The sequence below is a fragment of the Rattus rattus genome, chromosome 16, assembly GCF_011064425.1.
Source record: "Rattus rattus isolate New Zealand chromosome 16, Rrattus_CSIRO_v1, whole genome shotgun sequence".
NCBI classification, from domain to species: domain Eukaryota; kingdom Metazoa; phylum Chordata; class Mammalia; order Rodentia; family Muridae; genus Rattus; species Rattus rattus.
Window position 1 is genome coordinate 19590178 of NC_046169.1, and position 134063 is coordinate 19724240.

Below are 134063 nucleotides of genomic sequence, written 5' to 3' on the forward strand. Positions count from 1 at the left end.
ATATGAGTACATTTACCCATGCTATGATACCCTAACTTGGAGGTCAGAGGTGAAACAACTTGTGGGAAGCGCCTTTATCTGCTAAGTTATCTCGCTGTGCCCTTTGGTAATTGGAATTGTAGGCTAGGGTCTTTGGGCAGAAAGACGAGCTGATAAGGTAAAACTAGGAGCCACTGGGGTTACTTACACAAAGGCGTTTTGGTGAGACTGACACAGCATTGCATGTTTGGGGTTGGAAAGGGAGAAAGGCCTCAAGCAAATGTTGACTGTGTTGGAGCCTTGGATTCTCAGTTGGAGAAAGAGACTTCGACCATATTCCAGGCGGTTCCTCTCCTTCCCTACACCCTTGTGTGTGTGTGTGTGTGTGTGTGTGTGTGTGTGTGTGTGTGTGTGTGTGTGTGTGTGTTATATGCATGTATTCATGAGCATGTTTGCATGTGTGCATGCAGACATGTATGTCGGGCTAGAAGTCAATATTAGGCGCCTTCCTCTATTTTCTACTGAGTTAGCACATGCATGTCCAGCACATGTGTGTTCCTATGCACATTCACGGGAGAGAATGGTGACACTCCGGGCACAGGTGACAAGCCTTACCTCCCACCTGTTTACCTGTTTGACAGACCCTACATGCATAGACCACTTCTGGGGGTGGGGCAGGTTCGAGACAGGGTTTCTCTGTGTAGCCCTGGCTGTCCTGGAACTTGATCTGTAGACCAGACTGGCCTCAGACTCACAAAGATCCACCTGCCGAGTGCTGGGATTAAAGATGGCTGGCATCTGGATTTTACATGGGCTCTGGGAATTTGAAATCAGGTCCTCAGGCTAATGGGGCAAGCCCTGTATTGACTTAGTCATCTTCCTCTCTCACACACTCTCCCTTCCTTCCTTCCTTCCTTTCTTTCTTTTTCTTTCACTCTTTCTTCTTGGAGACAGATGTCTAGTCAACTCCTAGGGCTGAGAGTTAGGCTGGCGGGCCAGCAGGACCCCACGTGTCTTCGTGTTTCTAGTCGTGCCAGTTGGATTTAAAGGCACAAGCAACTTCTTCTTCTTCTTCTTCTTTTTTTTTTTAAGATTTATTTATTTATTATTTATATGGATACACTGTAACTGTCTGCAGACACACCAGAAGAGGGCATCAGATTTCATTACAGATGGTTGTGAACCACCATGTGGTTGCTGGGATTTGAACTCAGGACCTCTGGAAGAGCAGTCAGTGCTCTTAACCACTGAGCCATCTCTCCAGCCCCATCTTACTCTTTAAAAAATAACAATAACGGGTTGGGGATTTAGCTCAGTGGTAGAGCGCTTGCCCAGCAAGCGCAAGGCCCTGGGTTCGGTCCCCAGCTCCGGAAAAAAAAAAAAAAAGAAAGAAAAAAATAACAATAACAATAACAACAATAATTTTAAATTTAATGTAACATTATGTATGTATGTGTGTATGTATGTATGTGTCTGTGGGTGGGTATGTACATGTACATGTAACTGTTGCATTTCCTGGAGCTGAAGTCGTGAGATGCTCAGAGTGGGTGCTGAGAACCGAACTCAGGCCCTCTACAAGCACAGTATGTGTTCTTAACTGCTGAGCCATCTCTTTAGACGCCACGTCTGGCTTTTTGCCTGGGTTGTTGGGATCAGATTCAAATCCTGTGCTTATAACGAAAGCAAGAATCTAGCAACCGAGCTATCATTTCAGACCCTTTTCTTTTTCTTTCCTTTCTTCTTTTCTTACTTTATTGATTCATTTTGTAATCCTATTGCAACACCAACGGACCCCCTCCCCCAATCCTTTACCCCCAGTCCCACCTTACAAATCCCTCCCCCTTTATCCCCTCCTTCTCCTCAGAGGAGGGGAAGGTCTCCCTTGGGTACTACCCAACCCTGGCTGTCCTGGAATTCACTCTATAGACCAGGTTGGCTTTGAACTCAAGGAGAGCCACCTGCCTCTGTCTCCCAAGTGCTGGGACTAAACTCCTGTGCCCCCAACACCAGACCCCTACCAGTTCCCACGATGTAGCCTGAGGTAGCTTCAAACTTGTGTGTGTGAATTGGTATACACACGTTCCCGGGTCATGGCCCACAAGTGGAGGGAGGTCAAGGGCAACTTGAAGGAGTTGATTCTTTGTTTTCACTATGCAGGCCTGGGAATCAAACTTACGTCGTCAGGTTTCCCACTGAACCACCTTGCCAGACAATGAATTTTCCATCCTCCTGCCTCAGCCCCTGAGTAGCTGGAATGACAGGCACGTCCTCAATACCCAAAAAACACAGAGATCTTACAGGTAACAAGACATTTAATAAGCGATGGCAGTTCTCAGCGTTATACACTCTGGGACTCAGGCAGTAGCTGGCTACGGGAAAGGAAAGTGGAAATTCAGACAGGGGAACTGCCAAGGCCCCAGGTCACTTGGGTAGAAAGTGGAAAAGCCAGGATTTGAACTCACACGCTCCCGGCTGTCAGACCGCTGTTACTTGCACTGGCTTTAGTGTCAAACCAGGGCAGGCACCATGCAAGTGGGTCAGAGGGCCTGGTTAAAAAGGCCTCATGACTTTATTAGGTCTCTCTAGGGGCCCATCACCTATGGCCTTGTTTCTGATCCCTGGTGCTTTGCCCAAACCCCTCTGTGAGCACAAGAGCTCTTCTGGTTGGCCCACTGAGAGGAGGCTTGTGAGCCTGTCCCCAGAGATGGTCATCCAAGGTCACTAAGGTCTGGGCTTAATGTCTGAGGAGGTCTGGGAGACCAGGTAGGTTTCTATTAGGTTCTTTTTTGTCTTGTCTCGTTTTGTTTTGTTTCAGGACGGGGTTTCTCCATGGACCCCTGGTTGTCCTGGAACTCACTCTGTAGACCAGGCTGGCCCTAAACTCAGAGATCCTCCTGCCTCTGCCTCCCAAGTGCTAGGACTAAAGGCACGAGCCACCATTGCCTGGCAGGATCTTGTAGATTCTTGTTTTTATGACTGCATATCATGTAGCCCAGGCTGCCCTCAAACTCACTTTCTTACTTAGGATGACTTTGAACTCCCAATCCTCCTGTCGGTTACTGTGTCATATCACCTGGTTTTATGTGGGGCTGAAGGTCAAACCCAGGGCTTCAAGCGAGCTAGACAAGCATTCTACTCACTAACTGAATTAGATCCCTAATTCACTGGCTGTGAGAACGTTTTCACTTTTTTTTTTTTTTTTGGTTTTTTTTTTTTTGTTTGTTTTTTGTTTTTTTAACAGCAAGAGGTAGCTTTTATTAACGAGATCCCGGGTCGACTCAGGGATCCCGGGTCGACTCGTATCTCACGCAGGAGACAGAGGAATCGACCACGTTTTCACTTTTTGAGGTAGGATCTTATGGCCCAGTCAGACTTCAAACTCTCAAACTCTCAGAAATCCTCTTGCTTCAAACTTCCAGGCCCTGGGATTATAGATGAGAGGCCTAGCTCCTTAAAAAAAAATTATATTGGGATTGGGGATTTAGCTAAGCGGTAGAGCGCTTGCCTAGCAAGCACAAGGCCCTGGGTTCAGTCCCCAGCTCCGGAAAAAAAAAAAAAATATATATATATATTTTAAAAGCAAGGATTCTCTAAGTTCAGAGGGGCCTAGAATGTTCTATTATGCTCAGTCTGACATGAACTCACGATCCTTCTGCCTCAGCCTCCGGAGTGCTGAAACCACAGGCACTTGCCACCATGACCTGCATCTGTTTACCTTTAATTTACAGAATTTGGGGCACAGTCTCCCTCAGTGGTGGTTTGAGGACTTGTCTGATTCCTATCTCTCTGCTGTGCCTATTCCAGCAAAGGCCTAGCTGAGGATTCAGGGGACCACCTGGTTACCAACTGCTGGGGTGACTTGGGACATATGGCTTTGGGGAGGTTAGGGGTGTCCCCTAGGGTCCCCTTCCCTCATTTAGTAGTTTACAGGAGGTCAGATGGAGGGTAAAATAAAACTCGGGTCCCAACACTCTGTGTGGCTGCGCTCCCCTGTAATCCCAGTATTTGGGGGAGTTAGGAGGGTCAAGAGTTCAAGGTCACCCTCAACTACATAGTTTGAGGCCAGTGTTGGGTATGTGAAACTGTCCTAAAACAACAACAATAAGGGTTTTGGTGTGTAGTTGTGTAAGCAGGATGGTTGCCTTACATTCAGAAAGCTCTGGGTTCGAGTCTTCCCAGGTATAGGCTATAATCCCAGCACTTGGAAGGTGGAGCTAGCAGTGTTCAAGGTTATCCTCCTTGTTTTCAGTTCTTGAGTGTTCAGGACCCTAAAACACTTTGACTGCAACCAGGGTTTTATGAGATCCTGAGATGAAAATAAATAAATAAAAAGGGCTGAGCCAGGCCATCCAAGATAGAAACCTGGGGTCCTTCCCTTCTGACCTTGGACACCCCAGGCAAAAGAGTGACCAGCAGGGCAAACCACCTATGGATCCTCCAGGCGTCCTCTGGGTGACCTTGATATATTCTGATCTCTCCCGGGAGGGGGTTCTAATCCGCGGCTGGGGGAGTCTCAAGGCCCCGAGGTTGTGGGTCCTCCCCCACGGTGGCACGGGGCGGGCCGTGCGGGCTAATCCCGTATGTAAATGACAGCCAATGGAGGGTGGTGTTGCGCGGGGCTGGGATTAGGGCCGGGGCGAATGGCTGGCAATCTTACTGGGATTACAGAACAAAGAGAGAACCTCCCAGAGCCCGGGCTCGGCTTCGCGCTCGCTCTGCGCCCCGCCCTCCGCCGCAGCCCGCGCCGGGGTGGGGGCCCCACCAGCAGCCCCGGGCCGGCCGCCCGCACCGCGTCCGCCCTCCTTCCTCCCTCCCTCCACTGATCCTGTCCCCCACTCCCGGATTATTAACTCAGCAACCAGAGGCGACTGGATCTACCGAGTCCTGGCCACCGGGCCCGGGCCGGGGCGCCCGGAGCGCTTGGGGATCCTGCAAGGTAAAAAAGGAGAAAGTTTGACTGGGGGTGGGGGTGGGGGTGGCGGTGGGGGATGGGATGGAGGCTAATGGAGAGGGGGTGCTCTAGGGCTTGCTTTGGTTTGAGCCCTTATTTTGCACCCCCCCTTCCACCTCTGTGTGTTGTGTGCATGGGAGGTCCCTTCCCCTCCCCCTCCAGGTGTCTCAATTCTAAGGCCCGCCTTTTGGGGTGTGTGTGCACGTGATCGGGATTATAATTCGAGTTTGGAGGGGGATGGGTTGGGATGGTCAGCTTCTTCCCTCCGGATACCTGCTGGAATCGGGGAAAGCAGACACCCCTCTCAACCTCGAATTCCCTGGAGGTGGAGAGAGAAGCGCCCCACTGGCCTGGAGCCCAGCAGGCCTGGATACAGTTGGGCGAATGAGGTCAGTGGTGCTGCCCTGCCGGGGGAGGTTTGTGGAGGGGGCGTCGGAAAGAAGCTTCCCCCCCTCCTCTCCTGTTATCCAACGCTCAAGCTGAGTCCGAACACTGCCCCAGAGCGGTGGTTTCTTTTGGGGGGTCATCCTGTAAAGGGGCTGGCTTGCATGGTGGAAGCCGGACCTCTTTGGTTGGTTGGGGGTGAGTCAAAGAGACTTAGGGTGGCAGTTAAAGGGGTACAGAGGGTGCCAAGGAACAAGTTTGAGGGAGCCTCGGCTGTGGGTGGTCTCTGAGTTCTTGAAGAGGAGGGGGAGGGGCCAAAGGGTGCTTAGAGTCTCCCCATCCGGAGTCTCTAGGAGTGATCGCGACCGGTGTGACACCCAGCTTTGCAGCCAGTCAGGGGCTGGGAGGGCGACCTTTTCCTGGCCTCTAAGCCCCATGGAAACTGGGAGACCGTGGCTCTCAGAGTTTGGTTGCTCTGTCAGGAGACTAGAGGAGCTCCAGCTTGGCATCTGGTTTGGCGACCCGGCCTCCCAGGAGTAGACTAGAGGTGGCAGTTCCTGGGTCCCCAGCCTGGGGAAGCGAAAGAACTCGGGAGCTGGGCTCAGCGATGGAGTGTGTATCTGGAATGTGGGGCGTGAAGGCTGGGCTTCCGCAGCTCTTTAGAGGAGTGGGGATTTACAAGGGGGCTTCTCTTTACGGCTCAGAGTGCAGAGGGGCTTCAGGATGCTCAGTGGTCAGTGCTCCCCGTTCCTCTGTTGGGGCCCTCTAAGACCTCTGGCCTTGGGAGGTGCCTTGATCCGTTCATTTATTTTAGCAGCGTCATTCCCAGAGGGAAAGGGCACGGGCATTGATTATTTATTCTATTTGGAGCAAGAGGAAGTGGAAGGAGGCTGGCGGCTGGCAGCTGGGAGGGGCTGGGCAGTGGGACATCAAAATGGGGTGTCGATACTGTCCCGCGTCTCTCCATCCTAAGTCACCTGCTTAGGGCTCCAGGAGTGTGTGAGATTGACTTTGGCCTCTTTAAAGAAATCTACCAGCAGACCTAGAAACAGGCCTAGCAGGGAGGTGGGGGTGGGGGTGTCCGAACCCCCCCCCCCCAGCCTGCTGGATTTTTGAAAGGCTTGCGTTGTATCTCATTCTATAGCCAGCTCTGAGGATGACCTAGAAATTGCCGGTTCCAACTCCAAGGGTCCCAGTGGATCCTAGCTGGGGAAACAAGGAAGGATCGGAGCTGTGGGGCTTCCCTTGTCTGGTTATTGGCCCCGAGAGTTTGGTCTTGGGGACGGTAGGTTGAGGAGCACGCCGAACTTACTTAAGCGCTTTGTCGTCTAGAGGCAGGGCAGAAGGCTCATTCATTTCCAGGAGACCGATGCCATTTTTGTTATCATTTAAAGCAGGCTCCCAAGAGCCCCAGCCGGCCTCTGACACGCGGCAGTCTGCTGCTGGGTACTTGGAAATAGTCCGAAAGGCAGGCATAATAATAGAGGTCTCAACTGCCGTGTGTGCAAAGATCGGGGTGTGTGCACGCTTGGATAATAGCTGGGTTGTTAGACATGACTTGAGCTCCCCCAGTGGGAGGGCTTTGGGGGAGTCATCACGTCTCGAGTGTGACCTCGGGACCACAGACAGCATCTCCTGGCCTGGACCCTGGCTTTTCCTCACATTGGCCCACCTGTGACACCCTGGCAGCACTCGGGTCCTTCAGTCAGCCTGGCTTAGGGACCGCTGTGTAAGCATGTGGAATTAGCCTCTTTTCTTTTGAACTTCAAGGCCTGGCTAGTTATGATTGGTCCTGAGAGCCTACCACATCTGCGTTCCCACACCATTCTGGCTTCCTCCTGACCTTATCTCTCTTGGTTCCACTGTGTCCTTTTGGTTCCACTACATGTAAATAGGAATGGGCGCTTGTACTCACTTGTTGAGCAGTTGCGTGTTGGAATGGATGGATGGATGGATGGATGGATGGATGGATGGATGGATGAATGAATGAATGAATTCGCTGCTCTGTTAATTTTCTATCCGTGTGTATGTGTGTCTGTCTGTCTGTCTGTCTGTCTGTCTGTAGACTGAGACATGCTTTGTGGTCCTAGGCTAAATACTTACTCTGTAGTTCAGACTGACCTGGAACTCAGGGCAGTCCTCCTGCCTCAGTCTCCCAAAGGCTGGGATTACACCAAAGCAATAGTAATAGTCCTACTGTTTTTCTGGGCCATCGTTCATTCCTGGTTCCCATGGGACACCCTGTCAATTACCCTACCCTAAGTATTCCCCTAAACATAAGCCTCTCACTGTTTCTCAGCCTTACTGCATCTCTCTGTCCAGGAAAGTGTGTGTGTGTGTGTGTGTGTGTGTGTGTGTGTGTGTGTGTGTGTGTGTGTGTGTGGCAAGCAGCCAGTGACACAAGCCAGGTTCTTTGGGACAAGCCAGCTGCCTGGGGCCTGCAGAAACCTTGACAGACACTTGAAAAGCAAGATTGGTGGGGGTTAATTCAGAAGCCCCACAGAACAGAGAGCGATGCTGGCTGAGAGCTCAGACCTCACACCAAGTTGTTTTTTTCTTTTCTTTCTTTTTAAACAGGCCCTTATTATGTGGCCCGGGTTGTCCTTGAACTCATGATCCTCCTGCCTCGGCCCTCCCAAGTACTAGGATTTCCGGCAAGTGCTTTGCCTGAGCTCAGCTGCAGATAGACACTCCTAGATGAAGAGGGACAGAGACATGGACCCTTTCGAGAGTGGTCCCCGCAGAGACCTGGAGGGGAGGGGGAGGGGAACCTGGAAAAGACAGATTTCTGGCCTGTAGGAGCGGAATAGCACTGAGTAGTGGAGAGCCCCTGAGCGGCAGGCATGCGGTGGTCGAACAGCTCTAATTTGAGCTGGAGACATAGGTAGAGTGCTCCACACCCAACCATGCGGCTCTAAGGTCAATCCTAGCACCCATGTGAAAGGCTAGGGATGGTACGATGTGTGTATCATTCTGGTACTGGGTGTGTAGAGACCGGTGGACCCATGGGGCTTGCTGGCCAGCCCACCTAACCCATTCGGTGAGTGTCAAGTCCCAGAGAAAAGCCTGGTCTTAAAACAAAACAAATAAACAAACAAAAAAAAAACAAAAAAAAAAAACAAGGCAAGTTGGGACTTCATAACTGTAATTTTGCTACTGTTATCAATCAAAATATAAATATCTGTGTCTTAGACGAGCCCTGTGACAGGGTCATTCGACTCCCCTTAAATGTGTCGTGACTTCCAGGCTGGGAAGCAACGTACTAAATACACGAAAGACTTCCCTGCTCTTCCCGATGGGCAGATCTTCATGGATGCCTTGCCTTCCTCCCTTCTGGTCTTCCTGCTTTGACGGTTACTTACGTCCAGTGGTTTACTGTGGGCGCACAGGGGCAGCGTGGGAAGCTGGGGACCTGGGTTTCCCCCTTGCAGTTCATCCCCTGCCTTGCCCTATGACCCAAGAGGAACCTTTGCCTCTGCGTCTGTACCTGGCTTGGGTCAGGTTCTGTAAGGACCGAGCTGACATGGCCTGTGATTGGATTCAGGTTCAGGCACAGTGTCCGAGGTGATGGTTATGGGAGGCAGGCTCAGCGCCGACGCTGTGGAGATGGTTTAGGTTTTCTTCAGAGGATGGACTTTATCCTTCTGTGGGTGTGGAGTGACTCATGGGGCACACCGCACAGAGAGTGTAGGACGCTCATTGCAAGCACCTTTCTTCCTGACCCTGAGTGGAGCCTGCTCGCCCTGGAGCTATTGGCCGGTCCACCTGTCTCTTTCCTTCAGGACCACTTGCTTCTGAAGTCCAGATTTAGCTAATAAAAATAAGGACGCCTGGTTAAATTTGGACTGAAGATAAATCAGGGATGACACAATTCTACTGAGAACTACTGCTCATTTATAGAGCACCCTGAACTGGAGATCTTGGGGTTTTGTAAATGTTGCTTTTATTTCCTCAGATGAAGGGATGAGATGAGGGACTCACCCAAGCTTTATGAAGACACAGCCAGGGCTGAGTCCAGAGCTTTTTCTTTCTCTGTTCTAACAGTCCCCAGGTCTATACCTGGAAGCCTCCGTACAGTCTGATCTTCGGAGCTGACTGACTGGTCCATTCCGGCTTCTCTTGGCTTCTGCCTGAATTGCTCTGCTTGGCCTCACACTAACTTTGGCAATATGTTCTAACCTTCTGACTCCTTCTCATCCTCTGTGTCTTTCTGTCTTCACCTGGGTCTAAGTTTGTTTTCTCTGCCACCTGCCTCTGTAAAACTGTCTTGGTAAAACTGCCACACACACACACACACACACACACACACACACACACACACACACACACCCCACCCCCCTTACATGGCCTCTCTTTCCTGGGCTGAGAGTTGGGAGCGTTCTATCTCTGACTCATTCTGTCGAATCTTTTTCTGATTCCTCACTTTGACCTCCGTTCAATTACACCTCACTTTCAAATATGGCTGTCTCCTTCTACCAACTAACCTTACCTTCACTGTTAGGGATTAAAGGTATCTATTAAGGGTGTGTCTGTATTCCAGCCAGGGCACACTGTAATTCAGGGTGTGTCTGCATTATGGCTGGATCATATCTTTGGATGTGATTCCTTGCCAGAGCAGCCATGTTCTTGGATTAAAATTACTTTATAGGTTTTACCTGATATTCCTATAGCTTCATCCTGTAGGGGACGGAGGGTATGGGGTCATGGAGGAGGGGGTCAGGGTTCACCTAAGGCTCCAGGGATAGTTAGAGCAAGCTGGCTGATATATAGTTCTCTTAACTTTGTGTGTGTGTGTGTGTGTGTGTGTGTGTGTGTGTGTGTGTGTGTGTGTGTGAGAGAGAGAGAGAGAGAGAGAGAGAGAGTATGTGTGAGAGATAGAGAGAGAGAGAGAGAGAGAGAGAGAGAGAGAGAGAGAGAGAGAGGGAGAGAGGGAGAGAGAGAGAGAGAGAGATATGAGGGAGAGGGGGGTATAGGCTAGAGGATAGTTAACGTTGGGTATTTTGTTTCTTAGGAACTATCTGTTTGCCTTGTATTGCTTTCCCACAATTTTGTGTGTGTGTACACATTCCTGTGTGGGCACATGGAAGACAGGGAGGGGTCTCCTGGAACTGGAGTTACAGGTGCTTGTGAGCCACCTGCCATAGGCTCTGGGAACTAAACTTGTATATTCAGTACATGCTCTTAGCTACTGAGCCATTTCTCCAGCCCCTCCACCTTGACTTTTGAGACAGGGCCTCTCGTCGGCCTAGAACTTGCCAAGTAAGTTTGGCCGACTAACCGGTAAGCTCTGGAGATTTGTCTCTTTCTGTTTCCTCAGTGATGGGATTACAAGCGCCTACCACACCCCCCTTTAATTATTATTGGTGTGCATCACGGGCAAGCGCACCAAGGCACTTGTGTATAGTTCAGAGGATAACTTTCAGGAATTGGTTCTCTTCTTTTTTTCGGAGCTGGGGACCGAACCCAGGGCCTTGCGGTTGCTAGGCCAGCGCTCTACCACTGAGCTAAATCCCCAACCCCCTTTTTTAAAAAAAAGATTTATTATATATGAGTACACTGTCGCTGTCCTCAGACACACCAGAAGAGGGCACCAGATCTCATTACAGATGGTTGTGAGCCACCTTGTGGTTGCTGGGATTTGAACTCAGGACCTCTGGAAGAGCAGTCAGTGCTCTTAAATCACTGAGCCATCTCTCCAGCCCTCTCTCCTTCAACAACGATGCATCCTGGGGATTAAACTCAGGTCATCAGTTTGGTGGCAAGGACAGTTACCAGCTGAGCCATCTCACCAACTCTTCATCTATTTTTTTTTTTTAAATAGGCTCTGGGAATTGAACTTAGATTCTGATGTGTGTGCTGCAAACACTTGTGTATGTGTGTGCACATGCATGCACATGTGTGTTCACACATCACGGCTTGCATGTGGAGCTCAGGGGACAGGAGTCCGTTCCCGCCTTTCACCTCGTGGGTTGGAAAACTGAACTCCTTTGAGCATCAGGTAGCAGTGACAAGTGCTTTAACCCGGAGTCATCCCACTGGTGTTCTTAACTTCTTTAGTGGAGTTTACAGTTGACTTCACTCTGGGGCCTAAGGGCCCCTATCTCCAGGGAGGTCTGGGTGACGTGAAGATTTAGGGCTCTTAGATCCCAAGTGTGAGAACCTCTTGTTTGGGGGATCTATTTTTGGGAGGCGGAGGCAGGAGGATCTCTAAGTTCAAGTCCCGGACTGGTCTGCATTCTGTGCCAGCAAGGTGTGGGCCAGCAGGGGCTATGTAGTCAGACCCTGCCCTAAAGATTTATAAAGCCCGAACTGAACACTAGGAGACAGTCTCTTTGCTGACCTCATTTCAGTGTTGAGATGGGGAGTCTCTCGTGACTCTTCCTATGATGATCACAGGCTGGGGAGAGAGGCTACTTCTGCTGGGGAGACATGAAATGACAGAGCAGATTTCTCCGCCCCTTTACCGTGGCTATATCTGAATACTGCAGGCTGGGTCACAGCTCGTGAATGAAGATTTTAGTTTGAGGTTCTTAGGGTACAAGGTTGAGGGGCCCACATCTGGCAAGAGTCTTTGTCTGGTTTTTTTTTTTTTTTTTTTTTTGAGACAGGGTATAGCTCAGGCTGGCCTGGAACTTGCTATGTAGACCAGGCTGGTCTTGAACTCACAAAGCTCTGTCTAGCCAAGTGGTAAGATTCACCCTACCCCCTGTGAGAGTTTTCTCAATGGTGGGGCGCTCTGATATGGGTGTGAGGCATACATACATGGTGGTACAGAACGAGTGGTAGCTTGTGTCTCTCCATTTTAAAAACAAGTTTTTATTAATTATTTTGTTAGGAGTGTGAGTGTTTTGTTTGCATGTTTATCTGTGCACCAGCTGCATGGCCGGTGTCTGGGGAGATCAGAAGAGGGCATCAGACTCCCTGGAACTGGAGTTAGAGTTTCAAGCCACCATGTTAAGTGCTGGGAATCTGATCCCTCTGCAAGAGCAAGTGCTGATCACTGAGCTATCTCTCCAACCCCAAGATTTCATATTTTTTTAAAAAACAGAATTATTTATTTCATGTATGTGAGTACACTGCAGTTCTTCAGACACACCAGAAGAGGGTATCGGATCCCACTGCAGATGGTTGTGAGCCACCCTGTGGTTGCTGGGAATTGAACTCAGGACCTCTGGAAGAGCAGTCAGTGCTCTTAACCACTGAGCCATCTCTCCAGCCCCCCTAAGATTCCATTTTGTGTTACAGCTGTGTGACTGTGGGTCTGTGCGTGTGTGGAGGAGCCTGTGGAGGTCACACGAGGGCATCAGCTCCCCTGGAGGTGGAGTTGGAGTTGGGAGCTGTCAGACGTGGATGCTGGGAACCAAATTCAGGTCCTTTGCTAGAGCAGTGAATGTTCTCAATCAACTGAGTCATCTTGCCAGCCCCTCTTTTCCTTCTCTTAAAAACCTAACAATGCCATCATGGTGGCTTCATCCTTGCGGTGATATCTAACTCCGTGCCCTCATTTAGGTCTCATCTCTTACTGCTGCACAATGAGTGTAACTGTCCACCCATTCCCCCACCCTAAGACAGGGTTTCTCACTGTAGCCCTGGATATACTGGAACTCACTCTGAAAACCAGATTGGCCTCAAACTCAGTGATCTCCCTGCCTCTGCCTCCTGAGTGCCGTGATTAAATGTGTGGGCCACCATTGCCCGGCCAATTTGCTTCTTATAAACTGTAGACTGGGGATAGGGTCGGGGGATAGCTCAGTGGGTAACGACACTTGGCTGTCTGACCCAAGTTTAAGCTTTGGACCCCACACAATGGAAGGAGAGAACCGACTCCTGTAAGTTTTCCTTTAACCTCCACATTTGCACCATGGCAATGTGCAAACACACACAATGTTACACCAATGTAACATGTAGATAGTGCTTCTGATCTTTTTGTTGACAGAACAATCCTGACAGGGAGGTTGGATTACCTGTGGTAGCACTGACCTGTAATCCCAGCACTTGGGAGAATGAAGCAGGAGGCTTATGAGTTTGAGGCCACGTCTGGGTTACGTAGCGAAATTGTCTCAAAAATAAAACCACCCTTTGGGATTGGGGCTGGAGAGATGGCTCGGCTGTTAAAAAGCTTTTGCTGTTCTTACGGAGGACTCAGGTTTGATTCCGCTCACAAACACCAGGATATCCGGTACCACCTCCTTCTGGCCTCGTTGGGCACTTGCACACACATGGTACACATAAGCCCACGTTAGCGCATACACATGAAAAGCGAAAGCAAAGTGAAAATAAAGGGAGTCTTTATTTTTTCATCCATTCAGTGGCCATTCCACAGCCAATGGGAAACGCACAGCGCATGTGCCCTTAGTGGTAATCTGTAGCACCTAGGAAGACCCTTCCACAATCATGGCTGCGTATATTCTGGAGGGCTGGTTGTCTTGGTACACACACCAACGTGACCCCACCTACATCCGAGCAAGGGGCAGTCAGTCCTTCAGTTCTGCAGTGGGTTGCTAGCTCCCGTACCTGACGGTTACTATCAATGCTCTGTCTCTCGTCTTAACAGTTCTAGATTGTCACGTGGGTGGTATGACAGAGGGTGTAGGCCTTGAAGACAAGTTTCTTCTACTCAGTATTGTCCGTGGTGTGTCTCGGACCTGACTGGGATTAAATCCTTTTGATCTCTTCTTCCTCACCACTGTTGAACCAATGGCCTTACCTTTGCTAGGCAGAGACTCTAATGCTGAGCCACGCACACCCCCAGCCCTTCATTGGGGGATTCTAGGCAGGGGCTCTACCACTGAGCCACGCCCCCAGCCCTTCATTGGGGGTTTCTAGGCAGGGGCTCTACCACTGAGCCACGCCCCCAGCCCCTCACTGGGGGATTCTAGGCAGAGGCTCTACCACTGAGCCACGCCCCCAGCCCCTCACTGGGGGATTCTAGGCAGGGGCTCTCCCACTAAGCCATGCCCCAGCCCCTCACTGGGGGATTCTAGGCAGAGGCTCTACCACTGAGCCACGCCCCCAGCCCCTCACTGGGGGATTCTAGGCAGGGGCTCTCCCACTAAGCCATGCCCCAGCCCCTCACTGGGGGATTCTAGACAAGGGGTCTACCACTGAGCCACTCCTCCTGCACTTTACTGGGGATTCTAGGCAAGCATTCTATAATATAGCTACATTCCTAATTTTTCTGTTTGAGACAGGGTCTGTCCGGGTAGCTCAGGTTGGCCTAGAACTCATTCTGTAAAATAGACAGGTCTGAAACTCTTACCCTCCTGCATCGGTCTTCCAAATGGTGCGATCATAGGTGGTCCACACCAGGCCTGGCTCCTGTCAGTTACTTGGATCGGACCCTGTGCCACACACACATCCCAGCTACATCTCAGTGACAATCCAGGCATTCCCAAAGAATTGTGTGCTCACTTAGGGACTGTCCTAAGTGGGAAGGAACCTCTTTCCCCTTTGTATAGGAACATCTTCCATGCCCGCTTTGAGAGCCGACTCCAGGCCAGGAATGCACCCGCCCCTGGTCTCAGGAGCTGGAATTTCATCCCTGGTTTCTGGTGACTCACACAGCGAGCTCCTGCGATGAAATTACACCTTCCTGCTACTGCCCTCGGGGCCTCTGCTCCTGGATTCTCTGCAGCCCAGGTGGGCTCTGGAACAATCTATGCTGTAGGGCTAGGAGAGCTGGGGTTGGGATGGTGCCAGGCAGGGAGCTGTCTGCTGGGTGATGTCATGTCCATCTCTTATGTTCCCCTTGCTCCAGGAGTCAGCTGGGAGTGGGGGGGGGTGGTCCCGGTTATGTCAACAACTGTAGTTGTCGCTTGCTGTGAAAATTCTAAGTTTCTTTTGTGTGGAGGGAAGCAGGATGGGAGGGCCACCCTCACCACCATATTTGTGATTTATGTGAGACAGAAAAAAGCCGTATTTCCTTGGTTGGTTGGCGGGGCTGGGTCGGGGTGATGGTGGGGTTGGGGGTGAGTGGGGGATGTCTTTGTATGAGGAGCTTTCCCTCTCCTTCCTCCCACCCCCCTTCTTGAGACAGGGTCTCTGGTTGCCCTCCAACCTGGTAGTTAGGCAAGACCTTGCACTTCCAATCCTCCTGCCTCCGTTTTTCAAGTGCTGGGATTACAGGCGTTTGCCCCCCACGCCTGGTCTATTAAGTGCTGGGAATCAAACAGTGTTCTGTGTATGCTAGAGGCAAGGTCTTTACAACTGAGACCCCACTCCCACCCCTGTGCTCTGTGTGCGTGTGCACGCGTGTGTGACTATTTATTGTGCATGGGTAAATGTACCACAGCACGCATGTGGAAGTGAGAAGACAATTTGTGGAACTCTGTTTTCTCCTTCCGCCGTGTCGGTTCTGGGGGTTCAAACTCAGGATGTCAGGAGTGGTGGTAAAGCACTCTTACCAGCTAAGCCATCTCGCCTGTCCTGTTTTGAAATGACATCTTACTATATATAGCTCAGGCTGGTCTTGAACTCTGGGTCCAACTCTCTCAGCTTGAGTGCTGGGCTGCAAGCATACGCTACCACTCCTGGCTTAAGTGTGGCTTTTGTTTCTTCTCATGCCCATCAGCCCTCCCTCCTTTCTTTTCCTCTCCCTTCCTCCTCCTTCTCTCCCTCCCGGTACTGTGGCTAGAACCCAGGGCAGGACACATGCTAGGCAATCTTCTACAATTAAGCTACAGCCCCGGTTATAAAGTTAGGACTTTCAAAACTTTGTGTGTGTGTGTATGGTTAGTCTGGCCTTCCTCTGACAAGTTTGGCCAGCCTCAGAACCTACCCCACACCATGGTATCCCTGTATCCCTTCCCTGTCTCCTGAAGTCTGTAATGGTTGGACCGTTGGGGTCAGCACTTGTAAAGAGGCTTTGGGAAGCTCTGGGCCAGTAGCTGATGCCGATGGGGCCCAGAAGACTCCCAGGTAGCTTGTCAGTAGAACAGGACCCCTGCCAGCCCACCCACCTCCAGGGTGGTCCTTGCAACTTCTGGGGGTTCTTGTGACTGGGCCAGGTTGGTCTCCTGTTTATCTAGGAGCTGGTTTTTCAGGAATAGCAGCTTCTAGCAGCAAGGCTCAGGCTTGGGGTGAGTGGGGCCCTGCAAGGGAGGTGACTCCCCTCTTTGTGCACTCTGGCTTCCAGGTGTTGACGAGGTGCCCGCCCTGCTCCCAAGCAGGTGGGCAAACCGCATCCTCCTCTTTGATCCAGATCCATCACCCGCCCACCCTGGGCCAGCCACAGCCTGAGACTCTGTGGTCTCAGCACCTCCAAGCTTTGGTCTTCCTGAGTCAGAGGCCAAGGCACGACTGCAGGGCGTCCCCAGCTCATAGGGGAGTTCAGTGCAAACCTCAGGGCCTTTGAAGCCAGGCAGGAGTGGGTTCAAGTTCCAGCTTGACCACTGACCTGCTCAGTAGCCTTGGGCAAGGGACTTCACCATGGGAACAGAGAACAATCGTGTGTGTGTGTGTGTGTGTGTGTGTGTGTGTGTGTGTGTGTGTGTGTGTGTGTGTGTGTACTATGGTACACTTGTGGAGTTGATTCCAGGGTCAGTTCTTGTACAATAACATGTAACGTCGCTCCTCTGGCTAGGGATCACTTCCAAAGACCTTCTAGGTCTCAATGATCCAGCCATAATGCACATGCCCTGAATTACAGTATGATCTGGCAGGGATACGGACACGTGCTTAGTACATGCCTTTAATCCCTAACAAGGAAGGTAAGGTTAGTTCGTAGAAGGAAGCGGCTATATTTGAAGGTGGCGTCTAATTGAGAGGCGGTCAAAGTGAAAAATCAGAAAAAGATCGAATGAGTCAGAGATAGGATACACCCAACTCTCAGCGCAGGAAAGAGAGGCTATCTGGGGGAGGGGGAGGGGGAGGGGGGGGAGGGGGAATATGGCAGTTTTACAGAGAAAGGTTTCGAGAGAGTAAGCTAGATGACACAGGTGAAGACAGGAGCCAGAAGGATAGAACATATTGCCAAAGTTAGTGCGAGGCCAAGCAGAGCAGTTCAGGCAGAAGCCATGAGAAACGAGATTGAATCAGTCAGCTTGGAAGACTAGATTGTACAGAGACTAGACGTTTCCAGGCCTAGCTAGGCCTACTGATAGTTAGGCCAGAGGAAGAAATGCTTTGGACTCAGCCCAAGCCAAGCGAGGCTTGGGTATGTACATCTAAGGAAATAAAAGGGACATCAATAAGAACCCTCCCTCTCCCAACTATGTGGGTCCAGTGCCTTTCCCTGCATAACCTCCTCCATCTCTCTTTTTGAAATGGGGTCTTTTTTTTTTTTTTTTAAAGATTTATTTATTTAATGTATATGAATAACACTGTAGCTGTCTTCAGACACACCAGAAGAGGGCATTGGATCCCATTACAGATGGTTGTGAGCCACCATGTGGTTGCTGGGATTTGAACTCAGGACCTCTGGAAGAGCAGTCAGTGCTCTCAACCTCTGAGCCATCTCTCTAGCCCTTGAAACGGGATCTTATGTTAGCCCCTGATGATGGCTCCTTTAGTAGCCGACAATGACTTTGAACTTTTGTTTCTTAGGTCTTTCCTGTGTATGCCTTCATGTGTGTGAATATGGACGCATGCAGGCCATATCATGGCACTCATGTAGACGTCACAGGATGACCCTTGGTGTCACATCCTTGTCTTCCCATCTTCTTTGAAGCAGGGTATTTTGTTCCTGGTTATGACCTCACAGATGGCTAGCCTGTGAGGTTATGGGAATTCTCCTGACTTTGCCTCCTATCTAGCAGTAGAAGTGATGGGATTATGGGTGTGTGTTACTGTGTCCTATATTTGTGTAGGTTCTGGGGACTTGAACTTGGGACCTTATACTCACACTGTAAGCACTTTATCCATTGAACCATCTCTCCAGCTGGTAGACCGGTTGTTTTAGAAACCTGGGTTCTGACATGGTTACTTAGGGCAAGTTGGTTGCCACCCCAGATAACAGTTGCTCTTTTGTTTGCTTAAGACAGGGTTTCACTGTGTAGCCCAGGATGTCCTGGAACTCCCTTTGTAGACCAGGCTGGCCTTGAACTCACAGATGTGCTTGCCTCTGCCTCCCAGCCCCTGCCTCTGTCTGCCAGGGCTGGGATTAAACACAGGCTGCTTGCGCCATCACCATCACCTCCTGGCTATAAAGCATGTTTTAATGTTCCCTGTCTGTTTCCTGGGCCCAGTAACTACTTGCAGGTCTCAGCTTGGAAGACCTTTTTTGTGGCCAGTGCCCTTGATCTTCTCTGCTTCTCCAGGCTGTGTTACGAGTTTCTCCTAGGAGTCCTGTCGCCTGAGCCTTGAGGCCCAGGCGCAAATGAGAGAGGTGTCCTTCTGTCTGTCACATTCACAGATGACGTAGTCAGTTTCTCTCAAGTCAGGCTGGACAGAGCTAGTCTAGTTCACAGTGGCATAGCTGAGCACCTTGCCCTGTACTTAAGAGGGTCCAAGGCATACTTGCGAGCCGACCTAGGTGTCAGATTTGATTCACAAGTACAAGTCCTGTCTGGGCTTCAGAGCAAGTTCAAGGCAAGCCTGCGCAATTCACTGAACCTGTGTAAACAGAAAGTCAGCCCGGCGTGTTGGCACGCACTTTTAATCCCAGCACTTTGGGAGGCAGAGTCAGGGGCATCTCTGTGAGTTAGAGACCAGCCTGGTCTGTACAGTAAATTCCAGCGCTGCCAGGGTTACGTAGTAATACCCAGTCCCAGACAAAATAAAACAAAGAATAGAAATGAAATCCAGATGGGAGTGGTGCATTCCTGTAATCCGGGGGCAGTCAGGATGTGGATCGGGAGGATCAGGAGTTCAAGGTCAGCCTCGGTTGTATAACAAGTTCAAAGCCAGGCTAGGGTACTTGAGATCCTGTCTCTTGCCACTGGGTCCCTTGTACATACTGCAGGGGGTTGGGTAACTGCTTGGTGGTCTTGAGTCTTGGTGAATCATGGCAAGCAAGACAGGGAAGTTAATCATCAAGACTGGCTAGGGTGGGGTTGGGGATTTAGCTCAGTGGTAGAGCGCTTGCCTAGCAAGTGCAAGGCCCTGGGTTTGGTCCCCAGCTCCGGGAAAAAAAAAAAAAAAAGACTGGCTAGGGCATCATCTAAAATACCCCGTGGAGGAACAGATCTTGGTTATGGTCTACAGGGGAGTGAGGTACTGAGCTTCACTCTTCAAAACCCCTAGTGTCCCCTACAGGGACTCTTAAGCCTCCTTATGCCCACTTGAATCCCAGAAAATGCAGTGGTTACAGTTTGATAGGTGGGGCTGACAACCAGGGCAAGCTTCCTCCCAGAGGGGCCTCAGGGAACTCTGGTGAGGGGGCGGATGGGATATCTTAGATGTTGTCCCATCCTGGAATGAATTCCTGCAGTCTTGGGAACAAAAACCTTGTCTCTTTTTCTATTCACCCTTAAGCTCCGGATCCTCCCCCATCCCCACTCCCAAATCGAGGGAGGAATCACATGCATGAGTCACACACCCAGCTGCCTGGGTTTTATTCTGGTATAGGTGTTGTGTCTATAGTTGATGGGTTTCGTTCTCGTTTCTCTCTCTCTCTCTCTCTCTCTCTCTCTCTCTCTCTCTCTCTCTCTCTTCTTCTTTTCTTGGTATTTTTTTTTCTTTTCTTTTCTTTTTTTCGGAGCTGGGGACCGAACCCAGGGCCTGCGGTTGCTAGGCAAGCGCTCTACCACTGAGCTAAATCCCCAACCCCTGTGCCTTGGTATTTTGCCTGCATATACCTGGAGGTAGGGTTACAGACAATTGTGAGCTGCTATGTGGGTGCTGGGATTTGAACCCAGGTTTTCTGGAAGAGCAGTCAGGGCCTTTAACTGTTTAGCCACCTCTCCAGACTCCTGTATCCCATCTGCTTATGGTTTATAAGTCTTCTCTGAAGACTTCTAAGCATGAGTGTGAGGAGGAAAGGTGGGCAGGACAGGGGCGGGGCTTAGCTGTGGAGCATTTGCCTAGAATCTCCTCCAATGAGGGACAGGGGGCGTGGCTCAGCTGTAAGCTACTTGGCTAGCCTTCGGGGAAGCCTTGGAGTTGAATCCCAGGAATTTGGGAGGGCGGTGAGAGTAAACCTAAAGGATCGGAGGAGGATCGAGCTGGTACGCCCTTTCAATTTCAGCACTCCAGAGACTGAGGCAGGAGGCTGACAGGTTCCAATGATAGCAGTGCTTGTCAGATCTCAGCCATATGACCTAAAATCCCAGGTTTCTGGTGAGCATCTCGTTGGAACCCAATGGATCCTTCCTGACTTAGTCAGTGCCCCATAATTGCTTTTTCCAAACTTACTGTTTCACCCTTGTTGACTCAGTTCCGAGTTTTTCATCCCCCAAACTGCCATCCAGTCGCCGGAACCAGTATCCAGTCACTGAAAAACCAGGAGCAGTGCCAGCTGGGGTGGGACCGTCTTCAAAAGTAAAATAAAAACCTTAGCTCTTTTTCTGTCCTAGGAATTGTAGCCTGCTCATGAGGTGTAGGTTTCTGGCCAGCTAATCAGAGTCACATAGCATTAACAGGGTGACATAGGACTGAGATGGGGCCAGTGGGACCTGGGATGAAACCCATGAAGAGCCGCTTCTTGGATGTTGTGGTGTAAAGGGGTTAGAGTAAGGCAGATGGAGCAGGGGCTGTGGAGCGGAGTGGTCAGGTAGAGGCAGAGGCAGGACTGTGTGGCCGAACGATTAGAGAGAATGTTGTGACATTGGTTCACATAGTAGAAGGGACCAGACTAAGGAAGAAAAGGTTGTACGCTGTCCTGCTGGGGCTGACGCCAAGAGAGCCCTCAAATTACTAACTCCTAGTATAAGTTCTGTTTGCAGATAGGGAAACTGAGGTTGTACTGGGTAGGTGTGGACGATGCTTCTTCTCTCTTGTGGAGTTGGAAGCCAGGTATCCTGATGCTTACTGCATAGCCGGTCCTGGAGGTTCTGCTCTCATCCCATTGGTTCAGAGAGTAGAAGGCAGGCGGCAGTGGGCGGGGCATCAGCTCAGAAGGTTGAGTTGTCCTCCCGCCTCCCACCTCCGCCCCCAGCTCCACCCCCCAGCCAGCGCCCAGGGTTAGATCATCCCAGAGCCATTGGCTGTTTTCCATGCAGCTTTCATTTCCCGACATGAAAGGACCTGATACCCCTCCACCTCCTAGATCTTCTCAGAAGGCGTGTTTACGTCTGGCAGGGGGGTCTCCAGAGACACCAGCTAGGGCCTCCCACCACAGCCTCGCCCCTGGGGCTGGCACTGCTTCAACTCTGGCTTTTCTGCATTCCATCCTGACATCCATCCTGTACTGGAATAAATATATTTGATATACCAGTGTGGAGAAGCATGAATCTACCGCTGGGAGTTAGGGTCTCTTGGGCTTCCAGCTGAAAGATAGGCTTTCATGTCCTGCTCGGCTGCACCTTGTGTGGAGGCCACATTGACAGTATGCGGGAGTTGACGTCAAAGCAATGGGGGTGAGGGGGAGAACTTGGTTATCACAGTTGCTCAGGAATCAGCACTCAGGGTTGCTTAGCCTGGTGTCAGACGCTGTCCACGTGGCCTCACCTGTAGCCCTCAATATGTCCAGAGTGGTTGACACTCATTTGTCGTGAGGCAGCCGAGGTAAGGAGAGGAACTTGTGAGGTGAAGCTCTACCACTGAGCCACGCCCCCAGCCCCTCCCTGGGGGATTCTAGGCAGGGGCTCTACTACTGAGCCACGCCCCCAGCCCCTCACTGGGGCATTCTAGGCATCTGCAGGAATGCTTTATATGCCAATGCTGGCACCTTCTACTCCATCTGCCATCAGTCACCCAGATACAACCATTTAAGTTGAGGACAGACCGCCTGTATTCTGATGACCCCAAAAGAATTTGGCCTAGAGCTGAGAGTGCAGTTCCATTGATAAAGTACTTCCCTTGTATGCAGGGGACCCCGAGTTCCCAGCACCACTTAAGCCAGATGATCTCAGCCCTGGTAAGGGGGAGGCAGGAGGATCAGGAGTTCAAGGTCATTCTTAGCTACACTGCAACTTGTGGGGCTAACCTGGGCTACTTGAGACCTTGTCTCAAGCAAGCAAACAATCAAAGCTATTTGACGTGGTGCTGTTGCGTGTGTCTTGGCTTGTTGATGAAGACACTAGGTATGCACACAACACAGGAATTGACCAACAGTGCTTTTCTCCCAGTGTTCTGTGGTTGTCCCTTGATGTGTGATTGCTTACAGAGTACCTGGTGTATAGCAGACACTGCTGTTGGCTCCGTTCTGGTTAGAACGAGAAGGGAAGGTGGTTCGGTCCATCATCTCCCACCACATCAAGCTTTTGGGTCGGACCACCGTACTCACTGCTCTCCCACCAGATGGAACGTACGAGAAACTGGCTCTGTGGTGGGGATCCTATACTGTGCTTTGAGATCTGAGTTTCTAACCAGTGTCTGGGCCCGTGGAGAGGGTGGAGAGTCTGGGCGTCCCACTGGACCTGGGTCTTCAACTCGGCAACTCGGCATGTAGGGGGCTTCAGGAAGCATGGTCCTTAACCCTGAGTGGTGCGTGTTTCCACTCTACCATGTTTCCTTCCTAAAGAAGGAAGCTCCTTGGAGCCCACCGTGTCCCTTTTTTACCAGATTCCCACAACCTCCACCTTCCACTCCGTTGGCCTCTCAAATCCCTACCCCCTAACGTTTTGGTGGCTTAGTGACTTTCCTGACCTATGACCTGCCTCCCTGAGGGTGTCAGTGGCCTGTCTTCTATCTCTCTAACTCTACCTTTACCTTTCTTCACTCTCCTATGCCTCTGCTGCTTCCTCGTCCACCCCTTGTCCTCTGCGGTACCCTCCACAGCTCTCCTCAGCCCAGGGACCCTGCCCTGCTGCCCCTTCGCCTCCGTGGGCCTTGGGCATCCTTTAAACAGCTCAGCTTCTTCCCTTCCCCCCTCCTTTCTTTCCCAGGGTATTGGCATTCATGCTAATGTTTGAGTTTGTGTCTCTGGGATCCCTTCAGCTGTCCTTCCTCAGGATCCCATACGCCCCTAAGTCACTGCTCTGACGTTTTCCTGGCTGCTTCGGGCTTAACATCATCTTCGCTTCTCCTCTTAGACTCCAGTCTTGACTCCGGCCAGCTCTAACCCTCAGCCCTGTTGGGCATTGCACTTGCTTTAAGCCCTTCCGTGTACGGCTCCTGTGTGCTTGAATGTCCTTGGTCCCAGGGCTTAAGGCCCCTCTCCGTTGCCTTCACCCACTACTTCCTGCTCTTCACCTCTTCCCTGCAACCCTGATCCCCACCTCACCCACTAGCCCAGCCTCCAGCCCAGGCTGCTGCCCTGCTCAACCCTGACCGAGACACGTGGGCGGCCCAGGCTGGCGGCTGGGTTTCCTGGGCAGCCAGTCATTTGGCAAGCCTTCAAAGTCTGCTCGGCTCTGTGGCCTGGGAGGTGGGTACTTCGGGCTGGGGTGGGGCAGGCGTCCCCCTTGATGACCGCATTGCTGAGGTCAGCTCTGGCATCATCTCCTTTGGGGAGCCACCCCCCCCCGTTGCCTCCCGTCATTTTGTGATTGCCACTAATTTTGTCTTTCGACAGTTTTTGTTTGTTGAGGTCAGGTCTTATATAGCCCAGGCTGGCTTCAAGCAGGCCCAGTTCAGGATTGAGCCCAGGGCTTTGTGCTTGCTGGGGGAGAATTCTGCCAGTCGAGCTACATTCCTGCTCCACCACGTTTCCACCCTGGACGGAGTGCAATCGTTGTCAAAGGAACGGATATTGCTGATGCACGCCTGTGAGCCCAGATTTGAGGAGAATGAGGCAGGAAAATCAGGAGTTCAAAGTCATCCTCAGCCCCATAGCAGATTTGCAGCCAACCCTGGGTCCCATCGTCAGCACTGTATCTTTTGATGTGGTACATGACTGTCCTCCAGTGTTTAGAGGAGTGAATCAGGATTCAGGGACCTTTTCAGCTATGTCAAGAGTTAGAGGCCTCGCCTGAACTGACTGAGACCCAGCCTCAGAAAACAAAACAAAACAAAAACCCCACAAAAACTGGTTTGAATCCCAGTAGTCTGTTTTCTTGTCATGGAGATGTTGCTTCTCAGCTTGAAGCCCAGGCATGCTGGTCATATCACTGCATGGGTGACCATTTATATCTTTGTGGGTGTGGGGGGTATATGTGCATATGTGTGTATGTGCGGTTGTGGGAAGTTCTAAATCAAGGAACCTTGCCAGATGTCCTGTCTTCTGGGTCAGGGGCTTGTCCCATCCCCCAGCCAGCGGCTGCCCCGTGGGGAACGGTAACCCGCCCCAGGAGAACCTCTGCTGCCTGGAGATTAGTCTCCAAGGCCACGCTGCCAGTTGCCATAGGCACTCAGGTCCCAGATAGCGCTGTGATTTCTCATCCTGGTCACGCAGGCGGCTGCCAGTGTCGCCTACAAGGAGCCAGGAGCCAGGAGCCAGGCTTTAAATAAGCGGTGGAAACCTGACCCTCCAAAGGAACTGTCTGCTTACTGAGGCCTGGCCTCCCCTCCAAGGGGCAGGCTCGGGGCAGCTGCACTCCTCCCGTTATAACCAGGGCCTCTGGGGGTAGCGGTGGGGGCTTGGAGAGACGTGACAGAAGGTTCTTCTGAGGAAACTAAGCCTCAGTACACAGAGAAGGACTCAGATCTGCCCTGAGACCCTGACCCCTTGCCCTTGAGGACTGTGTAGCCCACCCTGTAGGATTCTGGACTTGTGAAGAGAAGGGACTTCCAATTCCCAGACCTGAAACACATCCCTGGCCCCCACCCTACTACCCCAGTACCGTTAAAAGGTGGCATGAATCCTGGACGGAAACCTAGTGCCTGCTTCCTGGCCTTGGCTTTGCTTGGGGTCCTGAGTTCTTGTCCTGAGGGTGAGGCCACACTGCTGGCCTCACTGTTTGTGTCTCTTGTTTGTCACATTTAAATATTTACTTTAAAGTTGTTTTTTTTTTTTTAAATTACTTGTATCTATTTTTGCACGTGTGTATATATGTATAGGTCAAAGGGCACCTTGCAGGAGTGGCTTCCGTCCCTTCTTTCATGGCGGTCCTGGGATTGTACCCATGCCATCGGGCTTTGGGGGCAAGGCCCATCTCCAGGGATCCTATTTTGTTTTGTTTTTGAAGAGATGAAGCTTCTGTCTCTGTTTCCCAAGGTAATTAAGTACCTACAGCAGGGTGCCTTAGGTCATTTATGAAATAGAAAACAATAAAAAAGAAAAGGTCAGGGGTTGCAGGCCTGGGATTCATGCACTTGGGACGGGACACACACACACACACACACACACACACACACACACACACACACACAAACACATACACACACACACAGCCTTCCCTACTTAGCTGGTGAGAGAGATCACCCCTGGGCTAGAGGAGACTCAGCTGGGGGGTCCCTAGACAGAGCTCACCTGACACCCAGCCTCCCTTGGGCTCTATTCCCAGCACCACTGGCCAGAAACTCACCATGGTGACACACGCCCGCAATCCTAGCCCTTGGATCAGAAGGATGAGAGTTCAGGGTCATCCTTAGCTACATACTGAGTTTGAGGCCAGCCGCAGCCTCACGAGATTCTCTTACTGGTGGGAATGGGGAGAGAAAAAAACAAACCAAAACTGTGCAGGGCACGGTGGCCCATTCTTGGCATCCTAGCTACTGAGCGGTTAGACCGCAAGTTCAGGATCATGATGCCTGGGTGACTTTAACAAGAGCCTGTCTAAAATTAAAATGAAATAAAAGTGCAAAGCACTATTTATTCCGAGTGATGACCGTCATAATAATTTGTTTATGTAAACCAGACCCTGTACGAGCTCCCTACTGGCTAGTCCCACACACTTCTAAGATACCTAACCTTTTTGACTGTTCCTCTTTCTGTGTGTGTTATGTGGTGGCCGTGCATGTAGATGTGTTTGTTTACATATGTGGGTGTGCACATGGGTGGAGAACCACGGTCAACGTTGAAAACCTTCCTTCCATTCTCTTCCACCTTGTCAGCTCACCGACATGGCTTAGTCTTTATAACTTGGCTCTGCGGGTCCCTTGTCTCTGCCTTTTAAGGCTGGCATTGCAGAGGGCCACCATGCTCCCTCGGCATTTACATGCGTTTTGGGGATTCCAGTCTCTGGTTCTTTTGCCTGTACGGCAAGTATCCTAACCACTGAGCCATCTCCCTAAACATTTAAATTGTAAAAAAAAAAAAAAGTGCTTGTATGTTAACATGTGTAGGCTGGAGGGCAACTTCCTGTGTTGTCCTCGATACCTGCCACTTTGACTGTGTGTGTGTGTGTGTGCGCGCGCGTGCATGTGCGTGCGTGTGTGTGCATGCATGTGTGTGCATGCATTGTGTGTATGCGTGTGTGTGCATGCATGTGCATGCGCATGTGTGTGTGTATGCATGTGTGTGTATATGCATGTGTGCATTCCTGTGTGCGCATGCATGTGCGTGTATGGGTGTGTGTGTATGTGTATGTGTGTGTGTGTGTGTACTCGTGTGCATTCCTGTGTGTACATGTGCATGAATGTATGGGCATGTGTGTGTCTGTACTTGTGTGCATTCCTGTGTGTACATTCGAGTACATGTATGGGCATGTGTGTGGCCATGGCACTGGTGTAAAAGGTCAGAGGATAATCTCATGGCTTGCTCCTCCACCCATTCTCCTTTGAGTCAGGGTCTCTGTTATTTTACCACTGTGTTCTCCAAGCTAGCTGTCTCCACTACTGCGTCCGGCTTTTTCACGTCTTCTCAGGATTCAGAGTCAGGCTTGTGTGGCAAGAACTTTTACCCACTGAGCCATCTCTTGTTCTCTGAGACACGATCTCTCACTGGCGCGAGACTCATCAGTTAGGCTAGGCTGGTCGGCCAGGGAGCCCCAGGAAGCTTTCTGTCTCCTCAACACTGAGGCACCACCACGCCTAGCTTGATGTCACGTGGGCGTTGGAGATTGTACTCAGATCCTTGCATGGCAAGCACTGCGCCCGCAGAGCCATCTCCCTCACCGTCTGATTTCCGAGGCCAGGGTTTGACCTGGCTTTGAACCCTGTATATCGTGAACTTTCGCACCTGGAATCTTTCTTCATCATTTCGACATCCAGCCCTGCTGTTGCATGAGAAGGAGGTTGGGCTGCCTATCTGATGTGTTTTCCAGTAGACGGGGCTCCAGGGAACAGACAGGAGACGTGCTGAAATCACGAGGTAGAAGGTTTGTTTCTCCAAAAGACCTCATCTGCTTAAAGAGGAAGGGACGTCCCTGTGAATGGTGGGGCACATCTGTAATCTCAGCCCTTGGGATGCTGAGGCAGGGGGATTGTAAATTCAAGGCTAAAACTGGGCTACATACATAGTGAGACCCTCCCTCAAGAGTCTATAGGCTGTGGGGCTGGCTAGGTGGCTCAGAGGGTCATGGCGCATGACATCAACCCCATGAACTGAGTTCCACCCATCTGGTGGAAGGAGACGTTGACTCCTGAGAGTTGTCCTCTGATTGCCACATACTTGATGTGGCACCCCCCTCCTCTATTAGACTAATACATGTAAATTAGATTTCAAAAATGACCATAGCCTGAAGCAGGAATTACCATGAGGTAGATGCTAGCCTGCGCCACAGAGGGAGATATTGTCTCACAAGACAAAAACAATCCATATGTTGTGGATACAGTGCTGTGGTAGAGCCCCTGCCTGGAATCCCCAGTGGGGGCCTGGGGGCGTGGCTCAGTGGTAGAGCCCCTGCCTGGAATCCCCAGTGAGGGGCTGGGGGCGTGGCTCAGTGGTAGAGCCCCTGCCTAGAATCCCCCAGTGAGGGGCTGGGGGCGTGGCTCAGTGGTAGAGCCCCTGCCTAGAATCCCCCAGTGAGGAGCTGGGGGCGTGGCTCAGTGGTAGAACCCCTGCCTAGAGTCCCCCAGTGAGGGGCTGGGGGCGTGGCTCAGTGGTAAAGCCCCTGCCTAGAATCCCCCAGTGAGGGGCTGGGGTGTGGCTCAGTGGTAGAGCACCTGCCTAGGATCCCCCAGTGAGGGGCTGGGGGCGTGGCTCAGTGGTACACACTGGCCTGTTAGGTGTAGGTCCTGGATTCTATCTCTAGTACCAAAGAGAGGGAAAAATGAAAATGCATTTGCAAATGACGTAAGAGTTATGCCCACGTGGAGCCCTGGTGTGACCCAGTGTGAGACTACAATGATCTTGAGACATAACCTGTCCCTGGTGGACCTTCATGGAGGTAGTTGGATGAAGGGCTCATCTGGCTCTGAATGTCAGGTCACTGTGCAAGCATGCTTAGCAGTGCTGAGATGTTTTTCTTCAAAAATTATTTTATTATTTATGTGCTTATTTGAGAGAGAGTCTGACAGAGGTCAGACTCCAGGAGTCCACTCTCTTCCATGTGAATCTCAGCAGGACTTGAACTCAGGTCTTCAGCCTTGGTGGCAGGTGCCAGTACTCACTGAGCCATGTCTCTGGCCTCAGGCGTGGTTCTCTCTCCTCTTCCTCTTCTGCGTCATCTTTCAGAGATGGGAAATGATGTAGTCCACACTGCCCTAGAATTCCCTGTGTCTTGGAGGATGACCTTGAACTCCCGATCCTCCTTTCTCTGCCTCCTGACTGCTGGCATTGCAAGTTTCCCGCAGCACACTTGAATAAGAGGTATTTTTCTAAGCTGGTTGAAAATCCCTCTCATTTTATTTTCCAACTTGGCTAACTAAGAAGAGAGGATGTGAGCTGGTGCGACCTTGACTATGGTTTTTTCTGAGCCAGGCTGCACAGAAGTGGAACCAACCGCGCTCGTGCGCGCGGGTGTGTGCGCGTGTGTGTGTGCGCGTGCACGCACATGTGTGTGTGTGTGACTGTGTGTGACTGTGTCTGTGTCTGTGTGAGAGTGTGTATGACTGTGTGTGAGTGTGTGACTGTGTGTGAGTGTGTGTGTGTGTGTGTGTGTGTGTGTGTGTGAGTGTGTGTGTGTATGTGTGTGTGTGAGACTGACTGCGTGACTGTGTGAGAGTGTGAGTGTGTGTGAGTGTGTGACTGTGTGAGTGTGTGTATGTGTGTGTGTGAGACTGATGCGCGACTGTGTGAGAGTGTGAGTGTGTGTGAGTGTGTGAGTGTGTGTGTGTATGAGTGTGCATGTGTGTGTGAGACTGACTGTGTGACTGTGTGAGAGTGTGAGTGTGTATGTGAGTGTGTGTGTGTGTGTATGAGTGTGCATGTGTGTGTGGCAGAGAACATCTTCTGTGCTTATTTTGTTTTGTGTATGCTCATATGTGTGTCATGCATGGGTATAGAGGCCAGGCGACAACTTGTGAGAGTTGATTCTCTTCTACCGTGTGGATCCATAGATCTCAAATACAAATCCTTGGGCTCTGTGGCTCGGTGCCAGTTACCTTCACCCATTGAACCATCTCTCCGGCCCTGGTTGGTTTTACAAGGAAAGGTCTCTTTCCCTGTATAGCTAGCTTGGGCTGGTCTTGAACTCAGATTCTCTTATCTTCCACCTCCTGGGTGCTGGGATGAAAAGTGCGTGCTACCTGAGAGATCTTCTGCAGTCGGCACGTGACGATGGCGGTGATCCTGTCCATCCAACCTGAGCTATTTCCCGGAAGATGAGGGCTTCCTCGGGCTGTAGGGATAGCGACATCTCCAATCTTTCTCCCGACGTGATGATATGTGAACTCAGAACCTCAGGAGCCAGAAATCCTGGACTCGGACCTCGGGGAGACACCCAGCTGTTGGCAGTGGGCGGTGCCTGGGCTGAGAGTGCACCGTAAGTTTTTGGGCTCATATGTTAGTTACGGTCCTCAGCGCTAGTCACGCGGCTGTCTTTATCTTGTAGAACAAAAAAGGCTAAGCTAGGTGTAGGGGTGCACACCTCTGATCCCAGCACTTGGGACACTGAGGTAGAAAGAACAGGAATTCAGGGGCAGTCCAGGAGACTTTGGAAGACCTTATCTCACCCCTGGCCATACCATACTGGACATGCCTGAAGCTAAGCAGGGTTGGACCTGGTTAGTACTTGGATGGGAGACCCTATCTTAAAATAGATCTCTGAGTTGGCCGTGGTGGTACACGCCTTTAATCCCAGCATTTGGGAGGCAGAGGCAGAGGCAGGAGGACCTTGCTGAGGCCAGCCTGGTCTACAGAGCTGGTTCCAGGATAGCCAGGGCTACACAGAGAAACCTTGTCTCAAAAAAAACCAAAACAGTAAAAACAACAAAAACATATATGCATAGTCAGGTGTCTAAGAAGTCCAGAAGAAGGGTTGGGGATTTAGCTCAGTGGTAGAGCACTTGCCTAGCATGCGCAAGGCCCTGAGTTCGGTCCCCAGCTCTGAAAAAAAGAAAAAAAAAACAAAAAAACAAAAAAACAAAGAAGTCCAGAAGAGGGTGTCACATGCACTAGACCTGGGTGTACGGATGGCCGTGAGTTGCCCCATATGGATTCTGGGAACTGAACTTGGGTCCACTGCAAGGACAGCACACACTCTTTTTTTTTTTTTTTTTTTTCGGAGCTGGGGACCAAACCCAGGGCCTTGCGCTTCCTAGGCAAGCGTTCTACCACTGAGCTAAATCCCCAACCCCTAAATCCCCAACTCTTAACTTCCGTGTCATCTTTAAAAATTTTTTCCTTTATATGTATTTTACTTGTATGATTTTTTTTTTCTCCTGTGAGTACATGTCTATATTACATGAGGGCCTTAGCGCCTGAGGGAGTGAGGTGTTCGATCCCTTGGAAATGGAGTCACATAGATGGTTAAGGGTCATCATGCTGATGCTGAGAACTGAATCTGGGCTCTGCAAGAGCGAGTTCCTTGGCTGCTGAGCCATCTCTCCAACCGCCCTCACTCTGTTTTAGAGAGAGAGTCTCTCACTAGGACCTGGTGCTCACCAATCAGTCTATACTAGTTAGCCAGTGAGCCTCAGAGACCTGCTTCTCTCTGCCTCCCCCAGTGCAGAGATAGGCAACCCCCAACCCCCCAAGCCTTTTATGGGGGTCCTCAGGGACGAGTTCCAGTCTGTGTGCTTGTGTGACAAACACACGCTTTAGGTTTAGTTGGCAAACCATCTTCTCATCCCCATCTTAAATGATAAGCCAAACAGGGAGCAGCAATAGGGCTCAGTGGGTAAAGGTGCTTGCTGCCAAACCGGACAACCTGGGTTTGATTCCCGGGAACTGAACATTATCCTGTGACCTCCACAGGTGCACCATGGGATGCTTGTGTGCACACACATAAATCAACACAATAAAAATAAACCAAAAGAAACCAAACAGGCTGGGTGTGTTGGTTCTGAAGAGAAAAAAAATATATTGAGCTGGGCACCAGCAGTCGCCTCTGTTTCCCAGTGGTGGATGCCACGTGACCGGCCGCCTCACGGTCCCGTTGCCGTGATGGCCTGTATTTCTCCACACTGTGTGTCCTAATTCATTCTTCCTTAATTAATTAATCAACTGTGGAAGCACTCTCACTGGGTAGCCCTGGCTGGCTTGGCACTCCCAACTGTAGACCAGACCAGCCTTGAAATCAGGTCTACCCACGTTCCTCTTCTAAAGACGCTCGCCACCTCGCACAGCTTGCCTGGTATTTTATCAAAGCCAGAGAAGTAAGATGTCAGCCATTATGATATAATCGCCACCAGTGGGGAACCGTGAGTCTTTTCGAAGTTCCCTCAGATTGGGACTGTAGTGGGTGTGCTGTGGTGTGTGTGTGTGTGTGTGTGTGTGTGTGAGAGAGAGAGAGAGAGAGAGAGAGAGAGAGAGAGAAGAGATGCTGAATTATCCAAAGCTAGGCTGGAATCCTCAGTATATCTTAGGCTAAAGTGGGGCTTGCTATGTAGCCCAGGCTAGCTTGAAGCTTGCAGCAACTTTTCTGCCTCTCTTGAGTATTAGGATAACGAGCGTTAGCCATCACACCTTGAGACATTTTCCATGAGAATGCGAATCCCTTTTTTTTTTTTTAATCCTCATTTTAATTTAATTTATGTGTATTTTGCCTGCGTGTGTGTATGTGCATAACATGTGTGCCTGGTGCCTTCGGAGGCCAAAAGAAGGTATCAGATTCCCTGGAACTGGAGTTACGGATGGTTGTGAGCCGCCCTGTGGGAACTGGGAACTGAACCCAGGTCCTCGGCGGCAAGCGCTCCTGACCACAGAGTCATCGTGCGATTCCATCCATCATGGCTACCTGGCTTGTTTCCTCCTTTAGGCTCTAGCGAATGGAGCTGCAGTGAATAGAGGCGTGCAGGTCTCGATGAGAGGTTTTCTTATTGGGCTATCAGGGAGGGTCCTGAGGCTGGTGTACCCAAGATGACCGTCAGACCTCTATCCGGCATTTAGCATCTGAACATATTGCTCATGTCTGTAGATAGGGACCTGTGCTCTGCGTACATGCAGAATCCCATATACAGAAGACCTCGCCACCTTGTCCTCAAGGACAGCTCACCACACAGGCTTCGGGCTCCCTGGTTACCGACCGGAAACGGGCTACGTCCCTTATGAAATTCGCCGGGAGACAAACTTGTGGTGCTGGGACTCAAACTCAGGTCCTCAGGAACACTAGGCAACTGTTCTACCACCAAGCCGCATCTCTGACAACCTAAATTATTTGAGGCAGAGTCTCTCTGTGTACCCCAGGCTGATGCCAAGCTTGCTATGTAGCTGAGGATGACCTTGAACATCTGTTTCTCCTGGTCCCACTCCAGTGATAGAAATTTAGGCCTGGGATGCCATGCTTGGTTTATGGGGTACTGGCTTATCCCACATAGGCCAACACTCCACTCACTGAGCCTCCCCAGCCCCACAGGCATTGCCGGAGATCTCAGGGAGCCAGGCACAGTGGTGGCAGCATTGAGGAGGCAGAGGCAGGCTGTCAAAGAAACCCTGTCTCCACCTCGTCGAAATAAATAAATAAACAAACCCTGGGACTGGACTCAGGCCTGGGCGGACTGGAGCTAGGAGGGGAGGCCTGTAGACTGTAAGGTTCTCTCCCAGACATGGGTAGAACACAGGCAGGGTTCTGGAATCCAGGGCCCTGGGCAGTTCCTTCCCCTCTGGGCAGCTCATAGGACAGGAAATGGAACTGTGGGTTGCTGGGGGGAAAACAACATTCTCCCCCCTCAGCCGGTATGGGAGCCGCTGACTTTTGTTTGTTCTCTCGGGCTTCTTTTTGGAGAAACACAAGCATATGGTGGCGGCTGGTGCGGAGGCTGTGTTTGGGTGGCGTGCGTGCCTGACTTTGCCGTTTGCGTTTGCCTTGTGAGTTTTCTTCCCCGCCTTGGCTCCACCACCTGCTCCTCTGGTCCACAGGACAGTGGTACTGAGTCAGAGAACCTTTCCCGGGTTCAGAAGAATCTCGATCTCTCCAGTGGCCCTTGTGGGGTTTCCAGTGGGCAAGAGATTAAGGGATTTAATAGGAGACCCAGACCTGCGATTTGTGGAGTTCCGAGCCTCTGGGAGGCCTTGCGTGTCTGTCCCGGAGCCTGAGGACAAGGGGGTGGGCCTGCTGAACAATGTAGAAGTCTGTCAGGATGGTCCTGAGACTGCAGCAAGAGGCTCGAGCCAGACTCTTGAGACCATAAGCATCTCAGATTTGGGATTCCCTTGGACTTTGGGATATTCGTGTTTAATCACAAAATACCTGGGACTCAAGTCTGAACAAGAAATCCGTTCCTGTTGCAACTCTACCTTATGCACGTAGCCTGAAGGTAATTTGATTTTTTTTAAAAAAATATTTATTTTTATTATTTCTAATCATGCATGTACGTATGTGTGGGTAAGCGCACGTGAAAGTAGGGGCTTTGGTAGGCCAGGCTGTGGAAGCTAGAATTATAGGTGGTGAGACACCCAGGGTTGGTCCTGGGAACTGAACTAGGGTCCTTTGGAGCGCAGTACCTGCTCTTAATCACTGAGCTTTCTCTCCAGCCCCATGATTTAAAAACACCCTTTTTCCCTTATTACGTGTTTACTGGGTGAGGAGGGGGACAGGCATGTGCCGTGGACAGACTGCAGGAGGTGCTTCCTGCCTTCTGTCATGTGGGTCGGGTTGGGACACACGGTGCCAGTCTCTACCTGCTGAGCCATCTTCCATTGCTTTATTTTATTTGTTTATTTTTTTCTTATTTTTGGTGTTTCTTAGACAGGGTCTTGTGTAGTGTGTGCTGGCCTTGGTCACGCTATGTATCTATGGCCGGATTTGAACTGCGGTGTACACGTTTGGGTGTGTGTGCGCGCGCGCGCATCTCCACGCCTGTGTAGGTGCGGGTCCAGAGGTTCATGTCGGGATGTCTGCCCCAGATGCTTCTCTTCCTTGTCTTTGAGACAGGGTCTCTCACTGAACTTGGAGCCTGCTGGTTTTTTGCCAGTCTGGCTGGCCAGCGAGCCTCGCAGAACTGGGCTGACAGACCTGGGTTTTCTGTAGATGCTGGGAATCCACACTCAGGTGTTAGATTTGCACAGCCCGCAATTTCCCACCGAGCCATCTGCCCACGCCCCTGGCTTTGAACTCTTGATCCCCCTGAATGCTATGCTTATAGAAGTATGCCACCATACCCAGATGAGTCACCGGTTGTTGGTAGATATATTTGAGTCAAACCTTATATAGCCCAAGCCGCCCTTGAACTCCCGACTGTCCAGCCTCTACCTCCGAAATGCTGGATCAAGCCCACTCGTGCCTAGCAATTTTTTTTTACCTGTTTGCTTGTTTATTTGGAGTCAGAATCTCATTCTATAGCTATCGAGGGTCTAGAACTCACGCTGTAGACCATGCTGGCTTCGAGCTTAGGGTGAGCTTCAAGCCTCTACCTTCTGAGTGCTAAGATAATGTGTGCCATCGTGTCCATCTTGAAGGCTCTTTTGGATGACTCTTTACCCACAGGGCTGCTACAAGAGGTCAGGGTAGATTTCCCTCTTGCGGCATCATATCGGCCAGCACGCAAGAGTTTTAGACTCTACGGCATTCTGAATATCACATTTCCAGATTAGGGAGGCTCAACCTATATAAAGAAGGCACCCTGAGACAAGAGAGTCTGTACTGTCACCTTTGTGGAGACAGAGCCCAGCTCCCTCTGGTGGGTCAGGGAGAATCACTCCTTGCCTCTGACCTTTGTTGGCGTTGGCATGCCTCGGCCTGGGGCCATGTGTGTTAATCAGTTGTTTGACACTGCGGCAGAATACCCAGAGGAACTGTTTAAGCGGGGGAAGGTTTATTTTGACCCTCAGTTTGGGGGAAGGTTTATTTTGACCCTCAGTTTCTAAGGTCTCACATTCCGTGGTCAAGAGCATTAGGGTCCTGGGAGTGGGAGGTGGGGGCATCCTGGGGATGGAGGAGTAGGGGAGGAAACAGAAGAGAGGGGGAGAGGGGAGGGAGGGGAAAGGAAAGGTTCGTCCATCAAAGCCCAGGCCCCAGTGACCCACTTCCACCAACTAAGCTCCACCTCTTCCTAACCCTTTTAGCTGTGACCCCTCAGTGGGTCACCGATGTGGTACCCTCTCCATCCCACCACTCTTCAGTGGCATCCTCAGCTAGGGACCAAGCCTTCAACTCACAAGTTTTTGGGGAGACATAATTCTGCTACGTCACAACACCATGTCATTCAGTTCTTCAAGCCCCCCCCCCTTTTTTTTTCCTCCGAGAAAGAGTCTCAACTGTGTAGTTCTAGGTGGCCTGGAACTCACTGTGTAGACCAGGCTGGCCTCAAGATCACAGAGCCCCTTCCCACCCCAGCGCTGTGATGAAAGGCATGAGGTACCTGGCTTTGACCATCTTCAAGCTACCTGTTCAGTGGCAGATGTCTTGTAAGAATATGGCATATGGGGCGGTGGTGGCGCAGGCCTTTGATCCCAGCACTGGGAAGGCAGAGGCAGGCAGATCTCTGAGTTTGAGGCCAGCCTGATCTACAGAGTCTTTTCCGGACAGTCAGGGCTACAGGAAGAACCCTTGTTTCAAAAAAAAAAAAAGCGACAGATGCCTTTAAACCCAAAGTGAGTTCCAGGACAACCAGGGCTACATAGGAAACCCTGTCTCAAAGCAAAGCAAAGCAAAACAAAACAGAACAAAACAGTAACAAATTGCTGTAATTAAATTGGTTAAACTCGGGAAGCCCTGGGTTTTATTCCCAGCAGCACATAAATCAAGGTGTAACAGGTCTATAATCTCAAAGCTCCGGAAGAGGAGGCAGGAGAATCAGGAATCTAAGATCAAGGCTTGATATGAGTTATAGCAGCATAGTAGCCCTTAGCTGCATAGTGTTATAGGCCAACCTGGGCTACATGAACAGTATCAAAAAAACAAAAACAAAAACAAAACCTTTGTTTGCTTTTGCGACAGAGTCTCTCCATGTAACCGTGACTGTCCTGGAACTGGACAAGCAGCGCAAGCTGGACTCGAACTCACAGAGATCTGTCTGCTTCTTCCTCCTGGGTGCTGGGATTAAGAGTTGAGTGTCACCATGCCTGGCTTACAAACAGGACCAGTGTCTAGAGACTTAGTTGATCCAGAACTTGGGAAAGAGTGGTGGACTCTGAGATTGCCCCTCCCTCCCTCCCTCCCTTGTGCTGGCCAGGGCAGACCGAGCAGCGTGAGCTCTGGGGCCATCTGCCAAGGCTGTGCTTCCTTGGCGTTGACTGTCTTGGCCTCGGGCCCCTTGGGTGTCCTCAGCTCTGGCTCTGCCCCTGAGCTCTGCAATCACTAGTCTTCCTTGTTCTCTTCCAGTTGGGATGCACTTTGTATTTTCATTGTGCCACGTTTATTTATTTGGGGTGTGTGTGTGTGTGTGTGTGTGTGTGTGTGTGTGTGTGTGTGTGTGTGTGTGTGTGTGTGCTCGCTGACCTGCCCAGACCCACGTGCAGAAGCCCAGCAGGACATCACGTGTCTTTCTCCATTGCTCTCTTGGACACAGAGTCTCTCACGGAACTGAAAGCAGTTATTTTGGCTAGGCTTGCTGGCCAGTGAGTGCTTGGGATCCGTGTTAATGTCCTAATGCTGGCGTCAGAGCACGCAAAGTCACACTCAGCCTTTTAGGTAGGCACTGGGGATTTGAACTCAGCTCCTCATGCTTCTGGTGGTGTTACCTACTGAGCCGTCTGCCCAGCCCTTCTGGTTGCTATGTGGCTACGGGTGGCCATGAACTTCCTCTGCCTTTTCCTCTCAGGTGCTGGGATTATAGGCGTGCTCTACCATGCCCAGTGTATGTAGGCTTGGGTTCGAACCCAGAGCTTCATGCATGTTGGGAAAGCTACTGACTGAGCTACATCTCTACTTTTTTTTAAAATTTTAGTTCTGATGACCTCAAGGATGACCTTGAACTCTTGGCAGTCCTCCTCAGCCTTTGCAGTGCTCTTGGTACAGGTTTATTACCACTACCACCTGCTTCCAAGGCTCAAAGGTTTTTGTTTTTATTTATTTCATATATCGAGCACACTGTTGCTCTCCTCAGACACTTCAGAAGAGGGCATCTGATCTCATTACAGATGATTGTGAGCCACCATGTGGTTGCTGGGAATTGAACTCAGGACCTCTGGAAGAGCAGTCAGTGCTCTTAACCACTGAGACATCTCTCCAGCTCTCCCCACCACCTTTAAAATATTTTTTTTTTTTCGGAGCTGGGGACAGAACCCAGGGCCTTGCGCTTGCTAGGCAAGCACTCTACCACTGAGCTAAATCCCCAACCCCAAAATATTTTTTAAGATGTATTAACATCATTTTTTTCTCCTCTTTTCTTTCAACCCCTCTCATGTCATCTTCTTCGGGTCCCTGGTTTACTTCCTTTCAAATTCGTGATTGTTATTGTTACATACATGTGTAAACACATAAATACAATCCGTGGCTATTTTTTTCTTTTATTATTGTTACATACATACATACATACATACACACACACACACATACACATGCCTACACACACATACATGTACATACATACACATACATACATGCACACACATACACATGCCTACACACACATACATGTACATACATACATACACATACATACATGCACACACATACACATGCATACATACACACATACATGCATACATACATGCACACACACAAACATATAAAGACATGCATGCAACCCGCTAAGTCCATTTACGTGTGTGTGTGTGTGTGTGTGTGTGTGTGTGTGTGTGTGTATGATGTCAGGGCTGACCCCTTAGTATTGGATGAGAACCTCATCCTTGGGACAGACTAGTTTTCTCCCTCTCAGCAGTCATTAATTCCTGTAGTTCTTTGGCTAGGATGGAGGTTGGTGAGATTTTCTTCTTTCAAGATGGTTTGTCTGGGGTCATTGCTTGTGTGGGGTCATTGCTTGTGTGGCATCATTGGTTGCGTCGTCTGGTTTAGGCATCAAATCATTCAGGGAGCATGGGCCTGGCCTCCCTGTCAGTTCTAGGAGATGTGACCTCACCTCCATGGTCCCGCCTCTTACAACCTTCTTCCGCCACGTGTCCTGAGCCCTAGGTACAGGAGTTATGTTGGACCTGTATCTGTGGGGGCTGAACACCCCAGGATCATTTTATCCCTGCATTTGGACCAGCTGTGGTTTTCTGTAATGGTCTCTCAACTGATTAAAAATCCTTCCATATATGTATCTGTTTCAGTGCCACATGTGTGGTGATTTCCCTGGAAGGCCAGAGGATGGGTGTCAGATGCCCTGGAGCTGAGGTTACAGGCAGTTGTCAGCTGTTGGATATGAGAGTCTTCTGTGAAAGGGGGAAGCCCCCACAAGCCCTGAACCATCTCTCTAGCCGTCCAAGTTGCACCTTTTATCTGGAGCTCCAGGCTACACCACTCTGCCCGTGGGCTGTGAACCCCTGACTCCCACTTGAATTTGAGTCATTGTTAGTTCCTTAAGTGTTGAATACCCAGGAAAAGGTAAGCAGGGTTTACCTCTCTTGTGGAAATTTAGTCAACATTGGTGACACAGCTATTGGCTTCAAGGAGTTCAAGAAATCCACCCGGAAGCGTGCAAACAGGTCATTTCAGATCACAATTGATTCTGTAGAGAAAGTAGGACAGCAGGGCTTAGTTCCTGGAAGGCGGAGGCAGAAAGATCAGGAGTTCAGGGTCATCTTGGGCTTGCTGACTATGTCACAAGGAGAAAGCCCATAGTAGCTGGGTACACACAGGAGGCAAAGGCAGGCAGGTTTCTATAAGTTCAAGGCCGGTCTGGTCGTCAGAGCGAGTTCCAGAACAGCCAGGGCTACACCGAGAAACCTGTCTGGAAAAACAAACAGACAGAAGACAAATCCATAGTAAAATAAAACGGAAGATGGGGTTGTTAGGGTGAGGCCGACCCAACAAGTGCATGCCTGAGGGAGTGAATGGAGAAGCAACAGGTGGCTCCCCTAGGCCTGGAGACCAGGGCAGAAGAGAGAGGGCAGGTGAGCCCAGCTCCCCCAGCGCCTGCCTTGGTAACAAGGGTGTTGGATTTCTTTGATACTTTTTTTTAATATTCTGTGTGTGTGCACACATGTGCACACTGCTGTTTGCACTGTTGCTGCACGTGTGTGGAGGTCAGAGGACCACGTGTGGGAGTCAGTTCTCTCTTCCCGCCATGTTGAGTCCTGGGCACAGAACTCAAGATCGTCAGTCCTGGTGTCAGCCGGGTATATCAACAAGGAAGCCATCTTACTTGTCCTGTCCTTGTGTCTTGAGATCCACTCTCACTGTGTAGCCAGGGCTAGCCTGTACCTCACAGTCTTCCTGCCTCAACCTTCCGAGGGCTAGAATTATAATCATAAGTCACCACACTGGACTTTCACATCCCTTCTGGTGGCCTACTATACTTGTTTTGGGCTGGGGCTTCTCATCTACTGGTCTGGTCTCCTCCCCTGCCCTGCCCTTCCCTCTTCCTCTCCCTTCCTATCCCTTCCCCTCTTCTCTCTTTCTTTTTCATCCCTTCCCCTCCCCTCCTGTCCTCTGGGCCCTTAATTTGCTTATCATGTTTCCGGGTTTTCATCTCTTAATACCAAGTAAGAAAAACAAAACAAAACAGTTTTTACTTTACCTGGCTTATTTATTGAATAAAAATCAATTTTTAAAAATTATTGTTCTGCGTGTGTGTGTGTGTGTGTGTGTGTGTGTGTGTGTGTGTTCACATACATGCACGCCATGGTTGATGCATGTGCAGATCAGAGGTCAGTTTTTAGGAGTTGGTTGTCCCCTATCATGCAAATCCCATGGGTCAAACTTGGCACACTCGGTGGCAGGTGCCGTCACTAAGCCATCCTGCCAGCCCCCCTTACATTTGTGCTCCTAACCTCTCTGGGCCTGAGGTTTCCCTCGGCTCCTGCCTAAAGCATGCGATTTCCCACGTACCTCGCCTGGCCTATCCTGGACCCAGGAGGGTCCTGTAGTCTGAACTAGCTAGATTTGGCTGGCCCCACAGCCCAGCTCCCTTCCGTCTCCCCGGTCCTCGGATCGGAGTCCCTGGTTCTCTCCTAAGTAGATTAGGACCTTGGCCAGGAGGAGTCCGGGCAGTCTGGAATGAGCTGGAGGTCAAGAGTGCCAGCTACCGCTGCTTGCCTGGCCTTGATTTGATTTGGGTCTGGGCAGCTGGGAGGCTGGGCCTGGCCCAAGGGCTCAGAGGAGTCGTTAGCAGCCATCGAGTATGGCTGGGCTGTATCGGAAGCTGCAGACTCCCAGGCTAGTGGATGTCTTGGCTGTGAGTGAGTACAGTTATCCAGCAGACCCCCCACAACCACCAGCACCCCATCAGGGGTGACCTAGGGACACAGAAAGGCCAGGGCAAAGCCACCAGCAGTCTTTGTTTTCAGAGCATCCTGACCATGGTCCCTCTCCCGTATCCTTCAGTGGTCTGATGTATACTCACTGTCTCTTAGCCATACAGAGTTTTCTTTCTTTTTTGAGATACTTTCATTATGGATCCCTGGCTGGCCTGGAACTTGTTAGATAGACCACGTTGGCCCCGAACTCATAAGAGATATGCACCACTTGCCTCCCGAGTGCTGGGATTAAAGGCGTGCACCGTTACACCCAGCTGCTTTTTATTCCCCTTGTTATTTGTTTTGAGACAGGGTCTCATAGGCAGGCTGGCCTCACACTCACCGTGTAGTCGATGATGTCTTTGAATTCCCAATCACTGTGCCTCTACCTCCCAAATGCTTGGAATTATAGGTGTGTGCACCTGGCTCAACTTACTTATTGATGTATTGATTTATTTTTGTGATGCTAGGGATGGAATTCAGGAACTTTCCGGAAGATACTTTAATGTAGAGCCACGCCCCCAGCCCCTCACTGGGGGATTCTAGGCAGGGGCTCTACCACTGAGCCACACCCCCAGCCCCTCACTGGGGGATTCTAGGCAGGGGCTCAATTTCTGGGCTACACTGTTAGGCCCTCATTGGGAATGGTAGGCTGGTGGTCTACCGTTGAAACCCTGCCTCTAGTTCCTCACTGGAGGGATTCTAGGCATGTGGTCTATGCCTGGGCCATATACACAGTTCTCTTTTTAAATCTTTTTGTTGTTGGTGGTGGTGGTAGAGATGGGATTTCACTAAGTTTCTCAGGATGACTTGAACTGATTCTGTAGCTCAGGCTGTCTTTGAACTTGGATACTCCTGCCTTGGCCATCTGAGTTAACAGGGAGGGCCAGTGGGTCCTGGCAAAACCACTTATTTATTTTTCTCCCATTTTTACTTATTTGTTTTGATGCGTGTGTGCAGTTAGAGGACAACTTGCCGGAGTCAGTTCTCTCCTGCAGTGTGGGCCCTGGAGATCAAACGCCCATCCTAAGCAAGTGCCATTTTACTGGCCATAAAACCAGTTTCTTCCTGTAGTCCAAAGCGCAGATCTGAGCCTGTAGAGGGACTTTAATCTAGCAATTTGGTTACTAGCAACTTTGGCAAGGGATCACATCCGAAGACCTATATGATCTGACCGGAATGCACACACACCCTGGATTACAGTAAGATCTGGCTGGAATACAGACACACCCTTAGTATGCACCTTTAACCCCTAACAATAAACGTAAGGTTAGTTTGTAGAATGAAGCAGCCATGTTTGAAAGTAATGTCTAATTGAGAGGCAGACAAAGTAACGAATCAGGGAAAGGTCTGAGAGATAGGACACGCCCCACTCGTGCACAACATGGGAAAGAGAGGCTACTTAAGGTAGCAAGGTGGAGAAGGGTGTGTGTGTGGCAGTTTTACTGGGAAGGGTGTCTGGGAGACCAAGCCAGACACAGGTAAAGACAGAACGAGCCAGAGGATTAGAGCGGATTGCCAAAAGTATATGGCCAATCAGGGCAGTTCAGGCAGAAGCCAAGAGAAGCTGAATTGAATCAACTTGGAAGATTAGATTGTACGGAGGCTAGAAGCTTCCAGGCCATGGCCTAGGTGTAGTTAGAACAGAGAAAGAGCACTCTGAGATTGGGAGCAGGTCTCATCTCATCCCTTCCTCTGAGGAAATACAAAAACATTTACAGAGCCAGTGCCCGGCCCAGAGCTGCTCCCCTTTTCTGATTTAATGATGTGGTGTTTTTTGCTGAGGCCTCGTCGTCTTACCCCCGTATGGTACCGTACGGCACCTGCTGCTGTCTGGAGTTTCCCAGGATGACTGGGATTCCGTGCTTGACCCGTTGCACACAATGAGTTGCGGACAATGAGTTGGGCCCCGAGGGTCAGCCATGGTGGACAGAGGCAGTTTGGCCCTTGCAGAGTTTACAGTCTGGGCGTTAGTTGTAGTGTCAGTAGACATCCTCGGCTTGGTGCTTTTTTAGGCTGCGGGCCTGGAGGCCCTGCCACCTGGCTGTTTGCTACCCCACCCAGTGAGTGTCTAGAATCCTTGCTGACAGGTGGCAGACAGGTGGCAAACAGGGTGTGGAATCTACAGCTCTATGGCTGGGTGACACACCCAGCCAGTGGCCTGAGAGGGCCCTGGGGAATAAGCCCAGAGCGTATCCTGCCTTTGTCCCTGGCCTCCTTTGACTTAGGCTAGTGAGGGACTGGTGCTTTCTTGGGCAGCAAGTAGGGACCACCTCACTCCCGTCTCTTGGGATAGCCCTGGAAGAACAGTTCCTTGGAACACAACCAGCTACCAGCGACCAGCAACCTTGTCTTTGGATTTAGACTTGTGCAAGCCAAAGAAGCCTTCAGAGGAGGAACTGTGAGAAGCCTCAGTACGTCAGTACAAAGTCCTTTCCTGGGGAATCCCTAGTTTGAGGAAGTAGCCTGTGCCCCATCTGCACCTGCTCCAAGTCCATGGCCCACATCCAGGAAGTAGACTCAGGCTTCAGCCGTGACCTTGATCTGGGAGCTTGTGACCAAGCCCAGAGGCGTGTACCGAGCTGACGTGGGGGAGGAGGTGGGCGACAATGCCCAGCTAAGCCGTGGGTGAGGCAGTCAGGTGCCTTTCCCACAGGATTGGCTATAAGGATGTGGACACAGGCTGGTAATCTCAGTTCTTGACAGGCGGAGAAAGGAATATCCAGAGTTCAAGCAGCCGGAGCTAGAAATTAAGGCCTTGTTCAAAGCATGTGTACAGTAGGTAGCCGTGAAGGGGGTGAGCGGGAGAGGGCTGTGACGGGCGTTTGTGGAAAACACTGGCAGTTAGGACCCGTCCTGGTATTGGGCTTCAGGCAGTGAAGACTAATATCATGGTTGTCTTAGTCGGGGCTTCTATTCCTGCACAAACATCAGGACCAAGAAGCAAGTTGGGGAGGAGAGGGTTTATTCAGCTCACACTTCCACACTGCTGTTCATCACCACAGGAAGTCAGGACTGGAACTCAGGCAGGTCAGGAAGCAGGAGCTGATAGAGGCCATGGAGGGATGTTTCTTACTGGCTTGCTCCCCCTGGCTTGTTCAGCTTGCTCTGTTGTAGAACCCAGGACCACCAGCCCAGGGACGGCACCACCCACAATGGGCTGGGCCCACTTTGGTGATGGATCGAATCTCTGGGTTCTGTTCCTTGGAACACAACCCTTAGCTGTGTTGCTGTTGTTTGCCTTTTTTGTGGCAAGACAGGACCAAATGTCTACCCCAGGAAGGCACCAACAATAGATGGAAGAAAGAATTCTATTGGAGACTAGCTTGGTGAATGGTTATTTATGGGAGCGCGGAACAGTTAAGATAGTAACTGTTATATTGCCGTGAGGAGAAACCATGGCCAAGACAATGTATAGGAAAACAAACCCATTTAAGAGAAGGCTTGCTTGCAGTTTAGAGGATTAGCTAGTCCATGATGATCAGCATTGGCAGGAAACAGACAGGCATGGCACTGGGAAAGTAGCTGAGAACTTTATATATATCCATATCTATGGGTAGAAGCCAGAGAGAGACATACAGCCTAGCATGGGCTTTTAAAGCATCAAAGCTCACCCCCAGTGACACACTTCCTGTAGTAAGCCACACCCACTCCTATAAGACCACACCCCCTAATCCTTCTCAAACAGTTCTCCAACTGGGGATAAAGCATTCAAACATATGAGCCTGTGGAGACTATTCTCATTCAAACCACCACAATGGGTGAGGGGTTACTTGTAATGGGGGTGACTCAAAGGCAGCTGCATTACCAAAAAGCCTACGTCATCATGGTTGATGTCACTCACAAAAAGTTGCATCTCTGGAACTTTGTATGAGCTGCAGACAGTTCTACAAAAGTGTCCCATATTCCTGCCCATTCTCGTACACGAAATTGCTGTGCATTTATAATCTTTGGGAGGGGTCTTGTGACTCTTTTTTTTTTTTTCGGAGCTGGGGACCGAACCCAGGGCCTTGTGCTTCCTAGGCAAGCGCTCTAACCACTGAGCTAAGTCCCCAACCCCCGGTCTTGTGACTCTTAAGACTCTCTGAGCTTCCAGAGCTTTGAGAGCTTCTGAGTTTCCTGGGTCTTGTAAGCTTCCTGAGCCTCATGAGTTTCCTGAGCTTCCTGAGTTGTGTAAGTTGCTTCGTCTTTGAGTCTCCGGAACCTCCCTCTAGGAAGGAATGTTTAAATTCTCTGAGAATGTTTCATTCAAATAGGAGGAAATACGTATACATTATTCACTTAGATAAACGTAGGTTTCTGCAGTAGCTGCTGTCTCATGGCCTGTGGAAGTTCAAATCTCTGCCATACCTTTGAGGCCCTGGAAGGCCAGCTGGCATTCTCTTCCACTTGTGAAGTCCAGGTGACCCTGGGAGCCAAGTCTGCCTACCCAATTGTACCACGTGTCTATTACCCACTGTGTCCTCTCTGTTCTCTCTAGGTGACCATGGCCTTGCTGGGGAAGCATTGTGACATCCCCACCAACGGCTGTGGGTCCGAGCGCTGGAACTCCACCTTTGCCCGCAAGGACGAGCTCATCAACAGTCTGGTGTCTGCCTTAGACTCCATGGTGGGTATCTGGCCAGGTGGGAAGAGGGCCCAAGGGCAAGATGGGAGAGGTTCTGTCCAGATAAAAAAGTCAGACTTGGTGGCCCACACTTGTAATCCCAGTGTAAAGGAGGCCTGTCTAGCAAGCTCACGTCCATAGGTGACCTTACCTTTCACATAAAGGAATTGAGGGACAATTGCCAAAGCAATTGGCTTCCACACACATGCACATGTATGTAGACACCAGGATACGCATGAATTTACATACATATACACCTGGAATCACAGTAAAGAGGTTGCAAAAAAAATAAAATCATGAGTTCAAGACCAGCCTGAGCTACAAAGTGAAACCCTAAAAGGACAAGGCTAAACTCACTGATGAAGAGAGTGTTTAGCATGAAGTAGGCTCTGGGTTCAAACCCTGGCACCACTCCTGCCCGTTCATACCTAAGCAAGGGAAAACAGAAGAGTGGATCCGCCTGGCGTTCTTTAGTATTTGAGGAGGTCACACAGCACGATCAAGTACAGAGTTACTGGTCTCCCAAGCATAGAGAGCCTCCTTTCTAGATGGTTCTGAACCACGTGTATCCTGAACATCACTAGCCTGTCAGTGGTGGTGGGTGTGACTGCCAGGTGCACTAATGGACCACGCCAACAGCAATATTTTGCACTCTCTGCATTTTGTCGTTTGGAGTCAGTCTCTCACAGTAAGGCCATCCTGAAACTCACAGCGGTTCTCCCCAGGCACTGCTGTTTTCTTAAGGCTGGCATAAGAGGTGAGATTATGGCCTGGAGAGGTTGAAGAGCTTGTCCTAGGATCACACAGCACAGAATGTCTTAAAATGCTAATTGGCACGAAGGCTGGTTTATTTATGGTAATTCTTTGGGTTTTTTTTTGAGACAGGGTTTCTCTGTGTAGCCATGGCTGACCTCACTTTGTAGACCAGGCTGGCCTGGAACTCAAGAGATCCACCTGCCTCTGCCAAGAGCTGGGATTAAAGACGTGTGATGGCTCAAAACCAGCATTCATTCATTCATTTATTCATTTATTTCCTTATATTTTATGTATACTAACTAGTGTTTGCCCGTGTTATGTCTGTGAGGGTGTTGAATTGACCAGAGCGTTGTTTCAGACGGTTGTGAGCTGCCATGTGGGTACTGGGAATTGAACCTGGATCTAACCACTGGACCATCTTGCCAGCTCAAGGCCAGCATTCGTAAAGTGCCACATGTGTGTGCCACTGAGTTTACTGACAGGATTTTGCTTTCGAGGGATTTACATACTGTAGTCTTGGTTATAACTTGGGGCCACACAAGTAAGCCAGTTTGGTGTGGCCACTGAGAATTCTGTGTGTGTGTGTGTGTGTGTGTGTGTGTGGGTGGGTGGGTGGTGGTGGGGTGTGTTGCATTCATGTAGAGGCCACAACTCCACATTGGGTTTAACTCTTCAGCTGCCATTCCCCTTGTTTGGGACAGGACCTTGCTCTATAGTTCAGGCTTATCCGAAACTCACTGTGTAGCCCAGGCTGGCCACAAACTCATGGCAATCCTCCTGCCTCAGCCTCCCTGAATGCTGAGATTACAGTTGTGAGCCAGCTAAGCCTACAGCACCTAGTACTTCCCGGGTGTCTCCAGTACTAACCAGGCCCAGCCCTGCTTAGCTTCTGAGATAAGGTGAGATCGCCTTGTTTTAGTTTTGACACAGGATCTCTGGTTTGAACTCATCAAATAGAAAGCCCCATGGATTCTCCTGTGTCAGCCTCCCTAGTGCTGGGATTGCAAGTGTGTGCCACCACACCTGGGTGGTACACACATGACAGATGTGTTTGCACGTGTATGTGTGTTACATATGTTTGCACGTGTGTGTTTGTGTGTTGTGTGTTACATGTGCTTGCACCTGTGTATATTACATGTGTTTGTGTGTATATTATGTGTATGCTTATTATGTGTGTGTTACATGTGCTTGCACCTGTGTGTATTACATGTATTTGCGTGTGTGTGCATGTGTAGCATGTGTAGCATGTGTATTACATGTGTGTGTATGTGGTGTGTGTTACATGTGCTTGCACCTGTGTGTTACATGTGTTTGTGTGCATGTGTATTATGTGTGTGGTGTGTGTTCCATGTGCTTGTATCACGTGTGTGTATGTGTGTGTGTGTGTGTGTGTGTGTGTGCACTACATGTTTGTGTGTGTGCGTGCGTGCATGTGTTACGTGTGTTTGCACCTTTGGCAGCACCCAGCAACAACAATCTAGAAAGGAGGCTCTCTATGCTTGGAAGGCCAGTGACTCCTTGATCATGCTGCATGTGGAAGCCAGTGTCGCTATCTTCTATATTGAGGCAGAGGTTGCCCTCGAACCCAGCCCTTGCCAACCGGACTACCCTTTAGCCAGCTTGCTCCCAGGGTCTCCTGCTTACACCTCAGCTGGTGGGACAAAGGAGCGCTGCCCCAGCTGCCCAGCATTTATATAGGTGCTGGAGATCCCGTCATTACGCTTCACTGCAAGTGCTCTGCCCGCTAACAGCCCCCAACCTCACGCTCACGCCCAGCGCTTTCACGTGAATGCTGGGAATCGAACTCAGGTCTTTGTGCTTGGAAGGCAAGCAATTTATCCACTGAGCCATCTCGACAGCCCTGCTTATAGAGATTCTTTTCCTGTAACCAGGATATTTGAAGTTCTGCTGCCATAGTGTTGAGAATGCCATGGTGCATTTGTACAGTTTGTCGAAGGCAGTCACTACTCTGTGTCCCAGTGCAAAGGGACCAGAGTGGTCTAGAAGGCTGGCCTCAGATGCTTAATCCTCCTGTCTTAGCCTCCCAAGTGCTGGATTACAGACAGATACTGCTAGGCTGGGTTCCAGGCTGGTCTGATTTAGCTCACACATCCACCCCTCCCCCACAGTGCTCAGCGCTCTCCAAGCTGAACACAGAGGTGGCCTGCGTGGCGGTACACAATGAGAGCGTCTTCGTGATGGGCACCGAGAAGGGAAGGGTGTTTTTGAATACTCGGAAGGAGCTTCAGTCAGACTTCCTCAGGTTCTGCCGTGAGTACCCTATGTTCTCCATGACCAGGATCCTGTTCTTTCTAAAGGACAGGTGTCCTGGCCCATCCCTGTCCCCCCTGCTTTGTCCAGCCTAAAGACACATGGTTGTTCCAAAGGGAACTTGTTAAAACTGTCCAGCAGCTCCTGTCACTGAGCCTCATAACTACCCACCTCTATGCGCCCATTTTTTGATGGGAACACTGAGGCCTAGCGCAGTCACCCAATTCTACTCTATTTTTAAATGGTGCTGAGGATCGAACCTGGACCCTTATGCCTATGAAGCAAGTTCACTGGTAATAAACTACACCCTCAGCTGTTGGTCCACTTGTTTTGATTATTGTCCTTTTTTCTTTGTTTTGTTTTGAAGTTATATTCTGTTTACATAGGCAGGCGCATGCTGGGGCATGAATGTAGACATCAGGAGACTTGCTACAGTCGGTTTTCTTTTCCACCACTAGGAATTGAACTCAGGTCTTCAAGCTTGGTCGCAAGCTTCTTTACCTGCTGAGCCGGCTCGCTGACCCCTTTATGTTTTAAGTCAGGTTCTCCTGTAACCCAGGCTGACCTTGAACTCCTGGTCCTCTTGGCTCCACTTTCCCAGGAGAGGAAAACACTCACCACCCATTCTGCTGTATGTAGTACTGAGGTGGAACTCAGGAACGCATGCTTGCTAGGCAAGCATTCTGCCAAACAGGCCACATTCCCAGCCCCAGTTCTACCTTACGACTGAGTATATTTGAGGATGGGGACCAGACACAGTTGTTCAGCTAAGATATTTAGCATGTGTGAGTATATTGCCCTTGTTAGCTCACATCAGCCTTGTGGGGTGACGTGTCGTTGTTTGTTTTGGCCTGGAAATGCTCAGTATACATGGGCTGTAGGTATGAACAGCTCTGAGTCAGGGTGGCCCTCAGACATAGAGTGCCTGCCCAGTATGGTAGCCCAGCAGTAGATGGCCCTGGGTCCCATCCCCAAAACTGAACAGCACTTCATGCTGGGCTATTGGCCTCAAACCTCATTACCTTTCCCAGAAGGTCATGAAAATGTCCCCCATGATATGCAGCATGAGAAACTAACAGAAGGCTGGAGGTCTCAGCGGGTCTTCAGTGTACACTGGAGTTTGGAAGAAGTGGGCTCTGATATCGGCGAAGGAATGGGCTTGCTATCGAGCCCCGGAGCAAGCAGGCAGAGAGCCAGCTAGATTTCTTCTTCCAAGTCCTTGACATCAGCTGCCGGCTGAAGGTGTGGCCCAGATTAAAGGGTGGATCTGCCCACCTCAAACGATCTGGATTAAAGGTTTATATTTCCACCTCAAAGATCAGAAGTGCCGAGTCTTCCCCACTTCAAATGATTTAATTGAGAAAAACAAAAAAATCCCTCAGGCTGGAGAGATGGCTGAGCTGTTAAGAGCACTGACTGCTCTTCCAGAGGTCCTGAGTTCAATTCCCAGCAAACACACGGTGGCTCACAACCATCGGTAATGGGATCCGATGTCCTACTTCTGGTGTGTCTGGTGTAATCAGATCCATAAAATAAATACGAAAGGACAAACTTCTTCGCAGATGTGCCCTGTCATTTGGGTTTTAGTTAATTCCAGATTTACTCGGTTTGACGACTGTCTTCGTCAGGGTTTCTGTTGCTGTGCGAAGACACAACATGACCGAGGCAGTTCTTATAAGGAAAACATTTCATTTGGGCTGGCTTACAGGTTCAGAGGTTCAGTCCGTTGTCATCCTGGCACGTAGACACGGTGCTGGAGAGGTGGCTGAGAGCTCTACATCTCGATCCGCAGGCAGCAGGAAGAGAGAGAGTCCGGGTTTGGCATGAGCATCTGAGACCTCAGAGTCCACCCCCAGTGACACACTTCCTCCCACAAGGCCACCCCTCCCAATCATCTCAAACATCGCTAGTCTCTCGTGACCGAGCATTCAAATAGATGAGCTTGTGGGTTTATCCTTATTCACATCACCACAACAAACAGGGATAGCCCCACAGTGTGCATAGTTCAAGGCCAAGACTCCAGTTCTCCGATCCTCGCTTCTTCAAAGTCAAGGAGATAGATTGTGGGGTGGGGTGGAGGGATGCCGGGGGTCCCTGTGGACACCCAGGCACTAGCCGTTGATGGTTTTGTTGGTAGTTTTCATGGTTTCCTGAGCCTTATCCCTAGGATTAGCCATCCCAGACTAGTCCAGCACTGCATGGACATAGCTGGATCATAGAGATGCTCCCCAGACTGTAGTCTCTGAGGCTGGGCTCACATAGTGCGTGTGGCAGGGTCCTGTAGCCTCCCACCCCAAGCCTCCCTGGGGACAGTGTACTTTATTTTCCACAGCCAGAAAGTCACTATTTATAGCATTCAGAATTCAGATATTTTATTTCAAGCTTGGAAGGTCTCCAAGGAGAGCTAGCGCCAAGCTGGAAGGGGCCACGAGGCCCCTTCATCTTGTTCATTCCCTGCTCATCCTGTTCTGATGTAGCTTCAAGGACACCTTTAATCCCAGCACTGCCCCAGTCTACATAGAGACCCTGCCTTAAACAAACAAACAAACAAACAAACAAATCCAATATTTCATAAACATCTCCCCAAATGACAAAACCCCCTGGGAAACTGGAGGGTGTGGATAGGGTTTATTTGGCTGATGATTCCCAGTTGCAGTCTTACTGTTTCAGAGAAGTTCAGGCAACTCGTCACATCACATCCAGTCAAGAGCAGGGAGACTGTTGGCTCTCATCTAACCTCCCTCCGTTTCACATAGCTTAGAGTCCCATTTCCTAGAGAATGGTGCTGCCCATGATGGGCTGGGAAGGTTGACCTCCAACTGTAAAATTACTAGGCTGCTCCAGAACTGTAATTTTGCCATTGTTGTGAATCGTAAATATCTGTGCTTTCTGATGGTCTGAGGGCATCCCTGTGAACCTATCCACCAGTGCTCAAAGGGGAGGAAGGGTCGGGACCCACAGATTGAGAAACTTTGATCTCGCTAATTCGTTCTAGACTGTCCCTTTGAGACTGTGGCAGGTTTAAGGCTAACTATTTAAGGTGCTTGGATGTGTACCTGCTTGACACCCACCTACGGCCCATGTGCTCTTGTTGCACAGGGGGACCCCTGTGGAACGATCCAGAAGCAGGACACCCTAAAAAGGTGCAGCGCTGCGAAGGTGGTGGCCGGAGCATCCCGCGGTCCTCTCTGGAGCAGTGCTCGGATGTGTACCTGCTGCAGAAGATGGTAGAGGAAGTGTTTGATGTTCTTTATAGTAAGATCCTTCCTCATTCCATTCCGGAAACGGGTGGGTGGGAGACCAGCCTACCCACGCCTGCCTTGTCTACTTCAGTCCCATCCAGCTCTGCCCACCCACCTTATTCGAACCCTACCCATCAGCTCAGCCACAGAAACCTTACCCACTTCACACACCACTCTGCTTAGCTCCACCCACTTCAGCCTAGTCACTCTACCCTATTTAGCCCCACCTACCTTAGCTCTGTCTGGCCCCACCCACCTCAGCCCCGCCCTCATTCTACCCAGCTCAACCCAACTCCACTCCATCCTGCCCGTCCCTGCCCAGTCAGACCCAGCCCTTCCTCCTAGCCCAGTCCCACGACATCCAGGTCAGCCCACCCTTGCCCTATGATGGCACCCTAGGCCCTTTTAGCGTAACCATACCCACTTTGGCCCAGCTTCACCAGCCATACTTCCGTTCTAGCCCCACCTGCTCTGCCGGTCTCAGTCCCGCCCGAACTGATTTAGCTCCTCCCACCCCAGCTCTGCCCTGCCCACCTCTGCTCAGGGCTATTCATCCATTTCAGCCCAGGCCTTCCTTGCCAAATCCACTTTAGCCCCACCTACCTCAGGCCAACCCCAGCCCCGCCCAGCTCCAGCCAAATCAGCCTATTCCTGTCTATCCATGCCATACCTAGCTCAGCCCTACAGCCTCGCCCACCTCAGCCTAGCTCGGCCTAGCGCCACCGCGGCAGCACAGACCTATCCGTACACAGCGTCGCCTCACCCACCTGTCCAGCTGTGCCTCACCCAGCCACACCCTACAGTGCTTAGGCCCACCCACCCTCCCACCCTCATCCCCACCCCCCTCAGCTGTGTCCCGCCCACCTTTGCTCAACCTGCCTCAACCCAGCCATATTTCTAATCCAACTTCACTTGCTCTGCCCGCCCAACCCAGCCTTGCCCTGCCTAACTTTGCTCTACCCACTTTAGTCCAACCCTGCCCTGTGTAGTCCTATCCACTCCAATCCCCTCTCCTTCAGTTATGCCCTGCTCCACTCAGCCTACCCAAACCCAGTTTACCCCTGCCCGGCAGTGCCTTACCCATGTTTGCCCTGCCCTTCTCCTACCCAGCCCCAAGCCTAGCCCTGCTCACTTCTGCCCTGCTCCTGCACTGTGGGTACCTCCTCATCCCCACCCCCACCCCCTCCCCAGAGCCAAGCAGAACCCCAAGTCCCTTTCCAGCCCCCAATTCCCCATCATGAGTGTATCCGGTCACCTTTCTTGGACAGCCACATCTTACCATCTCTCCACCCGTGTTCAGCCTCCTGGTTATTCTGGAACCATAGCTGTCTTCTCAAAAGATAAGCCAGTGGGACGTATCTATAGGCTGGTGTTGTTCATTCTATAGCGTGTGTGTGTCTGCAGAAACAGGGGACCCAGAGCCCACCTCCAAAGGGGAGTCACCTCACATTGCCTGGCTCCCAGTGTGCCTAGCCAAGCCCCAGCCAGTACTGAGCCTCACTGTTCACTCTCTGACAGGTGAGGCTATGGGCAGGGCCACCGTGGTACCTTTGCCCTATGAGAGGCTGCTCAGGGAGCCGGGGCTACTGGCGGTGCAGGGGCTGCCCGAGGGCCTGGCCTTCCGGAGACCAGCAGAATATGACCCCAAGGCACTCATGGCCATTTTGGAGCATAGTCACCGAATTCGGTTTAAGCTCAGGAGGTGAGTAAGCCTTGTCCTGGTTTCATTTCCTTCTGCTGTGTTAAAAATACCTTGACAAAAGCCCATTAAGGGAGAAAGGGGTTGTTTGACTCACGGTCCTAGGTTACAATCCATCACTGTAGGGAGGTCAAGTCAACAGGAATTTGAAACAGCTACTCACATTACATCCACAGTCAAGAGCCAACATCGGTGAATTCAGTCATGCATTGCCAGTCCTTCGCTTGCTTTCTCTATTCGTAGACAATTTAGAATCTCCAGACTAGGGAATAATGCCGCCCACAGTGGGCTGGGCCTCCCCATCTTAGTGTACCCAGACAGTCTTCCTACAGACATACACACAGGCTCTCCTAATCTAAATCTCTCTTTGAGACTCTTCCCAGGTGATTTTAGATAATGTCAAGTTGATAATTAAAACGCGTGGTGGTGCATGCCTTCTCCTCGGTTCTTATGAGGGAGAGGCAGGTGGACCTCTGAGTTTGAGGCCACCCTGTCAGATTCCAGGCCAGCAAGGGCCACGTAGCTAGACCCGTCTCTCAAAAACAAAAGACAAACAAACCTGTCACACCCCATCGCCAGCCAGAGGGCAGAAAGCTGGAGACACCCTGAGGGAATCCTTTACGGAAAGCTTTGGGTCTGATGGAGGAAGCGAGAGTACAGACCAGTCATGCAGTATGATCTGAGTCAGGAGCTGACTAAAATTTTCCCAAGGGATCAGTGTGTCAGTGTCACACATAAGGCTTTGTAGGGTCAGGGACAAATGATGATGAGTAGAGATGATATTGTCACACAGAATGGCTCGTCATCCCAGCACTTTGGGGAAGTAGAGGTAAGAGGGTCAGGAGTCCAAGGTCATCTGCCATTACATAGTGAGTGTCGTAGGGTTTCATTGTCACCAGGAGCAAGGCAAGTCTTCTAAAGGACAGCATTGAGTTGGGGGCTGGCTTCCAGGTTCAGAGGTTCAGTTCATTATCATGGCAGGAAACATGGCAGCTTCCAGGCAGACATGGTGCTCTGGAAGGAACTGAGTGTTCTACATCTTGATTCAAAGGCATCCAGAAAGAGACTGGCTTCCACCCTGGGCAGAGCACGAGCACTAGGACACCTCAGAATCCACCTACATTCCAATCCCTGACCCCATATGCTTGTCCAAACACATTAAGTCTATGGGGGTGGGGCATACCAAACCATAGCATAGTATAAAAACATTTAGTCCAACTTCAAAAATCTCCATAGTCTATCACAAGCTCAGCAATGTTTAAAGGTTCAAAGTCTCTTCTGAGATGTGCGCAATCCCCTGTAAAACCCTCTGTGATCCCCTATAAAATCCAAATCAAAAAGCAGACCACATGCTTTCAACATCAACAAGATACACATTACCATTCCAGACGTCATAGTGAGGAAATAGTGGACCAAAATAAGTCAGGAAACCGGCTGGGCAAAGTCCAAACTCTGCACGTCCATGTCTGATGTCAAAGCGCTCTTTAGATCTCCAGCTCCTTTCATTTTTGTTGACTGCAAAAAAAAAAACCAAAAAGCTGCCTTCACTTAGACTGGTTCCATTGCCCGTTAGCAGCTTTGCTCCGCAGGTATCCCATGGCTCTGGCATCTCTAACATCTTGAGATTTCCAAGGCAACTTCAAGTGTACAGCTTCTTGTTCCAATGTCCGGGATGCACACATGATCTTCTGGGCTCCTCCAAAGGGCTGGCATCGCTTCTCCCAGCTCTACCCTCTGTAGCACTGTGGGCTCTGGTTGGCTCTACTCCATTGTTGTTGCTATTCTTGGTGGTCATCCCATGGTACTGGGATTCCCAGTGTGTGTGTGTGTGTGTGTGTGTGTGTGTGTGTGTGTGTGTGTGTGTAAGGTGGGGGGAGCGTCTTCCATTGCAAAAAGACTTCGCCAATAGTGTGTCATGAGTTCTCTTCCTGGTGCCAAGTCTCAGCTTCTTTGCATGACCCTTCTATCCTGGGCTGTCAATTACAACTGAGGCTGCACCTTCACCATTGGCCTTCCCTGGCCTCTCAGACCCCTCTGCTGCTCTTCATGACCCCTTCATGCCTTTAAAACCAGTACTATCTGGGTGACTCTTACACATTACCAAGTACAGCTGCAGTGTGATGTGCAACCTTGTCTTTCTGTGGAACACGGCTTCTTTGTGCTTTCAGAAAACACTGCCTAGAAGATTTCACCTCGGTGATGCTGGTCTCTTCTTAATCACCACTAATTTCTTAGGCTAACCAGCATTAATTGTCCCAGTAGTCCTCTCTATTCGTGACTCTAAAACCAGAGCCACGGGCTGGAGAGATGGCTCAGTGGTTAAGAGCCCCGACTGCTCTTCCGGAGGTCCTGAATTCAATTCCCAGCAACCACATGGTGGCTCACAACCATCTGTAAAGAGATCCGATGCCCTCTTCTGGTGTGTCTGAAGACAGCTACAGTGAACTTATATATAATAAATGAATACATCTTAAAAAAAAAAAAAAAAAAAAAAACAGAGCCACATGGGTGAAGCTGCTTGCTGGGGTTGGGACATGGCCCCCTTGTTCTATTACATTATCACCAGCTTTCTGTTTTCCAACTCCTTCGATGCCTAAGGTTGTCTGTCCTGGAACTTGCTCTGTAGACTGACCTTGAACTCAGAGATCTGCATGACTGTCTCAGTGCTGGGATTAAAAGCATGTGTACCATGCCTGGCCCTAAGCTTTTTTTATTTTCTTTTTTTAACCTTTTCACAAGATCTTTATAAGTTCTGAACTACGGTTCATTCCAAATGTAGTCACATTGGCAATGGAGAAGAGCGGTCACAATCCATCCCTTGTCATTTTGACACAGAAGCATATCTCCAAATGAAAACAATAACCAGGTTATAATAACACCTAACATGATATAACTGTCCCTTGCTCAACTGCAAAGGTATCAATAAAGCTTAGCTGGGTGGGTTCTTGCCTGAAGTTACCACTCCCTCAATTCTATTTAATATCCTTGAACACAGGGCTTAGCTACATTCCGTTTCCTGGTGCCCCTTTAAACTTTAAACCATACATTTTGTATTTTTCCTTTTTAACCTTGCTATGCTTGATCAAAAACATCTTCCTCATAAGAGTCAACCACAGGACAAAGTGTAGACCAGGCTTTTTGAGGTTTCTTGTGTCGATGCAGTTAATCTGAATCTCTTCACCTTGGCCTCACACAGATATTCAGACAAGGACAAAAACCAGCTACATTCTTTATCAAATCATCACAAGAAAATCCTCTAGGCCACACATTAAAGTTCTCTTCTTCTGAAACCTCTTGAGCCAGGCCCACACTGTTCAAATCTCCCTCAGCGCCACCGTCTTCCATGTTTCTACTAGGACGGCTCATTAAGCCCCACTTAAAGTAATCCACTGCTTCCATAATCCAAAGTCCCCACCAAATCCACATTCCTCCAAACAAAAACATAGTCAGGACTATCATAGCAATAATCTAGTACCAGCGTCTGTCTTAGTTAGGGTTTCATTGCTATGAAGAAACGTCATGACCAAGGCAACTCTTATAAAGGACATTGAATTGGGGCTGGCTTACAGTTAACGGGGTTCAGTCCATTATCATCATGGTGGGAAGCAAGGCATCATCCAGGTAGATATGACGTTCCAGAAAGAAGTGAATGGTCTACGCCCTGATGCAGAGGCAGCCAGAAGGAAATCTCTTCCATACTGGGTGGAGCTTGAGGACTAGGAGGACTCAAAGCCTCTCTACACAGTGACGCAGTTCCTCCAACAAGGCCACCCCTATCCAACAAGGCCGCACCTCCTAGTAGTGCCACTTCCCATGGGCCAGACATATTCAAACCACCACAGTGAGTTTGAGGCTACTTGCTTAAATGAGAATCTGCCTCAAAAACATGTACTAAGAGAAACAAAATGGCCTAGGTGTGATCTTGGGGCATGAATGAGATTCCTAAGAGGCTGGTGGGAGGTGAATTCGAGGCTGGGCCAAGGTGGATCCCATGGGACCAGCATAGCCAGGGCCTTTATCTTCCCCAGCAATGCATGAGCAGGAGGGACAGATGGGATGGGAGGGAGCCAGGTAGAGGATGAGATTGGTGGCTTGGAGCACTGAGACAGGCTTGGTGTGGGCCTGGGTCATCCAGTGGTTGACATTTGGTATCAGGTTCATTGTCCCCACAAAGTGGGCCTGGCTTCCATCCTACCCCACTACTTGGTCTCTGAGGGGTGAGATTTACAGAGCGAGAATAGGTATTTAAAGAAGTCCCCATCTCTTCTCTTCCACTCAGGCCTCCTGATGACGGTGGGCAGGACACAAAGGCGCTGGTGGAGATGAACGGTATCTCTCTGCTACCCAAGGGGTCCCGAGACTGTGGTCTGCATGGCCAGGCCTCCAAGGTCTCTCCCCAAGACCTGACCCCCACCGCCACCCCATCCTCCATGGCCAACTTCCTGTACAGCACTTCGATGCCCAACCACACCATCCGGGAACTCAAGCAGGAGGTGCCAACCTGCCCGTTGACCCCCAGCGACCTGGGCTTGGGCTGGCCTGTGCCTGAGCCCCATGTCCCCAGCACCCAAGATTTCTCTGATTGCTGTGGTAATGCTGTAGTGGGGACCTACATGTCTCTCTGGGTGGTTACCTCTAAGGAGGAGGTATTTCTGGGCACAGGTGGGGTTTAGCCAGTTGCATTCTGTGGGGACCCAGTTCAACTTGGGCATCCACAGACCTTGCTTGCATGGGCTCGATAGGCAAGTGCAAGGAACAGCTGAGTATGAAGAAGTAGGCTCTATCCTAGCTGTGCGTGACAGGGCAAGCCTCTCACTGAACCTCAGTTTCCTCATTTGTAAAATGAGAATGAGAATATGAGCCCGAGTATCCTTTATTGAAGATACTTGGGATCAAGATTCCTCAACCAGCATTTCAGATTTGGGTGCTGGGATGTGGCTCAGTTGATCGAGTGTTTGCTTAGCTAAAGGCGTTTGTCTCCAAGCCTGACGGACCTCAGTTCAGTTCCTGGGACCCATATATAAAAGGAGAGGAAAGGCCTCCCACAAGTTGTCCTCTGATCTTTATAAGTTGACAAATAAGTGTAATTAAAGGGGTAAGATTCTGTCATGACGCCCACCTCCGGATAGCCAGTTCTGACACAGATTGCAGCTAAGAGGCGTCGTTAGGGATCGGGCCTCATGATCGTGGGGCTCAGTTTTAGTTTCTCTCGAGTAGGTGGGACCCCTCTAAAATGTAGGCCTCTGTCCCCCTTGTTTAGGACAGGCGCCTGCAGGACCTGCTGGGCCTCTCATCCAGAATGTCCACGCTTCCAAGCGTATCCTCTTCTCCATCGTCCACGACAAGTCAGGTAGGCTTATTGTCAGGTAGGCTTATTTATATATGTATAAATAATCTGGGGTTTCAGCATATGGGATGGTGCCGCCCACAGTGGGTCGAGGTCGTTGTGTTAGTTTTTCTTGTTGCTGTGCTGGCTGGTCATGCAGAGAACAGAAAAGAAATGATTGCTGGTGCTCAGCCTGATTTATACACACACACACACACACAATTCTGGGGTCTCAGCATAGGGGATGGTACCACCCACAGTGGGTCTCCTCACTTCTATGCACCCTATCTAGAAATTCCCTCACAGACACCTAGAAGTCGGTTTTTGAGGTCGTTCTGAGTCTTGTCAGGTTGACGAGCAGGACTCCTGATCACAGTAGATGAGGAAGTCGTTTTGGTATTGTGTCTCTCACAAGCTCGTCGGCATGGTGTCAGCCGGGCTGAAACTGGAGAGCCACGTGTAAGGTCTCTCTCGTAGCACCTGGGCTAGCTTCTAAGTCAGGTCAGCTGGCCAGGTTTGCAACACGGCAGCTGGTGTTCTCAGAGTTAGTGATCCACCACTGAGGAGGGAGGAAGCCTGTATTTTCATGATGACCTCACTTCGGAAATTACCGTCAGAGCTGCTCCATTTTATCCATGAGAATTCCAGTTCTCGGAGGGGAAAGAATTATATTCCTCCTTGTGAGAGAAGAAATATCAAAAAAAAAAAAAAAAAAAAAAAGGCTAGGTATATGCCTTTAGTCCAGCATCCAGGAAGCAGAGGCAGGAGGATTTCTGTAAGTTCGAGGCCAGTCTGCACCACATAGGAACAGGGCAGCCAGACCTGCACAGTGAGACTCTCTCCAAAAAAAGGAAGAGGGAGCCATGTGTGGAGCTGAGGCAGGAAACTCTTGTTTGAGGTAACCTGGGCTGTACAGCAAGGCCCTGACAAAAAAGAAAGGAAAAGAAAAATGGGCGTGGGGGCTGGGAATGTGGGTGAACAGTCATGTGTTGTCTAAGAGCCCCCCAGAGGGGTTGGGGATTTAGCTCAGTGGTAGAGCGCTTGCCTAGAAAGTTCAAGGCCCTGGGTTCGGTCCCCAGCTCCGAAAAAAAGAAAAAAGAAAAAAAAAGGGGGCTGGGAACGGGCCTCAGCACTAGAGTCTGGGCCTAGAATTTCTCGATGAGGGGCTGGGAGCTTAGCTGAACAATAAGTCACTTATCCAGGTCGTACAGAGGCCTCAGTGTCTTCGTCTAGCCCCTGCCTAATTTACTAGACATGGTGACACAGACCTGTCATCCCAGTACTCAGGAGGCTGAGGCAGGAAGATGTCAAGTTCCAGTCTGGCCTCGTCTACATAGTGAGCTCCTCCTTTCTCGAGAATCGTGGCTTTCCCGGGCTTTTGTCTGCCTGAGGTAGGGTGGTCTGGGGAGAGATAGGTCAGCCACACAGCTCTTTGGGAGATGCAGAAGTGGACGCTGGGGCCAGTGAGGGAGCACAGGGGAAGCTGTCTTGAGCACCCCACATCTCACAGGGGCTGAGGTGACAGAGCGTAGGAGGCCTGGGTGCTTCAGAGTGGCACCCTAGGCTCTTGGAGGGAGAGCGGCAGGAGCTGGGGGCTCTGACAGGAGGCGGCCCCCATTTTAGGGATCCGTCCTCACTGGGCCTTCTGTGTTTTGATAGAGAAGTGGGATCCCTTCATCAAGGAAATGGAGGACATCAACACCCTGCGGGAGTGCGTGCAGATTCTGTTTAACAGCAGATACGGTGAGTGGGCGGCGCGGCCCACCGGGTGAGCATCTCATTATGTGTGGCAGTCGCTCTGTTCCCCAACACAACAGCGTGAGCCATATGCTGGCGCCCGCGCAGCGTCAGTGTGGATGGCATCCGGCGTGGGCTCTCCCCTGTCTGGGGAGAGGGTGGTTGTGTCAATATTTCCTTCGCAGATTCTTTGTGGGGGTGGAACGATGGCAGATCCCCAGACCTTGAGCCACCCACGGGGAGATGGGCAGGGGTACACATTGCCCTCTGTTGGCTTCCAGTGCTCCCACAACCCCGTGTGTCGTTCTCTGCCATGTCTGTTGTGTCTGCGTGTGTGTGTGTGTGTGTGTGTGTGTGTGTGTGTGTGTGTGTGTGTAATTGTACAGGAGTGTGCAGGCACATGCGCATGTGTGTCCAAGCCAGAGGAGACCCTCAGGCATCCCTTTTTTAAGCATCATCTACCTTTTGTGTGTGCGTTGTTGCTGACACAGAGTCTCATGCAGCTTACGGCAGCCTTGACATGGCTGTGTAGATGAGAGTGATGTTCGACTTGTAATCCTCCTGCCTCTACCTGAGGGCTAGGATTATAGGCGTGCACCACCACATCCAGTTTTACATGGTGCTGGAGATAAGACTACAGGAATATATTAAAGGTTCTAGGCCCGTGAGGCACCCCTGTCCAAAAAAAAAAAAAGAAAAAAAATTAGTTGGGTCTGGAGAGATGGCTAAGCGGTTAAGAGCACTGGCTGCACTTCTAGAGGTCTTGGGTTCAATTCCCAGCAACCATATGTGTTACACAACCATCTGTAATGGATCTGACGCCTTCTTCTGTATATGACAGATTGCTCATATACATTAAAAATATATATATAAGTTAGTAGGTGTGTGTGTGTTTACACGTCAAAGTGTAAGAGTAGGAGTCAGCTCTCTCCTTCCTCTATGTAGGTTCCAGATATCAAGCATGGACTGACAGTCTTGGCACTTTTAGCCCCTGAACACCTTGGGGAAGAAAAGGTTTTATTTTCAGCTCTCGGCCACTCTCCATTGCTGACGGAGCTGAAGCAGAGGCCATGGAGGCACACCGTTTATTGACTTGCTCTCACAGCTCGTCCACCTTGCTTTCTCATAGTACCCAAAACTGCCAACTGGGGTGTAACACTGCCCGTCATGAGGCGTGCCCTCCCACGTCAATCATCAATGGCGGCCATCTTGCTGGAAGTCCCCTGTAGAAGTAACTTTTATTCGCCTCATGTAATTGTCATCGCAGAGGCTTCCTGCCTCCCTCCGTCTGCCAACTTAGACCTAGTCCTGGAAGCTTCTAGCCTCCGTACAATCTTAGCTTCGCCTAGAATGTTTTCAGCCTCTGAGACTTCCTGCTGAATAAGCTCCTCCTTTCTAGTTCTTTCTGAGCTCTGGCTGGCTGGTTCAACCCTGCTGTTCCTTGTTCATACTCCTCTCTAAGCTGACTGATTCAAACTGGCTTCTGACTGAATTGCTCTGCCTGGCCTCATACTCCCTTTGACAATATGTTCTAATTTTTTGGGTCTGTTTCATTCTCCGGTTCATTCTGTCTTCCCTTGTGTCTAGCTGGTTCTTTCTCTGCACCCTGTCTCTGTAAAACTGTCCCAGTTTCCTTCTGCACTGCTCTCTTAAGTAACCTCTCTTTCCTCTCCCCTCTTCTCCTATTCTGTCAAATCTTTCTCTGATTCATCACTTTGTCTGCCGCTCAAATTAGATATCACTTTCGACATGGGTGCCTCCTTCTACAAATTAACTTTACCTTCATTGTTTGGGATGGAAGGTGTTTGCTAAGGCCGAGCCTCAGCTTTTCTAGTAAACAACACGGTCTCAGGATCCACAGTGTGGTCAAATATCCTGCAACCATCCCCACTCCTGTCCTCACTCCTTCGTGCCAGGGTCTCTTACAGGCTTGGAACTCACTAATTAGGTTTAGTGGACTGGCCAGTGAGCCTGGGGCTCCATCTCTCTCCATGTTGCCTATGTTGGGGTTACAAGTACAAGGTATCTCTCCTGGCTTTGTTTTTGTTTTTTTTTTTTTTTTTAAGATTTATTTATTTTATGTATGCGAGTACACTGTCGCTGTCTTCAGACACAGCAGAAGAGGGCATTGGATCCCATTACAGATGGTTGTGAGCCACCATGTGGTTGCTGGGTTTTGAACTCAGGACATCTGGAACACGGTCTCTCTGTGTAGCCCTGGCTGGCCTGGAACTCGCCCTGTAGATCAGGCTGCTGAACTCAAAAGGTCTCTCAAGTACTGGGATTAAAGGCATGCACCCCCAGGCCTCTCCTGGCTTTTTTTTTTTTTTTTTGGTTCTTTTTTTTCTTTTTTGAGCTGGGGATCAACCCAGGGCCTTGAGCTTCCTAGGCAAGTGCTCTACCACTGAGCTAAATCCCCAACCCCCTCTCCTGGCTTTTTTGCACTGGTTCTTGGCATCAAAATTGGACCCGTATGTTTGTAAGACACTGAATCCAAAGTGCAAGGCACTTTACTAAGCTAAGACTTTTAAAGTGAGTGTGTGTGTGTGTGTGTGTGTGTGTGTGTGTGTGTGTGTGTCCATCACATGTATGTGCAGGTCAGAGGACGACTTTCAGGATTTGAGTCTCTCTCTGTGTCATTGGGTACCAGGGTATCAGGTCGTCAGGCCTGGTGCTGAAGGCCTACTCCTGCTGAGCCACTGCGAGCCCTTGTCTTTTTGGTGTTTTTGTTGTTTTGGTTGTGGTTTTGGGTGTGAGTGTTTTACAGTGATTTTGCGTGTGTCTGTGTGTAAGCTTGAGGGTGGAACAGACTCTGTTCATTCTCTCCTTGTCCCATGTGTGTTCCGGGGACCTAATTCAGGTTATTGGGCTTTGCAGCAATTCGACTTTTCCCACCCGACCATCTCTCCTCCCCTCTTGGTTTCTTGGGGCGAGTTCTTCCTCCCTAACCTAGGCCAGCCTTGAAGTCGCTGTTTAGGCCAGACTGCCTCCGCACATCAAAACCTCAATTATATACCTGACCAGCTTACCTACCTACCTTCTCTCCTTCCTTCCCTTTTTTTCAGTATGTATTTACTTATTTATTTATTTTGAGACAGGGTCTCAGTTTCCCTAGGCTACCCCTAAACTCTCAGTGTAGCCAAGGATAGCCTTGAGCTTCTGATCCTCCTGCCTCTACTTCCTGAGTGGTCAATTACCGGTGTGCACCCCCATACCCAGTTTTACTCAGTGCTGAGGATGGAATTCGGGGCTTTGTGCATGCTGGGCAGACACTCCCTGAGTCACATCTCCATTTGGTTTTTCAGACAGGTTTTTTTTTTTTGGATAGTCCAGGCTGGCTTTGTATTCATAGCCATCCTCCTGCCTCCGTCGTCTCCCCCTTGTCAGGGTTTGCCAGGTATTCAACTCCCATCTGGGCTTCCTGCTTTGATTGCCGGCTTTAATGTGCTCCGTTTGACAGATCTTTTAAACTTCGGGGAGGTAAACCCTGTAGGAGATGACCCAAAAGCCGAGTTTTGTAAACTATTGAGAGGAGTTTGTCCCCTGGACAGAGCACCTCCCTTAGTAAATCTTGAGACACGGTGGAATAGGCAATGAGGTTCTTCTCTCTGCTGGAGGATGACCTCAGGTCCAAGTGCCACGGCAGCCAGTGCCTAAAGGGCATATGTGTGCGGATGCATACAGCAGTGGGCACTTACATACACATGAGGGGGTCCCTGCAGTTGTCAGAGAGGGAAGCAAACCTGTAAAGAGATGAGAAGGAAAACCAGGTTGACTTTGTCAGCCTGGAGTAGATTTCAGGGAGTCTAAGCCAGGCAGTTTTTTGTTTTTTACTGGATTTTTTTTTTTTTTTTTTTTTTTTTTTTTTTTTTTGTTTCAAATGTTATTATTCCTTTCCCATTTTCCTGTCCATAAACCCCATCCCATCGCCTCGCCCTCCCTTCTTCTATGAGGGTGTTCCCCCTCCCCAACCACCTACCCCTTCCTGCCTCCCCGCCCTGACATTCCCCTACACTATGGGGGTCCAGCCTTGGCAGAACCAAGGGCTTCTCCTCCCATTGGTGCCCAACAAGGCCACCCTCTGCTACATATGCAGCTGGAGCCGTAGGTCTGCCCTTTGGGTAGTGGTTTGGTCCCTGGGAGCTCTGGTGGTTGGTATTGTTATTTTATGGGGTTGCAAACCCCTTCAGCTCCTTCAAACCTTTCTCTGACTCCTCTGATGGGGCCCCAGGCAGGTAAAACAGTACAAGTCCACACCAATCAGTCCCATTCCAGAGGCACTCTAAAGCTTAAGGTGTGACTACATAGAAACTCTTTTACGAAGTACATGTGACCCTGAGGGTGGGTCCTATTGCTAAGAGCCCTAGAATCTAGTGTAGTCTCTGACCGATAGCCTTGAGGTCAGCAGACCATAATGTACATGTGACATCTCCCCTAAGGACGGGTAACTGTCCAGGGAGGGAACAGTCTGGGATAATCATTCTGGGGCACTTGGTCAGTCTCTCTAGACAAAGGTCACCCAGTCATTAACAAAATCCACTCCTTGCCTTCTGGGCGGGAAACCAGGTATTTTATCTCTTGCATTGAAAAGAGGCCCCTGTGTGTTTGTTTACATTCTCGGTTTCCCTAGTAATCCCTGGTTGCGAGGACTTTTGTGTTCTCACCAGCAGTGTGGGCTTGTATGCATGTGCATATAACTGTGGGCATTTATGTGCAAGATCACATGGCTATGGAAGTGCATGTGCATACAGTTGTGAGAACTTAAATATGGCCGCCTACAGCGGTTGGCATGAGGGTCCAGGAGTCCACAGGGCTTGGCGAGGATGCAAAGGTGCCTTAGAGGAGGCTAAGGTCTCAGGCTAGAGAATCAGGTGCCTTCCTGGGATGGTGCCCTTGCTGAGTGGGCTGGGACTGGTGGCTTGGGCCCCCTGTGTAGGGTTTGGGGTGACCTAGTTGGCTGTCTGTACAGGAGTCTCCTGACATAATCAGGTGAACCTCCTGGGGTATAAGGAGGTGATGTGGAAAAGCTCTGGGTATGAGCTAGAGGAGGAAGCCTGGGTCAGAGCTGACATCTGCTGGCCTTCAGCTCCAGCCCCTGGTGCTACCATATATCATATATGCTTGTGATAGGCCAGTGACAGGGTAGGGTGCATATGGGAGAGAGAGAGAGAGAGAGAGAGAGAGAGAGAGAGAGAGAGAGAGAGAGAGAGAGAGAGAAAGAGAGAAGGAGGAGAGAGACAGAGAGAACCAGACAGACAGACAGATACACAGACACACAGAAAGAGACAGAGACAGACAGAGAGACAAAGACAGGGAGACAGGGAGAGAGAGAACAAGACAGACAGACAGATACACAGACACACACACACAGAGACAGACAGAGAGACAGAGACAGGGAAACAAAGAGAGGGAGAGAGAGAAGGAGAGACACAGAGAGAACGAGACAGACAGACAGATACACAGACACACAGAAAGAGACAGAGAGACAAAGACAGGGAGACAGGGAGAGAGAACGAGACAGACAGATACACAGACACAGAGAGAGAGACAGAGACAGGGAGGCAGAGAGAGACAGAGACAGAGAGACAGAGACAGAGAGAGACAGAGAGAGACACAGAGACAGAGACAGAGAGAGATACACCGGACATGGTGGTACACACTTGGAATCCCACCATTTCTAGAAGCGGAGGATTATGGCCCAGCCTGCCTGGGCTTTAAATACCCTCTCAGGAAAGCTAAAAGAGGTTGGAATATGGCTCTCTTGGCAGAGTGCTTGCTTAGCATGCATGAAGCCCGGGGTTCCATCCCCAGCCTCATATAAACCAGGCATGGTGATGCACGCCTGAGATCCCAGCTCTGGAGAGGTGAGGCAGGAGGATCCTGACTCCAAAGAGAGCCTCCTCTCAGAACAAGAGGTTTCTCCAGGCTGTCTCTGCATAGCCGTGAGTCCACATGAACTCCACAAAGCGATTGCCCAAGCCCTGAAGGCACGGAGGGTGGCTCCTCAGACAGGAGGTGGGGGTGGGGGAGAAATGACTTGACAGCTGCTGAGATTTCCAGGGTTTAATTTGACAACGAGCTAAGTGTGACTTCACAGTGTAGCGCTGGCTGCCAACGCTGCCTACAGACAGACCTGGGACACGTCAAAAAGAAAACAATGAGCTGTTTCTAAAGCAGCCAGGACTGGTGTGCCCAGCCCTGACTTGGCCAGCGAGTGGCTGAAGGGGAGCTCTGGGTTACAACACAGCCCTGAGGAGACCAGAAAAGGTCCTAAGCAAGGACTAGCTTGCCCAAAGAAAGAAAGCAATATTCAGAGCTTGGTGTGATGGTCTGTAAGCCCAACGCTTGGAAGGCTGAGCCAGGAGGATTGCTGTGAATTTGATGCCAGTCTGGGGAAATAGAACAAGAAGATACAGGAGGGGCAGCGAGATGGCTCAGTTGGTAAAGGTGCTTGCGGCCAAGCCTTATGCTCTGGAACCCACAGGGTGGAAGGAAGAACCAACTCCTGCAAGTTGTCTCCTGACCTCCACACTCAGGCGTGGCCCTTAGCAATGACTCCCAATAAATAAAGAGTAAACTTTTTTAAATGTTTGAAAAAGGATGCTGGGCCAGGCTGTGGTGACATATTCCTTTAAGCCTGGCACTCATGAGGCAGCAGGATCTGTAAAGATTGAGGCAGCCTGGTCTACAGAGTGACTTCCAGGACAGCCAGGGCTACACAGAGAAACCCTGTGCATAATGCGAGAGGGTGGGGGCGACAGGGGACAGTAGATGAGGCACTGTTCTTGAATGCTTGCCTTTGGGAAGCAAGACAGATCTCTGAGTTTGAGGCTAACCTGGTCTACATAGTGAGTTCTGAGTCAGCCAGGGCTATATAGCGAGACTTTGTCTTAAAATGTTGAAAGAAGCACAGCCAACAGACACAGTGTTAGGCGCGCTGCGGCCGACACCGTATCCTGTGCCTTGTCCCTTGCACTCACCCTTGTTCTTGCCCTTCTAGCGGAAGCCCTGGGCCTGGACCACATGGTTCCTGTGCCCTACAGGAAGATTGCCTGTGACCCTGAGGCTGTGGAGATTGTGGGAATCCCAGACAAGATCCCCTTCAAGCGGCCCTGCACTTATGGAGTGCCGAAACTGAAGAGAATTCTGGAGGAGCGGCACAGCATTCACTTCATTATCAAGAGGTGTGAATTGGCTTGGGTTCTATAAAAGAAGAACTGCCTAGAATCCCCCGGGGAGGGGCTGGGGGCGTGGCTCAGTGATAGAGCCCCTGCCTAGAATCCCCCGGGGAGGGGCTGGGGGCGTGGCTCAGTGGTAGAGCACCTGCCTAGAATCCCCCAGTGAGGGGCTGGGGGCGTGGCTCAGTGGTAGAGCACCTGCCTAGAATCCCCCAGTGAGGGGCTGGGGGCGTGGCTCAGTGGTAGAGCACCTGCCTAGAATACCCCAGGGAGGGGCTGGAGTGTGGTTCAGTGGTAGAGCAATTGCCTACATACATGTGGATTTTTCATCCTCAGAACCACAAAAGCAAAAAGAGGAGCAGATGATTCTAGAACTCAGGACTGTGCTTTGGGAGTATAAAGTGTGCCCTCCAGCCTGGGCACCTTATGAGGGCATTTGGCTTGCCTTCACATCTCCGAAAATGATATGAGACCCTTCCTAGTCTGACTCTACCTCCCCCAACTCTGTACTTCCTAAAGAATGGTGGCCTTGTTAATTCAGCAGCTGCTGGGCCAGTGAGTGGGGCTGAGAGGGGAAGCAGGGCCCCCAGACAGGAAGCTAGGTCCCACCAGCATTGCTCTCTGGCTGTTTTCTGGCCTTGTGGTCTCCAGATGTGTGTGAGCTCCCAGAGCTTCAGGAATAGCAGGGAACCCTTGGTCTCTCAGAGGAAGAATAGGAAGTCACGTTTAGGCTTCAGGCCCCGAGCTTAATCTAGACACCTGAGTTTGTCTACCCTTACTGGCTTTTTTGGTTTCATTTCGTTTTAAATTTATTTGCTTGTTCGCTTTGGAGGCAGGATTCTGCTCCGTAGTTCTAAGTATCCTGGAACTTAATACGTAGGCCAGGCTGGCCTCAAACGTATCAGACCTACCTGGCTCTACCTCCCTTGTGCTGGGATCACAGGCCTGCAACACCAACTCTGGCTTTTTGGTTTTGGGGCTTTTTGTCTTGTTTCCTGAGCTCACTGTGCAGCACAGAATGACCATGGATTTATAATACTTTTTCCATGAGTGCTGGGATTACAGGTCTGCCTTCCTGTGCTCTGAATTCTCGGTGGCCTCCCAAGTTATGTCAGACTAATCGTCTAAATAGTCAGTTTTGTGACATTTCCACACATTCAGACCAGGCACTCTGACCCTAGTGTCTGTTTCTCTCTCTTTCTGTCTGTCTCTCTGTCTGTCTGTCCCTCCCCTCTATCACACACACACACACACACACACACACACACACACACACACACACACACACACAAACCAGTTATATACTCATCTCCCTGTCCTAGTTTCATCCTGTAGCTGCCTCGATAAACGCGACGACCGGAAGGAAGCAGCTTTGGGGCGGGAGAAAGGGTTTATTTCCACTTCCGGGTCACGGTCCATCCTTGAGGAAAGCAGTGAGTGCAGAACCTCATCAGCAATTATGGAAGAATGCTGCTTGCTAACCCTTGCTTGTGCTGAGCTCGCCCAGTGATGGCACAACCCACCGTGGGCTGAACATAAGTTTACATGATTCCTCACAGACACGTCCACTGGGCAGTCTGATGTGGGCCTCAGGTGACCCTACTTTGTGTCACATGAACCCTTGGAAAATTAACCACTTATATATGAGTACACTGTAGCTGTCCTCAGACACACCAGAAGAGGGCATCAGATCCTATTACAGATGGTTGTGAGCCACCCTGTGGTTGCTGGGATTTGAACTCAGGACCTCTGGAAGAGCAGCCAGTTCTCTTAACCACTGAGCCATCTCTCCAGCCCCTATTGTTAGGCTGGACCCCCTGATTCTCCTGCCTTAGCCTTCCAAATGCTGGGATCACAGGTGAGCACCTCCATGCCTGTCATTCCTGTCCTTGGGTTTGGATGTTTCAGACCATGAGCCATCCCCAGCCCTCTTCCCTTGCAATCGGTCCATCAGTGACCTGACGCTATCACAGGGTTCAAGGTCTCTGGATCCCATGAGGTAGAAGCCTGTGTGGATGAACAAGCACATCACTACAAGGGCCTTGCTTCCAATGTCTATATGATATCCTAGTGTCTGCCCTTGCTTGAGGCCTCTACCTTCTGAGAATGCCCCTATAGGAGCTCTCAGGTCAGCTTCCATGACTATGACCTGTCCAGTGGCTCCCAGGTGCTTTTTGCTGAGCCTGGCCCTTAGAGACACAGGTGGTTCAGTGGGTAGAGCACCTGCCCGGCATCCATAAAGCCCTGGATTCCATCCCCAGCACTGCAAAATCTAGGCATAGTGTCACAGGCCTGTAGTTCCAGCACGTAGGAGGGGGAGCCAAGGGGATCAGGAATCCAAGGTCATCCTTGGATACAGAAGGAGTTCAAGTTCAGCCTGGGCTCCATGAGACCTGTCTCCATAAAAGCAAAGCACAACAGAAAACTTAAACAGGACTTTCATGGCTGGAGTGGTAGTGAGACAGGAGCTTGAATTGTCCGCTGCGGCAAAATCGGGTTGAGAGCTGGCCCCTTGTTGGCATAGTAACCAGATAGGTCATGGGCCATGCCATCCCTGGCTAAGCAGAAACACATTCTGAGATTCCAGATTTCCTCTGTAATAGTTACGTTTCCTCGTTGCCATAGCAGAACCCTGGACAAAAGCTACTTAAGGAGGAAAGGCTTGGGCTCCCAGTTTGAGGGTGCAGTCCATCATGGCGGAAAGGTTGGCACGGGAGCGTGGGGTGGCAGGTCGCAGTGCATTCCCAATCAGGAGGTGAACACTGACTCTCAGCTGTCTTTCTTCTTTTGATTCAGTCCAGGACCCCAGCCCATCGGATGTGCCACCCACATTTAGGGTAGATATTCCCTCCTCAATCAACCCAATGTAGAAACCCCTTCATGGACTTGTCCAGAGGTCTGTTTCCATGGTGATTCTGAGTCACATCAGGTTGGCAAGGTGACTCTTGCCTGCATGGGTGGTCAATCCCTGTGCCCTAGTCTGTGGCTCTAAGAGCCACACTGGTGGCCCCTGTGGCATCTCTGAAGGGACCGGCCCGCACCTTTCTCATGCTCTCTCTCCTCTCTTCCCAGGATGTTCGATGAGCGCATTTTCACAGGTGAGTGGGTACCAGCAGGTGTATTCTGGAGTTGGGCATTGCTTGAGCTGACCCTGTTACCTTAAGTCCATACTGTTCTACATCTTGGGGTTTTGTGTGGTCTCTGGGATCCCGATGACTGAGAGTCTGGAACCCTACAGAGTTTAGAGTCTCCTTGGAGAAAACAGTAATACCATTTGCTAAACACATAGCCAGGTTCCTTTCGGAACTACCTGATTTTTTGTTTATGTTGGTGTGTGTGTGTATGTGTGTGTGTGTGTGTATGCATGTGTCCTTGTGTATGTTTGTCCTTGTGTGTGCATACATGTGTATATGTGTGTGCATGCATGTGCCTCTGTGTGCATATGTGTGTTTCTGTGTGTGTGTGTATATGCATGTGCCCTTGTGTATGTATGCATGCATGTGTGTGTGTGTGTGTGTGTGTGTGTTTGTGCGCGCGAGAGCGCACAAATGCACAGGTTTGTGCGTATACATGTGTATATTCGTGTGCCCATGTGTGTGTGTGCATGTGTGTGCCCTTGTGTGTATGTGTGCATGCATGTGCCTGAGTATGTGTGTGCATACATGTGCTCTTGTGTATGTTTGTCCTTGTGTATGTGTGCATGCATGTGCCTGTGTGTGTATGTGTGTGTGTGTATGCATTGCCTTTGTATAGGTGCGTGCATGCACAGGTGTGTGTGTGTACATGTGTATATTTGTGTGCCCTTGTGTGTGTTTGTGTGAATGTGTTTGAATGTGCCCGTGTGTGTGCGTGTGTGTGTGTATGTGTGTGTGTGTGTGTGTGTGTGTGCGCTCGCCCTTGTGGCATGATGCGCCTGAACCTGAGCCCCATTAACAGCTCCGCTACCTGGCAGCCTTCTAGGCTTGGGCATTGCCTGTAGACTTCAGTTTCCCCATCTGTAAAATGGAGATGATAAATGAGCTAGGTAGCTGGGCAGTGGTGGTGCATGCCTTTAACCTAGCACTTGAGAGGCAGAGGCAGGAGGATCACGGAATTTGAGACCAGCCTGGTCTACAAAACAAGTTCCAGGACAGCCAGGGCTACCCAGAGAAACCCTGTTTTTTGTTTGTTTGTTCTTAGGTGATACCTACCTTCTAGTGTTTGGTTTTATTAAATGAGAAAATGACCCTATGGGACAAACCTGGTGGCCGTGTGACTTCCCCCCCCCCCCGAGGCTCCTACATTACCATATCCTGGTAGAGGGCAGGGATATCCTTCTAGAATGAGAATGAGAGCAGGGTATAGACAGATGAATTCCTGGCTGTTTCAGACACAGCCCCAAAGAAGAGTCCAAATGCATACCCCGCCCTCCCAGGAATGCCCCGAGGAATGTCCCAGAGAAGCCACTGCCCAGGGATCTCCTACCAACCAGAGGCCGTCTTTAGGGATTACTGTTGTAGCCCAAGCTAGCTCCTGAATATTGGGATTGCAGGTGTGTGCCGACCACATTTGACTGAAGAGCCGTTGTCTGAAGTCCCATTCTTCTCACAGGGAACAAGTTTACCAAAGACCCCATGAAGCTGGAGCCAGCTAGCCCACCAGAAGACACTGCCACTGAAGTCTGTAGGGACAGCATGCTGGACCTGGCTGGGACTGCTTGGTAAGGTCCTTCCTCTGCTCTGGGTTAGGCCATTGTTCTGCACAGTATAAGAAGGGCTGAGGCCTGGCTGGTCCCCGTCAGTCCACTCGGGCACATGGTTTCTACACGAGGACTCCAAATACCTGTCTTCCAGGCCAGTGAGAGACAAAGTGGGACAAGAGAACATGGAGGACTAGGTATTTCAAGTGTCAGTTACCTTGGGGACTTTCCTCGGTTCCTCACACTGCTTGTCCTGTGTACAACGCACAGCCCACTCATGGACCCTAATCCCCAAACAAGGCTGTGAACTGAGAGGGACAAGATCTGGCCATGTAGACTGCAGGTGTGGTTCAGCATTAGAGTCCCTGCCTAGAATCCCCCAGGGAGGGGCTGGGGGCGTGGCTCAGTGGTAGAGCACCTGCCTAGAATCCCCCAGTGAGGGGCTGGGGGCGTGGCTCAGTGGTAGAGCACCTGCCTAGAATCCCCCAGTGAGGGGCTGGGGGCATGGCTCAGTTGTAAAGCACCCACCTAGTGTGGACAAACCTGTGGATTCCACCCCCCTCTTTGTTTATTAAATGAGGGCAGTCATTTATTTTAGAATGCCCACGTCCCAGGTCTTGCTTTCAGAATTCCTACAGTCTCTAATTCCCCTCTAAATACCATCCAGCTATTTTCTTAAGCCTGCAGAACCCCCAAACTCACCCAGCCAGGCCCTGAGCTTTGGAATGCATGCTGACAGGGAACATGGCCGGAGGAGGCGGGAGCCAGGGCCTTGGGAAGCTGTGCCTGATGCTAACGTAGGGTAGTGAGCCGCATTCTGGGAAAGCATGGGTCCAGGACGGCGTGGTGTTCTTATTTATTTGTGACGCCTTTTGAGGCCGGTTCTCAGTACTTAGCTCTGGCTATCCTGGAACTTCCTATGTAGGCCTGGCTCTGGTCTTTGGATCACAGAGATCCTCCTGCCTTTGCCTCTCAAGTGTTGGGATTAAAGTTGTGAACCCATACCTGATTTAGGATTATTTTTATTCTACGTGCATATGTGTGTGTATGTGTGTTTATACACCCTATGAGTACAGATGTCCAAGGACCCAAAAGAGGGCATTGGGTACACCAGAGCTAGGGTTAGGGATGTTGTGAGCCCACTGTGTGGGTGCTGAGAACTATACCTGGTTTTTCTGCATGAGCAGCAAGCCTCTAACTGCTGAGCCCTCTCTCCACCCTCTTAGTTTGGTTTTCTGAGGCAGACTCTCTTGGACTCAAAGCAGACCTCCTGTGTCTGTCTCGGTCCTGAGGTCATAACTGGGGTCTGCCACACTCTGATTTGGGGACTGGTTTTTGAAATGTGGACAGAGCTGTACTGGGCAGAGTGGCTCAGGACAGTGTCAACACAGGGTCATTTCTGCACCTTCCTCTCCTCAGGTCAGACATGAGCAGCGTCTCTGAAGACTGTGGGCCAGGTGAGAAGCAGCGGGACTCCCGTGTGTATATTCTGTGGCCGCAGGACTGGGGATTGGCCAGACGGAAACCAGCCCAGGCTGTGAACCCACAATAATAATTGGGATAATTCTCTACCCATTGGCCCTGCCCCAAGCCTCACACTGCAAGCAGCAGAGCATGCTGGGAACTCTCTGGGGAGGGGAGGAGATAGCAACCAAATCCTGGCATCACTATTGCCTACCCTGGGTCTGCAGATAAGCACCATATCTTCAGCCCACGGACCTGTAAGCTGTTTACATTAGAGGAGCCTGGCTTGGCTTGAGTTTGTCCAAGGGCTCATCTAGCCTTTCTTGGGTCTGGGCAGGAGCCAAGGGTCCAATGACTTTTCCTGGTTGTTCACTATCAATTCGCAGATGTGAGAATGTTCTAGAAAGTCTTGCCTCTATATAGGCATGTCCGTGCCCTTGCCTGACTGGGTCCTTCTTGTTCTCTTTGCAGGAACCTCAGGAGAGATAGGAATGTTGAGGCCTATCAAAATCGAGCCCGAGGAGCTGGACATTATTCAGGTTACTGTCTCAGGTATGAGACACACATCCAAGGACTGCCGGGCTTCCTGTTCTGGCTGGACATGTTGGCAGAAGCTGTGCTGCTCTGCTGCCTGGTGCCTACACCATCAGGACAAGTGCTCTGCTCCAGAGCCACGCCCCCAGGCCCTCACTGGGGGATTCTGGGCAGGGGCTGTACCACTGAGCCACACCCCCAGGCCCTCACTGGGGATTCTAGGCAGGGGCTCTACCACTGAGCCACGCCCCTAGCCCCTTACTGGGGGATTCTAGGCAGGGGCTCTACCACTGAGCCACGCCCCCAGCCCATCACTGGGAGATTCTAGGCAGAGGCTCTACCACTGAGCCACGCCCCCAGACCCTCACTGGGGATTCTAGGCAGGGGCTCTACCACTGAGCCACGCCCCCAGCCCCTCACTGGGGGATTCTAGGCAGGTGCTCTACCACTGAGCCATGCTCTCTTTTCACTTTTTATTTTGAGAGAGGCTCTCAATTCTGATAGGATATCATCAACTCCCTGAATCCACTCTGTAGCCCAGGGAGACCCTAAGGCTTTCAATCCTATTTCACCTTCCTGAGAACTCACGTCATCAGGTCACAGGCTGTACCACCTCTGACTGCGTGGATATCTTTTAGAATCTTGATCTGTATCTTTTAGAATCTTGATCTGTACCCCTGCCTGGCTGTCCCATGGAGACTGCTAAGGGACCATGATGGGTGGGACATGTAAAACTCGCCCTCCTTGATTCAGAGTTTCCTTTCAGATCCTTCACCTACCTCTGAGGAGATGACTGACTCGCTACCTGGGCATCTACCCTCAGAAGATTCCGGTTATGGGATGGAAATGCCGGCTGGTAAGAGGTGGGCTGGGGCTGGCCATACTGGGAACTTACTACCCTGGGGAGCCACGGGGAGGGACAGGTGGGTCAGGAAGCCCTTGCCTTTGTTGGAGAAGACTCAACACACGGGGTGTGTGGGACCATCCATGTCTGTGACTTGGATTCTGAAATATTTGTACTTGATTGGATGTTTTGGGGAACTGGGCAGTGGTGGCACATGCCTTTAATCCCAGCACTCGGGAGGCAGAGACAGGCAGATTTTGAGGCGTTCAAAGCCAGTCAGGTCTGCAGAGCAAGTTTCAGGATAGCCAGGTAGTCAGGCGCCAACCACTAGCGTATAGCTTGTTCGAGGGGCGGGGTTCCATGCCTCGCATCACCGGGTGTGAAAAATTAACACATGAACATAACTCTCTGAACAAGCTAAACATCGTGGAGCATTAATCCCAGCACTTGCTGGGATAGAGACGGGAAGATCAGAAGTTCAAGGTCATCCTTCCCTGCATAGCAAGTTCTAGGCTCTAGGCTACAGGAGACCCTGTTTCAAAATACCAAAAATGGGGGTTAGGGTCAGTTCAGCCGGTTAAAGCACCAGTCACACAGGCTTGGTGACCTTAGTTTAGTCCCTCAGACTCCCAGGATAGAACGAGAGATGGACACCTGGAAGTTGTCCTGTGACCACCACAAGATTACCTGGCATGCATATGCCCTCCTCACACACATGTAAACAAATACAAATAAATTCAATTAAAGCTTCTTTTTCAAAGGTGCTAGGAATCTGGTTGTTTGCTCGCTTGCGTGAGCCTGTATGAGGTCCTGGGCTCCGTCCCCAGCATCACATACACTGGGTGTCGTAGCACACGCCTCATAATCCCAGCTCCTGGGAAGAGGTGAAGAGGATTAGTAAGTGAGCTTTGGTCATAAAGAATCAAGACCAGGGGCTGGAGAGATGGCTCAGTGGTTAGGAGCCCTGGCTGCTCTTCCAGAGGTCCTGAGTTCAATTCCCAGCAACCACATGGTGGCTCACAACCATCTGTAATGAGATCTGATGCCCTCTTCTGGTGTGTCTGAAGACAGCTACAGTGTACTTATATCTATATAAATAAATCTTAAAAAAAAAAAAAAAAAAAAAGAAAGAAAGAAACAACCAATTCTTAAACAAAAAAAAAAAATCAAGACCAGCCAGAGGTCTATGAGAATAGACCTCTCAAAATAATGAGGGCCCAAGAGTTGTTGGGATTTTTTTAATAAAAGAGCCCTAATAAAATAATATAATATATAATAAGATATAATAAAGATTATATATATATATATATATATATATATATACCTTTATTATATATCAGATCTCATCACAGATGGCCATAAGCCACCATGTGTTTGCTGGGAATTGAACTCAGGTCCTCTGGAAGAGCAGCACAGTGCTCTTAACCACTGAGCCATCTCTCCAGCCCTGTTTCAGGTGTTAAAAGATGAGAATGTCAGATTCCCTGGAGCAGGAGTTAAACAATTCTGAGCCCACTGATAGAGGTGCTGGAAACTGAGCTCCGGTCCTCATAGAGTAGTAAACACTTAATCGCTTAGCCATCTCCCCAGCCCCGGGAAGTGCTCCTTTATCTTAGACAGATAACCCTGAGGTGTGCTATGTACCAAACCCTTGCACATCCCAGGCAAGCGCTCTCCAATTGAGCTGCATCCTCCGTCAGCGGTGCGTGCGTGCATGCGTGTATTTCTTTTTTTTTTTTTTTTTTTAAATTCTGAGATTTATCACACACATTGATAAAAGGCGACGTGGGGGAGGGAAGGGTTTATTTGACTCACACAGAGGCCGGGTTACAGTCTGCAGTTCGTCATTGCAGGGGGTCAGGCCTTTCAGCCTCTGTCAGCATCACTCACATCTGTAGTCAGGAACAGAGAGAAGGGATTCCTGCTTATTGCTTGCTGCTTCACAGATGAGGACCCAGACCCAGGGGATGTGGCCACGCCCTTTCAGTCTGGCTCCTCCCACCCACGTTTGATTGACATAATCAGTATAAGTTCTCCCTAGACATGGCCACAGGCCGATTAGATTTAAGGGAATCCTTATTGAAGTTGTCTAACCTTGGCGATTCAAAATACCAAAGAACGGAGGCCGGAAAGACGGCCGTGCGTGGAAAAGCACTTTTTTTGCGTCGAGTCAGCCATTAAAACCAACCATCCCAGCTGGTGTGCATCGCCATGGATTTTTGAGACAAGTTCTTGCTACATAGACCAGGCTGTCCTGCAATCCCTAGCCCTCCTTCTGTGAGTTTTTGCCATAATCCACGGCCTTTTTACTGTAATCATACGAGAGTGTGCTCCTGTCTGTAATTTTTTTTTTTTTTTTTTTGGTGTTAGGCCTCCAGCCCCAATGCGTGCTTGACAAGTGCACTGGTTCTGAGTTGTGCTGCAGACTCTTGGCTTTTTTTTTTTTTTTAAAGATTTATTTATTTATTATATATGAGTACACTGTAGCTGTCTTCAGACACACCAGAAGAGGGCATCAGATCCAATTACAGATGGTTGTGAGCCACCATGTCGTTGCTGGGATTTGAACTCATGACCTCTAGAAGAGCAGTCAGTGCTCTTAACCACTGAGCCATCTCTCCAGCTCCTATTTCTTTTTTTTAAAAGACAACGTCTCACTGTGCAGCTCAGGCTGGCCTCAAACTCAGAACCCTCCAACCTCAGACTCCTCATTCCTAAGATCACAGGAATGGGCCTCCCCACACCGAATCCTGGGGTGTCACCTTCTTACATCACACCAGGAGAATGGACCCTGTTCTTATTCTTTCCTGGTGCCTAGAACACAATGGTGGCTGGAGGCTGGTCCCTGCAGGGGTCTATGGACGGTGATTATAAGTTTCTGTTTGAATGGCGTATGTGTGTCCTGATCCCCTCTGAGGACAATCTATTCACCCTCAGAGTTGAGGCTCTCTAGCCTGGCTTTTACTCCCCTAGTTGAGCTCCCTGGGCAGTGTTTCCTTTTTTTTTTTTTCTTTTTTTCGGAGCTGGGGACCGAACCCAGGGCCTTGAGGTTGCTAGGCAAGCGCTCTACCACTGAGCTAAATCCCCAACCCCTTCTGGGCAGTGTTTCCTAACGGTCTCTGTTTTCTCATAGACAAAGGCCCCAGTGAGGAACCGTGGCAAGAAGAGAGGCCGGCAGAAGGTGAGGCCCTGCCTGTCTCCCATAATTCTCTCTCCGTGTCTACTCTAGCCTTATGAGAAGTTCTCCCTTCTATTCATCTCTCTCCAACACCCTGAATTTATTTGGGTTGGGAGACCCATGTGAGCTGTACCAGGTGGAAGAAAGTTCTAGAGTGTGTTAGAACTGACAGGCATCTCTCAGAATAAAGTTTTAGCTTGGGCTTACGTGCACATATCTAGCTGCCTTCCATGAAGGATTCTTAGGCCTCCGTATATAAAACTGGCTTTCTGTATAGAAAATACTCTAAGAAAAACTGAAAACCACTTTTCCTCTCTCTGCTGAGCAAAAGATGGTGTAGGTGGTAAAAGTATACGGTTTATCACTAGCATGTCTACTTTCTAGAATAAAACAGCCTCTTGTCAGAGATGAATGCCCCTTTGTAGAACCCAGCTCGATATGCAGCAGATACCTGTAATTAGGAAGTGTTTACTGCCCCCTGGTGGCAGTGTATGCAAATTACAGGCTTGCATTGCACCCACTATCTAGGTATGCAAAGTGCAGAAAGTACAGGCGTGGGTAGAGCCGCCTTTTTCCTTGTTCCGTTCCAGAGTCTCACTACAAGGTCATTTCTGATGCCTCCAGAGCTGGGGTGTAAGTTAAGCACCAAGTTTCTGTACCCAGGAAACTCAACCCACTGCCTTTGCCTTCCAGAGAGCCCTGGTGATGTGATCAGGCCCCTCCGGAAGCAGGTGGAAATGCTGTTCAACACAAAATATGGTGAGTAGAGAAGACATGCCTCTGGGACAGAGACAGACACAGAGCTGGGAGCCACCTTCAGGATGGGAACACTTAAGTGACTGGTCCATATAGTTCCCCCATGGCAACAGCCTCCGGCAAAGGATCCCACCCTGCTGGCCTGTTGGTCCACACTCTCCCTCTAGATCATTCCCTGGCTCATGTGCTTTCAGTCAGCCTCAGCAACAGGCCTGGTGGATAGCTACAGCAGGCCTTCCTGGAAATTTGGAATCCAGAAAAGTGGGGGTGTGACTCAGTGATACAGTATTTTCTTAGAATCCACCAGGGGCATGTAGAGATGTTGCGTAGTGGGAGAACCCCCGCCTAGAATCCCCCAGTGAGGTGCTGGGGGCGTGGCTCGGTGGTAGAGCTCCTGCCTAGAATCCCCCAGTGAGGGGCTGGGGGCGTGGCTCAGTGGTAGAGCCCCTGCCTAGAATCCCCCAGTGAGGGGCTAGGGGCGTGGCTTAGTGGTAGAGCTCCTGCCTAGAATCCCCCAGTGAGGGGCTGGGGGTGTGGCTCAGTGGTAGAGCTCCTGCCTAGAATCCCCCAGTGAGGGGCTGGGGGCGTGGCTCAGATGTAAAGTGCTTTTTAGCACTTATAATGCCCTGGATTCCATCCCCAGCCTTACAATAAAACAAGGAAGATTCCAGGAAAGAGCAAAAGATTAAAGAAGCCTATTTTCTTCGTCTCCTTGAGTTTGCCCACGGCTAGCTTCTCACACGCTCTCTCACACCTTCCTCACTCAGTCCCCGCACCCTAAGACCCATTTTACAAACGAGGAAATCCGGCGTTGGCTACAGCCATGATTCAGCCAGCTCAAGGCACCAGGCTACTCAGAGTCAGAGAGCCTCAGACATGGTTCGTCCTAGATCTGGGAATGCCACGGGGCTGTGTGACGGTTTAGGGGTTTCGAGGGCAGTCAGCAAGAGCAGCAGTCATATCCCAGCTACACTCGGGTTTCTACGCTATGAAGGCATGGGTGAAGAGTGGCTTTGGGGACTCAAATTCCTGGGCTTTATGCCTCCAGATAAATTCTGACTTTTATTCTGCCTGCCAGTTAGGTGTTCTTTTCTCTCCTCTGGCAAGTTTATAGGGTTCGGCTGAGTGCTGTCTCTAAAGCCCTGCCACCTGCAGCTTGGCCAGAGAGATGGGGGCAGGGATTGGGGTTCCAGGTTGCCTTACGGCAGCCATGTATTTGCAGCCAAAGCCATTGGTACCTCAGAGCCAGTCAAGGTGCCCTACTCCAAGTTCCTTATGCACCCGGAGGAGCTGTTCGTACTAGGACTGCCTGAAGGCATCTCTCTTCGAAGACCCAACTGCTTTGGGATTGCCAAGCTGAGGAAGATTCTGGAAGCTAGCAACAGTATCCAGTTTGTCATTAAGAGGTAAGGGTGGGGGGTTGGGGATTTAGCTCAGTGGTAGAGCGCCCTGGGTTCGGTCCCCAGCTCCGGAAAAAAAAAAAAAAAAGAGGTAAGGGTGGGTATTCCAGCCTAGCCAAGGATACATAGTGTCTTAGGGTTTTACTGCTGTGAACAGACACCATAACCAAGGCAACTCTTACAAGGACAACATTTAATTGGGGCTGGCTTACAGGTTCAGAGATTCAGTCCAGTATCATCATGGCAGGAACATGGCAGCATCCAGGCAGGCATGATGCAGGAGGAGGTGAGAGTTAGTTCTACGACTTGTTCCGGAGGCAAAGAGAAGACTGGTTTCCAGGCAGCTAGGAGGAGGGTCTTAAAGCCCATGCCCACAGTGACACACCTACTCCAACAGGGCCACACCTCCTAATAGTGCCACTCCCTGGGCTGAGCACATACAAATCATCACAAATGACTTGGCAGGTGGCTTGCCTCCAGGCTTGAAGTCTTTTTTGTTTTTGTTTTTTAAGATTTATTTATTTATTTTGTATATGAATACACTGTAGCTGTCTTCAGACACACCAGAAGAGGGCATCAGATCCCATTACAGATTGTTGTGAGCCACCATGTGGTTGCTGGGATTTGAACTCAGGGCCTCTGGAAGAGCAGTCAGTGCTCTTAACCACTGAGCCATCTCTCCAGCCCCAGGCTTGAAGTCTTACATTCAGTCCTGGGTCCACGTGGTATAAGGAGAGAACTGACTCTTGCTGTCCTTAACCTGAGGTAAGAGGTCCTGAGTTTGGTTCTCAGAACCCCCTCTTAACTTCAGCTCCAGTGGTTCCAGTGCCCTTGTCTTGCTTCTGCAGGCACTACACACACACACACACACACACACACACACACTCTTACACACACTCTTACACACACACTCTCTCACTCACACACACACACACACACACTCACTCTCTCTCACACACACACACACACAGTCACATACACAACACATAATTAAAAAATAAAGAACTTACAAAAAGTTAAAGTGGCCAGGCAGTGGTGTGCACACCTTTTATTCCAGCACTCAGACAGAGGCCAGCCTGGTCTACAGAGTAAGTTCCAGGTCACATATACTAAGATACCAGATGTTGACCGTTGACCACTAATGCACCTTTCCACATGTGTGTGTACAAACATACACATCATTTTCCTGATAGTCACTCACCCACACATACATGCTGTGTGTGCTAGGCAGTAGGGATTGGATGAAGTCCAAAACAGGGCATCCGCTAGTCCAGGATTTGGAGAAATTCTCAGTGCTCAGAGCTATTGACAGCTCCTGTCTACAGGATGACTCCTGCAGTCTACCAAGGGCCTTAATTCTATGTTGGTTGGGGTTATGGAAGCCCATTGCACAGATCTGTACACTAAGGCCCGGAGGTGCTGGCTACACAGCCCTGGGGTGCTTGGACAGACCTCACTGATGGCACCGGTTATGTTTTCTAGACCCGAACTGCTCACTGACGGTGTCAAAGAACCTGTTATGGACACTCAAGGTACCTGGGCATGGGGGAGACACAGGTGGGTGTGGGAGGTCATCACGTCTCTCCATCCCCCGCCTGATGCCCCTTGTGCTACCCCTACCCTAGGCATTTCCCCACTGCCCCTGTCGGGTTTGCCCCCTCGATGCCACCTGGGACCCCAGGTGCTCCCTCCTCACCTGCCTTCTCTCCCCACCCCACCCCCAGAGAGGGACTCCTGGGACCCTCTTGTGGACGAGACCCCGAAGAGACAGGGCCTTCAAGGTAAGTTTAGGCATTCCAGGGTCGTGACCTTGAGAGGCTTTAGAGGGGGAAGGGAGACCGTGGAAGTGGAACGAGACTGGATCCCACCCATGGCTCCAGGGTACCCGACTGGGCTCTGTAGCCAGACTGGTGTCTCTGAGTTAAGAGTCCGGCTGCCAGTAGGGGGACAGCCAGGCACTGGGCTCCTGCACTGTCTACTCTGACTGTAGCAGTCAACCTTTCTATACTCATCCATTGCCCAGCTGTGATGTGCGTTTTTTCTTGTAAAAAAAATCTCAATGGTTTGATTTTACCAGACCTGGGAGCTAGATTCTGGGGTGAAAGCCTGCTAGCTCAGAGAGGCAGAGAAAGCACCCAGCTGACCTTCCTCCTCAGCCGATGTCCTAGCACCAATGCCCTCTCTCGCACCTTCCCAAAAAACCTCCTTAAAGGGTTTAGAGAGATGGCTCAGTGGTTAAGAGTACTGGCCGCTCTTTGAGAGGTCCTGGGTTCGATTCCCAGTACCCGCATGGCGGCTTACAACTGTCTGTAACTCCAGTTTCAGGGAATCTGAGACCCTCACACAGACACACATGCAGGCAAAACACCAATGCACATAAAATAAAGAGATACTATTTATCCCTTCGGTGCTCATAAAATAGTGCACATAAATTAAAAATGAGTAAAAGATGGTCTCTTTTACTGCCTGTGCCTCTCTCTCTCAGTCCTCCCATCGCCCTCTCACTCTCTGTGGTTTTCTCTATGTTCACTTCCTGACAACTGGTTGCTTGCTCCGCCCCTTGACCTGTGGTTAACCTTATTTCATCCTGTTTCGAATATTCAAGCAGAAAGCTCTCAGATTCAAGATGTGTGCTAAGGCTAGGCCAACTACTAAGTTTTTCCAGTAAATAACAGTCTCAGGGTTTGAAGTTTGATCAAATATCCCGCAACATAGTTCTTACTGCTTTGAAATTGGAGGAGTGGATGGTGGCCGTGGAGAGCCAGAAAGGTGGGCAGGAAGGCAAGCGGTGGTACATAGGGAAATGCTATAGGAGGGCTTGTAGCTGGACCACGGAGCGTGCTCCTTGCGTGGGAGGCCAGACAGCATCCCTGCTGTAGGGATGCAGCTGAGATCCTAGCACATCCTATGAGTGCTGCACTTAGAGAACTAGAGGGCATGGCTGGGGTGAATCCCAGGATGACTGTCACCAAGTGACCCTTTTATGGTCGCCATACTTCTAAGGAGTTCAGAGAGGCAGCAGTGGCCAATGCTAGAGATAGTGGAGCTCACAGAGGTAGGAACCAAATCCGGGGACTGGCTGTCATTCACCTCAGCCCCTCACTCCTCCCACATTCTACAGGAAGGGGAAATTGTTAGGCTTTTCTCACCCTCTGTAGATTCCTACAGCCAGACCCTTGGCAGGCTGAGAATGTCACCAGGAATGCATATGAAGCACCAGAGGTCATTTCCTCTTTCCCCTGCAGTCCATACCCTTTCTCTCCTAAGGCCAGGGCAGGAGGTAACCTCTCTGAGGTCAAGGGTGCATGCAGTTGTGACATGCTGATACATTGCAGTCCTTAATCAAAGCTACTTCAGAATGGTAGAGCCCCTGCCTAGAATCCCCAGTGAGGGGCTGGGGGCGTGGCTCAGTGGTAGAGCCCCTGCCTAGAATCCCCCAGTGAGGGGCTGGGGGTGGCTCAGTGGTAGAGCCCCTGCCTAGAATCCCCCAGTGAGGGCTAGTGGTAGAGCCCCTGCCTAGAATCCCCCAGGGAGGGGCTGGGGGCGTGGCTCAGTGGTAGAGCCCCTGCTAGAATCCCCCAGGAGGGGCTGGGGGTGTGGCTCAGTGGTAGAGTTCTGTGTGAGGCCCATCTGCCCACCAAAATCCCCCAGGGAGGGTGGGACACTCCCATTCTGGCCCTCAGTGGTTATTTATTATATATTTACTCTGTGTGATACTGCAGAGGCTCCATCTCTTTACAGATGGTTGTGAGCCACCAAATAATCAATAGCCTCTGATGGTGTGGACAACCACTGAGCCATCTCTGGGCCCTCTCTCTTGTGAACTCTTGGAAGACTTCACTGCAACTTCCACACAGCTAAGGACACAGAAACCCCCTCTCGGCGGTGTCTCACCTCTGGGCTTGTTTATTCGTTTGTTAGTTTTCAAATGTCAACAATTAGCTTAATTTCATTTCATTGCTGTTGTCGAAACAGTGTGAGTCCTTCCAGGAAATCAAAACACACACACACACACACACACACCGAGTCTCAACGAAGACTGGCTCTGAAGGACTCTGAGGGGCCCACTCCAAAGATCTGCTAATTGCCAGACAAGGAGCTCCCCGTAATTAGGAAATCATTTTCCTGTAAAAGTCACCAAGTGCCTTTTAATGTAATCGCCTCTGTCCGTAATTGTATTCACTTCGCAGAAAATTACAACACCAGACTCTCTCGGATCGACATCGCCAACACGCTTAGGGAACAAGTCCAAGACCTGTTTAACAAGAAATACGGTGAGTTACAGGCAGGGGTCAGGTGGAGGGAGAGGTGGGCATGAACAGCTCCCTGCCTGTGCCAACTTCACGTTTGGCAAAGAGGTTGATCTATCTTTTAGGTATTTCTTCGCTTTTTTTTTTTTTTTTTTTTTTTTTTTTTTAAGTCTATTTATTGTGCGTACAGGCATGTAAGGGGGTACGAACGTTCCCTATCACAAACGTGGTCAGATTTGCAGGAATTGTTTTCTTCCTTCCACTATGTGGGTCCTAGGAATGAAATTCGATTTGCCCGGTTTGACGGCAGCCACCTTTGCGTGCCGAGTCATCTCACTAGCTCTCTGATATTTCTTGAACATCTACTATGTGCCAAGCACTGGAGGCAGGTGGGATGTGGCTGGTGGTGTGCACCTGTAACCTCATCGCTTGGCTGAGGCAGAAGGATTGCTCTGAGTTCCGGGCCCAGCATGAACTACAGAGTACGATTTTGTTGAGAGACAAATAGAAAGTGTGTGTGGATGCAGGCTGGTGAGGTGGCTACAGGGCATAGGGTGTTTACTGCCAAGCCTGATGACAGGAGTTCGATTCCTGGACCCCACGTAATGAAAGGAGAGAGCCGACAACGGCAGTGTCTCCCTCTTGCCTCTACCGCGTGCACCACGGGATGTGTGTGTGCGCACACACACACACACACACACACACACACGTACACACACGAGCGCACACACACACATGAAGATGTCATTTAAAACTCTAATAGAGGCTGGGGTGTGGCTCAGTTGATAAACTGCTTGCTGAGCATATGAAGCCCTGGTCTTCATCCATGACACCACATAAACTGGGTACGATGGTAGATACCTGTCATCAGAAGTTCAAAACCAGACAGGAGGTGGTAGCACACACTTTTTTTTTTTTAAAGATTTATTTATTTTATTATATGTGAGTGCACTGCAGCTGTCTTCAGACACACCAGAAGAGGGCATCAGATCCCGTTACAGATGGTTGTGAGCTACCATGTGGTTGCTGGGAATTGAACTCAAGACCTCTGGGACCGCTTAGCTATCTCTCCAGCCCCTGGTGGTACACATCTTTAATCAAAAAAGGAAGGGGAGAGAAGGGGTTGGGGATTTGGCTCAGTGGTAGAATTTAAAGCGCATTTTTAGCTAAGCACAAGGCCCCTGGGTTCAATCCCCAGCCCGGAAAAAAAAAAAAAAAAAAAAAAAAAAGAAAATGCTTTCTGGGCTGGAGAGGTGGCTCAGTGGTTAAGAGCACTGACTGCTCTTCCAGAGGTCCTGAGTTCAAATCCCAGCAACCACATGGTGGCTCACAGCCATCTGTAATGAGATCCGATGCCCTCTGGTGTGTCTGAAGACAGCTACAGTGTACTCATATAAAATAAATAAATCTTTAAAAGAGAGAGAGAGAATGGCTGGTGAGGATGGAGGGATAGCTCAGCCATTAAGAGGAGCATTGGCTACATTTGATTTTCACCACCCACGTGGTGGCTCACAAGGGCTTGTAACTCTAGTCCTGGGATCTGATACACCTTTTTGGACTCTAAAAGCACCAGGCCGTGCACATGGTACAGACCAAAGACCCATACACATTTAATTAATTAACTAATTAATTAATTAAACGACTTTGCATATAGAAGACCCAGGCGTGATGGTGCATGCCTTTAACCCCAGAACTTAAGAGGCAGAGGCTGATGGATCTTTCTTTGAGTCCAGCCTGGTCTACATAGGAAATCCTGGGCCAGCCAAGACTACATAATAAGACCACGTCTCAGAAGAAATGGAGAGAAAGGAAGAAGGGAAGGGACCTGAGACCAGTTAGACAGTGGTCCCTGGAAGGCAGACAGCACTCTGGCTGCCTTTGTCTGCCTTCCTCTCTGCTGGGTGGGGCCCGCCCATTCCCTGGGTCAGATCCCTAAGGTCCTGACTGAGTCTGAATACCACCGTTTGGGGAAAAGCTGCTTGTTTCAGGGTTCCCATCTGAGAGGCAGGTGCCCAGCGGTACAGACTGGAGTCTGGAAACATTAAGCGCTGCCTTAAACCCAGCACCAGGAGCCACATATTCGAGGCCCACCCAGCGTGGATTCCCACCAGAAACTCTCTGCACAGGACATCTATTCACCTCCGAGTTCTATCCAAAGGGCCTCTTGCCCGCTGGGAGAGAAGCCCCCACCCTCCTGCTGCACACCCTGTTCTACCCCTTGCTCTTGACTGGTCCAACTGTCTTTCTCATATCCAGGTGAAGCTCTGGGCATCAAATACCCAGTGCAGGTGCCCTACAAGCGAATCAAAAGCAATCCAGGCTCGGTAATCATCGAAGGCCTGCCCCCCGGGATCCCATTCCGCAAACCCTGCACCTTTGGCTCCCAGAACCTGGAAAGGATCCTCTCTGTGGCTGACAAGATCAAGTTCACCGTCACCAGGTACTTGATGAGGACGAGCTCGGACTAGACTGGCTGGGACTGGGAACCGGCTCCAGAAGTTCTATAGCAGGGGTGTTGGAGAAGCACTTATAGACCAGACCAGATATAAGGGATCCCGCATATTGACTGGGCGCCCTTCTAACTGTATGCCCCACAGCAGCCCCTTAGGCAGACCCAGCCCCCTGATGGAGCAAAAGTCCCATGTACCTACATGGACATCTGGTGGAAATGTAGACTGTGGGCGCAGGAGTTCATTTTGTGGGGAAGTGTTTACTGAGCAAGTATGAGGACCTAAGTTTGGATGCACCTCAGTACCCATGCAAAACTCTGGACGTGTAAGCAGGTTACATGTACTTGTTGCGCCGCCATGACCTATGGGAAAGAGAGGAAGGCCCCCGGGGCCTTGCTGGCTAGCCAGTCTAGCTAAATGACTTGCTCTGTGTTTGGGGAAAACCCTTTTCTCAAAAAAGAAACAAAGAAGTGTAGGCAGCTGATTAAGGAAGACCCTGGAAGTCGACCTTTGGCTTGCGTGTGTGCACATAAACAAGAAATACCTTCTTCTCCCCCCCCCCACCCCCAGTGCACACACTCACAACGGTACAGATCCCAAAACGAGCCTCTCATCCCGCCACACAGGAAACAGACACAGGAAGCTTAGGAGTTAAAGTTAGCCCAGGCTACATAATTAGACCCTTTCTTTAGAGCAAAAGACAAAACAAGCTAGGGATGTGACCCGGTTGGTTTCACAGTGTGTCTAGAACACACGAAGCTCTGAGTTCCGTCTCCCGCACCTCATAAGCCAGGAGTAGTGGTGCACACCTGTAATGTCAGCACTCAGCAGGTAGAGGCAGGAGGATCACAAGTTCAAAGTCAGCCTTGGCTACAGCATAGGGATTCAAGGCTAGTCTGGGCTTATGTGAGACCCTCTCTCAGAGTCAAACAAATGCTAATGTCTGAAAAGAGCCTTGGGCGTTTGTTACCAATTTCTTGGCAAACTAGTAGTATCACAACGTACCTAGTGGTAATCTTGTCCCCATCCCTTTTCCCTGAAGCTCACTTCTGTTTCCCTTCTAGGCCATTTCAAGGACTCATCCCAAAGCCTGGTAAGTGGCACTTATGTGGGTTTGGGAGGTACTTGGTGTTGGGGACAGGGCTCCATGCACAGTTCTGGGAACTCAAAGCCAAGTCCATCGTGAGATACTGCCTGGTTCAGGAGCCGGACCTGGGTACTGCTCTGCTGTTCCCGCAGATGCGCCCTGGTGTTAAGGCCCAGAGAGCCCATTAAGACAGCATGAGAGCCACAGTCAGAGGTTGCAGTGGTGCCAGGGTCCCCACAACCTCCAGGAGACCTGGCTAACTCGGGGCGTTGGGGAAATGGATGTCAAATGTATTTGAATGTTGTCATAGGGTGCAGGGGGCTTGGAGGGGATATGTGAGGGTTTGGGGACCTGGGAAGATAATATAGTCTATAAAGTACTTGCTATGCAAACAAGAGGACCTGAGTTTGATCCCAGAACCCACATATAAAGCTTTGTGTAGGGGAGCATGGGGTAGGAAAAAAAATAAAGCCTAACCACAGCTGTGTGTAGTGGTGCAGTTTGTCATCCCGTGCCAGGGAAGTGGAGCTTTGCGAATTGCTAGAACTCACTGAGTAGCCTGCCTGGTTTATTGAACGAGTTCCAGGCCAGTGAGAGACCTTCTCAAATGAAGAAAGCTGAGAACAGCACCACACAGTACTCAGGAGGCAGAGGCAGGTGGATCTCTGTGAGTTTGAGGTTTGCTTGGTCTATACAGAGAAACAAAGTTTCAAAAACCAAGTAGAGAACTTCTATAGAATCCCCCAGGGAGCGGCTGGGGTCTCAGAGCCCCTGCCTAGAATCCCCCAGTGAGGGGCTGGGGGCGTGGCTCAGTGGTAGAGCCCCTGCCTAGAATCCCCCAGGGAGGGGCTGGGGGCGTGGCTCAGTAGTAGAGCCCCTGCCTAGAATCCCCAGTGAGGGACTGGGGGCGTGGCTCAGTGGTAGAGCCCCTGCCTAGAATCCCCCAGGGAGGGGCTGGAGGCGTGGCTCAGTGGTAGGGGCCCTGCCTAGAATCCTCCAGTGAGGGGGATGGGGGCGTGGCTCAGTGGTAGAGCCCCTGCCTAGAATCCCCAGTGAGGGACTGGGGGCGTGGCTATGTCAAGCTTGCTAAGATTACATGTATTTCACCAAGCCTAGTTTATGAGTTGCTGGGGCCTCATGCATTCTAGGCAAGAACCTGTCAGATCAGGTATATCCTTAGCCCCCAGGATCCTATCTTGAAAAAACAATTTTTTTAAACAAAACAATAAAAGCCCCTGGACTCGTTTTACCTGCGGCAGCAGCTCATGGGGTGGACTCTAGGATCCTGTGCTCACTGTGGAAAGAGACCTGGGTGAGGTCAGAGGCTGAGCCAGAGCTGGCAGTCAGACCATGGGGGAAATGAGTACTTCCTCAGGAAGGAAGCTGGGGACAACAAGGCAGTACTCATGAACACAGAGGCTGCCTTTCCACCAGTCAGAGATCTAGAAAGTCCCTTCCTTTAGACTGACCATGGCCCAGCCTATGTGCCTGGTCCCGTAGCAAGCTCCTCCCCTCCACCTCCCACCCCAGCTCTTGACTTAGTTTGTAAATGCGGGCCTCTTGGACCCAGGCTGATAGCCTAAAGTCAGACCCTAGCCAGTGGCCAACCCTGACACATCTAAGCTGATGTCACTGCTGGGTGCTGCTGCGCCTGTCCCTCTGGGATCCAGGAAGTGTGGCTGGGAACCCAGAGAGTAAATAAGTCAGCCAATCCCTCTACAGTTCCCATGTCTCTCCCTGACCTCCAAACCCACTCGTTTTGGGGACAGCCTCCTGATATGTATTCTAGACTGGCCTCAAATTTGTGACCTTCCTGCCTCAGCCTCCAGAGCGTTGAGGTTACAGTTGTGGGCCACCACTCTGGGGTTGGTTACCTTCTCCTAGGAGGAAACACAGACTAGAGTTTAAGGAAATTTCTCGAAGTCACAGAGCATTTGCCTAGCCTGGCTGATATTTGAAAGGAAAGGACTTCCCTACTCGCGGGAGCCAAGTTGTACTTTTACTGTTCTAAATCGCTGATCCTGCTGCGTGTCTCTCTGTCGCCCCCTCCTGACCACTAGGTGCAATGACATGGGTCCCGTCTGCAATCGCCCGGTTTACAAACTGGTTTATTTACTTGATTGATAGGGTTTGGCTTTAGGATTTTTCATTTGTTTTTTATGTTTTTCCAGACAAGGTTTCTCTGTGTAGCTCTGGCTTTCCTGGAATTTGATCTGTAGACCAGGCTGGCCTCGAACTCACAGAGATCTATCTACTTGCCTCTGGATCCTGAGTGCTAGGATTAAAGGCATGGGCCACTAGCATCTAGCTCTGGTTTTAGAACTTTGAAGTGTGTGTGTGTGTGTGTGTGTGTGTGTGTGTGTGTGTGTGTGTGTGAATGAAAGTGGGGAATGGGTGGGTGTGCGCACATGCATGTGCAGAGGCCATAGAAAACCCTAGCTGTGAGTCCTATGGAGCTGACATTTTTATCGTTGTTGTTTTGTTGTTGTTGTTGTTTTGTTTTTTTGTTTTTTTAAGATAGTATCTCTCACTGGCCTGAAGCTAAGCCGACCAGCTAGTCGCAGACATCCTCCTGTCCCTGCCTCTCCAGTGATGGGATTACAATTTCACACTATCATTCATAGCTTTTAAGAAAGAAAGGAAGGAAGGAAGAAACAAAACAAAAATAAATGAACAAAAAAAAAAAAAAAAAAAAAAAAAAAAACTGTTTGTGAGTGCAATGCCTTCAGAGCCCAGAAGATGTCACCAGATCCCCTGCAGCTGGAGTTACAGCTGTGAGCTGCTCTGGCCCTGGTAACTGTACAACTGTACTCGGGTCCTCTCAGGTCTGAACCACTGAGCTGTCTCTCCCGTGTGTGTAGACTCAGGTCTTCGGCCTTAGAGGCAAATAGGTGTCTTCACCAGCCAAGCTACTTGGCTGGTACCTGACCCTGCTTTTTGCAAGGATGTGGGGGTTCAGGTCTTCATGTTTTCCAGAAAAGCATTTCACTCGCTGAGCTTTCTTTACTCACTGAGTTATCTCCCTAGGCGTGGCTTTTTGTCCGTTTTTTGTGGTTATCGCTGCAGTGTTTTGGGGGAGCTGTTTATCTGTTTGACTGTTTTGTGTGTGTGTGTGTGTGTGTGTGTGCATTGCATGTGTGCCTGGTGTCTGTGGAGGTCAGGGAACTGGACATAGAGATGATTGAAAGCTACAGTGAACCCTAGGAACCGAACCTTGTTCTTTTGCAAGAGCAGCCAACCCTCTTAACCCCTGAGCCATCTCTTTACCCCCCACTCCAATCCCAGTTGCTTTTTTGTGGAGTAGACCAGGCCAACCCAGAACTTGGTGTTTTAGCTGAGACTCATCTTAAACTTAGGATCCCCCTGTGTCCACCTCACGGTGCTGGGATAACAGACATGTGTTATATTATGTCAGGCTAGTCCACTCTTGTCTGAGGCTTTCTGTTGCTATGATAAACACCATGATTAAAAAACACCTTCGGGCAGAAAGGGGTTATTTCGGCTTTTAATTCCAGGACACCCTCCATCACTGAGGGAAGACAGGGCAGCAACCTGGAGGAACACTTTTACTGCCTTTCCCCCTTGACTTGCTCAGCCTGCTTTCACATACACCTCAGAAGTACCTCCTGGGCGTGGCCCCACCCACAGTGGGCGGGGCCCTCCCCATCAATCACCAATTAAGAAAATGCTCTACCAGTTTGCCTATAGTCCTTCAGATGGCGGCATTGTCTCATCTGAGTTTAGCTTATGTCAAGGAAAGGTGCTGGGACCAAGCGCAGTCCAGTCTCTTCTGTATCTGGAAGGGTCCCCCAGCTGGGGAGGTCCCTGTGGGGAGAGACTGATGGAGGCATAATCCCAGAGGAATCACGGAAACAATGTGGGATGCTGAGGGAAGGACTAATAAGTATTGTGGAGGGAAAAGAGAAAGGTGGGGCCTATATGGACTCTGAGAACAGCGGGCACTGTGGGAATCCTCCAAAAGTGGGTGCAAATTAGTTTCTCCAAATCCATACAGTGGTTACCTGCAGGTGGGTGGAGTCTTTCTCTCCCGTGACAACCCAGACTCCCATCCGGAGGCAGGGGTAGCTCTCAGCCTAGGGAGGTGACATTTTCCATACAGAGCGGGGAGACAGCCATGAACTCGCACTCCAGGATCTTGTGTTTGTTTCCTTATGGTTGTTTGAAACAGAATGTGGCAGATGTCCCAGGCTGGCCTTGAACTCACTGGACGTCAAGGACGACCTTAAACTCTGACTCTCCCACCCCCACTCTACTTCCAAAGTGCTGGGGTCACAAGTGTGTACACCATGCCGTTTTGTGCGGGGCCCAGAATGAAACCCAGGGCTTCGTGCGTGCTAGGCAAGCACTCTGCCTACAGGATCACATCCCCAGCCAGCTTGAAATCTTTCTTTCTGTTTGTCTGTCTGTCTTTGTTTGAGACTGGGTTTCTCTGTGTCACAGAACTCGATCTGTAGACCAGGCTGGCTTTGAACTCAGTCAGATCCACCTGCCTCTGCCTCTCAAGTGCTGGGACTACAGGTGTGAGCCGCCACCACCCAGCTCTGTGTGTCTTTGACAATGTCCCACTGTGTAGCCCAGGCTAGCCTCGAATTTAGTCCTCTCCCTGGGATCCTGTGGGATTACAGGTCCATGCCACCAGGTTGGATGTGGTTTGGGTTTTGCTTTCAGGCCTCAGACCTTTTGTTTTTCAGATGATGTCAGATTTGAATGTTCTGGTGGTAGCTATGGTGACCAGCTTCCACCTGGGGCAGGTGGCCTACTGAAGGGACAGCTGGAGCCAAGAACCTGGAAGGGAGAGAGAGGGAGGGGGAGAGGGAGAGGGAGAGCTGAGATGTTAAGATCTAGAAGTAGAAGGCGATGGGCTGGCTGATGAGGAAGGGGGTAAAATAAAAGATGGAAAATGATCTAAAAGCCTAGGTCTGAGAAGCCTGGGGTGGGGGAGAGGCTTTGTAAGTAGTGAGCTCCCTGTCACTAGAGGCATTCAAGCCGAGGTCAGGGAGTCACTTAACAGAGAGAATATTCTTCCGTGGTCTGCTGCAAAGGAGGAAGAGAAGAGCTGTTCCCACGGCACAAGAGGTGACGGGATCCTCTCCCCTTTGCTGCCTACTTGTGACTTCCAAACAGCCAGTCATTTCCCCCGCAAGATGTAGTGACGTGCATCTGTCTTCCCAGCACCTGGGAATAGTGCAAGGCCAGCTTCAGTTACATAAGTAAGTTTGAGGCTAGCCTGGGCTGTAAGTGACTGGATCATAGGGACCAGAGGTGGCTCAGAGATGGCTCACAGTTGCCTGTAACTCCAGTGCCAGAGGAGCAGATACCCACTTCCAGCGCAGGAAAAGCACTATTAACCTCCCCACAGGCCAGGGCAGAGCTTCACAGGCTTCCTGGGAAAAAGTGGCTCCAGCAAGCCAGCCCTTTCTTTAATTTTTTTTTTTTTTTCTTTTTTTCGGAACTGGGGACCGAACCCAAGCGCTCTACCACTGAGCTAAATCCCCAACCCCTCTTTAATTTTTTATATTATTTATTTAATGTATGTGAGTACACTGTAGCTATCTTCAGACACACAAGAAGAGGGCATCGGATCTCATTACAGATGATCATGAGCCACCATGTGGTTGGTGGGATTTGAACTCAGGACCTCTGGAAGAGCAGTCAGTGCTCTTAACCGCTGAGCCATCTCTCCAGCCCCAGCTCTTTTGAGCATTAGTGCCCTCATCTGTAAAACAGAAGCAGGATTGCGTTGTCTTTAGTATGGAGCCCAAGGCCAGACAGGTCTCAGCCAGAGGCTTAGAGGGCTGGCTCTGCAGCCTGGATTACGTCTTCCAGATGTAAGCCTGGCAGGTCTCTGTGTTGGCTCCCTGCTACCCAGAAACTTGAGCACTCCAAGGGGCTACAGCCAAATCCCAGTTTAATCTAGGACACCCCACAGTCAACCTTCCAGTTCAAGTTCAATCTTGAGAAATTGTTACGGCAAATGAAGCCCCCACCCCGTGAGAATTAACTCCAAGCATGGAGAGAGAACAAGGGGGGGACATTTTTAATTTCTTTAATAATATTGTGTTCCTGAGGACAAAGCCTCCCAGGACAGACGTCTCTTGTGGCTCTGTGGAGGTTTAAGCTATCCCTGCCCTCATCTGAGAAATGCTTTCAGATTCCTTCCCTCAAGTTACACCTCGGGCAATTCACCGTGTTCTTATCGAGACAGAACCTGCAATTTTTAGACGTTTCTGAACAAATGGGGAGATTTACAGTGTAAAAATATTGTCACACTTACCTCAACGCAGACCAAGGTAGCTGTTAACCAAGGTCACTCTGCCTACCCAGCAGAATTAATGCTTGACCTGGTGAAAGGCTCATGGCTTAATCAACGGCTGTCAGCCAGGGTCTTCTCTGAGCTGCCTAGCAGGGGTGCTGGGCCTGTAGCTGAATTTTACTTGTGTATATATTTTCTTATCTTTTAAATTTATGTATTATGTATTTTTTTAAAAAAAAAATATGAGTATGTTCTGTCTGTATGATGCCAGGTGAGGACATATTATCCCTTTATAGATGGTTATGAGCCACCCTCTACCACTGCCTGGCAAACTTAATATTCTCTAAGCTTTTTCCTTTTTTCTTTTTTAAGATTCATTTATTATGGGCTGGAGAGATGGCTCAGTGGTTAAGAGCACTGACTGCTCTTCCAGAGGTCATGAGTTCAAATCCCAGCAACCACATGGTGGCTCACAACCATCTATAATGATATCTGATGCCCTCTTCTGGTGAATCTGAAGATAGCTACAGTGTACTTATTTTTTTTTGGAGTTGGAGACCGAACCCAGGGCCTTGCGCTTGCTAGGCAAGTGCTTTACCACTGAGCTAAATCCCCAACCCTACAGTGTACTTATATATAATAAATAAATCTTAAGAAAAAAGATTCATTTATTATGTATACAGCATCCTGCCTGCACATATGCCTGAGGCCAGAAAAGGGCACCAGATCTCATTACAGATGGTTGTGAGCCACCATGTGGTTGCTGGGAATTGAACTCAGGACCTCTGGAAGAGCAGTCAGTGCTCTTAACTGCTGAGCCGTCTCTCCAGCCCTCTCTAAGCTTTTATAACAATGATTTACACTGAGGAAAGTGACTATCCATTTCTCTAGCATTGTCTGAGGCCCAGTTTGAAAGGCTCAGTGGAGGGGAAAGGCCTGCCTGCCACACAGAGGTAGCAAAAGGCCTGGGTGATAGCACTGAAGGCCTCTCAGTGCTGTCCGTCTCCTTGAAAGTAAGGAGGACTTCCTGGACAAGGGGATCTGAGGTAGGCAAGGCCCTGGGTTCGGTCCCAGCTGAAAAAAGAAAAAAAAAAAAAAAAAGATGGGCCGGGCCTGCTGTTGCCCTGACAAAAAAAAAAAAAGAAAGAAAGAAAGAAAGTAAGGAGGACTTCCTGGATCTGAGGTAGGCCTGGCATTGATGTTGACAAGCAAGGAGCAGGGTTGGGGGAGACATTAGAGGAACAGAAATGGCCTCTTTTGCCACTTTAGGAACTTAGTTTGCCATTTCAGAGCTGTGGTATTAGGTAAGTCAACTATGATCTTTGATTGTGGATAAGTTAACTTACTGTCTATATGATCTTCGATAAGTTAATTGAGTGTGTTATCTTGGGTAAGTTAGCTCATCACACATGACCACATAGATAAGTTAACTTACTATCTATGGTCGTGGATAAGCCTACCTTAACAATCTACAATTTTAGGTAGGCTGACTTACTATTTCTCAGCCTTCCTTTCCTCAGGGTCCTCTCTGCCCTTTGGTATTCCATTCCCCAAGGCCTGAGGAATATTTTCCTGGCCCCAGTCCTCCGGTCCCCTGCCTTCCTCCTTCTCTACCCTTCCAGCTCTGTCTTAGTCTTGAGAGTTCAAAATAGTACTGTCCTTTCTTGGTGTCTTTTTTTTTTAATTATTTACTTATTTATTTTATTTTATATATATATGAGTGTATCTTCAGAGGGCATCAGACCCCATTATAGATGGTTGTAAGCCACCATGTGGTTGCTGGGATTTGAACTCAGGACCTCTGGAAGAGCCGTCAGTGCTCTTAACCACTGAGCCATCTCTCCAGCCCCTTTTCTTGGTGTCTAAAGACGCTACAATCCCAGCACCAACCACACTTCCTCTGGGTCATTACCTATGCCGCTCTGTCAGGATGGCTCCAGTAATGACTGCCTTTCTGTCTTCCTGAGATGCCCTGGCCTCTGCTAGGGTGGGGCAGGAAGGCCGCTGTGGGCAGATGCCACACTGCTGGGCTCAGATCTGGCGTTATGCTTCCTCCTTTATTACAAAAGGGCCTGTGGAGCCAAGTGTCTGGGAATCCCTGACCATTTCCTAGTCTGTGGAAACTCAGCCAGAGCCACTGTGCCTGCCAGCGCTGGAGAGACAAAGTCAGGCTGATCTACAGAGTGAGCTCCAGGATGGCCAGGGCTACACAGAGAAACCCTGTCTCAAAAAAGAAAACCAAAGACTTAATGTCCTGCACCCCGTGTGTGGTTGGAAAGAAACTTCTGTGTTCTCAGGATCAGAGAGAGAGGGGGGCGGGGGGGCTCTGCCAGCCCACGAGGTTGAGGGAGCCTCAGATTTTTCAATAAGATTCCAGAAACCCTTTCATAAACACATGAAGCAGAAGGACTCGGGATGGCTAAGTTAGCAAACCCACTGAGAAAAGACCAGCTATGGTGGCGTCCACTTACACTCCCAGCTCTGCAGGAGCAGAGAGGAGCAAGTGGTGTAGCCTGCCTGGCCAGTTCCAAATAAGACACTTTTTCAAAAAAGTAAGCATCCTGAGGAAGGGCTTCGTTGGTACACAGGCGTGAATGCACAAACACACACAAAAATTAATTAGCCTCTGAAGACCACCCGAGTCGATCAGAGCCACCGACACCTTCATTTGAGTAGGTGTGACATCGGCATGGAGTGGCCACCTGCCACATTGTCTTTGAGCCACATCAGAACAGCAAGGGTGGGGCGAAGGTGGGACTCAGCTCTGTGGTTCCTGGACACTCGGACTTTGCAGGGTGTGGAGGGAAGGTTAGATGACAAGGTAATTGGGAGTTGGGGATGGGGACACCAAAGCCAGACTATTGGCTGCCTTGTGGGTTCTTTTCTCTTTTATCTCTCTCCACGCCTCTGTCTTCCACCCTTTCAACCCCCTAACACCAGGTGGGGGGCGGGAGAGAGAGAGAGAGAGAGAGAGAGAGAGAGAGAGAGAGAGAGAGAGAGAGAGAGAGAGAAATCATCTCATAGTCAGGGGTAGCAAAGGGGCCTGATGATATCTTTAGACGACTTCCTGCCAATCAGGGATGTCAAGTTCCCTGGGTTTGATCTTCACCATCAGGACATCTAACGTCCTCTTGTTTCTCCTTTGTGCACAACTACTTAACCAGCAGCGGCCCCCTCTCTCAGGTAGACCTAGCATTTGCAGCCTCCAAAAAATACCCAGATTTCCAAACATCACACACTTATCAGAAACCCGCTGCAGCTGACAAAACCACGCCCCTGCCAGAGCACTCGGCAAATCACCGTCAGCCGCTGTGAAGCAGCCCCATCTCCCACATATGGGACTGAAACAAAAACACGTTCTTACAATATTTCTGCATTTTTTTTTTAAAGAAACCAAAATTCTCACTACAGGACACGAAGCTGGAAAAACCACCAGACCAAGGAGACCGCAACAAGACAGCTGGCAGCCAGGTCAGAGGGGTCCCAGGGGCACAGATGCAGGGGTCTCTGTCTGTGCCGCTGTCTGAACAAGTTAGGAGCTAAGCATGGTGGCACACCTCTGCGGTCCCTCGCACTTGGCAGTCCAGGCAAGAGGAGATCAGACCATCTTTTGAGATCATCTTTGGCTATATACTGAATTTGAGACTCAGATAGTGAGCTATTTGAAACCCTGGCTCGGGGCTGGAGAGACGGCTCAGCAGTTAAGAGCACTGACTGCTCTTCCAGAGGTCCTGAGTTCAAATCCCACCAACCACATGGTGGCTCACAACCATCTGTTATGGGATCCGATGCTTTCTTGTGTGTCTTAAGTCAGTGACAGTGTTCTCGCATATGTAAATAAATAAATCTTTTAAAGACTTGGCTCAGCTAGGGGCACAGGACTCCAAGCTGGACAACTTGAGTTCAGTCCCTGGAACCCACACGGTGTATAACAGGAAACAGACTCCCACAGGTTGTTCTCCGAGTCGAGCATGGTGCCACACATGTCATTCAGCACAAGGAGGCAGAGGCAGGCGGATCTCTCAGTTCCAGGCCAGCCTGGTGATTCCCAGCAAATTGAAGAACAGCAAGAGTTACATGGTGCCACTCTGTCTCAAAAGCACAAACAGGGGTTAGGGATTTAACTCAGTGGTAGAGCGCTTGCCTAGTAAGCGCAAGGCCCTGGGTTCAGTCCCCAGCTCCAAAAAAAAAAAAAAAAAAGAAAAAAAAAAAAAAAAAAAAAAACACAGACAAACAAGCCTGTGAAGAACGCCTATAATCCCAGCACTGGGAAGACAGAGGCAGGCGGGTCTCAGAGTTCCAGGTCAGCCAGGGCTACACAGAGAAACAAACACAAACAGAAAAGGAAAACCTCATTAGTTGTCTTTTGAGCTCCATGTGCCTACCATGGCCCACATGCAAACAATATTAATTAAGGGGGGTGGGGCTGGAGAGATGGCTCAGTGGTTAAGAGCACCGACTGCTCTTCCAGAGGTCTTGAGTTCAAATCCCAGCAACCACATGGTGGTTCACAACCATCTGTAATGAAATGATGCCCTCTTCTGGTGTGTCTGAAGACAGCGACTGTGTACTTACATATAATATATAAATCTATCTTAAAAAAAAAAAAAAAAAAACAGCAGTAGAGTGCTTGCTTAGGGAGCGCAAGGCCCTCGGTTCAGTCCCCAGCTCCGAAAAACAAAAAGAAGGAAAAAAAAATAAAAATAAAGCCTTCCGGGGTTGGGGATTTGGCTCAGTGGTAGAGTGCTTGCCTAGGAAGCGCAAGGCCCTGGGTTCGGTCCCCAGCTCCGAAAAAAAAGAATTAAAAAAAATAAAATAAAATAAAATAAAGCCTTCCAGTGGAACATGCCCAGCACCAGGAAAGCTGGGCCTGGAGGTTCATGGGATTGAGGCCCAGTTGGGGGTTGGGGGGAGACAGTGAACTTGTACTTGGTGGTGGCTGATCTTAGTTCCTGTATTTAATCATGTAATTCATAAGAGGGAGGTCGTATGAAAGCTGGAGGCAGGAAGAAGGATATGGCTTTTTGTTCCCTGTAACTTGCTGTCCCTCCTTCCGTCACAAACTCTCCTGAGAGGAGCCCCTGCTTCCTGCAGGAGGTGGCCCCAAGTCATTCAAGGCCCTTGAACTTCACCTTGAGATTGGGCAGTGTAGCGGCCCCAGCATGGCTGCTGAGCCAGGTGTGGAGAGAGAGAGAGAGAGAGAGAGAGAGAGAGAGAGAGAGAGAGAGAGAGAGAGTGTGTGTGTGTGTGTGTGTGTGTGTGTGTGTGTGTGCGTGCACATGAGCGCATGCTTGCAGGCGTAGTCCTGGAGGCAAATATGGGTATCCTTCAGGCTAACATGGTGGATTTGAAAGAGTAAGATGACAGCTTGGTGGATGGGCCATCAGAAAGGAGGCCAAAACCCAGGATATGTCGAGCTTTGTGTCTGTAATCCCAGCACTGAGGAGGCAAAGGGGCTCAAATAACAACAGCAAAAAAACAAAAACAGTAGTAGTGGGGTCAGTTCAGGCCGTAGCTCTGTTGGTAGAAAGCTTGACTTACATGAAGGCCTGGATTCAGTTCCCAGCACTCGGGAAGCTAAGGCAGGAGGATCAGGAGTTCAAGACCAGTCTGGGCTACGTTAGACCATGACTTCCCCGCCCCACCCAAAAAGAGGACCTGTGCAGCCAGGTGGCACGCCTATAATCCCAGCACATGGGAGGCAGAGGCAGGCTAGCCTGATCTACAAAGTGAGTCCAGGATAATGAGGGCTGGTTATACTAAGAAACCCTGTCTCAAAAAACAAAAGGGAAAAAAAGAAAAAGACATTCACTCTTCAGATTTAAGGGGGCTGATTTCAGATATCTAAGAAATGAAACCCACAGAATAGAATTTCTTGAGGTGACAGGAAATTTGAACAGTGGATGGTAAGAGTTTCTTGTTCTTAGCCACTGTGTATGTACGTATGGGTGCTTGTGTCAGAGGACAACTGGGGGGTCAGTTCTCCGATATTCATATATAGGCCCTGGAGTTTGAACTCAGGCTATCAGGTTTGCCAGCAGGTGTCTTTTTTAAATATTTATTTATTTATTTATTTAATGTATATGAGTACACTGTAGCTGTCTTCAGACACACCAGAAGAGGGCATCTGATCCCATTACAGATGGTTGTGAGCCACCATGTGGGTGCTGGGAATTGAACTCAGGACCTCTGGAAGAGCAGTCGGTGCTCTTAACCACTAAGCCATCTCTCCAGTCCTGCCAGCAGATGCCTTAACTCACCGGTCTTGCTTCACTCCCTAACCTTACACACCTCCTACGTTTTTGCAGGGGTACGGTTCTTCTTTGGCACAGTCTCCCTGTATAGTCTGGCTGGCCTGAAACTTGCTATGTAGACCATGCTGACCTCAAACTCACAGAGAGCCACCTGCCTCTGCCCCCAAAGAATCCATGACTATATCCTGCACCAGGCACTTCATAACCTCCCATCAGGTCAGATGCAGGGGATCCATCATCTCCTGGCCTCTTCAGACACTGCACACATATGGTGTCACATATATAATGTGACAATAACTGGGCATGAACACTGTTAAACCCAGCACTGGGAAGCAGAGGCAGGCAGGCAGACACACACACACACACACACACACACACACACACACACACACACACACACACACAAAAGATGCTAAAAGTGCAGACCCTCTATCCAGGGCCAGCCACGTCACTCTAGAACAGTGAGCTGAACTGTAGCTCAGTGGCCCAAAGCACATTGAATACTCTGGTCCCATCCCCAGCACCAAGCAGGACATGGTAGAGTGTCCCTCTAATCCCAACACTCAGAAGGCCGGCACAAGATGCTTACATTCAAGGCCAGCAAGTGTTGCAGTCTCCTGGGTGATGCCTTGTGTCACCTCTCGAGTATCTCGTCACACTTGAGTCTGGGTTAGGACTGATATCCCCTGCACTGTTGGCTCTGTCTGGGTGCTCCATGCCTGGGCTACGGTGGGGGTGCTGCTTTGGAAATTCAGGTGGATGGAGAGATGAATGGGACGTGAGTGGGTGGGTGTGTCGGTGGACGAACGTGAGCAAACGTGAGCAGGTGTGCGGAATGGTATACTTCTGAGACCGTAACAGCTGCCATAGAGGCAGCAGGACTGCAGCGGCTACACAGCAGGCTGGTTGTCTCCCTACAGATGAGGACGATGCCAACAGACTGGGGGAGAAGGTGATCCTCCGAGAGCAGGTGAAGGAGCTCTTCAATGAGAAATACGGTCAGTGCTCCCAAGTGGCTGGGATGTGTCTACAGGGTAGCGCTGGTGACCCTGGTGGCTGGTGGGATGTGTATTGGTTACTGTTTTCTAATTGCTGTGACAAAATACCCGACTTAAGGAAGGAAGAAGGGTTTATAGATTAGAACTATAGCCCATAGGGCAGGAGAGTGAGGCCCTTGGTCATATCATATCCGTAGTCAGGAAGCAGAGATGGGTGCTGGTACCCAGCTCGCTCTGTCCATTTCTGGACCCCAGCCTGTGGGATGGTGCCATCCACATTTAGACGAGTCAATCTAGAAATTTTTGCTCACAGATATGCCCAGAGGTATGCCTTCTGGATAATTCTAGAATCTTTTGATGACCAATATTAACTGTCATAGCATATGTGGGTAGTGTTGCTGTCTCTGGGGCGGGACGACTGCTGAGTTGGCCTGTCAGAGTCATAATCCTTTCCCCAGAGTGTTCCACCATTTGACATGGGACCACCTTTCTCTGACCCTGACCTGTGTTCTTCAGGTGAGGCCCTGGGACTGAATCGGCCTGTGCTGGTCCCGTACAAGCTGATCCGGGACAGCCCAGATGCCGTGGAGGTGAAGGGCCTCCCAGATGACATCCCCTTCCGGAACCCCAACACCTACGACATCCATCGGCTGGAGAAGATCCTGAAGGCCAGAGACCACGTACGGATGGTTATCATCAACCAGCTCCAGTGAGTGCTCTGTGGGGACAGAAGGACGAGAGCTGAGGGAGAGGGCACCACAGTGGTCCAGGACTCGGTCAGTGGGTCAGTGGGTCAGTGGGTCAGCGAGTCAGCAGGACTCTGTTGGAGAGAGGATCCTGAGTCAGAAAATCATCTCCAAATGTTGTTTTGAGACAGCATCTCATGTCGTCCAGGCTAGCCCGGAACACACTACGTAGCTGAGGTTGACCTTGAACTCCAAATGTTCAAGCTTCTACATCCCGAGTGCCGGGAAAGAGGTTCAGGAATCTCGTCCGGGCTTTGGTGGGAGCAGATGCATGGTGGAAGGGGTCGCTCACCTCATGAGAGCCAGGGAGCAGAGGCAAAGGGAGGAGAGGCGGGGAGGCGGGAAGGGGGGAGAGAGGGAGGAGGAGGAAGCAATTGTACTAGTATCCCCACTGAGGGCAGGCCACTAAGCCCCTCCTCTCAAAAGGCTACCACCTCCAATAATGCACCAGGTCGAGGACCACACATTTAACACATGGACCATTGAGCCCCACTTAGGGTGGAGAACTCCGGCTTGAACTGACCAGACTGTAGCCCCAGCAGCTGCATCTTGGCTATGGAGCAGATGAGGAGGGGACACCTTCTCACTTCAGCCCGCCTTCTGTCTTTTTCAGACCCTTTACGGAAGTCTGCAATGACCCCAAGGTGCCAGGTGAGTGACAGGCGGGAGAAGCCAGCCTTCTCCCTCACGGGGACTAATCTATTGCCTTCCAAAAATAAAATGTCTTAAACAAAGATATGTTAGAAGTGCGGGCCCTCCGTCTAGGGCCAGCCCTGCCCCCACATCAGTCTAAAACTCATCCTCTAACAAGGGAGCTGGGCTGGAGAGATGGCTCAGTGGTTAAGAGCACTGACTGCTCTCCCAGAGGTCCTGAGTTCAAATCCCAGGAACCACATGACGGCTCACAACCATCTGTAATGGGATCCGATGCCCTCTTCTGGTGTATCTGAAGACAGTGACAGTGTATTTATATATAAATAAATAAATAAATCTTTAAAAAAAAAAAAATAAAAAACACCAAGGGAGCTGAGCCATAGCTCAGTAGCACACAGCACACTGTACATCTGGTCCCATGCCCAGCACCAAGCAGGACAGGAGGAGCATCCCTCTAATCCCTAATCCCAACACTAGAAGGCTGACGTAGAATGACTGTGTGCAGGGCCAGCACGGGCAGCGGCGTAAGACCTTGTCCTAGAGAAATGGAAACATGAACACGAAACAAGAAAGGAAGTGTCCCTGGGTGATCCCTCGGGACACCTCCTGAGCGTCCCACCTGTCACACTTGTTTCTGGGGCTACGACTGATAGACTGTTAGCTCCTCTTGGGGTGCTCTATGCCTGGGCTATGGTGGGGGTGCTGCTTTGGAAATTCAGGTGGACGGGAAGATGAGTGAGTGGACCGATGGGTGAATGGGAGGTGAGGGAGTGAGTGGGTGGGCGTGTCGGTGGATGAGTGGGAGCGGAAGTGAGCGTCTGTGGGGATGGTATACTTACCCCTGAGGCCAAAGCAGATACCATAGAGACTACACAGCAGGCCTACTGTCTCCCTACAGATGAGGACGACTCTAACAAGCTCGGGAAGAAGGTGATTCTCCGAGAGCAGGTGAAGGAGCTCTTCAATGAGAAATACGGTCAGTGCTCCCAAGTGGCTGGGATGTGTCTACAGGGTAGCGCTGGTGACCCCGGTGGCTGGTGGCATGTGTATTGGTTACTGTTTTCTAATAGCTGTGACGAAGTACCCAACTTAAGGAAGGAAGAAGGGTTTACAGATTAGATTAGAACTATAGACCATAGGGCAGGAGAGTGAGGCAGCTGGTCATATCCGTAGTCAGGAAGCATAGATGGGTGCTGTTACCCAGCTCGCTCTGTCCATTTCTGGACCCCAGCCTGTGGGATGGTGCCATCCACATTTAGACGGGTCAATCTAGAAATTTGCTCACAGATATGCCCAGAGGTATGCCTTCTGGATAATTCTAGAATCTATTGATGACCAATATTAACTGTCATAGCATATGTGGGTGGTGTTGCTGTCTCTGGGGCAGGATGACTGCTGAGTTGGGCTGTCAGAGTCATAATCCTTTCCCCAGAGTGTTCCACCATTTGACATGGGACCACCTTTTTCCGACCCTGACCTGTGTTCTTCAGGTGAGGCCCTGGGACTGAATCGGCCTGTGCTGGTCCCGTACAAGCTGATCCGGGACAGCCCAGATGCCGTGGAGGTGAAGGGCCTCCCAGATGACATCCCCTTCCGGAACCCCAACACCTACGACATCCATCGGCTGGAGAAGATCCTGAAGGCCAGAGACCACGTACGGATGGTTATCATCAACCAGCTCCAGTGAGTGCTCTGTGGGGACAGAAGGGTGAGAGCTGAGGGAGAGGGCACCACAGTGGTCCAGGACTCAGTCAGTGGGTCAGCGGGTCAGCAGGTCAGCGGGTCAGTGAGTCAGCAGGTCAGCAGACTCTGTCAGAGAGAGGATCCCGAGTCAGAAAACCAACTCCAAATGTTGTTTTAAACAGAATCCAGTAGCCCAGGCTGGCCTAGAACATACTATGTAGCTGAGGTTGACCCTAACCTCCTAATTTTCCTGCTGCCACATCCTCCATACCTGGATTAGTCATGAGCTAATGTATTCCTATAATCCTGGTCAGGAAGAAGCAGAAGGAACATGGACCAGCCTTGGTCTATGGCAAGACTGTCTCAAAAGAGGTTCAGGAATCTCGTGCCCTGATCACTTGAAGTGCGTCTTAGTAGGAGCATGTGTTTAGTGAGCTGCTCACCTCATGAGAGCCTTGGAGCAGAGAGAGGAAGCAATTGTACCAGGACCCCACTGAGGACAGACCACATGACCTACCAAGTCCCTCCTCTTAAAGGGCTACCACCCCCAGTAATGTGCCCAATTGAGGACCGCACATTTAACACATGGACCACTGAACTGCGTGTAGAGTATAAAACTATAGCTTGAACTATAACCAAAGTTGACCTTCCTATAGCCAAAGTGGCAGATGAGGAGAAACTTTCTTTTCTTTTCTTTTTTTAATAAAAATTAGAGGGCTAGAGAGATGGCTCAGTGGTTAAGAGCACTAACTATTCTTCCAGAGTTCCTGAGTTCAATTCCCAGTAACCACATGATGACTCACAACCATTTGTAATGGGATCTGATGCCCTCTTCTGGTGTGTCTGAAGACAGCTACAGTGTACTTATATAGAATAAATGAATATTTTTTAAAAATTAGAAATTTGTATTAAATTGGTCATTAGCAAAAATAAAAATAAGAAAAATTGATCGCACAGAGAATAACTCTGAACAGACAGAAAGCATGGATGTCATATCAGAATATAAACCTATTGGGCATGCGTGATAGCAAGAACTATGTAGCATAGTAATGTTAAAATGGATAGAAATTGGGCTGGAGAGATGGCTCAGGCGGTTAAGAGCACCACTGCTCTTCCAGAGGTCCTGAGTTCAATTCCCAGCAACCACATGGTGGCTCACAACCATCTGTAAAGAGATCCGATGCCTCTTCTGGTGTATCTGAAGACAGCTACAGTGTACTTATATATAATAAGTGAATAAAGCTTTAAAAAAAAAGGATAGAAATTTTGCATTTCAAAACTGAAAATATGAAAGTCCAAAAACTGCAACAAAGTTATATGTAGAAATCAAAATCTAAAAGCAGGGATCTGGGCTGGAGAGATGGTTCAGTGGTTGAGAGCACTGACTGCTCTTCCAGAGGTCCTGAGTTCAATTCCCAGCAACCACATGGTGGCTTACAACCATCTGTAACGGGATCTGATGCCCTCTTCTCTGGGTCTGAAGACAGCGACAGTGTACATTAAAAATAAATTAATTAATTTAAAAAAAAGACAGGTGGTCACTCTCCACTCAGTAATCTTTATAATGCCAAAGAATGAGTCTAAAACTCTTCAAGCATCATTTCTCCTGTGTTCAAGAGGTCTCCAGTCAGGGTTGGGGATTTAGCTCAGTGGTAGAGCGCTTGCCTAGCAAGCGCAAGGCCCTGAGTTCGGGCCTCAGCTCTAAAAAAAAAAAAAAAAGAAAGAAAAAAAAAAGAAAAAGAGGTCTCCAGTCAACGTGAGAGCTCCGCATTATGAAGCTCCGGTCTTACTGCTAACCACCAGAAAATGTATGCTACCAGGGGTTTGTTTGAGGAGAAACTTTCTAATTTGTGGCCTGGCTTCTGTCTTTTTCAGACCTTTTGGGGACGTCTGCAACAATGCCAAGGTGCCAGGTGAGTTGAGAGATAGAGGAGAGGCCAGCCTTCTCCTTCATGGGGACAGGAAGGAAGGAAGGAAGGAAGGAAGGAAGGAAGGAAGGAAGGAAGGAAAAGAAAGAGCACAGGCAGGCACAACCTTGGGATGACTCAGTGGCTAAAGGTGCTTGCTGCTAAACCCGATGATCTGAGTTCAATTCCTAGGACCCACAGGATAGAAAGAGGGCCAGCCACTCCTGCAAGTTGGCCTCTGACATCACACACACACACACACACACACACACACACACACACACGCACAATTTCTTAAAAAATAGGTAAGGCTGGGGTGTGGCTTAGTTGGGAGAGTATGTGTGAAGCCCTACAAAGATTCCCCAGAACTGTGTAAATCGGCTACAAACCTCTAAGCACAGCACTGGGGAGGTGGAAGACTGGAGGATTAGAAGTCAAGGCCAGGCAGGTTCAACTACACAGTGACTGACTTAGAGGCCAGCATGAGACGTCCGTCCATCCTGCCTCAACAAACCAAACTAAAATGGTACTCTGGGTAGCAGAGCAGATGCTGAGGGCTGTTAAAAGTCTCGGGTAGGCAGCCATACTGAAGACTCAATTCTAGATGAGGCTGTGGAAATAGCTGGAGCCTGTTGAGGTGGGTGAGGGGTGTTTTGTCAGCAAGACAGACAGGTAGATGAACAGGAGCCAGAAGTGGGACAGCTGACCTGCTTAAGAAATAAGGCTAAACAGGTGAGGCTCTCCCACTGAGCCTAGGATGCCAGGCCAGGGGCATCGAAATAGAGCTGTAGTTCAAAGATAGGTAGAGCACTTGCCTAGAATCCTCCAGTGAGGGACTGGGGGTGTGGCTCAGTGGTAGAGCCCCTGCCTAGAATCCCCCAGTGAGGGGCTGGGGGCGTGGCTCAGTGGTAGAGCCCCTGCCTAGAATCCCCCAGTGAGGGGCTGGGGGCGTGGCTCAGTGGTAGAGCCCCTGCCTAGAATCCCCAGTGAGGGCCTGGGGGCATGACTCAGTGGTAGAGCACCTGCCTAGAATCCCCCAGTGAGGGGCTGGGGCGTGGCTCAGTGGTAGAGCCCCTGCCTAGAATCCCCCAGGGAGGGGCTGGGGGCGTGGCTCAGTGGTAGAGTCCCTGCCCTGAATCCCCCAGTGAGGGGCTGGGGGCGTGGCTCAATGTATACAAAACCCTGGGTTCTTTTCCCAGGACATCAAATGAGTTAAACACTAAAAATCTAAAAGCAGGGCTTTCTCCCTGGAGCTCAGGAGGCCAACACGGGACGGCCCCTGGCATCAGGCCTCAGCAACTGTTTCTTCCACCAGCCAAAGACAACATTCCCAAGCGCAAGAGAAAGCGGGTCTCTGAAGGCAACTCAGTCTCCTCCTCTTCCTCTTCTTCATCCTCCTCGTCCTCTAATCCAGAGTCTGTGGCGTCCACCAACCAGATCTCCCTCGTGGTAAAGTCACGCGGATCTGAACTTCACCCTAATTCTGTGTGGCCTTTGCCCCTCCCTCGGGCAGGGCCATCCACAGCTCCAGGAACTGGGAGGCACTGGGCTCTGAGAGGGACTCAGCCAACCCGAGAGGTGCAGGCACATCCACTGGTCTTGCCCACAAGATAGACCGAGGCTCTGTGCAATTGGCACGGTGCTTGAAGTGTGGGTGTCACCTGCAGTGTGTGTAAACAAGGAGCCTGAGGGTAGATGGTCACATGACAGAACTCGCCCTCCATCACCAGTTGGCCACATTGCTTCGATTGGCCCTTTCCTGATTCAAAGGAATACTCATGTAAAAACAAAACAAAACAAAACTGGGTGTAGTGTCTTATGCCCTTAGTCCCAGTATCGGAGGGGGGGAAGATCAGAAATTCAAGGCCAGCTCGAGGCTATATGAGACCCTGTCTCAAAGAAAACTGCTAAACAGGGGGTTAAGGGTGTGGCTTAGTCAGCAGGGTACTTGCCTTGCATGCACAGAGCCCTGGGTTCTATTCCCAGCACCGCATAAACCGGACCTGGTAGTACATGCCTATGATCCTAACACGGGAAGAAGTAGAGGCAGGAGGTCATAAGTTCAAGGTCAGCCTCAGCTAAATAGAAAGTTTGAGGCTAGCCTGGGCTACATGAGACTGCCTCAAGAAAACGAAATGGAGGAAAGAAAGACTGATTTTTTTTTCCCTCCATTTTCCACTTATTGACTACTCCCTCCCTCCACCCCAAGAGGTGAGACAGTGTCTGTGGGGTGAAGCTGGGTGAAGCCCTCGATGGGGTCCAGTCCGTATATTGAGCCCCTGGAACCCAGGTGGGGACAATCACCACGTTCCACCTGCATGACCTCAGACAGATCTCTTTCCCTCTGCAGGCCTCAGTGTCTGCGTACTAAGTTAACGTTCGAGCTCACCCTCAAAGCAAGCGCGCTGATTATTCTGGGAGTTCCTCCGTGTCACCTGGAGTCCTAACGTGGTCCCTCTATCCCCCCTCCCCCTCTCTCTAGCAGTGGCCAGTGTACATGGTGGACTATTCCGGACTAAACGTGCAGCTTCCAGGCCCCCTTGATTATTAGACCTCAGAGCCGAATCAGGACCTCAACTCAAAAGACTAAAGGAAAATGTAATTTATGTACAAAGTATATTCGGATATGTATCGATGCCTTTTAGTTTTTCCAATGATTTTTACACTATATTCCTGCCGCCAAGGCCTTTTTAAATAAGTAAAGAAAACGAAAAAGAACAAACGTGTCGCCTTTTTTTTTTTTTTTTTTTCCTGGTTACGTGTACACGTTTGGTGGTGTGGCCCCAGTGGGTGGTGCGGCCTCATCCAGAGACTGAGTCAGGTGCCCTGAGTGCTGGGTTATGCTGTCCAGGGACAGAAGTTATCTTCTTTACTGCCAAGGGACTGTGGCCACAAGAGGAGCCATGGGTCCTTGTCTGGCATGCACAAAAGCCACGGGCACCACCCCAGCACCGGGTGTGGTGCTATGTGGTGTGGTGTGCACATCTGTAACCCTGGCGCTCATGAAGTGGACACAGGAGGATCCGGAGTTCCCGTTTGAGGCTGGGGAGTCCTCCGTGAGCAGGTTGATGTGACTTCAGATCCCCAATATCCATGGAAAAAGCTATGCAGTGTGTGTGGTGTTCTATACCTAGAAACCCAGCAATGGAAACCGGAGGATTCCCCCGAGCTTGCTGACCTGCTAGCCTATGTGAATCAGTGAGCTCTGGGGTCGCCAAGGGATCCCGTCTCCAAAAGTAAGGTGAAAAGGGAACCTTCGTGGGTAGGGGCGGCGGCTCTTGCCGGAAAAGCCTGACAAACCTGAGTTCACTCCCAGGGATCACACGAGCGAAGGAGAAAACCGACTCCCATACCCTCTGACCTCTACACACGTGCTGTCAGGTGGGAACACACAATAGGTGTGGTTTTTCTTGTTCTATTTTTTTCTTTCTTTTTTTGGGGGGGGTAGGGAGAAATTTCAAGACAAAGTCTCTCTGTGTGGCCCTTGAATTTACAGAGATCCTCCTGCCTCTGCTTCCCAAGTGCTGGGATTAAAGGTGTGTGTCACCACCTGGCTACTAAGTGTGATTTAAAAAAAAAAAAAAAATCCAGGGGTTGGGGATTTAGCTCAGTGGTAGAGCGCTTGCCTAGCAAGCATAAGGCCCTGGGTTCGGTCCCCAGCTCAAAAAAAAAACAAAAAACACACACACAACGTCCACGCACGTCTGCATGCCTGTTCCCCACCTTCAAATATATATACCACAGAGTTTCAACACCAGCTTGTTCTGCATGAAACCATGAATTTCCATCTCTTTTCCTCCCTCTTCCCTCCTCTCTCCTCCTCCCCCTCCCATTATTCCTTTTTTTTTTAAAGATTTATTCATTTATTACTTATCAGTACATTGTAGCTGTCTTCAGACACACCAGAAGAGGGCATCAGATCCCATTACAGATGGTTGTGAGCCACCATGTGGTTGCTGGGATTTGAACTCAGGACCTCTGGAAGAGCAGTCGGTGTTCTTAACCACTGAGCCATCTCTCCAGCCCCACATCATTCCTTTTTGAGACTGGGTTTCTGTGTAGCCCTGTCTGTCCTGGAGCTCACTCTGTAGACCAGGCTGGTCTTGAACTCAGGGATCCGCCTGCCTCTGCCTCCCGAGTGCTGGGATTAACGGCGTGCGCCATCACCACCTGCACAGTCAATGTTCTTAACAGCCGAGCCCTCTCCTCAGGCCTAAAATTAGAGACCACCGCCACTGTCACCAACGCCACTGTTGCTGCCACGTAGCTTCTTCTTTTTTCTGAAACCATGTGCTAAAACAAAACGTCCTAGAAAGGAGAAATACCATATCATCTTTATGTTCGCAATAGCAAATGTCGATTGTACTGGAATTCGTGACACTCAGCCTCTGCAAGAGCTTTCAATGGACACACCCCACCCCCACCCTGCCACAGGAGCCCTTCCTCTTCCTGTATCCCTTTCATGTTCCCTGTCTTTCTACCTCATCTGAGCATTGCATGCTGCTTATTGGAAAGGAGATCAGGATGACCCCAGGACCTGGCTCTAATAATTCTCCCGTCAGAATGAGCTCTGGCTTGACATATGACAGACCAGTCCAGATGTTTCTCCCAGGCCTGTGGGATGGCTCTGTGCATCCCAGCCGGAAGGCCCTGCTCCAGACATCTGGACTAGCTTCCTCCCGGAAGGATGTTATAAGCCACAAAGTTGGCACACCCTGTGGGTTGTCCCCTCCTCCCACCCCTCTCTGCTGGTACCCAACCACCACCACCACACGCCAGTCAGCTCCTAGTTGGCCTTTTCCACATCTCATAGATGGAAAGGAAGGATGGAGACCCCACACCCGGATACTCGCTCCTCTACAATGGAGGTGGGGGCTCAGGGACAGGGCCTCATTATGGTTGAGGCTGACCTCAACTTCTTACGTAGCTGAGGATGACCTTGAACTTGAGGCCTTCCGGTGTCCACCTCCCAGATGCTGGAGTTTCGGGCTTTCAGTACCACACACTGCAAGCTCTCTTCAAGCTCCAAGGCTCCATCATGGACCACTGACCTTTTTACAGGAATGGGGATGGCTGGTTCGTGGTGTACCTATAATACCTGCTGCTGAGGCAGGAGGATCTTGAGTTGAAAGCCAGCCCAAGGCACACCTTGAAAACCTGATGAGCTCATTATGAGATCCTGCTTCAAAATACAGAGTCTGATATGTGTGGCACCAGTTCAAGGCCATTCTTCTTGCCATAGCAAGTTAGGCTAGCCTGGGCTACATAACGCCCTTTCACAGAAACAAATACAGAATTTGGGTGTGGTGAATTTCTGAGTTCGAGGCCAGCTTGGTCTACACAAACCATGCACTGGAAAAAAAAACAAACAAAACAATAACAGAAACATGGGGCTGGACAGGCAGACTGTCTGTCCACCCAGCCATTTAGCTCTGTCCTGCTTTTACAAAAGTGCCAATTCCCTACACCCATGTCCCATGGCTCATAACCACCTATGACCAGCCCCACAGGTGAATGGGCTGACTGTACTTTTCTTTTTTCTTTTTTTTTTTTTAAAGATTTAGTTATTTATTATATATAAGTACACTGTAGCTGTTCAGAGACACCAGAAGAGGGCATCAGATCTCATTACAGATGGTTGTAAGCCACCATGTGGTTGCTGGGATTTGAACTCAGGACCTTTGGAAGAGCAGTCAGTGCTCTTAACCACTGAGCCATCTCTCCAGCCCTGACTGTACTTTTCTACACACACACACAATTTAGTGTAATAAAAATAAATCCTTTTTTTAAAAAAATATTTTATTTATTTATTATATATTATGATTACACTGTCACTATCTTCAGACACACCAGAAGAGGGCATCAGATCTCATTTCAGATGGTTGTGAGCCACCATGTGGTTGCTGGGATTTGAATTCAGGACCTCGGGAAGAGCAGTCGGTGCTCTTAACCACTGAGCCATCTCTCCAGCCCATAAATCCTTTTTTTAATGTAAAAAAAACCCCTTAGATCAACTCCAAATGCTGCAGCAGGCAGAAATCTCCTGAGTCTGAGGCCGAAGCTGATCTACATAGTGAGTTTGAGGCCAGCCGAGGCTACATAGTGAGACCCTGTCTCAATAAACAAATCCCTTAGAGGAGGGCTTCACCCACCCACTCTACAACCCACACCTAACCCCATGAGGGGCTCAGGATACTATATAACCAAAGCCTGGGTTTCATTCCCCCACATAAAAAAAAAGAAAAGGAAAAAGATTTTCAGGATTTCTGTCACTGTTACACTAAGCTAGCTATTCCGGCTGTCGACCCTCCACCCTCGCCATCCCCCATCAGTCTTCTAGCTGAGCCTCACAGCCACCCTTTATCCGCGGCTGGAACCTAGGTTTTTGGTTAGACAGAGCCTTGGGTACCTGGCGCCCTTATACTGGGAGCAGCCACTGGCGCCGCCAGTCTGTGGTCTAGACCCGCCCCCACGATGACCCAAGGCAACTAGGTCAGAGTAGGTGGTTGGAGCCCCAGGGTGGAGCTAGCGCTGGGAAACCGAGGCTTTGAGTTAAATACAAAGCCAACTATTCCCGTCGAGATAGCTGCAATTCAGTGGGTCTGGGCTGTGGAGCCCCTGTCTCAAAACAAAACGGGCTGGGAGGATGCAGCTCAGGCGGTGGAGTGCTTTTGCAAGCCCTAGATTCCCCCCCCCCCAGCACTGCATAAAAGTGGGCTCAGTGGGTGGGGCACACCTATAATTCCAATTCTGGAGAAGGAAAGAGGATGAGGAGTGGGAGACCAGTGGGGCTACATGAGACCCTATCTCAAAACAAAACCCCCAAATTTTTAAAAAAGGGGAGGGGATACCCCTCCAATGCAAAGCCTTCGTTTTTTGAGACAAGGTTGTAGACACACTCTAGCCTCTAACTCACGTTGCTAAAGATGGCAGAGAGAGAGAGAGAGAGAGAGAGAGAGAGAGAGAGAGAGAGAGAGAGAGAGAGAGAGAGAGAGAGAGAGAGAGAGAGAGAGAGAGAGAGAGAGAGAGAGAGAGAGAGAGAGAGAGAGAGCAAAACAGCGTGCGTGTTGAGACAGGGGGTTTCTCTGTGAAGCCTTGGCTGTCCTGGAAGTAGACCAGCCTGGCCTCAAACTCAGAGATCCGCCTACCTCTGCCTCCCCAGTGCTGGGATTAAAGCTGTGCGGCACCGCTCGCCCAAGAACTTTTTGATCCTCTTGCTTTGACTTCAGAAACGCTGGGATTAGGTGTGTCTCCATGCCTGGCTTCATCTAAAAACTTGACTGTCCCCCTTCCGTCTCTGTTCCCAATCCTCTCCCTGCTCCACCAGCCCCTTACCCCCGCCCGCTGCTCACCTCCTCACCCCCACCACAGCGTCTCTAAGTCCCGGTCTCATGTCCTACCCCCACCCTACTTCCTGGTTCCAGACCTGACCTTTGCTTGGTCTTCTCCCTCATCACTCAGAACACCTTTCTTGGGTATTTGTCTGCAGAAAGCTTCCAGATGCTACTTAGGCAAGCACTCAAGAATCTGAGCGTGCCGCGCTTTGTAAAGCGATTTGCTTCAAAGCTCTCATTCTTTAATTAAACTTCATTTAGCCGCCATCTGTCTCCGTTCAAAATGGCTTCGTGTTTTGCAACTCGAAATGAGAATTGTTGTTGGTTTTGTAAACACATCCCCCCACCCCCACCCCCGCCCCAAAGAAAAATCACAAAAACACTTTCCAAAGTAATAAACGAAGGATGTAGATTGCTGTGCTGCATTTCAAACGTCCTAATTGCCCGGGGATGTGTGCTGGTGGGTGTCTAATCATCCTATATACAAATTCTTTGTATGAAGATCTAGTATCAATGAAAAGATCGAGATTATAGAAAGTGCTAGAATTATATCTGACTGAAAACAGTAATAAAGCCATCATCAGCCCAAAACGACACCAGGGTGAGGCAGAGGGAAGAAAAGTAGGGTGGTTGCCCACACCTGCTCCTCAAAGCACACATGCTTCTCCTCCCAGGTGCACCCAGGGGACCAAGCAGATGAGGGTGGGCTTGTGTTCTTGGGGGCAGGGGCTTCCCAACAGTAGTTATGGCTCTATAAAATCTCTCTCTCTCTGTGTCTCTGTGCTTCTCTGTGTCTCTGTCTCCCCTCTTTGTATATTTTTATCTGTTTCTCTCTCTCTCTCTCTCTCTCTCTCTCTCTCTCAGACTCTCTCTCTCTCTCTGCTTCTCTGTGTCTCTGTCCCCCTTCTGTATATTTTTATCTGTTTGTCTGTCTCTCTCTCAGACTCACTCTCTCTCCTCTCTCTCTCTCTCTCTCTCTCTCTCTCTCTCTCTCTCTCTCTCTCTCTCTCTCTATTTGTGTCTCTGTCCCCCTTCTGTATATTTTTATCTGTTTGTCTGTCTCTCTCAGATTCATTCTCTCTCTCTCTCTCTCTCTCTCTCTCTCTCTCTCTGTTTCTGTGTCTCTGTCCCCCTTCTGTATATTTTTATCTGTTTGTCTCTCTCAGATTCATTCTCTCTCTCTCTCTCTCTCTCTCTCTCTCTCTCTCTCTCTCTCTCTGTGTGTGTGTGTGTGTGTGTGTGTGTGTGTGTGTGTGTGTTCTCTGTGTCTCTGTCCCCCTTCTGTGTATTTTTATCTGTTTGTCTCTCTTTTCTCTCCTTCTCTCTCTCTCTCTCTCTCTCTCTCTCTCTCTCTCTCTCTCTCCTTAGTCCAGTGCTGTAGAGGCTGTCTTTTAAACGCAACAGTAGACATCTTTATCAAGATCACTTCAACTACTTACAAGTCATCTCCAAGTTGGACTTTGTTGATTCCAAGGGCTGCTGACAATCATTCACAGGAGGAGGGCGTGGTGAGCATCCTGGGCCCCTCACCTGACTAAAGACGGCTGTATGTCATTCTGCCCTAGTTACATGTATGCTCTTGGGAAGTGCTGGGACACTGGAAGGTTAGCAGAAGCCAGGATTCTGTCTTTGAAGCTGTGAGGGGGTTGTCATCCTCCCTGTCCATGCTGGGGTGAGACTTGAGCATTGTGGCTGCTTTGTCCCCCTCCGTCTGTCAGCACCCCGTCATCCTGCTCTGTAGTTAATCCCAATAAACTCACTGACTCCCCAAATTGGACTTGACTTGGAATGGTACTTGACTTGTATGTCCCACATAAGGAAGGGTAAACATGTAGACATGTGTAGTAGAAATTAAAAATTCCTAGCCCAGGGCTTCACAGCCTTTATATTTAACACGCCTTAAGCAGCACAACAACTGGGCAGCTGCCCACCCTCCATGCTGTTAGAATCCACTTCCCCACCGATAACCCCGAGTTATTACTCACTATGTTTCACCTGGGCTGCTCTTAGCTCCAATTGGCCAGCCCTCGGGGCCACGCTCTCCTTCCGGTTCTTCCTCCTCAGGGTCCCAAGCCCCGAAATCTAAACTCCACCTATGTCTCTTCTGCCCAGCTATTGGCTGTTGGCGGCTTTGTTTACCAATCACAATTAACTGGGGGCAAGGTCACAGGGGTTGCGTGCTGACTCCAGGTCTTTGGGGGGCCAGCATTTAGCGTTACAATAGACTGTAAAAGACAAAACCCCATCAGAGTCCACAGGAGTTTCCACAATACCCAGGCTAGCCTCAGATTCTTGATCCTTCTGCCTCAGCTTCCTCCTATATTAAAGGGTCCAAGCTTCCTTAATGTTTACTGAGTCCCAAGCAGTTGGTCCCTTACTGAATCAGTTATTTTTCTTCTTGCTACGACAAAAGACCTCACAGAAACAACTCAAGAAAAGATCTGTTTTGGCTCACAGTTTGAAGGTACAACCAGCCCATCACGGAGGGGAAGGTATGATGGGAGGAGCCTAAGGTCACATGGCATCCTCAGTCACATGGGGATAAATGCCGGTGCTCAATTTTGTTTTTAAAGACAGGGTTTGCCTGTGGCTGTTCAGCAACTCACTCTCTAGACCAGGCTGATCTCGGACTCAGAGATCCATTTCGTTTTTATAAATAAAAAAAGTCCAGGATTCCAGCCACCCAAGTGACAGTACGTCTTCTCACTTCGATTAACCAATCCGGACAGACTTGGTGATTCTAAGTCCCGTCGGCACTCCCCTTATTTATGCAATTATATTTAAATAGTTATTTATGCGTGCTCCATGTGCATGTACACTTGCATGCCAGAAGAGGGCAGCAGATGACACTGTAAATGGTCAGGAGCCGCCATGTGGTTGCTGGGAATTGAACTCAGGACCTCTGGAAGAGCAGTCAGGGCTCTTAACCACTGAGCCATCTCTCCAGCCCCTGTCCTGTCCTTCTTTTTTGGTTCTTTTTTTTCGGAGCTGGGGACCGAACCCAGGGCCTTGTGCTTCCTAGGCAAGCGCTTTACCACTGAGCTAAATCCCCAACCCCAGCCCCTGTCCTTCTAACTGGGTCAAGTAATGGAGAAGAATGAAGGGTGTGTTGGGAGCTCCCTCCTTATATCTTATTTTTAATTTTTCTTTTATGCACATGGCTTGCATGTGTACCTATATACTGTGTACATGCCTGGTGCATTTGAAAGCCAGAAAAGGGCATTTGATCCCATGGAACTGGAATTACAGGAAGTTGGGAGCCATCATCTGGGTGCTGCGAATCTGACCCAGTCCTCTGGAAGAATAACAAGTACTATTGACTTCTGATCCATCTATCCAGGGCCCTTCTTTTAAATACTTATTAATTTTTAGCTTTTATTGTATGTGTATAAGTGTCTTCATCTGCATATATGTCTGTGTACTTGATGTGTGTTTGGTATCTGTAGGGACCAGAAGAAAGTGTCAGATCCCCTGGAATTGAAGTTACAGATAGTTGTGAGCTGCCATGTGGGTCCTGGGAACTGAATCTGGGTCCTCTGGAAAAGCAGGCAGTGCTTTTCACAGCTGAGCCATCTCTCCAGCCCCACAGGTCCCTCTCCCCCTCTTTTAAAGATTTACTTTTACTTATGTGCATAATTGTTTTGCTTGCACATACATTTGTGTACCAGGTCTATGTCTGGTGCACTCGGAGGCCAGAAGAGGGTGTTTAATCCCCTGGAACTGGAGTTACAGGTGGTTGTGAGCCATCTGGGTACCAAAGCTGGGTCCTCTAAAGAGCAGGTGCTCTCTACAGTCCATCGGAAATCCCCCCTCTTTTAAAGTATCCGTGGCATGACTCCATGGAAGAGGAGGAGCCTGAGGAAAATAATGCTCATGGTAGGCCACTGAGGTAAACTGAGGCTTGGTGGCCAAGAGTCAGATTCAAGACAAAGTCAGTAGAGACGCTGGGCTGGAGGCACAGGGACAGGGTGGGAGGATCTTAGGACGACTCTCTGACCTGCTAGAAGTTGAGGTGTGGATTAAAACAAAATCCCAGACTCCCAGGTCTATGACACTTACACCTGAGAGCCCTTGGGTATATTCTCCTTCTTGGACGAAAACAAAGACTAGACATTGCATGTATGCCTACAATCCCAGCACTTGGGAGTCTGAGGCAGGGGGATCGCAAGTTTGACATCTACCTGGACTACATAGTGAGTTTGAGGCTAGTCTAGGTTACATGAGACTCCGGCTCCCTCCCACCGCACGAACAGGATTCTTCTGTGCAAGTAGCCTTGGTTGGAACTCACTCCGTAGACCAGGCTGGCCTCAAACTCAGAGATCCTTCTGCCTCTACCTCCCAAGTCCTGGAATTTAAGGCTGCACCACCAGCACCAGGCAAGATACTGTCTTTAAATAGTCAATCAATCAATCACTCAAATAAATAAATAGAGCTGGGCATGGTGGCACATGCCTTTAATCCCAGAACTCAGGAGGAAGAGTAGGCAAATTTCTGAGTTCAAGGCCAGCCTGGTCTACAGAAAGAGTTCCAGGACAGCCAGAACGAAGACAAAAATTATCGAAGTTTGATCTATTGCTATATAGTGTAATGCTAAATATTGGCCCCAACGATAGCTTGAATATACTTGGCCCAGAGAGTGGCACTACTAGAAGGTGTGGCCTTGTTGGAGGAAGTGTGTCACTGTGGGCATGGGCATTAAGACCCTTGTTCTCCTTTCATAGAATCATGCCATGAATATTTTAAAAGAGACGGGTTCCCAAGGGACTGGAAGCTGGAAGCCAGTCTTCTCCTAGCTGCCTTTGGAACAAGAGGTGGAATTCTCAGCTCATCCAGTCTTAACGTCTGCCTGGACGCTGCCATGCTCTCACCTTGATGATAATGGACTGAACCTCTGAACCTGTAAGCCAGCCTCGATTAAATGTTGTTCTTTATAAGAGTTGCCAGCAATAGATCCCCTGACTAGGGACGAGAAAACCTTCACATACACCAAGTAATGCTTGTGACCTTGCTCCTCAATTTAAAACTATTGGTCGAGTAAAGATGCTGACAGCCTATAACTGGGCAGAATAGCAGAACGGGATTCTGATGTGAAGACAGCTACAATGTAATCATATAAATAAAATAATAAAAATTTAAAAAACAAACAAAGAAAAAAAAAAAAAAGCAAGTAGCCATGGGTGGCCCACACCTTTAATTCCAGCACTTGGGATCTGTGTGGGTCCGAGGTCAGCCTGGTCTACAGAGTGAATTCTAGGACACAAGAGCTACACAGAGAAACCCTGTCTCAAAAAAGAAAGAAAGAGGGGTTGGGGATTTAGCTCAGTGGTAGAGCGCTTGCCTAGCAAGCGCAAGGCCCTGGGTTCGGTCCCCAGCTCCAAAAAAAAGAAAAAAGAAAAAAAAAGAAAAGAAAGAAGAGGTGAGGAACTGGACGTGCTTATAAGCCGGAGGACTCTCATTTGGATCCCTAGGACCAAAGTAAAAGCGGGGTGCTCAAGGCAGCCTGCCTATAATCAGGGCACTTGGGAGGCAGAGACAGTCGCACCTGGGGCAAACTAGCTGACTAGATTATTATGTACAGGTATATTATGTACAGGTATATTATTATGTATAGGTATACACACAGTCTCCTGCATGTATACCTATGCCTGCAGACCAGAAGAGGACACCAGATCTCATTACAGATGGTCGTGAGCCACCATGTGGTTGCTGGGAATCGAACTCAGGACCTCTGGAAGAGCAGCCAGTGCTCTTAACCTCTGAGCCACCTCTCCAGTCACCCTGGATGTTTATTTGTAATTTAAAAAAATTATTTGTGGAGCTGGAGAGAGGCCTCAACAGTTAAGAGCACTTACAGTTCTTATTAAAGACAAAGTTTTGTTCCCAGCATCTACATCCAAACTCCAGTTCCAGGGCATCTAAGAACCGAGACATCTACTATGGTGGTTTTAACCAGAGGTCACAAGAAAAGCTCATGTGCCCAGAGTGGGAGTTTATACAGAATCTCCATGAGGTGGCAGTAATTCTTCACATACACGTGAAAAAGGACTTACTCCAAATTTTAATTATTTTTACTGGCAGCTAAGACTGTTTTTGTGCACCTCGACTTTGCCTGCCTTGAAACAATACCTATCATTTAAAAATATTGAAATCGGGCATGGTGATGTATGTCTGTGGTCTCAGCACGAGGATGAGTCATCGGCAGGTTCCAAGGCTAGCCAGGGTTACATGAAGACAATATAGGTGGGCTGTCGAGGGGACTAGGTGGGTGAAGGTGCTTGCTGCCTGGCCTCATGAGCTGGGTTAGATCTCTGGGACCCACATGGTGGAAGGAAAGAACCAATTCCCATGGGTCGTCCTCTGATCTCCACATGTGCACCATGGCACACATGTGCCCCCAACTCATAAATACATAAAATAGATGTTTTTTATAAAAAGAACGAGTAAGGAAGACGTGCATTGGCCTCTGGCTCTCACACAGGTGCACCCAAACACAGAGAAGGTTTTTTTGTTTTGTTTTGTTTTTCTTTTTATTGTCAGGGACTCACTATATAATCCTGACAGCCTTAGAACTTAGTGCGTAGGCCAGGCTGCCTACCTCTGCCTCCAGAGTGTGCACCATCAGAATTAGTCCCAGTACTCAAAAGGCAGAGGCAGGCTGATCTCTGTGAGTTTGAGGCCAGCCTGGTCTACAGGATGAGTTCCAGGACAGCCAGAGCTACACAGAGAAACCCTGTCTCTAAAAGGAGGGAAGGAAAAAAGGAAGGAAGGAAGGAAGGAAGGAAGGGAGGAAGGAAGGAAGGAGGGAAGGAAGGAAGGAAGGAAGGAAGGAAGGAAGGAAGGAAGGAAGAGGGGGGATGGAGGGAACAAGGGAAAGAAAGATAGCATCAAGTCTGTGTGTGTGTGTGTGTGTGTGTGTGTGTGTGTGTGTGTGTGTGTGTGCGCGCGCGCGCCACTCCCTGGGTCAAGCATATTCAAACCACCACATTGGATCACTAATTAAACCTGGCATTCTCTAAGACTGGCTGACCAGTAAGTTCCAGGGATCCTGTGACCTCTGAGGATTACAGGCAAGCACCACCAGGCCCATATTTTTTTTAAAATCTTCAGATATATTTATATCTTTATGTGTATGAGTATTTTAATCTGCATGTACATCTGTATACCATACATTTTCCAAGTAGCTACAGAGGTCTGAAGAGTCCTGACATCAGACTCAGGGGACAGTTGTGAGCTGCCATGGGTGCTGAGAATTGAACAGGGCTTCTCTGCAAGAACAAGAAGTGTTTTGGGGGTTGGAGAGGTGGCTCAGTGGTTAAGAGCACTGGCTGCTCTTCCAGAGGTCCTGAGTTCAGTTCCTAACATGGCAGCTCGCAACCGTCGGTAACTCCTCTCCCAGGGGATCTGACACCCTCCCATAAACATACATGCAGGTGAATCATGTGTGCATAAAATAAAAATAAATAAATTTAAAAAAAAAACTATGCTTGGTGGTACACACTCAGCACCTGGAATGCAGAGACAGGTGGGTCTGTCTGAGTTCAAGGTGAGCTTGGTCTAGAAGGACTGAGTTCAGGACAGCCAGGGCTGTTACAAAACAAAAACCCCAAAACAGAAAAAAGTGCTGAGCCATCTCCTCATCCCCATACCTACATTTTCCCATGTGGTTGCTGGGATTTGAACTCAGGACCTCTGGAGCTTCCTTCCTTCCTTTCTTTCTTTTTATGTTGAGAAAGGGTCTCATTAGGTTACCCAGGCTGGTTTTGAACTGAGTAGCTCAGTCAGGCTATGAACTTTGAATCCTCTTGCCTCTAGTTCCCAGGGGTTATGATGACAAGGTCTGGACAACCATGACATTGATGATATTTTTCGCCTTCGGATTCCCTCTGAAGTTCTTCTGTCATTTCTAAGTTAAAAAATTCAATTCCTGGGGTGGAGAGATGACTCAGCGGTTAAGAGCACTGACTGCTCTTCCAAAGGACCTGAGTTCAATTCCCAGCAACCACATGGTGGCTCACAACCATCTGTAATGGGATCCAATGCCCTCTTCTGGTGTGTCTGAAGTCAGCTACAGTGTACTCACATACATGGAATAAATAAATAAATGTTAAAAAAAAATTCAGGGGTTGGGGATTTAGCTCAGTGGTAGAGCACTTGCCTAGCAAGCGCAAGGCCCTGGGTTCGGTCCCTAGCTCCGAAAAAAAAAAAAAGAAAAAGAAAAAAATTCAATTCCTATCCCAAGTACTGGAAATACGGTTGTATTTGTTGTCCTGTTCGATAAAATGAAGCAAGCTGGGTGTGGTTTTATCTTCTGAAAATGTTTTGGGACTGATGTTTTGGGACTAATGAAGTTTGTTCTGTTTTCCTCTCTGAGGCTGGCTTCCCTGATTTCTTTCTCTTTTTTATTAATTTATTATGTAGTGCTGTGTACGATTTTCGTGTGTGCCCTTGCATGTTGTTGTGTATGTGCATGTCATGTGGCATGCATGTGCGAGTCAGAGGACAGTTTTCGGGAGCTGGTTCTCTCCTTCCACCGTGTGGGTTCCAGAGGCTGGACCAAAGGTCACCAGACTTGGCAGCAATCGGCTCTACCCACTGAGCCATCCCTCCTTCCCTTGTCTCTATTGTCTCTGGATTGATACTCATCTCAGCTTACACTGGGGGAAACCAATCAGCAAATGGCCAGCCTTAGGAGATTGTGACAGAGAACCAAACACAGAGTGGGTGGCCCTGACACAAGAGAAGGGTTTCAGCCTGGGAGCCAAGGACTGGGAAGATTAAAAGGCTGAGCCGGGGCTCTCCTTCTGACTAGGTAAGGTTGTCACCTGAACTTTCTAAGCAGTTTTGTTTTGCAACAAGGTTTCATATAGCTGAGAATGACCTTGAACTTCTGGTCCTCCTGCCTCCACCTCCTGAGTTCTAGAATAACAGACGGGTACACCCAAGTCTACCTCTGTGTTTTAATATGTGTATGTGTGTGGATGTGTGTGTGTTTGTGTGTATATGTGTGTTTGTGTGTATGTATGTATGCATATATGTGTGTCTGTGTGTATGTATGTGTATGTATGTGTATGTATGTATGCGTATATGTGTGTCTGTGTATGTGTGTACGTGTGTGTACGTGTGTGTATGTATGTGTGTCTGTGTACATGTGTGTATGTGTGTGTATATGCGTGTTTTGTATGTTTGTGTGTATATGTGTGTTTGTGTATATGTGTGTATGTATGTATGCATATATGTGTCTGTGTCTGTGTATGTCTGTGTGTATGTGTGTATGTATGTGTATGTGTATGTGTATGTATGTATGTATGTGTGTATGTGTATATGTGTGTATGTGTGTGTATGTGTATATGTGTGTATGTGTGTGTATGTGTGTGCATGTGTTGTGTGTCTGTGTATGTGTGTCTGTGTGTTTATGTATATGAGTGTGTCTGTGTATATGTGTGTATGTGTGTATGTATGTGTGTGTATATGTATGTCTGTGTATGTGTGTGTGTATGTGTGTCTATCTGTCTATGTCTGCATGTGTCTGTGTGTCTACCTACCACAGTATGCAGGTGGGAAGTGAAGATCACAGGAGTCAATTACAAGAGCCAATTCTTTCCTGTTGGTTTGGATCTAAGACTCAGACTCAGATTTTCAGGCTTTTTTGGAAACACCATCACTGAATGAACCATCTCACCGGCTCTGAATTGCTTTTCAAGACAGAGACTTCCACTATAGCCCAGGCTAGACTGGAATTCACTGTGTACCCCAGATTGGCTTTAAACATCTATAAACCTCCTGCCTCAACCTCCTAATTGTTGGGCCTTATTATTAAGATTTCATAGAGCTCTCTCTGCTCCTCAGCTCCCCCTGACCCCCGTTTCTCTCTCTCTTCATGTGTTTCCAGCCAGTCTTTTCCTTCTTTCTCTGTCCCTTCTCTTTCTGTTGCTCTCTGTCCCCTGTCTTTCCCACAATCCCTTCTCACACCCCTTCTCAAGCCTCAAAATAAAATTTATTTTATACTTAAAAAAAAAAAAAAGACTCCATAGCAGCTATGCAGTGGTGATGGTGGACCCTTTTAATCCCAGCACTTGGGAGTCACAGGCAGGCGGATCTCTGTGAGGTCAAGGCTAGCTTGGTCTATAGAGTGAGTTCCAGGATAGCCAAGGCATAGAGAAACCTGTCTTGAACCAAAAGCGAGGGGCTTGCTTCATAGAAACATTTACGTTTCTTTTTTTTTTTTTTTTTTTTTTTTTGGTTCTTTTTTTTTCAGAGCTGGGGACCGAACCCAGGGCCTTGGCGCTTCCTAGGCAAGCTCTACCACTGAGCTAAATCCCCAACCCCAACATTTACGTTTCTTAAAAAGTTCACTTATTCACTGGGCAGAGGTACATGCCTTAGCACTGGTGTGGAGATCAGAGGATAACCTACATAAGTTGGTCCTCTCTTTCCACCATGTGGGCTGGGGGCTTGAACTCACATTGCCCAGCCTTAGCAGCAAGCGCTTTTATCTGATGAGCCAGCTCGCTGGCCCCATGGCAGCACTTCAAGCCTGCCCCTTTGCCGACTGACTAACACTGAAAGTGGTTCGCTGGTGAGCTATAATTTGCTGGGTCTCTAATTTAATATAATTAAGACACTCCTGAAATTCGTGCCTCTACAACAGAAGTCACCGAGGTGACTCCTCAGGGACGTGACCGCCCTTGTTCCTTTCTGTCTTTTGTGTCTCTGCCCTAAAGTAATGCCAAAAATAACAGTTATTATGCTCTGGGATGCGACTGCTTCCTGCATTTTAATTTCTTTCTTTCTTTTTTTTTTTTTTTTTTAAGGACAGAATGACAAACTTTATTAGAAATGTCCCTTGCTTGTAGGTCACATTCACATTAAAGTGTAGGCTGCGCTGCTGTCTGGCTTTGTATCCCACTCTGTGACGATTTCCAGTTAAAACCGAGTCTGGGTGGAGGGTATCTGGAACACACGAAAGATGTCAAATGGTGGCGCTGGGCAGTAGCAGCAGCGGCAGCAGCAGCAGCATTCTGTGAGAGGATAGGTCTCGGGTCCTGCAGAGACTGTCACAGCATTTTAATTTCTTATTTTAAAAGTTGAACCGGGGCTGGAGAGATGGCTCAGCAGTTAAGAGCACCCGATTGCTCTTCCAGAGGTCATGAGTTCAATTCCCAGCAACCACATGGTGGCTCACAACCATCTGTAAAGAGATCCGATGCCCTCTTCTGGTGTATCTGAAGACAGCTACAGTGTACTTATATATAATAAATGAATAAAAAAAAAAAAAAAAGTTGAACCGTATTTTTTCTTAATCTCTTTTTTTTTTTTTTTTTTTTTTTCTTTTTTTTTTTTTTCGGAGTTTGGGACCGAACCCAGGGCCTTGTGCTTTCTAGGCAAGCGCTCTACCACTGAACTAAATCCCCAACCCCTTAATCTCTTTTTAAAAACAGATTTATTTATTTACATATAAGTACACTCACTGTAGCTGCTTTCAGACACAGCAGAAGAGAGCATCAGATCCCATTACAGAGGTTGTGAGCCACCATGTGGTTGCTGGGATTTGAACTCAGGACCTCTGGGAGAGCAGTCAGTGCCATTGAGCCATCTCCCCAGCCCCTTTCTTTTCTTTTTAAATTTAGATTTCATTTAGGTGTCAGTGTTTGGCCTGCACGTATTTACACCCACCACCTGTCAGCTTGGCGCTCACCATGGAAGTCAGAGGAGTGTGTCAGATGCCCCGAGACTGGAGTTATAGATGGTTGGGGGCTGCCCATCTCAACCACTTGAAAAATGTCTTTACATAGCCAGGGCTCCACAGAGAAACCCTGTCTCAAAAAACAAAAACAATCAATCAAACAAACAAACAAACAAACACCCCTCACATCTTCGGTGTGTATTGTGTGGTGTGTGCGTGTCTGCATGTTTGCATGTGTGAGGGTCTCTGCCCCCTATCCACTCCACTGTAAGAGCTACACACACACACACACACACACACACACACACACACACACACACACACACATCCAGCTTTCACATGGGTGTGCTGGGGCTTGAACTCAGGTCCTCACCCTTACATAGCAAATGCTTTCCTGACTGTGCTGTCTCCCAGCCCCCATCTAGCCCACCTCCCAGCATGGCTCTTTACTCGGTGGGTGAGATGGAACTGTAATTCAATGGAAGCCCTGGGTTCCATCCAGGTACCAAAGAAAGAAAGAAAACTGGGGGGTGGGGGATGGGTGTGGTGTTTAAAACATTCACAACGTGTGTGAGAGATCCTCACAGAACTTTTCATTTTGCAAAACCAATACTGCGTCTCCACTGAGCAAGTCATCCTTCCCTTCAGCTCACAGCAAAGCTACTCTCTCTCCTGTACCCTCCTGTAGCTCTGGACCCTCCTTCTCCTTGCAGGTGTAAGGCCACGCATTTGTCCTTCTATACACGCGAAAAAATTATCTTTAACCATAGTTATGCTGAATCAAATTCATAACCAAAGTTAGGTATAGTGGTACCTGATTGTTAACCTAGCAGGAAGGTTCTTTTCTTTTTTTATTTATTTAGTTTTTTCTGAGGCAGGGTTTCTCTGTGTAGGCCAGGCTGGCCTGGAACTCACAGAGATCCACCTGCCTCTGCCTCCCAGGAGCTGGAATTAAAGACATGCACCACCACTCCTGACCCAGTGCTCAGTATTCTGAGAAGTTTGAGTTCTGGGCCAACCCTGGCCTCATAGTGAGAAGTTTTCAATAAGTAAATAAATAGATAGATAGATAAATAAATAAATCTAAAAATGAAATTTACCATAAAAAAGCCAAACATTTAAAAACTTTGATCTTAAAAATAGATATTTAAACATGTTCACTTGAACACTCAGGTGCATATGTGTACATGCACGCACATGTGTATGTGCACAGAAACACATGTGTATCATACATATGAGCACACTCTAAAACTTACAAATAATCTATATAAACCTGTACACACACATCTATACACACAATATGCACATCCTACCTCACTCTATGTGAGTAGTCCATGAGGAACCTGGCTTTCACCTGCTGGACTTGCTGCACTGTGTGAGTGCCTATATCTTTCTGTGTGTGTGAGCGTGTGTGTGTGTGCATGTGTATGTGTGTGTGGTGTGTTTGGGTGTGTATATATGCGTGCACTCACATATCCAATCCCATACTTGCACACTCTTGAACATAAGTGGATATGTAACCACATATGCTATTGCATGTGAGAGCACACAGTCCCTCATGCACATACACATAAAAAACCACCATCATCTGGGGTTAAAAAAAACAAAACAAAACCAGAAAACCCGTGAGCCTGTGGAACCTTCTGAATTGAAATGGCAACATTGGATCTGTATGTCTCTGTGTGTACACAGGAAATGTGTATTTATGAGAGCCTGCAGAAGACCTTTTACACTGAAACCCCAGCTGATGGTGCTTTTTTTTTTTTTTTTTTTTTTTTCCGGAGCTGGGGACTGAACCCAGGGCCTTCTTTGGCAACATGAGCCCAATCCCCAACCCCTTGATAGTGCTTTTTTTTTTTTTTTTATTAACTTGAGTATTTCTTATATACATTTCTAGTGTTATTCCTTTTTTTTTTTTTCGGGCAAACATCCCCTCCCCCCTTTTTCTTATGGGTGTTTTCCTCCCCCCTTTTCCCCCAACAATCTAGTCCACTGGGGTTCAGTCTTGCAGGACCAAGGGCTTCCTTCCACTGGTGCTCTTACTAGGGTATTCATTTGCTACCTATGAGGTTGGAGCCCAGGCCTTTTCTTTATTTTTAATTAATTGATTTTTTGAGACATGCCCAGAAAGGTTAGTAGGCTGCAAAAGCTGCACCAGGCCTTTTATTTCTTATTTTGTATTTTTTTTTTATTTTTATTTTATTGAGACAGAGTCTCATTACATAGCTCTGGCTGTTCCGGAACTTGTTCTGTAGACCAAGTTGGCCTTGAACTCACAGAGAGAGATCTGCCTGCCTCTGCTTCCCAAACACTGGCATTAAAGGTGTTTGCCGGGGTTGGGGATTTAGCTCAGTGGTAGAGTGCTTGGCTAGCAAGCGCAAGGCCCTGGGTTTGGTTTCCAGCTCCGAAAAAAAGAAAAAGAAAAAAAAAAAGGTGTTTGCCGTTACATTGGGTTTTTAATTTTATTCACTATAAGTAATAAATGCCACCATGCACGTGTAAATGGTCAGAGAACACCTTTAGGGAGCAGATTCTTCGTGCCCCCCACCTTGGGGAGGCAGACTTGTCTCCTCTGTGTATTCTCTGTGTATACCCTCTGTGTATTCCAGGCCACCATGGCTGAGGGCTTCCAGTAGCGTCTCCTGTTTCCCTGTCCTGCCGGGATGTAGGAGTGCTCTGACGTCAGGTGCTTGCCTTTTGGACTTTTTGCCTTGAGGACTACGTTCAGCTCATGAGGTTCGTAGGCCAAGCACCACTCCCCACTAAGCCATCTTGCTGACTCTTACTTGGTTTTTCTGAGATAGCGTCTCATTTAGCCCAGGCTGACTTTGAACTCACAATGTAGCCCAAGCCAGCCTTCAACTCCTGATCTTTCTGCCTCATCCTTCCGAAATCTGGGATTACAGGCGTGTACCATCAAGCCTGACTCGTTTACAACCGATGAAGGGACTAAGCACCCCCCAAGGGCTGTTTTGCCAAGCTGCGGCCTGAGGTGTGTCATTCGATAAGCAGAAGAGGAACACGGACTGTGCAGAGGTGTCTAGGCTGTGGTTCTTGTCGGAGATTTAAAGTCTCCGTCAGAAGCTGTCCGTGGTAGCCCGAGCCTGAAGTCCTAATATGTCAGAAATGAGGTAGGAGGAATACCAAGGAGTCCCAGTCACCTTCAGCAGAATGATAGCTATGAGGCTACCCTGGGCTACCTGACAGTCTGGGTCTAAAAAATAAAATAGGGGGCTAGAGACATCTCAGTGGTTAAGAGGGATTTCCTGCGCTTAAAGAGGACGTAGGTTTACGTTTCTAGCACCTACACGACCTTTCGAAACCATGTATGACTCCAGGGGGGTCTGATGTCTTTTCTGGCCCCAGAGGGCATTTACACAGGCAAACACTATTTTTTTTTTTTTAAGATTTATTTATTTATTCCATGTATGTGAGTACACTGTCACTGTGTTCAGACACACCAGAAGAGGGCATCAGATCCCATTACAGATGGTTGTGAGCCACCATGTGATTGCTGGGATTTGAACTCAGGACCTCTGGAAGAGCAGTCAGTGCTCTTAACCACTGAGCCATCTCTCCAGCCCGAAAACACTCTTATACATATTTAAAAATTAAAATAAACCCAAATAAGGCAGGTGGGGGTCTAGCTACCAAGCATGAATGGAGTTCCATCTATGGGACTTCAAGGGTGGAGAGGACCAACTCCTGAAAATCGTCCTCTGTTTACTCACTCACACACACACACACTCACACACACTCACACACACACACACACACTCACACACACACACTCACTCACACACACTCACACACACTCACACACACATACACACACTTACACACACACACACACACTCACTCTCACACACTCACACACACTCACTCAACCCACACACACACACACACAACTCACACACCCACACACACACACACACACACACTCACACACACTCTCACACACACACACACACACACACACACACACACACACACACACACACCACTCACACACAAACACACATTCACACACAAACACACACACTCACATTCACACACACACACACACACACACACATACACTCACACACACACACACTCTCTCCTCTCTCACACACACTCATACACACCCACTCTCTCTCTCTCTCACACAGACACAGTCTCTCACCCACACACTTTCTCTCTCTCTCACACACAGACTCAGTCTCTCCACACACACACACTTCCACACCTCCTTGCTCTCTCTCTCACACACAGACACAGTCTCACACACACACACTCATACACACCCACTCTCTCTCTCTCACACACAGACACAGTCTCTCACACACACACTCATACACACCCACTCTCTCTCACACACAGACACAGTCTCACACACACACACACACACACTCATACACTTAGAGACAGATGCACACAGTCACAGTCACACACAGACACACAGTCACACATACAAGAGACACACACAAAGACACACACACACACAATGTAATTTTTTAAAATCAAAATAAACAAATTAAATAAAATCTCTCTGTTTGGACCAGAGTGTACCCACAGCGAGGTTTCTCACAACACCACGAGAAGCTGAAACCGGACATGAAACCAGACATAAAAGAACACAGTGGGAGCCGGGGTGGGGCCTAGCCGTGTGCTTGTGCTCGCCCAGCACGCATAGGCCTGAGGTTCATCCCCGGAGCTGCACAACAAAACAAAGAAAACAGCACTTTAGAGATCAAAACCCTGGGTGCAGGTGTGGGAGGAGGCCCCGGGGCTCAGGGCTGAAGCCTGGGAAACTCACAAAGCCGATTCTGGTTCTGCCGGTTTACCTCAGAGGGGTTTGTCTCAGCCCGCCTCTCTAATGCTCTCCTCGCCTCCCATGCCAAGTTGGCAACGGGTCAAGAAAGGTTAGATCTGGATGGAACAAGAGAGCAGATGCCCTTAAGAACAGCAACAGAAGCCAGCTTAAAAAATGTCCTATACCTGCTCCATTTTGGAGACCACGAAGGTTTTCCTTTTCTTCTTTTTTTTTTTTTTTTTTTTTTTTTTTTTCGGGAGCTGGGGACCAGACCCAGGGCTTTGTGCTTGCTGGGCAAGCGCTCTACCACTGAACTAAATCCCCAACCCCCTTCCTTTTTTTAAAAAGATTTATTTTATGTATATGAGTTTACTGTTGCTCTCTTCAGACACATCAGAAGAGGACATCAGATCCTGATCCCATTACAGATGATTGTGAGCCACCATGTGGTTGCTGGGAGTTGAACTCAGGACCTCTAGGAGAGCAGTCAATGCTCTTAACCACTGAGCCATCTCTCCAGCCCTTCCTTTTTCTTTTTAAAGTTTTCTTTTTTTCTTTTCTTTTATTCTTTTCAGAGCTGGGGACCAACCCCAGGGCCTTGCGCTTCCTAGGCAAGCGCTCTACCACTGAGCTAAATCCCCAACCCCAAAGATCTTGAATTTTTGAGCCTCCTACTTCCGCTTCCTGAATCCCGGCATTCCAGGCGTGTATCACTACCATATGGTTTTGGCAGCACTGGGATTTGAACTCAGTACTTCTTCACGGTAGGCGAGTATTCCAACGGAGCTCCACGCCCCGCCCCCACTACGTTCCTGTTCTAGACATTCAGAAACGGTCCAAAGCAGGCTGGAAGCCTGAGCTCTCTGCCTTTCTTTTGCTTCAGGTCACACAGACGTGCCAACCACTCAAGGAGTGTCTGCCTAAAACAAGGGAGGAGGCGGGTGTCTAGGGACAGTGATAAAGTGGCTCAGTGAGTTAAGATGCTGGCTGCCAAGCCTGAGGAGCTGAGGCTAGTCCTGAGGAACCATGTGGTAGGAGAAGAGAACCAACTCTTTTTTTTTTTTTTTCCTTTTCTTTTTTTCGGAGCTGGGGACCGAACCCAGTGCCTTGTGCTTGCTAGGCAAGTGCTCTACCACTGAGCTAAATCCCCAACTCCAAGAGAACCAACTCTTACAAGTTGTCCTCTGACCTCCACACAGACAAGCAGTGGCATGTGTATGCCCACACATACTAAATAAATGAATGTAATAATAATAGCAATAATAATAATAACAACAATAATGAATAATAATAGAAGAAGAAGGAAGGAAGGGAAGAGGAAGGAGGGGGGGAGGAGGGAGGGGGGGGAGGAGGGAGGGAAGGAAGAAGGAAGGGAGGGAGAAAGGGAAGGAGGAAGGAAGGAGGGGAGGAGGGGAGGAGGAGGGGGGAAGAGGAAGGAGGAGGAAGAAGAAGGAAGGAAGAAGAAGAAGAAGAAGAAGAAGAAGAAGAAGAAGAAGAAGAAGAAGAAGAAGAAGAAGAAAACAGCCGCCACCACAGTGGGAACCTAACCCTCTTCAAAACGAAAGTCACAGAGATGAGTGAGTGACTGAAGGATCTTACTGTCCACTATTTTATTCAGGACAGGGTTTCTCTGTGTAGCCTTGGCTATCCCGGAACTCACTCTGTAGAACAGGCTGATCTTGAACCCACAGAGATCTGCCGACTTCTGTCTCTCAAGTGCTGGGATTCGAGTCTGTGCTCCCATTACTGCCCTGCCCTCAAGCTTTTACTGTGTAGCTCAGGCTGGCCTCCAATTTGCATCAATCCTCCTTCCTGATGGTGGGGCCCTTCCATGCCTGACTACTCTCAACTCTTAGAGCATCTCTGACCAGAACCTCAAAGGCACCCGGCGTTCCTATTACCCTGAACCCCCAGCTGTCTTTGGTCCAGGGAATAGCAAACCTCACCGAGAGACACTTCCTGATGAGATCACACCCCATAAGAAGTACTCACCTCATGGGAACGGGCTTGACCCCTCAAGCGATAAAGACATCTTCAGAAACCTTGCAGAATGAGAGCTGATACAGCAATAACTCCCCAGTTACACATAGCTCTCACACCATCCCTAGTTCTTCCTGTTTAAACCCAAAGCTCTTGTCACCCCAAAAATGGATTTGGGGGGTGTCACTGGTTCTTTTGTTTATACTTCCCAATATGGAATCTCTCATCTCTGCTTTTCACATTCTTCCCTTTTCCCCCTCTTCCCACTCTCTCCCTCTCTATAATTTTTGTTTATTTATTTTGTGTATCTGTATGTGCATACACGGACCACAGTGCTTCTGTGGGAATGAGAAGACAGCTAGAAGGGGCTCCTTTTCTCCTTCTGCCATGTGGGGCCCAGGGATTGAACTTTAAGCTGTCAGTCTTGGCGGCAAGCTCCTATACTCAGGGAACCATCTCCGTAAGCTCTTATTTTGTTTTTCAAGCCCAGGCTTCCTGGGTTGCTAAGTGACATATGCAAATGAGGGCTGACCTGAGGTTTCTTTAGGGACTGTCCCTGATTTTTTATAGCATTTGTTTGTTTTTGTTTTCCAAGACAGTATTTCTCTGTGCAGCTCTGGCCCTCTTGGAACTCACTCTGCAGGCCGGGCTAGCCTCGAATTCAGAGATCTGCCTGCTTTTGCCTCCTGAGTGTTGGAATCAAAGGTGTATGCCACTGCCCACAGCCGTTTTATACCTTCTTCTGGTGGGACAACAGACTAATCGATCTTTCCCATCTCCCATTTCCTTCCTTGCTCTGCAATTGATCTGGGTAATTTAATCCGATAAATCAGGACTGGAGATGTGGCTCAGTTGATAGAGTGCTTAGCTAGCATGCATGAAGGCCTGGGTTCAAGTCCCAGCCCTGTATAAACCTGGTGTGGTGGCGCAGGTGACACTGAGAGGTACAGAGACAGAAGGGTCGGAAATTCAAGTCAGGGTTACATAGCAGGTTTGAGGATAGGCTGGGTCACAGGAGACTCTGTGGTGACTCTCGCTATTAATCAACTCGTTACCTGGAAAATATCTAAAATCGTCTTGGAGACGAGTCTCTGGGTATGCCTGGAGGGATTAGCTTGAATATATCGAAGGGTCTTAGGACTCTCACTGTGGAACTCAGGGAGATCCACCAGCCTGTGCCTCTGGACTTCTGTGATTAATTCATACACCAACCACCACAAGGGAAGAGTCATTTTAACACGACCAGGGCTATTCCCTGGACAGCAGACCCTGGGCTGTACACATGGAGCAAGACTGCTGGG

The 134063-nt window shown here is 49.5% G+C and overlaps 1 protein-coding gene across 19 annotated transcripts; it reads left to right on the forward strand.

The window, feature by feature from the left end:
- The first annotated feature begins 4652 nt into the window (after positions 1-4652).
- Gtf2ird1 (GTF2I repeat domain containing 1) lies at positions 4653-109687 on the forward strand. 19 transcript variants are annotated; one of them, XM_032886297.1, is made up of 31 exons: positions 4720-4915; positions 45478-45606; positions 48489-48630; positions 51730-51885; positions 53391-53574; positions 57851-58161; positions 58832-58921; positions 60557-60640; positions 67635-67818; positions 70885-70910; positions 72403-72511; positions 73910-73947; positions 74426-74506; positions 75255-75344; positions 78466-78513; positions 79204-79269; positions 80489-80672; positions 82149-82198; positions 82391-82447; positions 84857-84940; positions 87173-87356; positions 88431-88459; positions 98118-98198; positions 101902-101979; positions 102496-102688; positions 103339-103376; positions 104278-104355; positions 104870-105062; positions 106938-106975; positions 108285-108418; positions 109452-109684. In XM_032886297.1, the coding sequence occupies exons 2-31, from the start codon at positions 45484-45486 to the stop codon at positions 109518-109520; spliced, it is 3222 nt and encodes a 1073-aa protein (XP_032742188.1). In that variant the 5' UTR covers positions 4720-4915; positions 45478-45483; the 3' UTR covers positions 109521-109684. The 19 variants fall into 19 exon arrangements, with proteins under 19 accessions (XP_032742181.1, XP_032742188.1, XP_032742198.1 ...); XM_032886295.1 differs by lacking the exon at positions 4720-4915 and adding an exon at positions 43751-43775 and having other exon boundaries at positions 109452-109687; XM_032886296.1 differs by lacking the exon at positions 4720-4915 and adding an exon at positions 43751-43775 and having other exon boundaries at positions 109455-109687.
- Positions 109688-134063: the final 24376 nt, after the last annotated feature.

Coding starts and splice junctions, on each gene's coding strand:
- Gtf2ird1 (XM_032886288.1), top strand. Junction 60,641..67,634: donor TCTGTTTAACAGCAGATACG/GTGAGTGGGCGG, acceptor TTGCCCTTCTAG/CGGAAGCCCTGGGCCTGGAC. Junction 75,345..78,465: donor TGGGATGGAAATGCCGGCTG/GTAAGAGGTGGG, acceptor GTTTTCTCATAG/ACAAAGGCCCCAGTGAGGAA.